The sequence below is a fragment of the Ictidomys tridecemlineatus genome, chromosome 11, assembly GCF_052094955.1.
Source record: "Ictidomys tridecemlineatus isolate mIctTri1 chromosome 11, mIctTri1.hap1, whole genome shotgun sequence".
Taxonomy (NCBI): domain Eukaryota; kingdom Metazoa; phylum Chordata; class Mammalia; order Rodentia; family Sciuridae; genus Ictidomys; species Ictidomys tridecemlineatus.
Window position 1 is genome coordinate 121,930,880 of NC_135487.1, and position 144,179 is coordinate 122,075,058.

Here is a 144,179-nt window from a genome sequence, read left to right on the forward strand (position 1 = left end):
GAACTTTCTCAGGCAAACTGGGAAAAATGGTTGGCTAAATGTTTGAAGTTGTTCACCCCTGAGAAAGAGATAGAAATAGACCACAAATGCACATGTCAGGAAAACAGAAAAATTGATACAACGATTTTTTGTTCCGTTTTTGTTTCATTCTGTTTTGGTTTTGTTTTGTGTTATCTTGTTGGGTTGTGTTATCTTTATAGTAGATTAGAAATTAGTAAAAAACAAACTGAAAGAGTGTTAAGTAAATTGTTAGAGGTTCAGACCATGGAGAAAGACATTTTAGATCAAGCAAAAGTGAAGGTCTCTCGAGCTAGTCAGACAGAGGAAGAAAATTTAAAGGAAAAGGGGCTATTAGGAGAAAAGCTACAACAGGATGCTGCTACTAACACTATTCTATCACCAGAGGATGTAATTCAACCAACAGCTCCACCTATGGAGACAGCTGAGTGGCCCTCAACCCCCGTAGTTGATAGATGAGATCCTGAGACAGGACCTCAAAGATTAGTATGCTCTGTACTTGAGCAGGCAGGAGGACAGTGAATTCACCTGCTTTAGATTTCAAAACAGTGAAGCAGTTATAGGAGGCTGTAACAACCTATGGTCCCCAAGCACCCTTCACTGTAAGCATGGTCGAATCCATTACCAACTTGGACATGATGCCAGCAGACTAGGCTAGCATGTGTAAACCTGTGCTAAATGGAAGACAATATTTTTATGGAAGGTTGCCAATGAGGAATTTTGCATGGAGATGGCTAGGTGAAATGCAGCAGCTGGTTACCCTCAAAGAAATCTAGATATGTTGTTAGGAAAAGGACCTTATGAGGGTCAATGGCAACAAATTGAATATGATCCTGCTATATATTCACAAATTGCTGCAGATGCAGTTAGGGCATGGAAGACTTTACAAGGACATGCAGATTTACAAGGTCAATTATCTAAGGTAATACAGGGAGCTAATGAACCATACGCTGAATTTGTAGATAGGCTTATTCAAACAGCTACAAGAGTTTTTGGGGATACAGAACAAGAAATGCCATTAATAAAACAACTGGCTTATGAGCAAGCAAATTGTTGGTGCAGAGAGGTCATTAGACCATGGAAACATGGAGATTTAAACACATATTTCAAATTATGTAGAGACATTAATGAACAAGGGCAAGTCTTGGCAGCTGCAGTACAACAGGCGTTAGATGCCAGGCCAAAACATGCTACAATTGTGAACAAACAGGACATTTTTAAAGGAATTGCCCCATAGGAGGAGGGTTTAACAAAGCTAGGTATCAAAGGAGTAGAATACTGGGTATTTGCCCACGATGCCATAGAGGGAGACATTGGGCTAATGAATGCCGTTCTCAAACCACCATAGAGGGTTCTCCGTTATCAAAAAATGGACAAGGACCAGGTGTTTACCCATGATGTTTACCCACTTTATTGTGGAGAAAGGCATCAGGATCCATTGCCAAAAAATGGAAATGGGGGCCCAATGCTCCAGGGCCCATGACCACAAATATATGAGGCACTGGAGGAACTCAGAAACACAATGGAGGAACCCAGCATCACCATCAGGGTAGTGCCCAGGACACATTATCCATCAGATCTCTCATCAGATGAACCAGAGGGAGTGCAGGGTTGGACATCTGCACCTCCGCCAGAGCAGTACTAACTCCAGAGATGGGAGTTCAAATAATTCCCACAGGAGTAAAAGGACCTCTTCCCCAAGGAACAGTAGCCTTATTGTTAGGATGCAGTTCTTCTACTCGAAAAGGACTTATGATAAGTCCTGGGGTAACTGATCCCGATTATGAAGGTAAAATAAAAATTATAGCTAGTTCTCCAAACGGTATATCAGTAATTTCACCAGGAGATAGAATAGCACAGTTATTAATAATACCCAGCCTGCATGATAAATTTTCCAGTAGTACTATAGAAAAAGGTTCCAGGGGATTAGGCTACACAGGTGTAGATTGGGCTATGCTGTCTTTAAATTTAGATTCTCGCCCAATGCTAAAACTAAATATTCAAGGACATGAATTTAATGAATACAGATGCAGATCTTAGCATCATATCTTGTCAAGAATGGCCAAAACATTGGCCATTACAACAAGCCACTCAAACGCTCCAAGGCCTAAGAGTGGCGACTAATCCCCATAGAAGTGCAATGGTATTAGATTGGAAGGATCCTGAAGGATGTGAAGGAACTATACAGCCATATGTATTGGGTCATCTTCCTATAAATTTATGGGGACGAGATGTCCTAGATCAATTAGGATTGACATTAACAAATAACATCAATACAAATGTGCCCAATATTAGGGCTAGACAAGGTTTTAGGAAAGAAAAAAGATTAGGAGAACAAGAACAAGGTATAGCAGCACCAATACAAATAGATCAAGGAATATATAGACACAGGTTGGGTTTTCAGAAGGGGCCACTGAGACAATCAAAATTACTTGGAAATCAGAAAGACCAGTATGGGTTCCTCAGTGGCCCCTGACTAAAGAAAAGATACAAGCAGCCCATGACCTGGTCAAACAACAATTAGCGGAGGGACATATACAACTTTCCGTATCTCCCTATAATACTCCCATTTTTGTCATTAAAAACAAATCTGGTAAATGGAGATTATTGCAAGATTTAAGAGCCATTAATAATGAGATGGTTATTATGGGACCTGCTCAATCGGGGATTCCTCAATTGTCTGCTTTGCCAAAACCCTAGTACGTTTTAGCTATAGATATTAAAGATTTTTTTTTTCAATTCCAATTCATCCTGAGGATAGTCCACATTTTGCATTTACTATCCCTGCACTAAATCATGAAGGTCCCGATCAGAGATATGAATGGAAAGTACTCCCTCAAGGGATGGCTAACAGCCCAACTATGTGTCAAATTTATGTTAACAAAGTAATTCAGCCACTTAGAAATCAAAATCCTGAACTAAAAATATTTCACTATATGGATGATGTATTATTAGCACATAAAGATAAAAACACATTGCCAGAATGTTATGCCACACTTACAAATTTATTAAAAAATTATAATCTAGGGATAGCAATAGATAAAGTACAATTAAATCTTCCAATTAATTATTTAGGAGTTCTATTATTCTCAACCATGGTCCATCCACCAAAAATTCAAATACGAGTAAATCAATTCAAATCACTTAATTACTTTCAAAAGTTATTAGGATACATAAATTGGATAAGGCCTTATCTAAGCATACCAACAGGAGAGTAGGGACCTTTATTTGATATCCTAAAATGTCCATCAGATGCAAATTCACCTCGAATGTTAACACCTGAAGCAAGAAAGGCATTAAAAATTATTGAAACATATATGGAAAATATCCGTTTGGATAGAATTGATATAAGTTTGCCTTTATTATTTATTGTAATACCAATGAAAAATATTCATACAGGAGTATTTTGGCAACAAGGTCCATTATTGTAGATACATTTATCTTATTCTCCTAACTCTATTCTTACTAGGTATCCTGAGGCTGTAGGAAAATTGATACTCAAAGGAATAAAAGCAGCAACGGGAGTGTTTGAAATTTCTCCCAATAAAATTATTACTCCATATACTATGGATCAAATTGATGAATTAGCTAATGAGTTAAATATTTGGGCAATAATCATGGGCAAATCTAATGTTTCATTTGATAACCACTTACCATCTAATCCTTTATTATCTTTTTGGTCTTCGTAGCCTGTAGTTTTTCCAAAAATGACAAGAAAAACACCTATCATGAATGCTCCAAATATATTCACTGATGAGTCTGACCCCATCATTACATTTTTTTATCTATTTTGGAGCCATTTTAATGCTACTTAAAATTTTATTTAATTGAAAAACTCAGGAGCTAATTAATATTTTGTTACATTAAGTTTCCTAAACCAAGAAAGGAATACATCTTTTCACTAATTCAAAATGGTTTTTATCCTTCAGAGAACTATGTAGTATTTTATATGTGTCTGTACTATTCATGTGAAATATATTCCTAAGTATCCTCTTTCTCTTTTTGGATTTTGAATACGTCACTTATTCCCATTTCCATTTCTGGTTGGTTGTAGTTAACACATGATTTCTTTTGTATGTGTTTATCTTTTTTACTTGAATAAGCACCTTTATAAATTCTAGCAAATGTTCTTTCAAACGGGGTTGTTTGTTTCTTCTAGGTACATAGTCACATCATTGGTGAAAAGGATTGAGTTCATCTCTTCTCCCATGGGTTCCTCTGCCTCAGCAGCTGCTCTTGGTCCAACAGAAGGGTGCACCTCCTGAATCCCCAGAGACGTCAAAGTCAGAGGGAAATGTCAACTGTCACATTCAGTGCCAGCTGATGCCCTTGTTTAGGATTAGGCCACAAAAAAACTGCATTTTCTTTTGTATTTTTAATTATACATGACAGTAGAATGTATTTTTTCAGAAAATACATAGCTAGAGTATAACTTATTCTATTTAGGTTTACATTCTTGTGGTCATATACAATGTGCAAATACAAGGCTAGGAAACTTATGACCAATTAATTCTACTCTTTCCTATTCCCCTCTCCCCTCCCTTCCCTTCATTTCCCTTTGTCTAATCCAATGGACTTTTATTCTCCTCCCCATGCTCTCTTGTTGTGGGTTAGTATCTACAAATTAAAGACAACATTCAACCTTTGGTTTGGGGGGATTGGCTTATTTCACTTAGCATGATATTCTCTAATCAATTACCATCAGTTTACCAGAAAATGACATAATTTCATTTTCTTTATAGCTGAATTATATATATATATATATATATATATATATATATATATATATATATATATATATATATCACATTTTCTTTTTTAATTATTTCTTACATACATGACAGTAGTGGTGTGCGTTACATTCATAATTTTTTTGCATTACAATTCTTAATAAACCTTTATACCACAGTTTAACAAACCTGTTTGTATATATGATATGTTGACACCAAATTCACTCACATTTTCTTTAATGATTCATCTGTTGAAGGACACCTACTTTGTTTCCATAGCTTAGCTATTGTGAGTTGAGATACTATATGGATGTGACTGTGTCCCTGTAGTATCCTGTTTTTAAGTCCTTTGGGTATATACCAAGGAATGGTATAACTGGGTCAAATAGTGGTTCCATTTTAAGTTTTCTGAGGAATCTCCATACTGCTTTACATAGTGGTTTCACCAATTTGCAATCCCACCAACAATGTTCCCCACATTCTCCCAACAATTATTGTTCTATAACTGCCTTTTCTGACTGGAGTGAGAAGGAATCTCAGTGTAGTTTTAATTTGCATTTCTCTAGTTGCTAGAGATGTGGAACTTTTTCTCATATATGTTTTGGCCATTCATATCTTTCCTTTGGTGAAGGATTTGTTCAATCAACCCATTAATTGAGTTATTTACTTTTCTGGTATTAATCTTTTGTGAGTTCTTTTTATATCCTGGAAATTATTGCGTTATCTGAGGTATTGGTGGTGAAGATTTATCCCAATAGGTAGGATCTCTGTACACTTTGTTGATTCTTTTCTTTGCTGTGAAGAACCTTTTCAGTTTGATACCATCCCATTTATTGATTCTCTATTTTACTACTCGCAATTTAGGGGTCTTGTGGAGGAATATGATTCCCAGGCTGACATGTGACAGTTGGGCCTACTTTTTCTTCTAGTAAGTGCAGGGTCTCAGGTCTAATGCCTAGTTCCTTGATACACTTAGAGTTGAGTTTTGTTCAGGGTGAGATACAGGGGTTCAATTTTAGTTTTCCCAGTACCATTTGTTGAAGAGGCCATCTTTTCTCCCATGTACATTTGTGGCACCTTTGTCTTGTATGACACAATTGTACTTATGTGGGTGTGTCTCTGTGTCTTCTATTCTGTTCCATTGGTCTAAATGTATTTTGGGGTGCCAATACCATGCTCTTTTTGTTACCATTGCTCTGTAGTATAATTTAATGTCTGCTATTGTGAAGCCTCCTGCATCACTTTTTGCGCTAAAGGTTGCTTTGGCTACTCAGTGTCTTGTTTTTCCAAATAAATTTCATGATTGCTTTTTCTATTTCTGTGAAGAATGTGACTGGGATATTTATAAAAATTGTATGGAATCTGTATAACATATTTGATAGTATGGCAGTTTGATCATATGTATTCTGCCTATCCAGGAATATGGGAGATCTTTCCATTTTATGAGATCTTCTTAAATTTCTTTTTTTGTTGTTCAGTATTTTTCACTATAAAATCCTTTCACTTCTTTTGTTAATTCCCAAAAAAATTTTTTGAAACTTTTGTAAAAAGGATAGTTTTCCTGATTTCTCTTTCAGATGATATATCCTTGGTGTATAAAAATGCAATTGATTTATTGATATGGATTTTAAACCTTGTTGCTTTGCTGAATTCATTGAAGGAGCTTTTTCAAAGAGTTTTTGAGTCTTCTGAATATAAAATTCACATTGTCAGCAAATACTGTTAGTTTGAGCTCTTCTTTTATTATTGTGTCCCTTTAATTTCTTTATTTTCTCTGATTTCCCAGGATAGGGTTTCAAGGACTATGTTGAATAGAAGTGGTGGAAGAGAGTATCCCTGTCTAGTTCCAGTTAAGGGAGGGAATGCTTTCAGTTTTTCTCCATTTAGATTGATTTTTGGCCTCAGGTTTAACATATATAGCTTTTACAATGTTGAGGTATATTCCTACTATCCTTAGTTTTTCTAATGTTTGAACATGAAGGGGTGCTGTATTTTGTCAAATGCTTTTCCTGAATCTATTTGGATGATTATATGATTTTTGTCTTTAAGTTTATTGATGTGATGAATTCTGTTAATTGATTTTTGTATATTGAACCAATTTTGCATCCCTAGGATGAACCCCCAATTGACTGTGGTTCGCTCTTTTACATACGTTACAAAAACTGCATTATCTGGGGCAGGTTCCCATTGATCATGGTGGTAAGAAATAAACTCAATTTCCTGCTTCCTGCTTGGAGATAAGGGAGTCAGCCTCCTTCTTCTCTTAGAACCCAAAACATCTCTTTCCCAACTACAAAAATCAAACTACTCTGCAAAAAAAAATTATTTCCCATTTCACTTTTCTTCAAGTCTTTCTGTCCATGCCTTTATGTCAAATGTTCCCCACTTAGAGAATTCCTTGAAAAAATAACAGAATGCATGGGAAGCTATCTCTCTTTTCTCTCCTGCCACAATCTTCCCCTGAAGCAAAAAGGAATGTGTAGTTAACTTTCATGAATAAAGGGAAAGAAAGAGAAAAAATGCAAGGAAAGAAATAAAAGCAGGTGTTAAAATGCCAAAATATTATCTAGCAACATGACTTTAGAGTGTTCCAGAAGGGCAGGCATAAAAATTAAATAATAAATAAGCCAAGGAAACACAAACCAACCAAAATAAAAAAGGCCAACTTCCCGGATCCATTTGATGAATGGCCAATCTCTGATGTCCACTGAACTCAAAACAGCACAGGAGAATTATGAACGGTGAGCACCAAGGCCCACACTAGCCTGCTTCCCTGTTCATAAAATAAAAATAATCGCATTTAATTTCTACAAAAAGACAAAGAACAGTGAAGGGAACGAACTGTCACCATTTACATGGGATACCACCATGACAGAGAACTGACATCACCGAAACTCAGCGGAGGAGATAAATTTATTGAAACCAGAGACAGCAGGTATGTAATCACCTAGCCTCCCCTCTCCACACAGCGGGAAACCTTAAGAGCCCCTCCCTCCTCCCAGCTCTCCCGTGAGCGCAATAGCCAGACCCAGGGAATCAGGAGTGACACAGCACTAGCGGCACGGGACTAGTGGCGCGGAACTCCCGGCTACCACTCCCACCAGGGCTGACAACTGAGGTCCCTTGCACCAGATACCAGGGGAGTGGATACCAGAGGGCAAGCAAATTCGCTGGGGGTTCTCAGCCCCAAGCTATACAAACTCAGGGTCTGAGGGAGGCAAACAGGGAGAGTATGCCCAGACGTTCATAAAAACAGGGCTCCCAGGAGCACCGGACCAGCTGTGTAGCCAGTATTGTGGGGAGTGTCACAGGTGAGTGGGGCCTGGCTTGAGGAAACACAAGAGAAGGCCCTAGACACTCAGGATTGGAGACCCGCACAGTCTGGGAGGAAGAGCTGCTGCACAGTGATTGGTTCCCACCTATAGAGAAGAGAAGCTTGGCCCAGTGGGCACAGCTCCACCTACTGGAAGAGAAGTTAATCCAGCTCTATGACTGCATTTATTTTGTTCTTCTTTCATTTTCATTTGTTGTTGTTGTTGTTGTTCTTTAACTTTTCTAATGTATTCAATTTTTTTAATTCTTTTTATTTTATTATTATTTTTTTTAAACTTTAATTTCCATCTTTTTTATTATTATCATTATTTTTATTGTTGTTGTTTTAAATTTTTGGTTTTTTTCTTTTTTTTTCTTTCTTTATTTCTTTAATTTCTATTTTTTTTCTTTTGTCTTCTCATTTCTTTTCAATTTTCTTATTCCCCCTTCCTTGAATTTGACCTGCCTACTCTCATTCTCTTTAGTGCCTTCTTCCCTTCCCTTCTAATATCTTTCCTCCCAAGCATCAAATAAATTTATAAGAGTAAACAGTACCTCAGCAGTCAAACAGAACAAGAAGTAACATGAGCAGCATAAAAAGCAAGGAAGAAAATGAGTACAAACAATGCAGGACAGCCTAAATATTCAGGAAGACCTAGAGTCATCAGAAAAATGGTCATATAAAGAACTCAAGGAATACCTTAGACAGATGGAAAGGAACCTTAAAGAGGATACGAGACAGCAAATTCAAACAGTGAAAGAACTCATTCAAAATGAATTACATAAACAGATAAAAGAAGAAGTTAAGCAACTTTATCAGGAGATAGAGATTATTTTTAAAAATCAAAAAATAATTCTAGAAATGAAGGAAATGATAAATCAAATTAAAAACTCAATTGAGAGTATCACTAAGAGAGTGGAGCAAGTAGAAGCCAGAACATCAGATAATGAAGACAAAATATATCATCTTAAAAAGAGTCTAGCCAACTCAGAAAGGCTGATAAAAAATTTTGAGAAAAACATCCAAGAGATATGGGATAACATAGAAAAACCAAACTTACGAGTCATCAGGATAGAGGAAGGTACAGAGATTCAAACAGGTACATGAGAAATTCAAAAGGAATTTCTTCAACTTGAAGGAAAAGGGTGCTAGAGGAAATCTTGGATCTACAGAAAACAATGAAGATTGTCAGAAATTGTAAATGCATCAGTAAATATTAAATATTTTTTCATATTTTTTAAAATTTACTTTAAAGGTAACTGTATAGAGCAAGAACAAGAACAAGTACTGTAAATTAATTTCATATTTAAAAGGAAAATATATGGCTGCTCCTTGCCTATGGGGATCTCCTGGCCCACTGATGGGTGAAGATCCCAGACCACAGGCTCCCCATCTACCGACACAGGTCTCCTCCAGCCACCTCCTCTTGGCACACTGCAGCTGCCCCCTCAGGCCCCTCAACATGATAACGTCCACCTTGAGATACTAGACGGGGCCTGGAGGCAGGTGTCCAGGGCAGGACTGCCTGCCACAGAGCTGTATCTCCAAACAAGCCATCCAACATCATCCCACAGCCCACCCTCACTGCCTCATCTCTGAAATCTGTTGCCTCCATTTGGGACACCTCTGCCACCATCTTGAGTTACCTCCCCTGCCACCATTGCCATTTTTAGTTGAGGAAGCTTCCATCTTGGGACACCATCTGGGGCCTAGAAGCCCAACATCAAGGCACCTACAGATTTGCCACTGCCACCAGCTAGAGACACAGCCACTTCCATGTAGGGACAATAGCCAGGGCATGGATGACCACCACCAAGGGCCTTGCAACCTTGGTTACATGTGAGATCTCTATGCTAGGTGTACTAATAACCACCATCTTGTTGCAGAGTCAGGAGAGAACTTTGCACAAGATTGCTAGGTTGGAAGAGAGTGTGAGGACATCTTGATCCTGGCTCACCCACACAACCAGCCCAGAACCCACAATGTTCTCAAGGCCAACTCTGGCAGCACTTGCTGGGACCTGACACCAGCCCAGTCCCCAACTCCCTCCCCAATCCAGCATCCACTGATCACCTGGTCCTGCTGGTTTGACAATCAACAGGGCCCTCTGGCTCTTCAATCCCCAGGCTTCCACCTGCCTAGCCACCAACCTGGATGAGCACTTGCAGCTACATGGCCGGCCTGCTGCTCTCAGTACCTGGTTCTCATCTGCACAATACAGAAAAGCTCTCAAGAACAGGCACACTTCATTCAGCTATAGAACAGGTAATTTCAGGCTACCATTCACCTATGTCTCACAGACAAATTACTCAGGCTCAGTGCTAAACAACCCGTGGAAACTGCTTCTTGGAGCCTGCTCCTATCAGAACATACACCGAGCCCGAAGCAGCCAAATTATGGCTCCCAGAACTCCTCTGGCCCAGGGCTAAAGAACCCACAGAAACTGTTTCTCGGTCCGGGTCCTGCTGAATACTGTGGAGGCCAGAGGGGCAGAGCAGAGCAGCTGCCCACACCCGAAACAGTCCCAGCGACCCGCCGGCGTGGTATCACTTCACCCCATCTGCAGTAGGGGCCGAGCAGATCCACTGCCCGCGCCCAGAACAGGCCCAGCAACCCGCCAGCGTGGCAGTCACATCACCCCATTTGGAGTAGGGGCCGAGCAGAGCCACCGCCCAAGCCCGCAAGGTAGGCAGACCTGCAACTGACCGGTGGAACAGGCCCAGCAGCCAGCTGGCGTGGTAGACACGTCACCGCATTTGGAGTGGGGGCCGAGCAGAGCCGCCGCCCGTGCCCGAAAGGTAGGCAAACCTGTGACCAACCGGCGGAACAGGCCCAGGGGCCTGCCGGCGTGGTAGACACATCACCCAAATTCGAGTAGGGGCAGAGCAGAGCCGCCACCCGCGCCAGCAAGGTAGGAAGACCTGTGACCGACTGGAGGAACAGGCCCAGCTGCCTGCCAGCATGGTAGACACATCACCCCAATTGGAGTAGGGGCAGAACAGAGCCGCCACCGGCGCCCGGAACAGGCCCAGCGACCCACCAGCGTGGTAGACACGTCACCCCAATTGGAGTAAGGGCAGAGCAAAGACGCTGCCTGTGCCTGCAAGGTAGGCAGACCTGCAACCAATCGGCAGAACAGGCCCAGCGGCCCACTGGCGTGGTAGAGAGATCACCCCAATTGGAGGACGAGCACAGCTGCTGCCTGCCCTGCAAGGGAGACTTTGCAACTATACAAGAGCAATATACATATATAGGCAGAAAATTTCAAAAACACAGTAGTTTCACCAAGCAGAAAGAAACGCGAGCAGTATGAAAAGACAAGGAAAGAAAGGACCACAAGCAACGCAGGTCAACTCAACTTTAGAAGAGGTAATAGCTTCAGCAGATGGAATGTCAGATAAAGAATTCAGGATATACATGCTTCAGATGATCTGGTGTCTCAAGGAAGACATTAGACAGCAAAATCAGACAATGAAAGATCACTTTGACAATGAATTACATACACAAATCCAAGAAGCAAAAGATCAACTATACAGGGAGATAGAGGTAATAAAAAACAAACAAACAGAAATCCTAGAAATGCAGGAAGCAATAAACCAACTTAAAAACTCAATTGAGAATACTACCAGCAGAGTAGAACCCTTAGAAGATAGAACATCAGACAATGAAGACAAAGTATTTCAACTTGAAAAGAACATAGACAGCTCAGCAAGACTGTTAAGAAACCATGAGCAGAACATTCAAGAAATATGGGATAACATAAAGAGACCAAACTTAAGAGTCATTGGGATACAGGAAGGCATAGAGGTCCAAACCAAAGGAATGAGCAATCTGTTCAATGAGATAATACGAGAAAACTTCCCAAACTTGAAGAATGAGACAGAATCCCAAATCCTAGAAGCCTACAGGACGCCGAATGTGCAAAATCATAAGAGATCCACACCTAGACACATTATAATGAAGATGCCCAACATACAGAATAAGGAGAGAATTTTAAAAGCTACAAGAGAAAGGAAGCAGATTACATTTAGGGGTAAACAATCAGAATAACAGCTGATCTTTCAACACAGACTCTGAAAGCTAGAAGATCCTGGAATAACATACTTCAAACGCTGACAGAAAATGGGTTTCAACCAAGAATCGTGTATCCAGCGAAATTAAGCTTCAGGATGGAAGATGAAATTAAAACCTTCCATGATAAACAAAAGTTAATAGAATTTGCAGCTAGAAAACCATCTCTTCAAAACATCCTTGGCAAAACATTACAGGAAGAAGAAATGGAAAATAACAATGAAAACCAACAGTGGGAGGTAGGACAGTAAAGGGGGGAAAATAATCAAAGAGGAAAACAAATCATGTTTAGTAACATAAATAAACAAATATGGCTGGAAGAACAAACCATATCTCAATAATAAGCCTAAATGTTTTTTTAAGAGAGAGTGAGAGAGGAGAGGGAGAGCGAGAGAGAGAGAGAGAAAGAGAGAGAGAGAGAGAGAGAGAATTTTTAATATTTATTTATTTATTTATTTTTAGTTCTCGGCAGACAAAACAACCCTAAATGTTAATGGCTTAAACTCACCAATTAAGAGACACAGGCTAGTAGAATGGATCACAAAACAAGACCCAACAATATGCTGCCTACAGGAGATGCATTTGATAGGAAAAGATATACATAGACTGAAGGTGAAAGGTTGGGAAAAATCATATCACTCATATGGACTTCAGAAACAAGCAGGAGTGTCCATACTCATAAAAAACAAAATAGATTTCAAGCCAAACTTAATCAAAAGGGATAAAGAGGGACACTACATACTGGTCAAGGGAACCATACACCAACAAGACATAACAATCATAAATATATATGCCCCAAACAATGGTGCAGCTATGTTCATCAAGCAAACTCTTCTCAAGTTCAACAGTCTAATAGACCACCATACAATAATCATGGGAGACTTCAACACACCTCTCTTACCACTGGACAGATCTACCAAACAAAAGTTAAATAAGGAAACTATAGAACTCAATAACACAATTAATAACCTAGACTTAATTGACATATATAGAATATACCACCCAACATCAAGTAGTTACACTTTTTTCTCAGCAGCACATGGATCCTTCTCTAAAATAGATCATATATTATGTCACAGGGCAACTCTTAGACAATATAAAAAAGTAGAGATAATACCATGCATCTTATCTGATCATAATGCAATGAAACTGAAAATCAACGATAAAAGAAGGAAGGAAAAATCATGCATCACTTGGAGAATGAACAATAGGTTACTGAATGATCAATGGGTTATACAAGACATCAAGGAGGAAATTAAAAAATTCTTAGAGATAAATGAAATCACAGACACAACATATCGGAATCTATGGGACACATTGAAAACAGTTCTAAGAGGAAAATTCATTGCTTGGAGTTCATTCCTTAAAAAAAGAAAAAACCAACAAAAATGATCTCATACTTCATCTCAAAATCCTAGAAAAAGAAGAGCAAAGCAACAGCAAAAGAAGTAGAAGGCAAGAAATAATTAAAATCGGAGATGAAATTAATGAAATCAAAACAAAAGGAACAATTGAAAAAATTGACAAAACTAAAAGTTGGTTCTTTGAAAAAATAAATAAAATCGACAGACCCTTAGCCATGCTAACGAACAGAAGAAGAGAGAGAACTCAAATTAATAGCATACGGGATGTAAAAGGCAACATCACAACAGACACTTCAGAAATACAGAAGATAATCATAAATTATTTTGAATCCTTATACTCCAATAAAATAGAAGATAGTGAAGGCATCGATAAATTTCTTAAGTCATATGATCTGCCCAGATTGAGTCAGGAGGATATAGACAACCTAAACAGACCAATATCAATTGAGGAAATAGAAGAAGCAATCAAAAGACTACCAACTAAAAAAAGCCCAGGACCGGATGGGTATACAGCAGAGTTTTACAAAACCTTTACTAATACCAATACTTTTCAAGCTATTTCAGGAAATAGAAAAAGAGGGAGAACTTCCAAATTCATTCTACGAGGCCAACATCACCCTGATTCCTAAACCAGACAAAGACACTTCAAAGAAAGAAAACTACACACCAATATCTCTAATGAACCTAGATGCAAAAATCCTCAATAAAATTCTGGTGAATCAGATTCAAAAACATATCAAAAAAATTGTGCACCATGATCAAGTAGGATTCATCCCTGGGATGCAAGGCTGGTTCAATATACAGAAATCAATAAATCCTATTCACCACATCAATAGACTTAAAAATAAGAACCATATGTTCATCTCGATAGATGCAGAAAAAGCATTTGACAAAGTATAGCATCCCTTTATGTTCAAAACTCTAGAAAAACTAGGGATAACAGGAACATACTTCAACATTGTAAAAGCAATCTATGCTAAGCCTCAGACTAGCATCATTCTGAATGGAGAAAAATTGAAGGCATTCCCTCTAAAATCTGGAACAAGACAGGGATGCCCTCTCTCACCACTTCTTTTCAACATAGTTCTTGAAACACTAGCCAGAGCAATTAGACAGACGAAAGAAATCAAAGGCATAAAAACAGGAAAAGAAGAACTTAAATTATCACTATTTGCAGATGACATGATTATATACCTAGCAGACCCAAAGGGGTCTACAAAGAAACTATTAGAGCTAATAAATGAATTCAGCAAAGTGGCAGGTTATAAAATCAACACACATAAATCAAATGCATTCCTGTATATCAGCGACAAATCCTCTGAAACGGAAATGAGGACAACTACTCCAATTAACAATATCCTAAAAAAATAAAATAAAATACTTGGGAATCAACCTAACAAAAGAGGTGAAAGACTGAAAACTACAGAACCCTAAAGAGAGAAGTAGAAGAAGATCTTAGAAGATGGAAAAATGTACCCTGTTCATGGATAGGCAGAACTAACATCATCAAAATAGCGATATTACCAAAAGTTCTCTAGAGGTTTAATGCAATGCCAATCAAAATCCCAACGGCATTTCTTGTGGAAATAGAGAAAGCAATCATGAAATTTATATGGAAAAATAAAAGACCCAGAATAGCAAAAACAATGCTAAGCAGGAAGTGTGAATCAGGCGGTATAGCGATACTAGACTTCAAACTATACTACAGAGCAATAGTAACAAAAACAGAATGGTACTGGTACCAAAACAGGTGGGTGGACCAATGGTACAGAATAGAGGACACAGAAACAAATCCACAAAACTACAACTATCTTATATTTGATAAAGGGGCTAAAAGCATGCAATGGAGGAAGGATAGCATCTTCAACAAATGGTGTTGGGAAAACTGGAAATCCATATGCATCAAAATGAAACTGAATCCCTTTCTCTCGCCATGCACAAAAGTTAACTCAAAATGGATCAAGGAGCTTGATATCAAATTAGAGACATGGTATCTGATAGAAGAAAAAGTTGGCTATGATCTACATACTGTGGGGTCGGGCTCCCAATTTCTTAATAGGACACCCATAGCACAAGAGTTAATAACTAGAATCAACAAATGGGACTTACTCAAACTAAAAAGTTTTTTTCTCAGCAAAAGAAACAATAAGAGAGGTAAATAGGGAGCCTACATCCTGGGAACAAATCTTTACTCCTCACACTTCAGATAGAGCCCTAATATCCAGAGTATACAAAGAACTCAAAAAATTAGACAATAAGATAACAAATAACACAATCAACAAATGGGCCAAGAACCTGAACAGACACTTCTCAGAGGAGGACATACAATCAATCAATAAGTACATGAAAAAATAGTCACCATCTCTAGCAGTCAGAGAAATGCAAATCAAAACCACCCTAAGATACCATCTCACTCCAGTAAGATTGGCAGCCATTATGAAGTCCAACAACAACAAGTGATGGTGAGGATGTGGGGAAAAGGGTACACTTGTTCATTGTTGGTGGGACTGCAAATTGGTGCAGCCAATTTGGAAAGCAGTATGGAGATTTCTTGAAAAGCTGGGAATGGAACCACCATTTGACCCAGCTATTCCCCTTCTCAGTCTATTCCCTAAAGACCTAAAAAAGCATGCTACAGGGACACTGCTACATCGATGTTCATAGCAGCACAATTCACGATAGCAAGATTGTGGAACCAACCTAGATGCCCTTCAATAGATGAATGGATAAAAAAAATGTGGCATTTATACACAATGGAGTATTACTCTGCATTAAAAAATGGCCAAATCATAGAATTTGGAAGGAAATGGATGGCATTAGAGCAGATTATGCTGAGTGAAGCCAGCCAATCCCTAAAAACAAATGTCAAATGTCTTCTTTGATATAAGGAGAGTAACTAAGAACAGAGTAGGGACAAAGAGCATGAGAAGAAGATTAACATTAAACAGGGATGAGAGGTGGGAGGGAAAGGAGAGAGAAGGGAAATTGCATGGAAATGGAAGGAGACCCTCAGGGTTATACAAAATTACATACAAGAGGAAGTGAGGGGAAAGGGGAAAATAATACAAGGGGGAGAAATGAATTACAGTAGAGGGGGTAGAGAGAGAAGAGGGCAGGGGGGATAGTAGAGGATAGGAAAGGCAGCAGAATACAACAGACACGAGTATGGCAATATGTAAATCAATGGAAGTGTAACTGATGTGATTCTGCAATCTGTATACGGGGTAAAAATGGGAGTTTAGAACCCACTTGAATCAAAGTGTGAAATATGACATATCAAGTACTATGTAATGTTTTGAACAAGCAACAATAAAAAATAAATAAATTTAAAAAAAAAAAAAAGAACAGGCACACTGATCCTGGTGCTCAGCCCTGAGTACCTCCAGAGAGAGATTTCAGATTAGGAAGTCAAACGCGTAGGGGTGAGAGAGACACAGTTTAGAAACTAAAGTTACAAACAAGAATTGAGGGGTCCACAATTAAGACCAGGCTCCTACAACACACAAGTGAACCCCAAAGGAGATTCCTGGGCTTCAGTATTCCAACAGAGACTAGCAATTGCTATGCCCTATCTCCACGAGTTCCACATCCAAGACTAACCCTCCCACCCTAGTAACCTTCATTTCAAAAAAGAGAGATTCTGAAAGAAATCTAGACAGAAATACTTAAAATGAAGGAAACAATAAACCAAATTGAAAATTCAATAGAAATCATCACCAAAAACAATTCTGGAAGACAGAACCTCAGGCAATAAGGACATAATATATAATCTTGAAAATATACTTGACAAAACAGTGAAGATGGTAAGATATCATGATCAGAACCTCTAAGAATTATAGGATAACACCAAAAGACCAAATTTAAGATTCATTGGAATACAGAAAGGCACAGACAAACAAACCAAGGAAATACACCATTTTTTCAAAGAACTAATACCTGAAAATTTCCCAAACCTGAAGAATGAAATGGAAAATCAAATACAAGAGGCTTACATGACAACAAATGTACAAAATTATAACAGATCCACACCCAGGCACTTTATAATAAAAATACCTAGCATACAGAATAAGGAGAGAATTTTATAATAAAAATACCTAGCATACAGGATAAGGAGAAAATTTTAAAGGCCACAAAAGAAAAGTCCCAGATTGCATACAGAAGGAAACCAATTTGGATCTCAGTAAATTTCTCAACCCAGACCCTCAGAGCTAGGAAATCCTCCAACAACATATACCAAGCTCTGAAAGAAAATGTGTGCTAACCAAGAATCTTATATCCAGCAAAATTAGCTTCAGATTTGATGATGAAATAAAAACCTTACATGATAAACAAAAGTTAAAAAAATTTACAACTAGAAAGCCTGCACTACAGAATATTCTCAGCAAAATATTCCATGAGGAGGAATGAAAATCAGCAAAAGGTGGAACTACATTGGAAAAGTCAATCAAAGGTAAAACCAAGTCACCTTAAAAAAACAAAAATAAACCAAAATGAATACAAATCACAACCCTGAATGTTAATTGCCTAAACTCATTAATCAAAAGACATAGTCTGAAAACACAGCAGGGAAGAAGAGCATGAGAAAAAGATTAACATTAAACAAGGATGAGAGGTGGGAGGGAAAGGGAGAGAGAAGGGAAATTGCTTGGAAATGGAAGGAGACCCTCATTGTTATACAAAATTACATATAAGAGGATGTGAGGGGAAAGGAAAAAAAACAAGGAAGAGAAATGAATTACAGTAGATGGGGTAGAGAGAGAAGAGGGGAGGGGAGGGGATAGTAGAGGATAGGAAAGGCAGCAGAATACAACAGACACTAGTATGGCAATATGTAAAAACGTGGATGTGTAACCGATGTGATTCTGCAATCTGTATACGGGGTAAAAATGGGACTTCATAACCCACTTGAATCAAATGTATGAAACATGATATTTCAAGACCTTTGTAATGTTTTGAACAACCAATAAAAAAATAAAATTTAATTTAAAAAAAAGAAATAGTCTGGCAGATTGGTTTTTTTAAAAAAGACCCAACAATATGCTGCCTTCAAGAGACTCATCTCATAGGAAAAGATATCCACAGACTGAAGGTGAAAGGTTAGGAAAAAACATATCACCCACATGGACTGTGTAAACTAGCAGGGGTTTCCATCCTCATATCAGATAAAGTGGACTTCCAGCAATAGTTTATCAGAAGAGATAAACAAGGACATTTCACTCTGCTTAAGGGAACCATACATCAACAAAACATAACAATCATAAATATGTATACCTGAAACATTCGAGCATCTATGTACATTAAACAAACCCTTCCAATTTCTAGAATCAAATAGACCACAACAGAACAATACTGGATGACTTCAACACGCCTCTCTCACCACAACATAGATCCTCCAAACAAAAACTAAACAAAGAAACTATAGAACTCATCCATCAATAAGAATATACACTTTATTCTCAGCAACACATGGATCATTCTCTAAAATAGAACATATGTTATGCCACAAAGCATATCTTACAAATACAAAAAAAATAGAGATACTATCCTGCATTGTATAAAATTTCATAATAGAATGAAATTTGAAACCAATGATAAAAAAAATAGAAACTACTCCAACACTTGGAGACTACATAATACACTACTGAATAACAAATGGATAGCAGAAGACATCATGAAGGAGATGGAAAAAACTCTTAGAAGTAAATGAGAACAATGATACAACATATCAAAATCTCTTGCACTTATGAAGGCAGTGCTAAAAGGTAAGTTCATTGCATTGAGCTCATTCATTAAAGAATAAAAGTCAACGAATAAATGACCTGACATTACATCTCAAAGCCCTAGAAAAAGAACAAATCAACACCAAAAGTAGTAGAAGACAGGAAATAATTAAAATCAGAGATGAAATCAATGAAATTGAAATAAAAGAATCAATCCAAAAAGTTGAAAAAACAAAAAAATTGGTTCTTAAAAAAAATAAATAAAATTGATAAGCCATTAGCCATGCTAATGAAGAAGAGAGAGAAAACAAATTACTTAAATTCATGAGGAAAAAGAAAATATGAAAAACAAATATCATGATATAACAATTGAAATACAGAAGATAAATTAGAAACTATTTTGAAAATTTACACTCCAGGAAAATAGAAAATATCAAAGATATCAACAAATTTCTAGAGACATATGGTATGGACAAACTGAGTCAGGATATACACAATTTAAACAGATCAATTCCAAACAATGAAACACAAGATGCCATCAAAAGCCTGCCAACCAAGAAAACACAAGGAACAGACAGATACACAGCTGAGTTCTGCAAGACCTTCAAAGAAGAATTAATTCCAATACTCCTCAAATTACTCTATGAAATAGGAAAGAAGGGACGCCTTCTAAACTCATTCTATTAGGCTAGTATCACTCTGATGCCAAAACCAGACAAAATCATATCAAGGAAAGACCAATGGCCTGATGAACATAGATGCAAAAATTCTCAATAAATCTGGCTAATCTCATACAAAACACATTAAGAAGATAGTGCACCATGATCAAATGGGGTTCATTTCAGGGATGCGAAGTTGGTTCAACATACAGAAATCAATAAATGTAATTTATCATATCAACAGACAAGAATCATACGATCATCTCAATAGATGCAGACACACATTTCACAAACTACAGCACCTCTTTGTGTTCAAAATAGTAGAAAAACAAGGGGTAACAGGAACATATCTCAACACTGTAAAAGTTATTTATGCAAAGTCCAAAACCAAGATCATTTTAAATGGGAAAAAATTTAAAAGGATTCCCTCTAAAAACTGGAACAAGACAGGGATGCCCTCTTTCACCACTTCTATTCAACCTAGTCCTTGAAACCCCAGCCAGAGCAATTAGACAGAAGAAGAAATTAAAGGGATATGAATAGGAAAAGAAGCACTCAAACTATCACTATTTGCCAACAACATGATTCTCAATTTAGAGGATCTAAAAAACTCCACCAGAAAACTTCCAGGACTAATAAATGAATTCAGCAAAATAGCAGATGCCCTTAACAGATGAATGGATAAAGAAATTGTGGTGTATACACACAATGGAATATTACTCAGCATTAAAAGTGAATAAAATTATGGCATTTGCAGGTAAATGGATGAGTTGGAGAATGTCATGCTAAGTGAAGTAAGCCAATCCCAAAAAATCAAAGGTCCAATGTTTTTCCTGATATGTGGATGCTGATACCTAATGGGGGTTGGGGGACCATGGGAGGAACTTTAGATATGGAGAATGGGAGGGAGGGGAGGGAGGAGTAATCGGGGTAGGAAAGATGGTGGAATAAGATGGACATTACTACCCTAAGTACATGTAGACATGAATGGTGTCTTTGCGTACAGCCAGGTAAATGAAAAATTGTCTCTATATGTGTACTATGAGTTTAAATGCCTTCTGATGTCGTGTATAACAAATTAGCATAAATAAATAAATTTTTAAGATAATAAAAGTAGCTTGTGATACAACCAAAAAATTATATTGAATGCTGGAGCGCTGATGTACTTATAAATACATAGCCAAAAAGCTACTCTTGGCTATAAATAAAATCCTAAAAGGAACAAGAAAGGTGGGGCAAATAAGAAAAGAATGAAAAGACAGAAGACTTAAACCATACCCCAATTTATATTGCTTTAATATAACACATCACATGCAAATGGTGAAAACAATCACTTAAAAATCAGATTGTCATATAGAATCAAAAGGTAAAATACAGCTATCTGCAGTCTATAGAAAACACACTTTAAGAATAAAGACAGCAGTACAATGAAAATGACATGACTTTCCCATCTTTATGTATATGATAAAATGACCAATGTAACCCCACATCATATACAACCACAATAATGGAATCCTAAGTGGAAAATGTTAAAATTATTTTATGTATGTGTGTCAACTTACACCCTACTGTTATGTATTTTATAAGGAGTGTGCTCAGGAGAACAGAAATATGTCAGTTGTTCAGGATTCAGAAAATTTTTCGTAGTAAACAGGTGTTGAAATGGATCTTGAAGAAGGGAAAAGAGACATGATCTGGGTGCACATGAGATGGGACTAGTCAGCAATGCTTATTTATCACAAAGAATATTTTGTCCAATGACAAGTTAACTTTTTAAATCACCTGTCACATAAAATTCTAGATTTCCAGTTTTTGGGAGAAACATAGGCTGCAATCAGGCGAAATTTGACTGGGCACTTGACAGCTGGCCACTGCAGCTACCACCTTTGCAATGGACATGTTTTCCCAGCTCAAGACAGACTCTGTCACTCCGTGGCCAACCAGGGCACTGCTACCCCAGCCCTGACCTGTTCATTGCCAGCAGGTCATCAGAGGAGTTGGGGCTCCTGTTTCTACAGAATGGCTAGGGCTTAAAAACTTGTCATACAAGGGAAGGGACTCGAACTCTTCAGATAAACATTGAAAGGATGTGGATGACCCTTTTCTTTGTTACTGCTCCAGGTTAACTCTCCATTCATCCTCCATTCCTAAGCAGGCAAAGACTGCAGTTCTGGGGACCGGAGGTCTTGGGCTCCAGACAGGCAGGTGACCAGAAGACTCACAAGATGTCTTCATAGGAGCTGTGAGGGGAGAGAAAGGGAGACACCATTCAGGAAACAGGAACAGGGGGTGGAGGAGAGAGAGGGAGGGAAGGAGCAGATGGAAGGGGAGACTCACCGGTGTCTCTTGATCCAACAGAAGCCTAGAATGAGCACAAAGAGCAGCACCAGGCAAGCCAGTACCACCAGGATGACCAAGCCCACAGAGGTGTGGCTCCCACCTGCAGGGGACACAGGAAGTGTGTCAGCCCAGGACGCCGCCCTGTATCAAGTTCCCTGGTCTAGCACATGTGAGGGGCCAGGCGCTGCCTTTTTCCTCCCCCTATTTAGACCATCAACTTCTATTCCTCAGAATAGAAGAATATTCATCAACTTCTATTCTTCCCACCTTTTCACAGGGTCTAGGCACCTGGACTACAGTTCATTTCACTATATAATAACGTAGCGTAGAGGTGAAGTTGTGTAGCCAGGCAGACCTGAATCGATATCCAGCTCTTCCACCTTCTATGAGACTCTGGGTACTTAACCTATCTCAGCCTCAATTTCCTCATTTGTAAAATAGAATAACAGTAAGTGCTTCAAAGGAGAGTGGTGATGCTCAGGTAAAGCACTGGATGCAGAGTGGCTACACCCCCACTCAGGAAGCACTCAGCAAACCACAGCTCTCCTTGTTAACCTGCTTTTCATAAGTCCCTGATCCCCATTCTACTGGGAAATGAGTTTCCCAGAATTCTGTTTTCATTTTATATGCAGTACTGATTTTTGAACCCTAGAGTCTGGGACAAACCACTGAGCTGTATCCCAAGCCCTTATCTTTTATTTTGAGACAAGGTCTCCCTAATTTGGCTAGGCTGGCCACCTACTTGGAATTCTCCTGCATCAGCCTCCCCAGCAGCTGGGAATACAGATAAGTGCTGTCATGTGCAGCTTCCAGGGATTCATTATTTGCCAACAACTTCCAGATCTCTAAGATTATCAATCCCATTTCATCTTGTATTAATGCATCTGATCTCAGTCCTATTTTCCTCTTTACTGTGTCTGGAATCCATCCTTCTAGCCCTCCTAGTTGGTGTACCAACTCCATCCTTCACAGTCTCTTGCTCTATGCTTGAGAACCACCTGCCTCCATTTCCAACACAGCCCCAGCCCTTTCTCACCCCAGTAGAGGATGAGGTCCTGCCCTCCTAGGCTGCTGTGCTTCACCCTGCAGGCCAGGCCAGCCGCCTCCCCAGCTGCCACATCCAGGGTTGCTTGGAGATGCCACGTCTCATCAGCATTGGGCAGGATGTCACCTCTCAGAGTGCCTGGCTGCTCCTGGTCACCTCGCATCCACATCACCCACACGGGCTTTGGGTAGAATCCAGACACGTGGCACACCAGCAGCAGACGTCCAGGCCCAGGACTGGGGCCACTGGACAGCCAGGCCTCGGGCTTCACTGTATCCAATAAGGGATGAGGAAAGCATAAGGTGGGAACTCTGCATCAGAGGTCCCAGGCCTCCTCCCAGGTTCATGATCCCCAAATGTCCACTTCTGGAGGTGAAGTCTCCTGGTAGCTCTGATCCCTTTGTGTCACCTTGCCCAGGAGACCCATCCCTCATCTCCTTCCCCTCCCCTGATCCCAGTGTCCTATAAATGCCCCATCTCCCTACTCTAACACCCTGAGCTCAGCTGGAGCACACAGCACGTCTCAAACACTGTCAGAATCAATTCTGACCCACAGTCTTGATTTAATTCAACTCATGGAACCCAGCAGGTACTCAGTGACACTGGGTGATGTCAACAAATACCCTCATGACATATCCATCCCCTCTATGTCTTGCTCTTTGTCTGATGCTTAAAGGAAAGCAAACCCTGGGATGGCAAAACCTACTTGAAGCTTAAAAGTAGGATAGATGGAGAGGGCAGAAGGCTGACCTTGCTTCTCCAGTTCTGACTTCCCTGTCTCTAGGAGGCCATTCACAAATTGGGGGCAGATGTCATTGAGGAGCCACTGCACTGTTTCCCTTGTCCCTTTGTCCTGGTTGAGCAGTTTGATGACCAAATCTACCCACTGGGGGGCCTGTGGGGCAGGCTCCCAGGCAATTCCCTGGAAACTCAGGATATGTTCTCCTTGATGTGCTACATGGAGAAAGTGTTCTGAGTCGTTCCCAGGGTGCACCTCACAGCCACCAGACAACTGCAGCTCCATGGGATCTGTGGAGAGAAACGTGCAAGACTCAAATGAGGTTTCAAGGACTAAAAGGGATGAAGGAGAGGAGACTGGTACTGGGCTTACACGGGGGACCCACAGTGGACGGAAGTGAGAGTGGGTGGCCTGATGCCTGAAACTGGGGCCCGGCCAGGCAGAAGTGCAAGTCCTCAGAGGGGGAGAAAGCAGACAATCTCATCCCTCTCCCAGCAGGACTTCCATGTCCATTCTCTCACTGTGGTACCTGCCTGGATCCATCTGCTCAACTCACACTCTAAGGACAGCATTTTGGCGAATTCCTGTATGTCCCTGGTGAAGCTGCTTCGAAAAACCCGAAATATATTCTGCAGGTGGACCCACTGCTGGCTGCTGAAGGTGCCCTGGGCCCAGGGCTTCACAAAGCTGATGGTGTCAGAGGCATTGCTCCAACTGTGCGTCTGCAGCTCCCCCAACCAGGCCAAAGCATCAGTGCGCATCCAGCTGCTGTTAGTGAAGGAGGAGATCTGGAGACAGCAGAAGAGGACACTCCTTCGCAGGACTGGGAAAAACGAAGACTAGGTAAATACAGCGAGTGGACCACGGAGCAGAGAGCACAGGGAGAGGAAGGAACAACAGCAGAAGGTGAGTCCAGGAGGGACAGCTGGGGTGCGCTGACCCTGAGCCTTACCGAGTCGGGAGCCAGAGACCCCGCGATCTCTGGTGCATTTGTGCGCTCCGGGATCAGTGGCCCAGGGCTCATCCCAGCTCCCTGGGAGCCTTTTCTAAGTCCCAAGCCCGCGCCCTTTCTCCGCCCTTTAGCGTCAGTACCCGGGCACCTTAGGCCACTCACCGTCAGAGCTTCCCCACGCCTGCGGGAGCACCCACAACAGCAGGAACCATCCGCACCCCATGCCAAGGAGTCTGGGACTTGCGGGCTCCGCCCTTCCCATGGCGCTGCCCTGCACGCCCCTCCCCCAGCACCTCGTGAGCTCAGCTTTTGGCAGGGACCCCAGGCAAGTCCCAGGCGCAGCTCAGGCAGTCGCCCCGCTCCTGCTGGGGTGCATTTTACTCTTCTGCTAGACTGTCCCCCTCTCCCCTAGCGGTTCCATCTGCAAGGAATCCTGAAGCTGTGGCTCACTTCACTGGGTTTCACAATCAACTCACTTTCTCAGGATCTGTCCCAATGCAAAAGGAAAAGGAAACAGCACATGCGACACTTTGCAACTGTTATCTAACTGTTAAAAGAGGACATTAGGTGTATCTGTGTTAGGACTGCAACAGTGCAAAGTAAAGAATAGGAAAGAATTTGGTTTAGCAGTGGCTGTCGCCAGGTGGAGAGACTATGGGTGGTTTTAATTTGTTTTACAATTTTAAGTCTTCAAAAAAAAATCTACAAGTGAATCTATATATTGACCATAAACTACCACATTAAGACCATTTTTCTCAGTGTGCTGAGGTAGGATAGAAGACAGGATAGGTAGAAAGGAGACAGGGGATAAAAATCAAGAATGGCTTGGATTTAAGGTTCAGATGGATTAAAAGTGCAGATTTCAAAGTCTCTTTCACATACTCTGATTACAAACAGCACTGTCCCAGCAGTTGTTAGTCCTCACCCACAGCTCCTTAAATAACTTCTTTCCTGACCTGGACCCACAAGAAAAAAAGGGGTCTGAGAAATGCCTTTGCTCAACAAGTGGATATTCTTACGACTCATACACTGAGAATTGATTACGTCATCTATATGTCATACTCTGCATCAAACCCTCAATGTTACACCAGTGTAGTAATGTTTAAATTCACCAGCAGAACAATGAAAACTCCCCAGGGGAACATTATAAGCGATTTTTCATCAAAAATAAATCAGAAAAGGAAATGACTCTTCTGGGTAATTGTTAACCCGTCCAATCACAGTCACAAAGCAGGACTCAACCACCCTCTTAGATCATATCCCTGTACTACAAAGAGTTCACTCAGTTTGGGAACTTGGTCCCCTCTGCTCCCCTCACCCGCTTCCTGATATAACCACTCTGACCTCAGGCTCTGAGGTCAATTTCTCAGGGGAGTCTTCTGAGCCTCCCAGACTGTGAACAAAGGCAGAGAACTAGGCCAGCCCCACCTGCACCCCTTGCTCACTAACTTGCTTTGCAAACCTTTCCCCCCAGCACCTGCAGAGCCTGTCATTATAGAAACATTCCTGTGTGTGTCTCTTGCTGTGTGCTCTTGTCAATCAGCTGGAGGGACAGCACAGGTAAGGATCACATCTCTGGCTCCACTTCCTCCCATCTGACCACATGAATACTTCCCTTCCTCCCATGCCCCTGTGTCCCTAGAGAACAAGCATCTGCCCCTCACTCTGAGCTGGGATCCCGGAGATCGCCCTAACCCACCTACCTTACTATAAGGAATGTCCCAAAAGAGTTTCAAAGAACACAGAAAACTTATCTGTGTAACAAATAAAGGTCTAAGTGATTAAATGAGAGTTCAAAATAGCCCAAATAGTGGATGGGAAGGAAACTGTGGGCATAGATGTGAAAAGTACTGGGGAATAAATTGGAGCAAATTATATTCCACCTTTGTATAATTATATCAAAATAAACCCCAATAGTATGTATAACAGTAATGCAGTAATGAAAAGATTAAAAAGAAATGGAATTAATCTGTGTATTAGAGGTTATTTCATATAACTGCAAATAATAATGAACAGCTGAGCTGGGTATCCAGCTAGAAAATGAAGCAATATTGGAAGCTCAGTCCACATGGAGCTGCCCTGTATCTCCCTCCGCCATTGATTTCATTGTATATTCTGAGGCCCTGCAGAAAGCATCTCTGAAGAGGTCATGGCAAGGGCTGAACTTTCCCTCTGGTCTTAGCCAACCCTCTACTGGTATCACTGGACTTGGTACTTCCCTCCATTCCTCCTTTCACTTTACTTGGTTCAACTTCCTTTACTCAATTTGTCTTATCTACTGTTTAATTTTTTATTAGTGCATTATAGGCATACATAAAGGTGAAATTCACTGTGGTACGTTCACTCCTGTACACAGGATAGTTGATCAGTTTCATTCCAACATTCTTCACATTTTCTGCCTCTCCTCCCGCCCTCTCCTCCAACCCCTATCTCTACTCTATTGATCTCTCTTCTGTTCTAATGGGATTCCTCCTCCCCTTTTTCTCCTTATTTTGGTCTAGCTTCTGCATAAGAAAGAAAACACTTGATCCTTGTCTCTATTGGATCTGGCTTATTTCTCTTAGCCTGATCCTCTCTGGTTCCAGTCATTTACTGCCAAAAGCGATGACTTCATTCTTCTTTATGGCTGAGTAAAGCTCCATTGCATACATATGCCATGCTTTCTTTAACCATTCATCTGCTGACAGGCTTCTGGGCTGGTTCCATAACCTGACAGGTGTGGATTGCACTGCTATAAACATCCATGTGGCTGTATCGTGATGGTAGGATGACCTTACATCTTTACAACATGTGCCAAGGAGCTGTTGAGATCTATTTCTTAGTTTTATATTGCACTCCTTAATTCGTCTATTTGTCCATTCCTTTCTTATTACCATAATGTTTTGATATGGTGGCCTCTGGGTTTGGTATTTTGAATGACAGACACTCTGACCCCATCATTACATTTTTTTATCTATTTTGGAGCCATTTTAATGCTACTTAAAATTTTATTTAATTGAAAAACTCAGGAGCTAATTAATATTTTGTTACATTAAGTGTCCTAAACCAAGAAAGGAATACATCTTTTCACTAATTCAAAATGGTTATTTATCCTTCAGAGAACTATGTAGTATTTTATATGTGTCTGTACTGTTCATGTGAAATATATTCCTAAGTATCCTCTTTCTCTTTTTGGATTTTAAGTATGTCACTTATTCCCATTTCCATTTCTGGTTGGTTGTAGTTAACACATGCTTTCTTTTGTATGTGTTTATCTTTTTTACTTGAAGAAACACCTTGATAAATTCTAGCAAATGTTCTTTCAAATGGGGTTGTTTGTTTCTCCTAGGTACATAGTCACATCATTGGTGAAAAGGATTCAGTTCATCTCTTCTCCCGTGGGTCCCTCTGCCTCAGCAGCTGCTCTTGGTCCAACAGAAGGGTGCACCTCCTGAATCCCCAGAGACGTCAAAGTCAGAGGGAAATGTCAACTGTCACATTCAGTGCCAGCTGATGCCCTGTTTAGGATTAGGCCACAAAAACTGCATTTTCTTTTGTATTTTTAGTTATACATGACAGTAGAATATATTTTTTCAGAAAATACATAGCTAGAGTATATCTTATTCTATTTAGGGTCTGCATTCTTGTGGTCATATACAGTGTGCAAATACAAGGCTAGGAAAGTTATGACCAACTAATTCTGCTCTTTCCTATTCCCCTCTCCCCTCCCTTCCCTTCATTTCCCTTTGTCTAATCCAATGGACTTTTATTCTCCTCCCCATACTCTTTTGTTGTGGGTTAGTATCCACAAATTAAAGACTACATTCAGCCTTTGGTTTGTGGGGATTGGCTTATTTCACTTAGCATGATATTCTCTAATCAATTACCATCAGTTTACCAGAAAATGACATAATTTCATTTTCTTTATGGCTGAATAATATATATATATATACCTCACACATATTCTTTTTAATTATTTCTTACATACATGACAGTAGTGGTGTGCGTTACATTCATAATTTCTTTGCATTACAATTCTTAATAAAGCTTTATACCACAATTTAACAAATCTGTTTGTATATATGATATGTTGACACCAAATTCACTCACATTTTCTTTAATGATTCATCTGTTGAAGGACACCTACGTTGTTTCATAGCTTAGCTATTGTGAGTTGAGATACTATATGGCTGTGACTGTGTCCCTGTCATATCCTGTTTTTAAGTCCTTTGGGTATATACCAACTAATGGTATAACTGGGTCAAATGGTGGTTCCATTCCAAGTTCTGAGGAATCTCCATACTGCTTTACATAGTGGTTTCACCAATTTGCAATCCCACCAACAATGTTCCCCACATCCTCCCAACACTTACTGTTCTTTATAACTGCCTTTTCTGACTGGAGTGAGATGGAATCTCAGTGTAGTTTTAATTTGCATTTCTCTAGTAGCTAGAGATGTGGAACATTTTCTAATATATGTTTTGGCCATTCATATCTTTTCTTTGGTGAAGGATTTGTTCAATCAACCCATTGATTGAGTTATTTACTTTTCTGGTGTTAATCTTTTGTGAGTTTGATGAGTGGCCAATCTCTGATGTTCACTGAACTCAAAACAGCACAGGAGAATTATGAACGGTGAGCACCAAGGCCCACACTGGACTGCTTCCCTGTTCATAAAATAAAAACAATCACATTTAGTTTCTGCAAAAAGACAAAGGACAGTGAAGGGGCATCCAGGAACTTCCAGGGATCCAGTCTAGAATCAATGAATCCATTACGCTACTAAAGTGTTAAGAAAACCAGAGAAGGAATTGTATTTTCTCAATATCTATATATATATATATATATCTATATATAGATAGATATATATATATATATATATTGGAAAGCTGTGTGGGTCAGCTCTTTGTGACTAAAATAATTAACAAGAACAACTTAGAAGAACAAGAGTTTATTTTGAGCTTATGGTGTCAGAGGTTTCCCCCATGCTGTGATGATCCCATTTTTAGGGGCTTGAGGTGAAGTGGGACACCACAGAAGAATGAGGCAGGGGAGGAAAGCCTTGGGCTGTGGAGAGGCCACAGCACTGCCATGGGCAAGGATGAAATATTACAGTTGTATATAGGGTGTCCCTCAAAAGCTCTTAGTTAATGTGGGAATACTCAAAGGTGAAATGATTGCACTGTGAGAGCTCTAGCCTAATGGTCCTTCCTGGTTTGAATGGACTGACTGCCAGGTAGCTCTAGCCAGATGCCATGGCTGGAGGAGGTGGGTCAGTGAGGCCTGGAGGACTCTGAGTTTGCCTTGGCCCCTTACCCCCTCTCTCTCTGCTTCCTGACAGTCTGTGAGCTGAGCTGCTCTTCTCCACCACCTCCTCTGGCCATGATGCTCTGCCTCACTTCAGGCCCAGATTCATGGAATCAGTCAACCATGGACGGAACTTCTGCAGCCATAAGTCCACAATGAACTTTCCTCCTCTGGTCGGGTATTTTGATCAAAGTTATGAAAAGCTGACAAATGCAAATACTTTTCAAAGCACATATTTTTGTGAGCTTTCAACAATCCTTGAGCAGCTTCTGGCTGTGAAGTATCCTTTGCTCCTTCCTGATTTGACTTTCCTGCCTTTCATTTTCATCTGCCAATTGGAGTATTTTGGCAGATGCTGGGGGAACATTACCTGATTTTTTTTCTCAGTTTCGATGGCCTGAACTTTTCTTGTGGCCTTCCACCATTGCTCTCTAGAGCCTGTTGTCACTGACACCCTGGTGTCAATTCCTTGTTCCTCTTCATGCCCTCTCACTGCCCCTGGCCCTCTGAGGGCTAATGGATATCCTCACATGGACACAGCTACCTCCTTTTTGATTCTGTCAAGCACATCAAGGAAGCATTCAAATGTCCACCCTGTGTTCCAAAGATAAGCCACTGGACATTACAATACTGACAGCACCGTGCCTGCTTCGTAAAGGAAAACTATTCTCATTTGCAGGTAAAAAGGAAAATGAAATCAAGGGACGTGTTCTTATTGGCATCTGCATTCACCAAACACTTTAAGAATCAATCAATATTGTCATCTCCGTGGACTATGCAGGATCTCAGAGCATTTGACACTGAATCCATAAAAAGATTTCTACAATGGGCTTGTTGTTCAGGATAAGACAAAAAACACATGTCAATAAGCAACAGAAATATATAGTTTTAAAAGATGAGTGAGATTTCTTTTATCTCATCATGAAAGATCAACTTGTATGGAGAATTCCATACAATAAAATAAATGTTTTGTGGACATTCGTCAACACTAGTCTGTGAAAACTCATGTTTCCAAATACTGGGAAAAACAGAAAGTGAGGACTGTGAACAAAATACAGGAACATATTCCAGATAATCACATAACTTTCCTTCCTCATTCTACTTGGGGACAATTATCAAATCAACTCACAAAGAAACCCTGCCGGACTAGTTACTCTCACTAAGTTGAAGAGACAAAGATTTCAGTCCAGAGTCTTAGAGAGCTAGGTATACTGTCAAGTGGTCTAACACGTTACCATATTTGCAAGTGGGGCCTAAAAGCAAGAAGCTCAACAATCTCTCTCTCTCTCTCTCTCTCTCTCTCTCTCTCTCTCTCTCTCTCTCCAAATACGCACACACCCTGAAAAATGAAATTAACTTGATAAACAACAGTGATATAGAGAAAAATTTTGAACCCTTCAGGGTGAAATACACCTTATATATAGGGAAGAAATTTGAAGAGTTTGTAAGTAACAATGCAAGCCAGAAGTTGGATAAATAACATCTTAAAAGTGCTTTTAGAAACTCTCAAACCAGGATTCTATATCCAGCAAATGTCTATCAAAACCTAAAATGAACAACAAAGTATTTCAAAACTAAAAACTGAATGAATTTGCTGCCCGCACAGGTACATGAGAAATTCAAAAGGAATTTCTTCAACTTGAGGAAAAGGGTGCTAGAGGAAATCTTGGATCTATAAAAAACAAAGAAGATTGTCAGAAATGGTAAATGCATCAGTAAATATCAAATATTTTTTCATATTTTTTAAAATTTACTTTAAAGGTAACTGTATAGAGCAAGAAGAAGAACAACTACTGTAAATTAATTTCATATTTAAAAGGAAAACATATGGCTGCTCCTTGCCTATGGGGATCTCCTGGCCCACTGATGGGTGAAGATCCCAGACCACAGGCTCCCCATCTACCGACACAGGTCTCCTCCAGCCACTTCCTCTTGGCACACTGCAGCTGCCCCCATAGGCCCCTCAACATGATAACCTCCACCTTGAGACACCAGACAGGGCCTGGAGGCAGGTACCCACGGCAGCACTGCCTGCCACAGAGCTGTATCTCTGCACAAGCCACCCAACACCATCCCATGGACCACCCTCACTGCCTCATCTCTGAAATCTGTTGCCTCCATCTTGGGACACCTCTGCCACCATCTTGGGTTACCTCTCCTGCCACCATTGCTATTTTTAGTTGGGGCAGCTTCCATCTGGGGACACCAGCTGGGGCCTAGAAGCCCAACATCAAGGCACCTACAAGTTTGCCACTGCCACCAGCTAGAGACACAGCCACTTCCATCTAGAGACAATAGCCAGGGCATGGATGACCACTACCAAGGTCTTCCAGCCTTGGTTACATGTGAGATCTCTCCACCATCTTGATGCAGATTCAGGAGAGAATTTTGCACAGGGTTTCTAGGTTGGAAGAGGATGTGAGGACATCTTGATCCAGGCTCACCCACCCAACCAGCCCAGCACCCACAGGGTTCTCAAGGCCAACTCCAGCAGCACTTGCTGGGACCCAACACCAGCCCACTACCCAGCTCCCTCCCCAATCCAGCATCCACTGATCCTCTGGTCCTACTGGTTTGGCAATCAAAATGGCCCTCTGGCTCTCCAATCACCAGGCTTCCAGCCCTCTAGCCACCAACCTGGCTCAGCACTCACAGCTACATGGCCAACCTGCTGCTTCAGTGCCTGATCCTCATCTGCACAATACAGAACAGCTCTCCACAATAGGCACACTGATCCTGGTGCTCACCCAGAGGACCTCCAGAGAGAGAGATTCCAGATGAGGAAGTCAAAAGCGTAGGGGTGAGAGAGATACAGTTTAGAAACTAAGTTCCAGACCAGGAATTGAGGGGTCCACAAGTTAAGACCAGGCTCCTACAACACAGAAGTGGACCCCAAAGGAGATTCCTGGGCTTCAGTATTCCAACAGAGACTAGCAATTGCTTATGCCCTATCTCCAGGAGTTCCACATCCAAGACTAACCCTCCCAACCCTAGTAACCTTCATTTCAACAAAAAGAGAATCTGAAAGAAATCCAAACAGAAATGCTCAAAATGAAGGAAACAATAAACAAAATTAAAAATTAAATAGAAATCATCACCAACACACTTAGAAGATAGAACCTCAGACAATAAGGACATAATATATAATCTTGAAAATAAACTTGACTACACAGAGAAGATGGTAAGATATCGTGATTAGAACCTCTAAGAATTATAGGATAACACAAAAAGACCAAATTTAAGATTTATTGGAATAAAGAAAGGCACACAGATACAAAGCAAGGAAATATACTATTTTTTCAATGAAATAATGCAAGAAAATTTCCCAAACCTGAAGAATGAAATGGAAAATCAAATACAAGATGCTTACATGATGCCAAATGTACAAAATTATAACAGATCCACACCCAGGCACGTTATAATAAAAATACCTAGCATACAGAATAAGGAGAGAATTTTAAAGGCCACAAAAGAAAAGTACCAGATTGTATAAAGAAGGAAACCAATTTCCATCTCAGTAAATTTCTCAACCCAGAACCTCAGACCTAGGAAATCCTGGAACAACATATAAAAAGCTCTGAAAGAAAATGTGTGCCAACCAACAAAATCTTATATCCAGCAAAATTAAGCTTCAGATTTGATGATAAAATAAAAGCCTTACATGATCAACAAAAGTTAAAATAATTTACAACTAGAAAGCCTGCATTACAGAATATTCTCAGCAAAATATTCCATGATGAAGAATGAAAATCAGCAAAAAGTGGAACAACATTGGAAAAGTTAATTAAAAACCAAGTCACCTTAAAAAAAATAAACCAAAATTAATACAAATCATAGTTCAATAATAACCCTGAACGTTAATTGCTTAAACTCATTTATCAAAAGACATTCTGGCAGATTGTGTTTTTTAAAATGACCCAACAATATGCTGCCTTCAAGAGACTCATTTCATAGGAAAAGATATCCACAGACTGAGGGTGAAAGGATGGGAAAAAACATATCACTAACATGGACTGCGTAAACTAGCAGGGGTTTCCAACCTCATATCAGATAAGTGGACTTCCAGCCATAGTTCATCAGAAGAGATAAATAAGGACATTTCACTCTGCTTAAGGGAACCATACATCAACAAAACATAACAATTATAAATACGTATACCTCAAACATTGGGACATCTATGTACATTAAACAAACCCTTCTCAAATTTAAGAATCAAATAGACCACAACACAATAATACTGGATGACTTCAACACACCTCTCTCACCACTAGATAGTCCTCCAAACAAAAACTAAACAAAGAAACTATAGAACTCATCCATCAATAGGCAAATACACTTTATTCTCAGCAACACATGGATCATTCTCTAAAATAGAACATATGTTATGCCACAAAGCATATCTTACAAATACATAAAAATAGAGATACTATCCTGCATTGTATAAAATTTCATAATAGAATGAAATTTGAAATCAATGATAAAATTAAAAAATAGAATCTACTCCAACACTTGGAGACTACATAATACACTCTTGAATAACAAGTGGATAGCAGAAGACATCATGAAGGAGATTAAAAAAGAAACAACTCTTAGAAGTAAATGAGAACAATGATTCAACATATCAAAATCTCTGGGACTTATGAAGGCAGTGCTAAAAGGTAAGTTCATTGCATTGAGCTCATTCATTAAAGAAAAAAAGTCAACAAATAAATGACCTGACATTATATCTCAAAGCCCTAGAAAAAGAAAAAATCAACACCAAAAGTAGTAGAAGACAGGAAATAATTAAAATCAGAGATGAAATCAATGAAATTGAAATAAAAGAATCAATCCAAAAAGTTGAAAAACAAAAAAATTGGTTCTTTGAAAAAATAAGTAAAATTGATAAACCATTAGCCATGCTAATGAAGAAGAGAGAGAAAACTGAAATTACTTAAATTCATGAGGAAAAAGAAAATATGAAAAAGGAAATATCATGATATAACGATTGAAATACAGAAGATAAATTAGAAACTATTTTGAAAATTTACACTCCAAGCATATAGAAAATATAAAAGATGTCAACAAATTTTAGAGTCATATGGTATGGACAAACTGAGTCAGGACATACACAATTTAAATAGATCAATTTCAAGCAATGAAATTGCCATCAAAAGCCTGCCAACCAAGCAAAACCAAGGAACAGACAGATACACAGCTGAGTTCTGCAAGACCTTCAAGGAAGAATTAATTCCAATACTCCTCAAATTACTCTATGAAATAGGAAAGAAGGGACCCCTTCCAAACTCATTCGATTAGGCTAGTAACACCCTGATACCAAAACCAGACAAAGTCTTATCAAGGAAAGACCAATGGCCTGATGAACATAGATGCAAAAATTCTCAATAAATCTGGCTAATCTCATACAAAACACATTAAGAAGATAGTGCACCATGATCAAGTGGGGTTCATTTCAGGGATGCAAAGTTGGTTCAACATACAGAAATCAATAAATGTAATTTATCACATCAACAGACAAGAATCATACGATCATCTCAATAGATGCAGACACACATTTCACAAACTACAGCACCTCTTTGTGTTCAAAACAATAGAAAAACTAGTGGTAACAGGAATGTATTGCAACACTGTAAAAGTTATTTATGCAAAGACCAAGACTAACATCATTCTAAATGGGAAAAAAATTAAAAGGATTCCCTCTAAAAACTGGAATAAGACAGGGATGCCCTCTTTCACCATTTCTACTCAACATAGTCCTTGAAACTCTAGCCAGAGCAATTAGAAGAAGAAATTAAAGGTATATAAATAGGAAAGAAGCACTCAAACTATCACTATTTGCCAACAACATGATTCTCAATTTAGAGAATCTAAAAAACTCCACCAGAAAACTTCCAGGACTAATAAATGAATTTAGCAAAATAGCAGATGCCCTTAACAGATGAATGGATAAAGAAACTGTGGTATATATACATAATGGAATATTACTCAGCATTAAAAGAGAATAAAATTATAGCATTTTCAGGTAAATGGATGGAGTTGGAGAATGTCATGCTAAGTGAAGTAAGCCAATCCCAAAAAACCAAAGGTCCAGTGTTTTTTCTGATATGTGGATGCTGATTCCTAGTGGGGGTTGGGGGAACATGGGAGGAACTTTAGATAGGATGAAGGGGAGGGAGGGAAAGGGAGGAGTCATCGGGGTAGGAAAGATGGTGGAATAAGATGGACATCATTACCCTAAGTACAGGTATGAAGACATGAATGGTGTGATTCTACTTTGCGTACAGCCAGGTAAATGAAAAATGTGTTCTATATGTGTACTATGAGTTGAAATGCATTCTGCTGTCATGTATAACAAATTAGGATAAATAGATAAATCTTTAAGATAATAAAAGTAGCCTGTGATACAACCAAAAAATTATATTGAATGCTGGAGCGCTGATGTACTTATAAATACATAGCCAAAAAGCTACTCTTGGTTATAAATAAAATCCTAAAACAGAACAAGAAAGGTGGGGCAAGTAAGAAAAGAATTGCAAGAAAGTAGACTTAAACCATACCCCAAATTATATTGCTTTAATATAACACATCACATGCAAATGGTGAAAACAGTCATTAAAAAAATCAGATTGTCATATAGAATAAAAAGGTAAAACACAACTCTCTGCAGTCTACAGAAAACACACTTTAAGAACAAAGACAGCAGTACAATGAATCTGACATGACTTTCCTATCTTTATATATGATTAAATGACCAATGTAACCCCACATCATGTACAATAATGGGATCCTAAGTGAAAAATGTTAAAATTATTTTATGTGTGTGTGTTGAATTACACCCTACTCTCATGTATATCAGTAAAGAAATATTAAATAAATGAAAAATTGAGTAAAGAGAACAAAGATAGGTTAAAGTAGAAGATGGCAAAAGATACACTTAACAAAACCTGATAAATGAAAGCAAGAGGACTGTGGTTGGGGCTCAGTGGTAGAGCACTTGCCTAGGTTCAATTCTCAGAGCCACATAAAAATAAATGAATAAAATAAAAGTACTGTGTCCATCTATTTAACAAAAAAGAAAGAAAGAAAGAGTGACTATTTTAATGTCAGAGTAGAATTCAGGACAAGAAATATCAGACGTAAAAGAAATCATTTAATGATGATAAAAGGATCAATCCACCAGAAAAAGACTAATTTTATATTAATAACAGAACTTTAAAAAACTGGAGCAAATAGAACAAAAAGTTAGAAATGAAAGGGAAAACATTTACATCCACAAATGTAATTAGAAATTTCAACTCTCATATCTCAATAAGTAACAGAGCAGGTAGACAGGAAATTAGTAAGGATATAGAAGATTTAGAGAACAATATAACTGACATTTATAAGGCAGTCCACCCAACAACAGAAACACTTTCTTTTGCAGTGCACATGGAATATTCAGAGAGAGACTGCAGATAGCAAACAACTTCCAATAGATTTCAAAAGATTAAAACCACACAAAATATATTTGGGGAATCAAACAGAAAGCCAATGACTAAAATACCCATAAAATATAGCAAACGTTTGATAATTACACAATATATTTTTTTAAAGAGATAGAGAGAGAGAGAGAGAAAGAGAGAGAGAGAGAGAGAGAGAGAGAGAGAGAATTCTAATGTTTATTTTTTAGTTCTCGGCGGACACAACATCTTTGTTTGTATGTGGTGCTGAGGATCCAACCCAGATGGCACACATGCCAGGCGAGTGCGCTACAGCTTGAGCCACATCCCCAGCCCAACACACAATGTATTTTGAAATAACTAATAGATCAAAAAAACGAAACACATTTACTATTCAGTTTCACAGTTCCACTTCTCAGGGTATACTTGAGATAAGGAAAACCAAGGGCACCCAAAGACTCTGCGTAAATATTCAGAGCAGCTTCATTCCTGAAGGCACAGCATTATAAATCACCAAAGTTTGTGATTCCTTTAATCCGTAAGTATTAGATTGTGGGAAGGAACTATTGATAAATGGAACATGGATGAGTCTCAACACACACTGTGTCAAGTGAAGAACAGAAACATTCCATTCCATATATATCAAATTCTCAGACTGATAAAACAAAAAGAAGAAGTAGAATGTAGATCAACACAAACTCATGCTGGTATTAACAAGGAGAAATCACAGACTTTGGGAAACTGAAAAGTTTCTGTGAACTCTGGGAAGATGGGAAAGAAGTTATGTGGGTGTAGATATTAGTATGATTCATTGAACTATAGGAACCCCTTCTTGTATTCAAATTATTTTATTCAAGTTTGTTTGTTAGCAACACTAATAAGATTTTTATAAGGAGGGTGCTCAGGAGAACAGAAATATGTCAGTTCTTCATGATTCAGAAAATTTTTCGTGGTAAACTGGTGTTGAAAATGGATCTTGAAGAAGGGAAAAGAGACATGATCTGGGTGCACCCGAGATGGGACCAGTCAGCAATGCTTGTTTATCACAAAGAATATTCTGTCCAAAGACAAGTTAACTTTTTAAATCACCTGTCACATAAAATTCTAGATTTCCAGTTTTCACGAGAAACATAGGCTGCAATCAGGCCAGTTTGAGCACTTGACAGCTGGCCACTGCAGCTACCACCTTTGCAAAGGACATGTTTTTCTAGCTCAGGGCAGACCCTGTCACTCCATGGCCAACCAGGGCACTGCTACCCCAGCCCTTACCTGCTCATTGCCAGCAGGTCATCAGAGGAGTTGGGGCTCCTGTTTCTACAGAATCACTTGGGCTTAAAAACTTGTCATACAAGGGAAAGGACTCGAACTCTTCAGATAAACATTGAAAGGATGTGGATGACCCTTTTCTTTGTTACTTCTCCAGGTTAACTCTCCATTCATCCGCCATTCCCAAGCAGGCAAAGACTGCAGTTCTGGGGACCTGAGGTCTTGGGCTCCAGACAGGCAGGTAACCAGAAGACTCACAAGATGTCTTCATAGGAGCTGTGAGGGAAGAGAAAGGGAGACACCATTCAGGAAACAGGAACAGGGGGTGGAGGAGAGAGAGGGAGGGAAGGAGCAGATGGAAGGGGAGACTCACCGGTGTCTCCTGATCCAATAGAAGCCTAGAATGAGCACAAAGAGCAGCACCAGGCAAGCCAGTACCACCAGGATGACCAAGCCCACAGAGGTGTGGCTCCCACCTGCAGGGGACACAGGATGTGTGTAAGCCCTGGATGCCACCCTGTATCAAGTTCCCTGGTCTGGCACATGTGAGGGGGCCAGGCACTGACTTTTTCCTCCCCCTATTTAGAGCATCAACTTCTATTCCTCAGAAGTTTAGACTCTCCACCTTTTCACAGGGTCTAGGCACCTGCACTACAGTTCATTTCACTATATAATAACTTAGCGAACAGGTGAAGCTATGTAGCCAGGCAGATCTGAATCTATATTCAGCTCTTCCACCTTCTATGATTCTCTGGGTAGTTAACCTAACTCAGCCTCAATTTCCTCATTTGTAAAATAGAATAACAGTAACTACTTCAAAGGGGAGTGATGATGCTCAGGTAAAGCAATGGATGCAGAGTGGCCACGCCCCCACGCAGGAAGCACTCAGTAAACCACAGCTCTCCTTGTTAACCTGCTTTTCATAAGTCCCTGATCCCCATTCTGCTGGGAAATGAGTTTCCCAGAATTCTGTTTTCATTTTATATGCAGTACTGATTTTTGAACCCTAGAGTCTGGGACAAACCACTGAGCTGTATCCCAAGCACTTATCTTTTATTTTGAGACAAGGTCTCCGTAATTTGGCTAGGCTGGCCAACTACTTGGAATTCTCCTGCATCAGCCTCCCCAGCAGCTGGGAATGCAGATGAGTGCTGCCATGCCCAGCTTCCAGGGATTCATTATTTGCCAACAACTTCCAGATCTCTAAGATTATCAATCCCATTTCATCTTGTATTAATACATCTGATCTCAGTCCTAATTTCCTCTTTATTGTGTCTGGAATCCATCCTTCTAGCCCTCCTAGTTGGTGTACCAACTCCATCCTTCACAGTCTCTTGCTCTATGCTTGAGAACCACCTGCCTCCATTTCCAACACAGCCCCAGCCCTTTCTCACCCCAGTAGAGGATGAGGTCCTGCCCTCCTAGGCTGCTGTGCTTCACCCTGCAGGCCAGGCCAGCCGCTTCCCCAGCTGCCACATCCAGGGTTGCTTGGAGATGCCACGTCTCATCAGCATTGGGCAGGATGTCACCTCTCAGAGTGCCCTGCTGCTCCTGTTCACCTCGCATCCACATCACCCACACGGGCTTTGGGTAGAAGCCAGACACGTGGCACACCAGCAGCAGACGTCCAGGCCCAGGACTGGGGCCACTGGACAGCCAGGCCTCGGGCTTCACTGTATCCAATAAGGGATGAGGAAAGCATAAGGTGGGACCTCTGCATCAGAGGTCCCAGGCCTCCTCCCAGGTTCCTGCTCCACAAATGTCCACTTCTGGAGGTGAAGTCTCCAGGTAGCTCTGATCCCTTTGTGTCACCTTGCCCAGGAGTCCCATCCCTCATCTCCTTCCCCTCCCCTGATCCCAGTGCCCTATAAATGCCTCACCTCCCTACTCTAACACCCTGAGCTCAGCTGGAGCACACAGCATGTCTCAAACATTGTCTGAATCAATTCTGACCCACAGTCTTGATTTAATTCAACTCATGGAACCCAGCAGGTACTCAGTGACACTGGGTGATGTCAACAAATACCCTCATGCCTTATCCATCCCCTCTATGTCTTGCTCTTTGTCTGATGCTTAAAGGAAAGCAAACCCTGGGATGGCAAAACCTACTTGAAGCCTAAAAGTAGGATAGATGGAGAGGACAGAAGGCTGACCTTGCTTCTCCAGTTCTGACTTCCCTGTCTCTAGGAGGCCATTCACAAATTGGGGGCAGATGTCACTGAGGAGCCACTGCATTGTTTCCTTTGTCCCTTTGTCCTGGTTGAGCACTTTGATGACCAAATCTACCCACTGGGGGGCCTGTGGGGCAGGCTCCCAGGCAATTCCCTGGAAACTCAGGATATGTTCTCCTTGATGTGCTACATGGAGAAAGTGTTCTGAGTCGTTCCCAGGGTGCACCTCACAGCCACCAGACAGCTGCAGCTCCATGGGATCTGTGGAGAGAAACGTGCAAAACTCAAATGAGCTTTAAAGGATTGAAAGGGATGAAGGAGAAGAGACTGGTACTGGGGTTACACAGCGGACCCACAGCGGAAGGAAGTGAGAGTGGGTGGCCTGATGCCTGAAACTGGGGCCCGGCCAGGCAGAAGTGCAAGTCCTCAGAGGGGGAGAAAGCAGACAATCTCATCCCACTCTCCCAGCAGGACTTCCATGTCCATTCTCTCACTGTGGTACCTGTCCTGAATCCATTCGCTCAACTCACACTCTAAGGACAGCATTTTGGCGAATTCCTGTATGTCCCTGGTGAAGCTGCTTCGAAAAACCCGAAATGTATTCTGCAGGTGGACCCACTGCTGGCTGCTGAAGGTGCCCTGGGCCCAGGGCTTCACAAATCTGATGGTGTCAGAGGCATTGCTCCAACTGTGCGTCTGCAGCTCCCCCAACCAGGCCAAGGCATCAGTGCGCATCCAGCTGCTGTTAGTGAAGGAGGAGATCTGGAGATAGCGGAAGAGGACACTCCTTCGCAGGACTGGGAAAAACGAAGACTGGGTAAGTACAGCCCACGGAGCAGAGAGCACAGGGAGAGGAAGGAACAACAGCAGAAGGTGAGTCCAGGAAGGACAGCTGGGGTGCGCTGACCCTGAGCCACACCGCGCCAGGAGCCAGAGACCCTGCGATCTCTGGTGCATTTGTGCGCTCCGGGATCCGTGGCCCAGGGCTCATCCCAGCTCCCTGGGAGCCTTTCCCTAAGTCCCAAGCCCGCTCCCTCTTCCGCCCTTTAGCGCCAGTACGCGGGCACCCTGGGCCACTCACCCTCAGAGCTTCCCCACGCCTGGGGGAGCACCCACAACAGCAGGAACCACATGCACCCCATGCCGCAGAGTCTGGGACCTTGCGGGCTCCGCCCTTCCCGTGGCGCTGCCCTGCACGCCCCGCCCCCAGCAGCCTCCAGTGCTCTGCTTTTGGAGGGGACCCCAGGCAAGTCCCAGGCGCAGCTCAGGCAGTCGCCCAGCTCCTGCTGGGGTGCGTTTTACTCTTCTGCTGGACTGTCCCCCTCGCCGCTAGCGGTTCCATCTGCAAGGAGTCCCCAAGCTGTGGCTCACTTCACTGGGTTTCACAATCAACTCACTTTCTCAGGATCTGTCCCAATGCAAAAGGAATAGGAAACAGCACATGCGACACTTTGCAACTGTTATCTAACTGTTAAAAGAGGACATTAGGTGTATCTGTGTTACGACTGCCATAGTGCCAATATATATATATATGAAAGAATTTGGTTTAGTGGTGAGGATCGCCAGGTGGAGAGACTCCGGGTGATTTTTATTTGTTTTACACTTTTAAGTCTTTAAAAAAAAATCTACAACTGAATCTATTACATTGTCCATAAACTACCACATTAAAACCAATTTTCTCAGTGTCCTGAGGTAGGATAAAAGACATAGGATAGGTACAAAGGAGACAGGGGATAAAAATCAAGAGTGGCCTGGATTTAAGGTTCAGATTTAAAGTCCACTTTCACCCTGGATTAAAAGTGCAGATTTCAAAGTCTCTTTCACATACTCTGATTAGAAACAGCACTGTCCCAGCAGTTGTTAGTCCTCACCCACAGCTCCTTAAATAACTTCTTTCCTGACCTGGACCCACAAGAAAAAAACGGATCTGAGAAATGCCTTTGCTCAACAAGTAGATATTCTTACAACTCATACACTGAGAGTTGATTATGTCATCTATATGTCATACTCTGCATCAAACCCTCAATGTTACACCAGTGTAGTAATATTCAAGTTCACATGCAGAACAATGAACTCCCCCTCCCCGGGGGGGGGGGGGGATTGCAAAAAGCGATTTTTCTTCAAAAATAAATCAGAAAAGAAAATGACGCCTACTGGGTAATTGTTAATCCTTCCACTTACTGTCACAAAGCAGGAGGAAACCACCCTCTTAGATCATGTCCCTGTACTACAGATGTTTCATATGTAAATACTCCTGGCTGAGATGTAGCTAGCACATTCTTCACCAGCACCTATACTCTACCCTGTCAGAGTGTGTACTGCTTTCTTTCTCAAAATAAAATCAAGGGCTGGGGGTGTGGCTCAAGCGGTAACGCGCTCACCTGGCATGCGCGGAGTGCTGGGTTCGATCCTCAGCACCACATAAAAATAAAATAAAGATGTTATGTGCACTGAAAACTAAAAAAAATAAAATTAAATTAAAATTAAATAAAGTCAATCTGTGCCTCCCTTCAACCCGTCCTTCAACTCTATTTTGCCTTGACATCAAGGAACCTCAGGATCTGCGTCACTTTCTTTTGGGGCCCCTCCTCAGACCCGCATCCTTGTGAGAGTAGATCGAGGGAACTGCATTAGGTTGAATAAGATTCTTCCGAGTACACATATCCCATGTCATTTTTTTTTTTTTGCATGTCACTTTATTGTGTTTCCCAGATAACATTTATGGCAAGCTTGCACAGATCAATCAGCCCCTTTTTTCCACCAGCTCCCATGATCATAAGTAGTTTTAAGCAATGAAGTAATTTCAATTAATCGGTGTACATTTTAGAGACACGATATCACACACTTAATGAATTATAGTGCAGTATAAAGATAAGAAACCAATTATAGTGCAGTATAAAGATCACTTGATCACAATGCTCTGAAACCCAAACAGCAATATTCCTGGTCATGCCAGTACCCCTGCATTGCCCTCCGCCCCTCACCCCTCCTGCCTGTCCTTCTCCACCTACTTGGCTTCCTGTCCTGCCTTCCTGCTCCCTCCCTCTCCTAATATGAGCCTCTGTTCTAAAGACAAGACATAAGATTCAAATGTGTCTGTGAACCCCGAGGGACAAATACCCACCTCTCACAATGAAAACAAGAAATTGTGACAGACACAGTGGCTTGGAGTCCTGATCCCCTGGACAGTGATCCCTTCTTTAATCAGTCAGAGCCTCAGCACATCCTGACACCCCTCTCCCCCATCTTTTGACCCACCCACTACCAGCGAGGCTCCACTTTACATAGCTCTTAAATGGCTCTCTTTCTCCACCTTCCACCTTCATCACCACCCTAATGTTTTGCCGAGTGCCTGGAAACAGCTGTCTTAGGTAGGAGAGCAAAACTCAATGGCATGGCCCACAAGAGCACGTGGCCCTCCCCTGCTCAACCTTTGAACATATCATCTTGCACCTCAGTCTCACTTCATGATGATACGCTTTCAGTTTTTCTCCTATGCACAGCATCTTCCTGCCAAAAGCCTCTGCACAAAGAGTTCACTCAGTTTGGGGAACTTGGTCCCCTCTGCTCCCCTCACCAGCTTCCTGTTATTTCCACTCTGACCTCAGGCTCTGAGGTCAATTTCTCAGGGGAGTCTTCTGAGCCTCCCAGACTGTGAGCAAAGGCAGGAGAACTAGGCCAGCCCCACCTGCACCCCTTGCTCACTAACTTGCTTTGCAAACCTTTCTCCCAGCACCTGCAGAGCCTGTCATTATAGAAACATTCCTGTGTGTGTCTCTTGCTGTGTGCTCTTGTCAATCAGCTGGAGGGACAGCACACGTAAGGATCATATCTCTGGCTCCACTTCCTCCCATCTGACCACATGAATACTTCCCTTCCTCCCATGCCCCTGTGTCCCTAGAGAACAAGCATCTGCCCCTCACTCTGAGCTGGGATCCCGGAGATCGCCCTAACCCACCTACCTTACTATAAGGAATGTCCCAAAACAGTTCGAAAGAACACAGAAAATTTATCTGTGTAACAAATGGAGGACTAAGTGATTAAATAAAAGTTCGAAATAGCCCAAATAGTGGATGGGAAGGAAACCGTGGGCAGAGACGTGAAAAGAAAAGCAGTTGTGTGGATCATGGTACAACACCTAACTTCATTCTCCAAATTTACAAGCTCCATTTAAAAACTTGAAGAGTTCTATTAAATTTATCTGCATGTCAAACTTTTAGTGCAAAATTCTCTCATATTTAAAGACAAGAATGTGGGTTGTTTTTGTTTTTATTTGGTTTGGTTGTTCTTGTTTTGCTTTGTTTTGTTGGTTTTTTTTTAATCAATAATTCCTAGCTGCATAGCCTCAGATCCAGTTATGGCTATCTGGACTTATGGAAATATTTTTTTTTCCAAAGGTAGGTAGAGTCAGATACTTTTTGGCTATTACAACTTCCACAACTTTCTTCTGAAACCAGGGAGATGCAGTATCACCATCTATCCTAGCTGGCGACCTAATGCTGGGTTCACAAAATCTGACTATTCCAATAACTTAAGAAAACTGACAAAGAAAGCACACAGACACACAGAAGTACCTTTTCAAAATCCAAGATGGCTCTCGACCTTAAGGATCCGTGGAAAGAGAGAGAGCTACTGGAATTTTTCATTCTTATATGGGGGACACACAAGGGGAGGGTCCATGCATTCTATCTTCAAAAGGGCAAAGGGGTAGGATTACAAAGGAACAGGTGAGTATAACTCAACCCCCAGGGGTGACAGATGATGCCTACTCCTGGGGCACGCCCTGTCATCCAAACTGGAGTAACACCCACATTACTTTGACCTGGTGCTACCCTGCCAGACTGAGTGCAGTAATTGTTCAGAACCTATGCATTAGGACTTAAAGGCATCTGCATCCAGGGCAGCTCCCAACAATGCAGTAATTTGTTACCTAGAAATAATCTCTGGTTTTAAAAGTTGTATTAACCTGTATTAATAATACATATTAATGAAGTTCAGTATGATACTATCACAAATGCAAACAGCATGCCCTGACTATCCAAGCTCCATTCAGCCCCTTCCCCCACACACACCATTCCCAACCTCTACTAATCAGTATTTTACCTTCATGTTAACGTATTTTACTTTCCACCTGTGAAAGAGAATATGCATTACTTGTCTTTCTATACCTGAGCTTGTTTTGCTCCATGTGACTTCCTCCAGTTCCTTCCATTTCACTGCAAATGACAGGATCCCATTCTTATTTATGGTTGAACAATACTCCATTGTATGTGTAGCACATTTTCCCATCCTTTCTTCTACTGATTGTCAAATAGGCTAATTCCACATGTTAGCCACTATGCGTGTTGCTGCAATAATCATGAGTATGCACATAACTTTTTGGTATGTCTATTTCATTTCCTTTGGATATATACCCCGGAATGGGACAACTAAATCATATGGTAGATCTAGTTTTAGTGTTTGGATGAAATGCCATACTGTTTTCTATAGTAGCTATTCTAATTTACATTTCCATCACAGTGAATAAGAGTTCGATTTTCCTCAACAAACTTGCCAGCATTTCTTTCTTTCTTTCTTTCTTTTTTTCTTTGTTTTTGGATGTAGCCATTCTGAGAGGAGGTTGTGTTATAATTTTTATTTGCATTTTTCTGATGGATCATGTTGTTGAGCACAGTTTGGACCATTTACATGTCTTCTTTTGAGAAGTATCTATTAAGATCATTTGTTCTTTTTTAACTGAATTCCATATTAATGAATATTAATATTAATACCACGTCAATATTAATGAATCTCACTATTTTCTTTCAATGGCTGCCCATTGTCCTGTGGTTTGCCTGATAACAGAGACTGCTAGTTGCCTCCCCAAATTCATTAGTTATAAAATTCATTTTTTCAAAACTAAGATTTTATCTCACTCCAGTCACAATGGCAAATATTAAGAATACAAGTAACAATAAATGTTGGCGAGGATGTTGGGCGTAAGTTACACTCACGCATTGCTGGTGGAACTGCAAACTGCAAACTGTGAGTGTTGTGACTGTCATAGAAAGCAGTATGGAGATTCCTCAGACAACTTGGAATGGAACCACCATTTGACTTAGCTATCCCACTCCCTGGTTAGTAACCAAAGGACTTAAAATCAGTATACTTCAGTGTCACAGCCACACCAATGTTAATAGCAGCTTATTTCACAATAGGTAAACTATAGAAACCAACCTAGATGCCCTTCAACAGATGAATGGATAAAGAAACTGTGGTATATATACACACTGGAATACTATTCAGCCTTAAAGAAGAATGAAATTATGGCATTTTCAGGTAAATGCCATGGAACCATATAATATCATGCTAAGCTAAATAAGCAAATCCCAAAAAACAAAGAACAAATGTTTTATCTGATATGTGGTTGCTTCTTTACAATAAGGGGTGAATGGACTAGGGAAAAATGGAGGCACTTTGGATTAGCCAGAGAGAAGTGAAGGGAGTGGAGGGGTACAGGACAGGAATGATAGTAGAATGAATCAGACATTATTACCTATGTGCATACATGATTACATGACGAGTGTGATTCCACATCATGTACAACCAGAAGAATGAGAAGCTATTTTCCATTTATGTACGATGTGTCAAAATGCATTCTATTTTCATGTATAACCAATTAGAACAAATTTTTAAAACGGAAAAAAAATATATAAATAAAACCTCATTTTTGGATTAGCATATTATCACCAAATTAAATATTATATATCCCAGCCCCTCCTGAGATAGATACTAGCCTATGACTATTTCAGACCAAAAGCATGTTTGCGCTGTTTGTGTCCCGCTTCTAATAACTCACATTAAAAGTGGAAATGGAATGATCTTTCATGATAGCAGAAGCCCTCATGATGGATTAAACTTCATGTTGAGGCATAACTGTAACTAACAGAGCACTGAGCTTGAAGAAGCCTGGCTCCCTAGAAAGCCCACGGAGCTAGCCTCTGAGTACCACCTCTGGACTGCCATTATGTGTATGAAAGAGAAACTCAGTATATTTAAGATCCTGTTATTAAAGAGAAACTTTAGTATATTTAAGATCCTGTTATTGGGTCTGTTTCTGATATAATTAGGACTAGGTGCAGAAACACCACCTAGTCCTAAATTAATGCCTATTTCCATTATTTTTGCCATTATAAAACACATGCATACGTGCATACACAAAGAGTTGCAACATTCATCTTTGGACATATATCCTCAAATCCTGGTGCTTTACCTTCAATATGATGTGTTTCCAAATATACAATTTTCCATCTGAGGGATCAGAGAATTTTGCCAAATAGCTTTCCAAAGTCCTGTTTAAAAAGCCATGTATTGTCCCTCTTCAGTATTGTCAATTTAATAAATTAAAATGAACATCCCACTTAACATTTTAATTTTCAAAATACTATGACTGCTAATGAGGATGATCATCTTACCTTATGTTTATTAGCCATTTGGAATTTTTCTGCATGAGTTATCTTTTCATTCTTTGTCCATTTCTTGTTTTCAGTTTGCATTTTGTCTTATAAGTTTGAAAGAAACCATGTCACTGATAAGATTAACTAGCACTGTCATTTCCCATATAGATATTTTTGCCCAAACTATAGTTGAGTTATACCATCTATTGCTTTTCATTTTTGCATTTTTTAAAAATACATTTATAAATTTTATAGAATAGGTTCTGAGTTCCTATTTTGGAATGTGTGTATTATATGTGTACTTGGAACTTTCAAGTCTTTAATACATCTGGAATTACTTACATTTACACTATAATGTAAGCGTTCCTATATTGCTTCTTTTTTAGTTCTTGTTGTTCTTGTTGTTGATGTTGTTTTGTTTTTGTTTTGTTTTGGTACCAGGGATTGAACTCAGGGGCACTCAACCACTGAGCCACATCCCCAGCACTGTTTCATATTTTATTTAGAGATAGGGTCTTACTGAGTTGCTTAGCACCTGGCTTTTGCTAAGGCTGGCTTAGAACTCTTGATCCTCCTGTCTCAGCCTCCCAAGCCGCTGGGATTATAGGCATTTTCCACTATTCCTGGCCATTTTCTTTTTTATAAATTAATATTTTATTATTGTATACAATCACATGTCAGTTTGGTGGGTGTTTAGTCTCCATACTTCATACTTTGTAAAAGTAGAAGAAAGTTTAATTTTGATTATTTTAATGGAAATAAAACTTATTGTTTTCTCTATTTTTAGTTAGGTATAAGTACTTATTTGGGGATATTGATGATTTTATTTAAAAAGTATACATAGTAAACACACACAAAAGATTGTTTTACAGACCTTAACAACATACGGATGCTGCCCTGACTTTTATTTTAGAAACTGCCATGACATTATTTGAACTACATAACATTAAAATCTCTTTACATAAAAGCAATGATTTCCTTACTATGTAAAGAGCTTCTAAAAATGAATAAAAATAAGGTGGATAAACAACATAAAAGAGTTGAAACAACTGAAATAAATAAGACTAACATGCAACCCAATGGAAAATGGTAGAAGGCAAGAAAAGTGTTCACATAAAAACAATATTTTGGTTAATAAATGCATCTCAAAATATTCAACCTACGTTAAATCAAGAACCAATATAGTATGTTAACCTATCACTTAAATTTAAAGGACATTTTCATAGGACCTACATTTCATTTGCCCTCAGATTAAAATAAACACTTTAGAAAGCTCAAAAGTTGGTCTCAATGCGTTTCATAAAGAGGACAATGTGGGGAGCCACTCTGAATGACCCACACCCTCCAGTCCTGAAGAGGAGGCTCTGGCCAGTCATTACATGGTGACTTGGCTGTTGCCCAGCTTGTGTGTGTTCAGGTGTAGGCGTGACCCCTGGGGTTGAGTTACACTCACCTGTCCATTGTAACCCTGCCCCTTGCGGCCTTTTTTGGATGAAACTTTCTAAGAACAAGCGTCCTCCACCCATAAAAGCCCACTTCTGAACATGCTCCCTCTCTCTCGCGACTTTCTCTCGCTCTCCCTTTTGGGGACCCTGAGGCCGAGAGTGGAGAAGCCGTCCTAAAGCTTGCATAAAGGTGATTTGTGTCGGTGTTTTATTTGGTGTCCCTGCAAATTCACAGGAGCGACCCTAAGTTCAGCTGCCCGAGCAGGTTGGGGACGGCAGTACAAGTGTTTTCCCCTTTCTTTTCTTTTATCTTCAGGATGTGATTTTTCTCTTTGGCTTCTTCACGTTTTTCTCTCCAGATGCAGTGTTGGCTGTGTCTGCAACAAATTTTCTGCCACACATTGTTGAAAACAAGCTGTTGAAGGATATGTATGCAGCTTCACAGAAGAAGAGTTCCATGCGTGTGAATCATAAAGGCATTTGTCATTAAGCTCTTAGGTTTAAGTGCTGTATTTTCAGTCATCAACATTCTTAGAAAAGAGCTGCCCAGATGAATTGTGAAAGCTATTATTTGCTCCCAAGCACCAGCCAACCAGGGAACAAAGAGAGGAGTAGGAATGGGGTGGAGGCATTTCAATGAGTTAGGTTATCATCATTTTAAATATATTCTAATTACTAAAAATATTTTTTACCTTTTCCATGGAATTAACCAATGTTGCCTTTTTTAACTTGATCATAAAATTTTAGATATCAATAGTCATGCTTCTCAGTGACCACTGTCATGGATTATCACATTTAATTCTTGTTGTAATTCTATGACATAGTAGCTATAATCGTTCCTAACTCACAGGTGAAGAATTTAGCACTTGAAGGCTTTATCCAAAATCATATGCCTAGTAAGTGGCAAAACTTTCATTCAATTCTGGGCAGTCATTTTGAAGTCCAGTTTCTTACATGTGCTTCTATTCCATGTATAAATTCTTGCTGTGCCCAGAAAATAATTTTGTTTGTCCTTATCGTGTGGACCACGTGCATTTCCATAAAGTTAGAGAATTTGCTTTCTTGGAACCGACTGCCCTCCTGGGTGAAGCTGGTATCTGGTGGTGTGTATTGAGGGCAAAGGGCGCCTTCCCAGTGCTTTTCTCTCCTCCAAGCTCTCCCGGTGGCCCTGCTCCAAATACTTCTCTAGTTGGACATAATCCACAATGTTCTCCTTCATATCAGCTTCTACAATGCTTGTCAGCCCAAATCATCAAGAAACATTCCCTGTAAAAGTCAAGAGTAAACACAGTCCAGCGATGCCATTAGAGGATTGGCCAAGACCAGAGGGAAAGTCCTGACCTTGCCATGACCTCTTCAAAGACGCTTTCTGCAGGGCCTCAGAATATACAATGAAATCACGGCGGAGGGAGGTACAGGGCAGCTCCATGTGGACCGCGCTTCCAACATTGCTTCATTTTCTAGCTGGATACTGCTCAGCCGTTCATTATTCTTTGCAGTTATATGAAATAACCTCTAATATACAGATTAATTCTCACTGTGTCAAGATCCATTTCTTTTCTAATCTTTTTACTACTGAATTATTATCATACATAATATTGGGGTTTATTTTGACATAATTATACAAACATGGAGTATAATTTGCTGCAAATCAGTCCCCAGTATTTCCCCTTTACCTCTGCTCTTCATCCCCTGCTCCCCCTCCTCTACTCTACTGGTCTTCCATCTATTATAGATTTTTATTAGTGAATTATAGGTGGGTACAGAAAGGTGAAAATCACTCTGGTATACTCCCTCGTGTACACAGGAGAGCTGGGTGAGTTTCATTCCACCATTCTTCACAGTTTCTGTCCCTCCTCCCTCCTTCTCCTCCATCCCCTATCTCTACTCACTTTTCTTCCTTCTGTTTTCATAGGATCTGCATTCCCTTTTTCCCCTTATTTTAGTCTGCATATGACAGAGAACAGTTAACCCCTGACTCTATGGATCTGGATTATTTCATTTAGCCTGATCCTCTCCGGTTCCATTCATTTACTGGCAAATACCAGAACTTCATTCCTCTTTACAGTGAGTAAAGCTCCACTGTGTGCATATATCGCATTTTCTTAATCCATTCATCTGCTGAGAGGCATCTAGGCTGGTTCCTCAACCTGGCTAGTGTGGATTGTGCTGCTGTAAACTTTGATGTGGCTGTGTCCCTGTCATGGGATGACCTTAGATCTTTTTGGATATATGCCAATGAGTGGGTCAGATCTATTCCTCAGTATTATATTTTACTCCTCAATTCTTCTATTTGTCCATTTCTATCTTATTACCAAAATGTTTTGATAAAGTTTCCTCTGGATTTAGGATATTGAATGGCAGATACTCTGACCCCATCATTAAAATTTTTTCATATTTGGAGCCATTTTAATGCTGCCTAAATGTCATTTAACTGAAAAATTGGGGAGCTAATTAATATTTTATTATATTAAGTGTTCTAACCCAAGAATAGAGTACATCTTTTCACTAACTCAAACATTTTTTTCATCCTTCAGAGAACTAAATCATTTTTATATGTATCTGTACTATTCATATGAAATATATTATGAAGTGTTCTTTTTTCAATTCTGAATGCACTATTTACTCCCATTTCTAGTTCTAGTTGGTTGTAGTTAAAAAGGAAAATATCTTTAATTGCACATGTTTATCTTTTCTACTTGAATAAATACCCTTATAAATTCCAGCAAATATTCTTTCAAACAGGTTTGTGTGGTTTTTCTAGGCATACAGTCACAACGTTGGTGGAAGGATTGAGTTCATCTCTGCTTCTCCCACTGCGGGGAGGCGGGGCTGTGGGTCCCTCTGCCTCCACAGCTTCTCTCAGTCCAAAACAAGGGTGTTTCTCCTGTATCCCCAAGGTCACCAGGAAACTTCAACTGTCACACTTCTATACCCACTCACCACCTTGTTTAGGATTAGGCCGCAAAAACTACATAATCTGGGTCAGGTTCCCTTTGAACATGGTGGTAAGAAACCAACTCAACTTCCCACTTCTCCTTTATGGCCTTTGGTCCTTTCAATTCTGAAACACAGCACAAAACATGTAAATTTTCAAACACTAAAAACTGTTCATTAGGAGTCAAATTCACACTTTTGAGTGGAAATTTCTCCAGGGTAGAGCCCTAGTCTCACCAAGCTGATTGGACCATGCTGTGGTACTATTGATGAAATGCAGAATCTATAGATACAGGCCCAATGTTTAACTTCCCACTTTCCTCCCTTTCTAGTTATTTTCCTGTAACTAACAGAAATTAATCTCAGAAAGTTCTAACAAGGCTGCCTGGATCCTCTGTTTCTCCCATCTGTAAACTCCTGTATGTCCACTTCTTAGCTGTGAATTCCTTCTATTGTCATCTCTCAAACTGAGATTATTAGAGGCCCTAGGAGTTTCAGGATTCAGCATTAAATCCTAAATCCATCTCAAGACTTCAAATAAGTCCCACACAAACACAGCAATTGTCTCAAAGCACACTGGCTCCAGTGTTAGGGGTTTTAATTTATCCAATCATATATTGTAATATGATGTTTAGCAATCCCACAAAAATCCCACAGGTAATGAAAATAAATATTAGATCAAAAGTTGAATGTGCAAGAAGGGTTAATTTATTTTCCATCAGTTAACCTGGTTGAGAGCTGTCAGTGGGCTATGTGTGGACTGTCGCACGTCACAGCCTAGTGAATAGGAGAATCTGGTTTGGGGACTTCGGTGGACATTTCCTCCATGAAAGACTTCCCAGACACATTGTGAGCCCGATTCTGCTATGCCTGGTCCCACACAGCACCAGAGATGGGGTGACCTGCTGTAGCCACACATTACCTCTGAGATGGATGTGACCTGCCAAGATGCTGATCAACCTGCTGACTGCAAGACACCATAAAGCAAACCCCATCCCTGAAACCTTACCTTGCCTTTGATGTCCCCCCTAATAAACCAAAGGAGCCATTTTCTAGTTTTCAAGCTCCAGCTCCCATGGGGACTGGACCTATCAGGGCTCCATCTTTAAAACCATCTTTTGTGACTCTTTGTCTTTCGTTCTTCATGAATTATTCTGGACTTTAATTTCTTAGAGGCTTATCCCTCCAAACAGTCATGAATTCTCTGGTGAGGAGCTGGCCACCCCGCGATGTAACCTAATTTCTAATTCTGAGTTCATAGTACATACGGTGGGAAAAATGTAACTTTAGCTTCTACTTTCTTCTCCCAGTCCCTAGAGTTCTAACTCTCATAGTTTGGCCCATGGCACTCTTTCATGACGCCATACAGACTACAGGTGAAGTGTTCACGTTACTTCTCATACAGCGTCTTCAGTCTCAGTGTTCTTTCTGGAATTTCTGTGCCACAATTATGAGTCTAGTTGTCTGGGGAAGGCTCTCCATCACCTGCTGGCCAGTCATACCATATAGTCATTCTCTCTAGGATCTCCCTGTTGGAGATAAGGGAGACAGCCTCCTTCTGTTCTTAGAACCCAAAACATCTCTTTCCCAACTACAAAAACCGAACTAGTCTGCAAAAATTGTTTCCCACTTCCTGTTTCTTCAAGACTTTCTGTCCATGCCATTATGTCCCATGTTCACTGCTTAGAGAAGCACTTGAAAAAAATAACAAAATGACTGGGAAGCTATCTCTGTTTTCTCTCCTGCCACAATCTTCCCCTGAAGCAAAGAGAAATGTATAGTTAGCTTTCACGAATAAAGGGAAGGAAAAGAAAATACAAGAAATAAAAGCATGTTCTAAAATGTCAAAATATTATCTAGCAACATGACTTTAGAATTTTTCAGAAGTGCAGGCACTAAAAATTAAATAATAAATAAACCAAGGAAATACAAACCAACCAAAATGAAAATGGCCAACTTCCCAGGATCTCTTTGATGAATAGCTGGTCTCTGATGTCCAGTCCACTTAACTCAAAACAGGAGAATTATGAACAGTGAGCACCACACTTGCTTGCTTCCCTCTTTGTAAAAACCAAACATTGGCATTTAGTTTCTGCAAAAAGACAAAAAATGTTCAAAGGGCATCCAGGAACTTCTAGTGATCCAGTCCAGAATCAGTGAATCCATTACGTTACTAAAGTATTAAGTAACCAGAGAAGAAATTGAATTTTCTCAAAAAATAGTTATTTGAAGGCTGTGTTGGTCAGCTCTTTGTCTCTGTGACTACAATAACTAACAGGAACAACTTAGACAAAGAAAAGTATATTTTGAGCTCATGGTTTCAGAGGTTCGCTCCACACTCTGACTATTCCATTGTTAGGGGCCTGAGATGAGGTACAACATCACAGAAGAATGATGCAGGGGAGAAAAGCTGTGGGCTGTGGAGAGAGCCAGGCTGAGAGAGGCCGCAAGCACTGCTATAGGCAAAGTCAAAGGGGCACAGCAGGCTGAGCCATTTGGATGTCTCATCTCAGTCCCTTGTGCCCAAGATGCAAAGGTGAAACTGCAGGACTTGATTGCCCAGCTGGGTTTCAAGATTTGTGTTGGTCCCATCCCTTCTTTCTCAGCCCCTATTCCTCCCATTTGGAACGGGCACTTTTACTCTGGGCCATTGTGTCTTGGGTTGATGTAATTTGCTCTTGACCATTACAGGGACTCACAGCCATGAGCTTCCCTGAGTCTCAAATAAGACTTTGCACTTGGACTTTGGGGAAATACTGGAACTAGTAACACTGTGGAGACTCTTGGAGATGGACTAATGCATTTTGTGTTGTGAGATGGGCATAGGCTTTTGGGGACCAGGGATGAAAAGTTACAGTTGTATATAAGGGGTCCCTCAAAAGCTCTTGAGTTAATGTGGGAATATTCAAAGGTGAAATGATTGCACTGTGAGAGCTCTAGCCTAATGGTCCTTCCTGGTTTGAATGGACTAACTGCCAGGTAGCTCTAGCCAGATGCCATGGCTGGAGGAGGTGGGTCAGTGAGGCCTGGAGGACTCTGAGTTTGCCTTGGCCCCTTACCCCCTCTCTCTCTGCTTCCTGACAGTCTGTGAGCTGAGCTGCTCTTCTCCACCACCTCCTCTGGCCATGATGCTCTGCCTCACTTCAGGCCCAGATTCATGGAATCAGTCAACCATGGACGGAACCTCTGCAGCCATAAGTCCACAATGAACTTTCCTCCTCTGGTCAGGTATTTTGATCAAAGCTATGAAAAACTGACAAACGCAAATACTTTTCAAAGTACATATTTTTTGTGAGCTTTCAACAATCCTTAAGCAGCTTCTGGCTTTGAAGTATCCTTTGCTCCTTCCTTGTTTGACTTTTCTTTTCTGCCTTTCATTGTCATCTGTCAATTGGAGTATTTTGGCAGATGCTTGGGGAAAGTTACCTGATTCTTTCTCAGTTTTGATGAACTGAACTTTTCTTGTGGCCTTCCACCATTGCTCTTTACAGGCTGTTCGTCGCTGACACCATGTTGTTAGTTCATTGTTCATCTTCATCCTCTGGGTTCTTTATTTTCACATATGACACATCTATCTCCTTTTCATTTCTGTCAAGCACATCAAGGAAGAATGTCAATGTTTTCCCTGTGTCCTAAAGATAAGCCACTAAAGATTTTAATACTGGCAGCACCATGTCTGTTTGTTAAAGGAAATCTCTTATTATTATTATCATTAGCTGGTAAGGAAGGATATGAAATAAGGGGACAGGTTCTTATTGTCATCTTCATTCACCAAATTCTTTAGGAATCAGTCAATGTCATCTCCTTGGAGACTGCAGGATTTCAGAGAGCTTAACATTGAATCAATAAAAAGATTTCCACATTTTGGGGTCCTGTAGTTCAGGATGAGACAAAAAATAAATGTAAAAAAAATACAAATATAAAAATTGAAATGTAGTGTTGAAATTATGGATGAAACTTTTAATCTCATCATGAAAGATTAACTTGTATGGAGCATTTTGTAAAATAATTAAAAAAATGATTTGTGCATGTTAGTCAACAATAGTATGTTGAAACTAGTGTTTCCAAACATTGGGAAAAACAGAAAGTGAAGACTGTGAACCAAATACAGGAAAATAATCCAGATAATCCTATGACTTTCATCTTTCCACTTGGGGACAATTTTCAAATCAACTCACAAAGAAAGAGAACCCTGCCAGAGGCTAGTTACTCTCACTAAGTTGAAGAGACAAAAATTTAAGTCCAGAGTCTCAGAGAGCTAGGTATAGTGTCAAGTGGCCTAACATATTTATATCAGGGGCCTAAAAGCAAGAAGCTCACCAAAACATTCTCTCTCTCTCTCTCTCTCTCTCTCTCTCTCTCTCTCTCTCTCTCTCTCTCTCTCACACACACACACACACACACACACACACACACACACACACCGAGAGAGAGAGAGAGAGAGAGAGAGAGAGAGAGAGACAGACAGACAGACAGACAGACAGACAGAGAAAGAGAGAAACAGTGAAATTAACTTGATAAACAACAGTGATAAAGAGAAAATTTTGAAACATCCAGGGTAAAATACATATGTGGGGAGGAGATGAGAACAGTTTGTAAGTAACAAAGCAAGCCAGAAGTCAGATGAATGACATCTTAAAATTGCTTTTAGGGCTGGGGATGTGGCTCAAGCGGTAGCGCGCTCGCCTGGCATGTGTGCTGCCTGGGTTCGATCCTCCAGCACCACATACAAACAAAGATGTTGTGTCCACCAATAACTAATAAATAAATAAATATTTTAAAAAAAAAATTGCTTTTAAAAACTATCAAACTAGGATTCAATACCCACCAAATATCTTTCAAACATTAAGATGAAAATCAAAGTATTTCAAAAGTAAAAACTGAATGAATTTGCTACCAGCACAGGTACACTATGAGAAATATACAAGGAATTTCCTCTGCTTGAAAGAAAAGGATGCTAGAGGAAATCTTGGATCTACAGAAAACAATGAAGAGTGTCAGAAATGGTAAATGCATCAGTAAACAGTAAATTTTTTTCTTATTTTTTTAATCTACTTTAAAGGTAACTATGAAGAGCAAAAACCAGTGACCAAGGGGATCCAAGATGGCGAGCTAGAGGAGGCTGCATTCTGTGTCACTCTGTGACCTGGGATTCTAGGAGTGGAAATGTTGCTTCTCTGAAAGTTATTAGAGGACCCCCAACAAATGCTCCTGCACAGGAATCCCGGCCTCCAAGCCCATGCAAGTCTCCAGATCTCAGCATCAACACAGGACTCTGCGCCAATTGCCCACACAGGTCCACTGGCCACCATGCCACAACAGGGCCACCAGCCACAACCCCACCAATGTGGAGCACACCCCAGTAGCCTCCATCTTGGGACACTGCAACCAATGCCATAGTCCCCTACACAAGATAGTCTGCACCTGGGGACACAGGACAGGGTCTGGAGACAGCCACCAGTCACAACACTGCATGCCACAGAGCTGCATCTCTGAACACCCCACTCAATGCCACCACCTGGCCCAACCCAACCCAACACCCCATCTCTGAAGGCAGCCACCTCCATCTTGGAACACCTTTTTTCCCACCTTTAATTGGGGAAACTCCCAGCTTGAAATGTTTTATGGGACCCTAGAAGCAATATCAAGGTACCTATAGTCCCCAACACCCCCCTCCCACAGCCACTAACAGCCACTAACTGGGCACAGTACTTACAGCTACTCGGCTGGTCCATAGCTCACAAAGCCTGGCCCTGAACTGCCCAATATAAAACAGCTCTCCACAATGGGTGTGCATCCCCTACAGCACATCCCACAAGTCCTCTGGAGACAGAGGTTCCTGGTTGGGAAGTAGAAAGGGAGAGGTGAGTGAGATACAATTTAGAGACTAAATAAGAGACCAGGAATTATGAGGCCTACAGGTGATATAAGATAAGATATGAACAGGCCCCAAAGAAGATCCTGGGGTGCAGTGTCCATCAGGGACTGGCAAGTGCTATACCCTACCTCCAGGAGCTGTGCCCCTAAGACCAACCCTCCCACCCTAATAACTTTCACCATCCTGAGAATGGAGATACCAGCAAACAACAGACAGCCCCACCTATTGGATGAGAAGGGAAGCAGGAAAGACATTGAACTCCAACAGAAAAAAAAAAATGTGTTTTTCTTTGAGATTTTTTTCTTTTCTTTTCTTTTCTTTTTAATTCTTTTCTCTCCTTCTTCTCCCTCACTCACATCCCCAATATTTTTTAAACCAAGTACTTTTCATGAATTAGGCTACTGAGAACTGGGACATTTGAATAGTAGATTACAGTTGTGTTGTATACCCTTGTATAGCCTTTCTTCTAACTTTTGTTATGTTTCTTAATTCTTATATATGTTGGGTTTTTTGTACTCTCTCTATTGTCTTCCCACTTACTTGTCTCCCTCAAATCACTTTCTCTCTTTTCTCCTGCTACTAGCCAACTTCTTTAGATTCCTCTTTCAAACTTCCTAAGATCTAATCGCTCTATATCCTCACCTCCTATCTCCTCAACATCTCATCCTATACCTCACCCCCAGTTCTTTGTCCACCTTCAGAAACTGTAGATCCTTTTGCAAACCTACACTTTATATTGTAGATAATATTTAACTCACAATTTCTGTCTATTGTGACAAAACTGTAAACTCATAATAGAAGCTATTTGGTTTAAGGCTGAATATTGTTTGTATTGGGATCTATTAATATTGTCCTCCACCTAAAATCAGAGGTGTTGGAAACCTGCAGGAATACCATTAATCTGTAGCATAAAAACAGTAAGAACTTGGGTCTTCAGTGCTAGAAGGGAAGACATAAAAATAACATTAAAAAAGGGAAGAAAGTGCCTTAAACAAACAAGTTACTACATTATTAGAATCCATGGCCAGCACAGCAGAAGAAATTACAGAGAAAAAGTTCAAGATGAGGAATGATATAAGAGCAAATACAGGCAGCAAAACATTATTTCACCAAAGAGCTACATAAGCAAATACAGGAAGCAAAAAATTACTTCGGTAAGGAGATAGACATTCTAAAAAAAAAAATGAAAATCCTTGAAATGAAGGAAACAATAAACCAAATTTAGAACACAATGCAAAGCATCACTAACAGATTAGATCATTTGTAAGACAGAACTTCATATAATAAAGACGAAATATATATAATCTTGAAAATAAAGTTAAGATGGTAAGAAACCATGAGCAGAACATTCAAGAAATAGGGGTTACATAAAAAAGACCAAATTTAAGAATTATTGGGATAGAAGAAGGCATAGAGTTAAAGGAATGAACAATCTATTCAATGAAATAATATCAGAAAATTTTCCAAACATGAACAATGAATTGGTAAATCAAATACTAGAGATTTACAGAACACTGAGTGTATAAAATCACAACAGATCTATAACAAGGTGAATTATAATGAAAATACCTAGCATACAGAATAAGGAGAAATTTTTTAAAACCACAAGAGAAAGGAATCAGATTACATATAAGGGGAAACCAATTAGGATCTCTGCGGATTTTTCAACCCAGAATCTGAAAGCTAGAAGATCCTGGAAAAACATATACCAAGCTCTGAAGAAAATGGATGCCAAACAAGAATCTGACATCCAGCAAAATTAAGCTTTAGATTTGATGATGAAATAAAACCCTTTCATGATAAACAAAAGTTAAATGAATTTACAAGTAGAAAGCCTGCACTTGGCAAAATATTCTATGAGGTGCAAATGAAAATCAGCAAAGGGAAATATTACACTAAAGGAAAAACAAATCAAAAGAGAAACCAAGTCAATTTAAATACCAAAAATATTCAGAAATATAAATCATGTCTTAATAATAACCCTGAATGTTAATGGCCTAAATTCACCAATCAAAAGACATAGCCTGATAGGTTGGGTTTAAAAAAAAAAAAGACCAAACAATATGCTGCCTTAGAGAGTCTCATCTCGTAGTAAAAAACATCCACAGACTGAAGGTTAAAGGCTGGAGAAAAACATACCACTAGCATGGACTGTGTAAACAAGCAGGGATTTCCATCCTCATATCAAATAAAGAAGACTTCAAGACAAAGTTAATCAAAAGGGATTTAAAAAAGGACATTTCATACTGTTTAAGGGAACCATACATCAATGAGACATAACAATTATAAATACATATGCCCCAAACAGTGGAACATCTACATTCATCAAACAAACTCTGCTGAAGTTCAAGAATCAAATAGACCACAATACAATAATTCTAGGAGACTTTAATACATCTCTTTCATCACTAGACAGATCTTCCAAACAAAAGCTAAACAAAGAAACTATAGAATTTGATAATACTTAACAGACATATATAGAATATTTCATCCATCAATGAGTAAATACATTTTCTTTTCATCAGCACATGGATCCTTCTCTAAAATAGACCACATCTTGGGGCTGGGGTTGTGGCTCAGTGGTAGAGTGCTCACCTAGCACATGTGAGGCCCTGGGTTGAATCCTCAACACCATATAAAAATAAATTTTAAAAAAACTAAAGGTATTGTGTCCAACTATAACTAAAAAATGAATACTAAAAAAAGACCATATCTTATACCATAAAGCAACTCTTAGAAAATACCAAAAAAGTAGAGATACTACCCTTCATTTTATCACTTCACAATGGAATGAAATTAAAAATCAATTATAAAATAAAAAATAGAAGCTACTCCAACACCTGGAGACTAAATAATATGCTATTGAATGAGCAATGGATTACAGAAGACATTAAAAAGGAGATTTAAAATTCTTAGAAGTAAATGAGAACAATGATAAAACATATGAAAATCTCTGGGACACTATCAAGGCAGTACTAACAGGAAAGTTCATTGCATGGAGTTCATTCTCTAAAAAAAGAAAAAGTCAACAAATAAATGACCAACATTACATCTCAAAGACCTAGAAAAAAATATGAACAAATCAACACCAAAAGCAGTAAAGGAAAGGAAATAAGTAAAATCAGAGCTGAAATCAATGAAATCTAAAGAAAAGAAACAATTGAAAAAATTGACAAAACAAAAAGTTGTTTCTCTGAAAAAAAGTAAATAAAAATTGATAAATCCTTAGCCATGCTAAAAAGAGAAGGAGAGGAAAAACTCAAATTACTAACATCCATGATGAAAAAGGTAATATCATGATGGACACTATAGAAATACAGAAGATAATTGGAAATTATTTTGAAAATTTGTACTCCAATAAAATGAAAAAAGTCAAAGGCATAAACAAATTTCTACAGTCATATGATTTGCCCAAACTGAATCAGGCTGATACACACAAGTTAAATAGATCAATTTCAAGCAATGAAATAGAAGACACCATAAGAAGCCTACCAACTAAGAAAAGCCTGGGACCAGATGGATACACAGCCAAGTTCTAAAAGACCTTCAAAGAAGAACTAATATCAATACTCCTCAAATTATTCCATGAAGTAGAAAAAGAGGGAACACATCCAAACTCATTCTGTGAGGCCAATATAACACTGATCCCAAAACCAAAGACACAAGCAATGAAAGAAAACTTCAGACCAATCTCTCTAATAAACACAGATGCAAAAATTCTCAATAAAATTCTGGCAAATCAAATACAAAAACATAGTAAAAAATATAATGTATCATGATCAAATGGGGTTCTTCCCAGGGATGCAAGTTTGGTTCAACATATGGAAATCAATAAATATAATTCATCTCATAAATAGACTTAAAGATAAAAATCATATGATCATCTCAATGGGTGCAGAAAAAGCATTTGACAAAATACAGCACCTTTTATGTTCAAAACACTAGAAAAACTAGGGATAACAGGAACATATCTCAACATTGTAAAAGCTATCTATGCTAAGCCTCAGGCCATTCTAATGAGGTCATTAACCTCATTCTAAATGGAGAAAAATTAAAAGCAAACCCTCTAAAAACTGGAACAAATCAGGAATGCCCTCTTTCACCACTTCTATTTAACATAGTTGTTGGATCTCTAGCCAGCAATTAGACAGAATATCGCCATCTATCCCAGTTGGTGAGCTAAAGCTGGGTTCACAAATCTGACTGTTCAAATAACTTAAGAATAACAGCAAAGAAAGCATGCAAACACATAGACGTACCTTTTCAAAATCCTGGATGGCTCTCCAAACTTAAGGGTCCATGGAAAGAAAAATAGAGAGAGCCACTGGAATTCTTTTTTTTTTTTAAAGAGAGAGTGAGAGAGGAGAGAGAGAGAGAATTTTTAATATTTATTTTTCAGTTCTCGGCGGACACAACATCTTTGTTGGTATGTGGTGCTGAGGATCGAACCCGGGTGGCACGCATACCAGGCGAGCGCGCTACCGCTTGAGCCATATCCCCAGCCCCTGGAATTCTTTATTCTTATATAGGGGACACACAAGGAGAGGTTCTGTGGAACATTCTATCCCAAAAAGGGCAAAGGGGTAGAATTACAAAGGAACAGGTGAGTGGAGCTTAATCTCAGCAGGTGAAGCCAACTCCTGGAGCCCAGCCTCATTATCCTAGTGGAGAAAAAGCCCAAGTTATTGCTGGGTGCAATAATTGTTCAGTGTATCTTGCTCAGGTCTTAAGGGCATGTATTTCCAGAGTGGCTCCTGATATAGCCTCCCTTTCTTAATATAGAAAAGCAATTGAGGAATTATATCTTCCAGTTACTGGACTCTTGGTCCGAGGTTGTCATGATCTACTATTGAAACACAAAAGGTATTAGTAGAAAACATTATTTCAATAACATATGATATAAAATGTTTTAGCATATTTTTAGTATTAACTTTGAAAGATCCAGGTTATTATTATTACTCTGCCAAACACTCATCAGAAGATTCTTAATCTTTTCCCAATTTTATTGGAAAGCATTGGGTTGGCCATAGTAACAGACATATTTAATTGGCATGGCATTTAAGCCTTTCTTCAAACCATATAGCAGAGAGCTCATTGTATTATTCATTATAGTGGTTCCAATCTTACCATCAGCACTTATCTGACTATGAAGGACCTTGGAATAACTTATGTCAAATTATTAAGAAAATTCATTTTGTAAGTTTAGAAACATAGCCACAAAGGCTTCATTGTAGGAACAATGAATAATATTTAAAGCAGTTAGTCACTTCAAGGATCATGAGATCAAGAGCTTACCTAGGCATGCACCTGTTTCAAAGCCTGACCATTAACTTCAGCATGCTAGCTGGCAATAGGACAAAGAAACATTGATGAAGGATCAGTGTCTTTCTTCTCTACTATAACTACTGATAAAGTTAGGCAAGTTGCATTTTTTATATGTTACAGGATATTTAATCATTCTTTCAATTCTCACAGTTAAGGAGTCTTTTAGGTCTGGCAGTAATGTAAAAATTCTGAGGGCAGAAGTCAAACATCAAAACATCTTTTTGGGTGCCATCTCACTGAGGGTTGAAGTTTCTAGGAGACCAGCCTAAAATCTATTCACTTTTTTTAGACAACTCATGTTCTACTGGCAAGACACTTGCACAATCCATCCACTTAGGAAAGCCAATTTCTATGGTAGAATGATTAGGGCAATAATACAATGGTAGGTATATTATGTAAATAACTGGCCTACATAGAAAAACTCTATTTCAATAATATTTTTATTTTGACTATTGTCCAGATATATAGTTTTAATTTCTAATGAACAGCATAATTGGCTGATTTAGGTTTCTCATATACTGCCTTTTCCTCAAAAGATACTTCCAGACAGCTTGTTTACCATAGGTATAACTGATCATTATAGTCAGTACAATTAATCCATTTAATCTAGTTTCATGGGTGGACACTGTGATGCACTTTAAAGGTGGACCTGAGAGATGGGTCCATAAAAGTCTCTCCATAAATTTTATTCACATGATAAGCCTATGAAGCTGCATGGCTATAAATACTGCAGCTGGAAATGTACTTTCCTGTGTCAGGTTTTTCATTTTTGTGATGACAGGTTTAAACTTTCCTTTGAAATCTGATGTAATTTACTGAATTATGTTCAGCAGCAGTAAAACTCTCAATATTACAATTTAAGAAAAGTTTTGAAGTATTTGTAATATCTAGTGTGTGCATGTAAGGGTCCTGTTTTTCCCCCTTTATTTAATAAGTTGAATAAAAGGCTGGTATAAGTCATAATATCATTAGTTTAAGTTATAGACAATAGTGCAAGTATTTAAATAATAAGAAAATATTTAACATCTTTAGTTGGTCTTGAATTTTAACAAAAGTCATTTAAAGGGACTATGGTAAAAAGAAACTTAGTCTTTATTAATTGTATGACTTGATTTTGGTTTTAATAGAATTATCAAAAATGGAAAATATAATAAGTTGTATGTGAAATTTTGTACTTTGAAATTAGTTCTAGATTAACTTAAATAATTATCTTAATTTGTGATGAGGCTAGTGACAGAGTTTTTAATTTAGGAGCTGTGGCCTTTACTAGGGGCATGAGAAATATATAAACATCTATCCAAAATAGGAAGTACACATGCTAAATAAGCCTAGAGTAGATATTTTGTGTTTTTTATTTTTACAAATAAAAAAAGATTATCCTTTTATTTACCAGTCTATGAAAAACTGTCACTATTGTTATCAAATCCAATGTTGACATAAGTATGGAGAGTTAGTATCTCAAATATTAATGGGTAAACACAAGTCAACAGTATTGTTTAAGACAGTGATCTAATTTAGAATTTTATATGACATTGAGTTGGCAATAACACTTTTAGGGATCTTATGTCAAAACAGTCTGTGTTTAAAGAAAAGTTGTATGAACATCCTTAATAACTTTACTTAATGTAGTAAAATTAGCTCTATCAGTTATGTATAATTTATGGCTTTACTAATTTCAAAAAATATCAATGTATGTAGGACATCATCTCATATTATTAAAGTTGAGAAAAGGTCTATCATGTTAAATTTCTTATTAAAACAAGTTATCAGCTGTTGAGCTGATTTATTTATGGGTGTCTGTCTAATATTTTAGGAGTAACTATTTTTAGGGTTATTTTCCTCAGTGACAAATTTTTGTCAGAGGCTTGAAGGTCCTGTTTCAATGTTTTGAGGCTTTCAAAATCTGTTTATAACTTAGAAGAGGAGTAAAATTTTTAACCAGGAAGCTGATTTTTCTTGGGGTAAGATTAGCATTTTAATCTCTTTCTGTCTATGTTTTCATTTTCTTTCATTTGGTTCCATTCAACTATGATGTAACATCCAAACTTGGTTAGGACTAGTTAACCTTATAAATCCCTTGGAATGTCTAGGGCTAACTGGATGATAAACATTTGAAAATGGGTGGCCCCCTATAAATCCAGGGTGCTGTACTGTCTTTTTTTGGGCCTCTCTATGAAAATAGAATTTTTCTAAAGATCTATTATAATCATTTGCTAGGCATCCTGTTTATCTGTTGGATTCCTGTCTTGGGGAATTGTCTGTGTTCCAGACAGACCAGCAGGGTTGTCCCTATGTTGTTATTGGGACACAGTTAGATAAATCTCCTTTAAAACTGTTTTTAAGATGGCCTTCTATTTTAAAGTTTAGCTAAGTCATATATAATATCTCTCTGGCAAAGGTTAGACACCTGGCATATATTTTGAAATATTACAATATATGAATTTGGATCTCTCAAAAATCTCCCTGAATTTGTTCTGGTCTATATTAAGTTTTAGAGGTCCCCGTTGATATTTCTTTCTAGTAGATAATTTTTAAGGCTTTCTCTGTTAATAGTAATAGGCTAGATATGAAAATGAGATACTTTTATTGATCATTGTAATTACCTAATATAGAGACCAGGTGATCCATTTTGATGTTACATGTAAATGAACAATTTAAAAAGAACTGTCGATCTTTTCTTGAGAGAGGTCTCAAAATATACCAATATCTCAGAATGTTACCCTTTAAATAGATGTCTCTTAATTATCTCTTAAAAATTGATTAAAGTTACTTCCCAGTGTAGGGATAAGTATATAAGTCTTACTGTTTCATGGATTATAGGTCCAGTTAGAGAATTTATAACAATACAAATTAATTTCCCACAAAGTTTGAAAATTTTTTTGATCAAAACTAACATATGACTTTAATTTGAAGAGCTCCAGTTTTAATAAAATGTTCTCCTAAATCCCACAAATATCCAACAAACAGAAGTACTATGCAGAATCAGCAGTGATTATTCCTGATGTCTTTGAATCAATCAAATTTAGTCTCCAAGAAGAAGTGTCAAAATTGGAATTTAAGTCAATAATTTAAAACATTTATTGTTTGATCAAGGATGTATGAATTTAATTCATTAAAAATTTATTCTTGTTCAAACAGCAAGAATTATTAGGAAGAAGATTGATATTTTAATAAGCTCTGTCATGTCAGATTGTAGGCAAAAATCTTGGCTTACATCAGCATAATAAAATCAGGGAGAAAAGCCTGAAATATCCTAGAATTAATCAGTTCAAATTTTTATAGTAAGTCCATTATATATAAATCTGTTTTTCAATTATTTTAACCTTCTATATCATCTGTCTAGATAATGATATGAAGATTTCCCTATTTAGGAAAACTGTTTTATCATTAAAATCTAGAATAGAAAGACTTTTGTTTTGCCCAAAGATGATTTCTTTCTTTTTCTTAGGACCTCCAATGTGTGCTTCCTCTCTGTACAAGTGTCTTCTTCTCCTTTTAGAATTTTTCTTGATTATATTTTGGAGCAATTTCTGTAAATCTTAGAATCTAAACAAATTTATTGTACCTTGATAAGAAGAACTATTTCATTGAAAATATAGTTAAAGCCCTTAGACATTTTGGTTGACAGAATCATATCTGTTTATCAACTTATAAAAATTTGTACAATAATTTGAGAATTAGAGATTACTTGATGGTTGCATTATCTCTTGAAAGAAAAAAAATTATAGTAAAATACATTTATCTTAAATATTTGTTGAAGGATAAATATTTGTTAAGATAAATACTTGCTGAAGGAAAATAATTAGAAGCAAATAGATATATATAATTAAACAATTAGACATATATTTTAATTATTATATGGATTAAAGCATATAGATTATTTAAATAAATGGAAAAATATGTATTAAAAATAAAATTTAGAATTACAATTATCTTATGAAACCATATGGTTCTTAAAATATTTTGATCCATTTTAACTTATTGTTAACTAGGAGTAAACTCTTATCTCTATGTGACTCCATAAAATTTCTGTGTATATTTCTGTCTATATTTTGTATTTACACAGTTAGGAACCAAAAAAAATAAGGATATTTGATTGTCACAAGAGGTTGTGAGAAAATTATCTCAGATTGCTGATCTTTTTATTTAATCTTGTGATAATCAAATGTACTCTTATAATCTTCAAAACTAAAGTATAAGCAAACATATGCATTACTCATAAATGTAACATTATCTCTGCAATTCTCCTTAATCATATATCCATGAAGAGTTCCTAAGGGCACCTGTCAAGGGATAAAAATCAGATTATTTAGTTGAGAACATGTTAGAAGAACATCAATGTAGAAGACTATGAAACCTAATTTTTCCTGAAAAAGAGATGTCTTTCTTAGTGAGAATGTATTAAAATTATGAAGAACTTTTCTAACAGCTGGGTGCAGGCCTTGTAATTCCAGTTATCAGCCTGTGTGAGAAAGAAGGATATGTTAAAAGCTGGGAGGCGGAGCCGGAAGTTCTGGTTGAGTGACAGTAGGAAGGACAAATGGGAAGCCCATGAAAAATGTGGGAGGTGGGACTTATCCGACATTTTGTCCAGGCCATGTGGCTGGAGCACTCTTCCTGTTCTCCATAGTCCAAAGTTTTGCCTGAGGTCCTGTCTGTTTCGCATGTTTTATTAGCAGTAGTTCTGATTGAAGCCCTGATATGCCCAGCGATGTGTCTGAGGCTTGTGAAGCTAGCACAGTGCAGCTGCTGCTGCTATTGCTACCACACACTGCATTTGCTTTCAAGTGCATGGTTGTCAAGGTAATGCCAGAGTGTCGAATTTGCGCCAAAGGTACCCTTTGCTGTCTGCTTCTTTGCCTGTCCTGCAGCTGCACCTGGTTCCCATGATGTGAGCCCCCTGTGGCGCTCAGCCATTTCTCCGACCTGTGTCTATGTTGCTGGGGCACAGCTTGTATCTAGTAACTTGTGTCCATGTCCCCCAGGGCCGTGGGCCCCACATTTCCCTGGCCATTGGGCCAGTTGGCATGAGGTGAGACAAGGGGAGAAGGTGGGCATGGCTGCCACCCCCCCAGCCTGGGCTCCTCCCAGGAGAAAGCGCCTGCATTGCTGTGCCCTGGGAAGTCAAGTCTTCCCAGAGCTTTCCATTGGTCGCATTCCATCTGATTTGTCCACTTTGCCCACCCAGGGTATCACATGTGGGCGTTTTGCCCTTTGTCCTAGGGCCACATGGATGTCCATGGTGGGGTCATGTCAGCAGTGCTGCCATTGCGTGTTGCTCCCAAAACTGTCCCAGATGTACAGATCTTGCCCTAACTGTTCCTGTTTGGAATCCCTCAGGGGCAGCGCCACCTGGGTGCTCCTTGGGATGTCCCACTAGAACTCCGGATCCATAAGTGGGCCAGCTGTCCCACTCAGGTTGCCGCAGCTGTGCCTCTTCCCTGCTCTCTCCCCTCACAGCTCATGGGTGCCCCCAAAATCCCCCAATTCAAAAGCGGTTCCAGGGGCAGATGCTGGTGCTGGCAGGCCTGCATTTGGCACCTAGGCCAGGTTATCCAAAGGGTAGAGCCCTGCATCTGTGTGAGAGCAGCTGACTTATAGTTCACTCGATTTTACTTTTTGGTAAGGATGCAGTGAGAGGCTCAGCAGATTTATCTGCCCAATTCAAGTTGTCTAAGGAATTCTAGAAAGCAAAAATCAAATTAAAAAATTAAAAGATACTTTACTTTTTTAGAAGCAGAGAACTTCTGGAATTTTAACATCCCGCAAATAAAACAATCTCTCCTCTCTCCCTTCATTCTCTAAATATTAAATTTCCAGTACATAAATTTAAAAATTCTTATCCAAAACATTTCAAACCACAAAAAAATCCACATTAGTTTCACAATAAGTCATAAAAAGCGTGCTTATGAGTGAGGGATGCACTTTGACCTATGCATTTTATCAACTACCTTAAACATCCCAGTGAGGCCTCCATTTATCACCATCTGTCCCAGCTGGTGACCTAATGCTCAGTTCACAAATCTGACTATTCCAATAACTTAAGAAAACAGCAAAGAAACCATGAAAACACACAGAAGTACCCTTTCAAAATCCTGGATGGCTCTCCGAACTTAGGGGTCCATGGAAAGAAAAAGAGAGAGAGCCACTGGAATTCTTCATTCTTATATAGGGGACACACAAGGAGAGGTTCCTTGGAACATTCTATCCCCAAAAGGGCAATGGGGTAGAATTACAAAGGAACAGGTGAGTGGAGCTCAACCTCACCAGGTGAAGCCAACTCCTGGAGCCCAGCCTCATTATCCTAGTGGAGAAAAAGCCCAAGTTATTGCTGGGTGCAATCATTGTTCAGTTCTCTTGCTCAGGACTTAAGGGTGTGTATTTCCACAGCAGCTCCCAACAATGGATGAAAGAAAATAAAGGGACACAAGTAGAAAAAGAAGAACTCAAACTATCACTATTTGATGACAACATAATTCTATAATTAGGGGATCCCAAAAATTCCACCAGAAAACGTCTAGAACTAATAAATGAATTCAGCAAAGTAACAGGATACAAAATCAATACCCATAAACCAAAGGTATTTCTATATATCAGTGACAAATCCTCTGAAAGATAAATGAGGAAAACTACCCCATTTACAATAGCCTCAACAGAAATAAAATACTGGAGAATCAACTTAATGAAATAGGTGAAAGACCTCTACAATGAAAACTGCAGAACACTAAAGAAAGAAATTAAAGAAGACCTTAGAAGATGGAAATATCTCCCTAGTTCTTGAATAGGCAGATTCATATTGTCAAAATGACCATACTACCTAAAGATGTAAAGCAATTCCAATCAAAATTCCAATAACATCTATCATAGAAATATAAAACTCATCATGAAATTCATCTGGAAAAATAAGAGACCCAGAATAGACAAAGCAATCCTTAGCAGGAAGAGTGAAGCAGGTGGCATCACTGTACCAGATCTTAAACTATACTACAGAGCTATAGTAACAAAAACAGCATGGTATTGGCACCAAAATAGACTTGTAGACCAGTGGCACAGAATAGAGGAACAGAGGCAAACCCATATAAATAGTTATACTAGACAAAGGTGCCAAAAACATATTGAAGATAGCTTCTTCACCCAATGGTGCTGGGAAAACTGGAAATCCATATGCAGCAAAATGAAATTCTACAAAATTCAACTCAAAGTGCATCAAGGACCTAGGAATTAAACCAGAGACCCTGTGCCTACTAGAAGAAAAAGTTGGCCCAAATCTTCATGATGTCGAATTAGGCCCTGACTTCAACAAGTCTCCTATAGTACAAGAAATAAAATCAAGAATCAATAAATGTGATGGATTCAAACTGAAAAGCTTCTTATTAAAAAGAAACAGTAAGGTGAAGAGAGCCTATATAATGGGAGCAAATTTTTACCACACACACATTAGATAGAACACTAATCATTAGGATATATACAGAACTCAAAAACTTAACACCAAAAAAAAATTAATAAATGGGCCAAGGAAATGAACAGACAATTCTCAGAAATTATATACAGTCACAAATATATGAAAAAACATTCAGCATCTCTAGCAATTAGAGAAATGCAAATCAAAACTACTCTCTGATTTCATCTCATTCCAGTCAGAATGGAAACTATTAAGAATACAAACAACAATAAGTGTTGGCAAGGATGTGGGGGGGGAAGGAACGCTTTTACATTGCTGGTGGGACTGCAAATTGGTGCAGCCAATCTGGAAAGCAGTATGGAGAATCCTTCAAAAATTTGGAATGAAGCCACCATTAGACCCAGCTGTCCCACTCCTTGGTTTTTACCCAAAGGATAATACAATGATACAGCCACATCAATGTTTATAGCAGCACAATTCACAATAGCTAAACTGTGGAATTAACCTAGCTGCCCTTCAATAGATGAATGGATAAAGAAACTGTGGTATATATACACAATGGAATATTACTCAGCCTTAAAAGATAATAAAATCATGGCATATGCAGGTAAATTGATGGAGTGGGAGAATGTCATGCTAAGTGAAGTAAGCCAATCCCAGAAAACCAAAGGCTGGATGTTTTCTTTGATATGTGGATGCTGATCCATAATGGCAGGAAGCATGGAAGGAATGGAGGAACTTTAGATATATCGAAGGGGAGGGGAGGGAAGGGAGTAGACATGGGAGTAGGAAAGATGGTGGAATGTGGACATCATTACCCTAAGTATATGTATAAAGTCACGAATGGTGTGACTCTACTTTGGGTACAACCAGAGACATGAAAAGTTGTGCTCTACATGTGTACTATGAAGTGAAATGCATTCTGCTGTCATGTATAACAAACTAGAATAAATAAATATATTTTAAAAAAACAGTGGCCAATTATTGTAAAGTAATTTCATACATAAAAGTAAAATGTATGTTACTCATACACAAAGATTGAGAGGGGAAAAAATGGAACTATATTACTGCACAGTTCTTAAATATCTGTTATGTGATATAATGTTATTTAAAACTAGTCTGTGTTACAAAAAAAAATTATAGTGAATGCTGGAGCACTGATGTACTTATAGAAACATAGCTAAGAAGCTACTCTTGGTTGTCAATAAAGTCCTAAAAAGAAACAAGAAAAGTGGGACCTATAGGAAACTAATGGCAAGACAGTAGACTAAAGCCATACCCCAAATTACATTGCTGTAATACATCAAATTATATATAGTACATTACATGCATTAATATAGTGTATTCATGTAGTACATTACATGCAAATGGTCAAAACACTCATTAAAAAGTCATAGACTGTCATGTAAAATAAAAAAGTAAAATCCAACTATCTTCAGTCTACGTAAAACACATTTTAAGAACAAAGACAGTAGTAGAATGAATTGGACATAACTTTCCTACCTTCATATATGAATAAATGACCGATGTAACTCCACATCATGTACAACCACAATAAAGAGATCCCAATTGGAAAAAGTTATACTTATTCTATGTATGAATAATATGTCAAAATATACTATACTCTCCTGTATCTAGAAAGAAAGAATAAATAAATAAATGAATAAATCAAACTAAAGTTCAGAGTCAACGCTGGTAAAAGATACACTTAGCAAAACCTGAAAAGAGAAAACGATAGTGACTATTTTAATGTCAGAGTAGAATTCAGGAGATTTATATGTAATCTTATATATGCACATAATAATAGAACTTCAAAAAACCTGGAGCATATAGAAACATAAAGTTAGAAATGAAAGGGAAAACATTTACATCCACAAAGATAGTTGGAGATTTCAACTCTCTTATCTCAGTAAGTAATAGAGCAAGTAAGCAGAAAACCAGTAAGGATATAGAAGATGTGAAGAACAACCTAATTGACATTTGTAAGGCAGTTCACCCAATAGCAGAACACTTTATTTTCAAATACATATGGAATATTTTCATAGATAGACTGCATACACCAAACAACTCTCAGCAGATTTTAAAAGATTGAAATCACACAAAATCTATTTTGGGAATTAAACTCAAATCCAATAACTAAAATACCCATGCAAAACTAGCAAACATTTGATAATTACATAATGTAGTATTATTGGGCAGGGCAAGGTACTGGGGATTGAACTCAGGGGCACTCAACTACTGAGTCACATACCCAGCCCTATTTTGTATTTTATTTGGAGACAGGGTCTCACTGAGTTGCTTAGTGCCTCACTGTTGCTGAGGCTGGCTTTGAATTGGTGATCCTCCTGTCTCAGCCTCCAGAGCGTCTGGGATTACAGGCATGTAGCACTGCACCTGGCCATAATATACTTTTAAATAACCAATAGATTAAAAAAAAGACATACACCATTGAGTTGAGCAGTTCCTTGGGATTTACTCAAGTAAAAGCGAATGCACAAAAAGACAGGGCATAAATGGTCACAGCAGCTTCATTCCTGAGAGCCCAGGATAATAAATCACCAAATTTTTGTGACTAGCTTAATCCATAAATATTAGTATGTATTCCCATGTAAGGAAATGCTCCACAAAAACTAAAAGAAATGAACTAGTGAAGAATGGAACGTGAATGAGTCTCAAACACATTGTGTCAAGTGAAGAACAGAAACATTCCATTCCATTTATATAAAATTCTCAGACTGGTAAAACAAAAAGAGGAAGAATATAGATCAATGCTGACTAATGCTGGGATTAACAAGGAGACATGAGAGACTTTGGGGAACTAAAAAGTTTGTGTGAGCTCTGAGAAGATGGGAGAGTAGTTACATGGGTGTAGATATTAGTAAAATTCGTTGAACTATAACTAGGAGCTTCTTCTTGTATGCAAATTATACGTTATTTTATTCCAAAAAGGATTGAGAAACACTGATAATATTTTATAACAGGGGTGCTCAGGGAGAAATACATCAGTTCTTCATGGCTCAGAAAAGTCTTTGTGGTGAAAGGGTGTTGAAAATGGATCTTGAAGAAGGGAAAAGAGACATGATCTGGGTCACCCGAGATGAGACCAGTTAGCAATGTTTATTTATCACAAAGAATATTTTGTCCAATGACAAGTTAACTTTTTAAATCACCTGTCACATAAAATTCTAGATTTCCAGTTTTAGGGAGAAACATAGGCTGCAATCAGGCCAGAGATTGACTGGGCACTTGACAGCTGGCCACTGCAGCTACCACCTTTGCAAAGGACATGTTTTCCCAGCTCAGGACAGACCCTGTCACCCCATGGCCAACAAGGGCACTGCTACCCCAGCCCTTACCTGCTCATTGCCAGCAGGTCATCAGAGGAGTTGGCGCTCCTCTTTGTATAGAATCACTTGGCTTAAAAACTTGTCATACAAGGGAAAGGCTCGAACTCTTTAGATAAACATCGAAAGGATGTGGATGACCCTTTTCTTTGTTACTTCTCCAGGTTAACTCTCCATTCATCCTCCATTCCTAAGCAGGCAAAGACTGCAGTTCTGGGGACCTGAGGTCTTGAGCTCCAGACAGGCAGGTGACCAGAAGACTCACAAGATGTCTTCATAGGAGCTGTGAGGGGAGAGAAAGGGAGACACCATTCAGGAAACAGGAACAGGGGGTGGAGGAGAGAGAGGGAGGGAAGGAGCAGATGGAAGGGGAGACTCACCGGTGTCTCCTGATCCAATAGAAGCCTAGAATGAGCACAAAGAGCAGCACCAGGCAAGCCAGTACCACCAGGATGACCAAGCCCACAGAGGTGTGGCTCCCACCTGCAGGGGACACAGGAAGTGTGTCAGCCCAGGACGCTGCCCTGTATCAAGTTCCCTGGTCTAGCACGTGTGAGGGGCCAGGTGCTGCCTTTTTCCTCCCCCTATTTAGAGCATCAACTTCTATAGCTCAAAAGTTTCGACTCCCCACCTTTTCACAGGGTCTAGGCACCTGCACTACAGTTCATTTCACTATATAATAACGTAGCATACAGGTGAAGCTGTGTAGCCAGGCAGACCTGAATCTATATCCAGCACTTCCACCTTCTATGAGACTCTGGGTACTTAACCTATCTCAGCCTCAATTTCCTCATTTGTAAAATAGAATAACAGTAAGTGTTTCAAAGAAGAGTGATGATGCTCAGGTAAAGCACTGGATGCAGAGAGGTCAGGTCCCCACACAGGAAGCACTCAGTAAACCACAGCTCTCCTTGTTAACCTGCTTTTCGTAAGTCCCTGATCCCCATTCTGCTGGGAAATGAATCTTCCCAGGATCCTGTTTTCAGTTTTTATGCAGTACTGATTTTTGAACCCTAGAGTCTGGGGAAAACCACTGAGCTGTATCCCAAGCCCTTATCTTTTATTTTGAGACAAGGTCTCCCTAATTTGGCTAGGCTGGCCACCTACTTGGAATTCTCCTGCATCAGCCTCCCCAGCAGCTGGGAATACAGATAAGTGCTGTCATGTGCAGCTTCTAGGGATTCATTATTTGCCAACAACTTCCAGATCTCTAAGATTATCAATCCCATTTCATCTTGTATTTAATACATCTGATCTCAGTCCTATTTTCCTCTTTACTGTGTCTGGAATCCATCCTTCTAGCCCTCCTAGTTGGTATGCCAACTCCATCCTTCACTGTCACTTGAGAACCACCTGCCTCCATTTCCAACACAGCCCCAGCCCTTTCTCACCCCAGTAGAGGATGAGGTCCTGCCCTCCTAGGCTGCTGTGCTTCACCCTGCAGGCCAGGCCAGCCGCCTCCCCAGCTGCCACATCCAGGGTTGCTTGGAGATGCCACGTCTCATCACCATTGGGCAGGATGTCACCTCTCTGAGTGCCCTGCTGCTCCTGTTCCCCTCGCATCCACATCACCCACACGGGCTTTGGGTAGAAGCCAGACACGTGGCACACCAGCAGCAGATGGCCAGGCCCAGGGCTGGGGCCACTGGACAGCCAGGCCTCGGGCTTCACTGTATCCAATAAGGGATGAGGAAAGCATAAGGTGGGAACTCTGCATCAGAGGTCCCAGGCCTCCTCCCAGGTTCCTGCTCCACAAATGTCCACTTCTGGAGGTGAAGTCTCCTGGTAGCTCTGATCCCTTTGTATCACCTTGCCCAGGAGACCCATCCCTCATCTCCTTCCCCTCCCCTGATCCCAGTGCCCTATAAATGCCTCACCTCCCTACTCTAACACCCTGAGCTCAGCTGGAGCACACAGCATGTCTCAAACATTGTCTGAATCAATTCTGACCCACAGTCTTGACTTAATTCAACTCATGGAACCCAGCAGGTACTCAGTGACACTGGGTGATGTCAACAAATACCCTCATGCCTTATCCATCCCCTCCTATGTCTTGCTCTTTGTCTGATGCTTAAAGGAAAGCAAACCCTGGGATGGCAAAACCTAGAAGAAGCCTGAGTAACAGGAGGAGAGGACAACAGGTGGACCTTGTTTCTCCAGTTCCGACTTCCCTGTCTCTAGGACGCCTTTGACATATTCTGGACAGATGTCACTGAAGAGCCACTGCACTGTTTTCCTTGTCCCTTGGTCCTGGTTGAGCACTTTGATGACCAAATCTACCCACTGGGGGGCCTGTGGGACAGGCTCCCAAGCAGTTCCCTGGAAACTCAGGATATGTTCTCCTTGATATGCTACATGGAGAAAGTGTTCTGAGACGTTCCCAGGGTGCACCTCACAGCCACCAGACAGCTGCAGCTCCATGGGATCTGTGGAGAGAAACGTGTAGAAATCAAAGAAGGTTTTAAAAGACCGGGACAAAGGAGAGGAAACTGTTCTGAGAGTTATATTGAGAACCCACGGTGGAGGGAAATAAGAGTCGGTGGTCAGGAGTAGGCAGGAACAAGGTGTTGTTTTCAGAAGAAACAGGAGCATCTCCAGGCAGAAGTGGAAATTCGAAGAGGTGCAAAAACAGAATCTCATCTGGTGGGAGCAGAGTCTCTCTTCTTTCTGTGCTCATTCTCAAGCCTCAAGTGCCCGCCCAGGATCCCATCCCTCAACTCACACTTGAAGCGCAGCATTTGAGCGAACTTCCGAACGTCTTTTGTGAAACTGCTTCGGAAGCCCAGATACAGGTGCTGCATTTTGTCCCATTGTTGGCTGCTGAACGTGCCGCGAGCCCAGGGCTTCACAAAACGAATAGTGTCCGCGGCGTTGCTCCAGCTGTGCGTCTGCAGCTCCCCGAGCCACGCCACGCCCTCCGCGCGTGTGGAGGTGTTGCTGGGAAAGGACGAGGTCTGGAGCCAGAGGAAGGTGAAATTCTTTTGCGGGACTGAGAATGAGTGAAGCTTGGAAGTGTACAGCGAGTGGCCTACGGAGCAGACAGCATAATGAGAAGCGTGGGGAGGGGCCGGGAAACAGCCTCAGGAAAGGAGACTGGGACGCACGAGTGGTGATTGCCAGCCCGGAGCAGCGTCGCGTCTCCGAGGCCAGAGCAGGTTCTCTGCAGGCTCCCTGAGCCCGGGATCCCGAGACCAAGCCTCACTCCTTTGCCCCCACCGTGGGTCTCCCTCACCCCAGTGCAACCCGTTTTCTCTGTGCTCTAGGGAGAGCTTCCCCTCGCCCTGGTTCCACTCACCCTCATAATTTCCCGAAAGCTGGGAAAGCACCCACAGCAGCAGGAACCGTGCGCATCCCATGTCGCCGGGCGTAGGAACCTCGCGGGCTCCGCGCAACATTGGGCAAAGCCCTCTGCGCTCCTCTGCACGCCTCGCCACCTGCAGGCTCAGCTCGCTTCGCTCTGGGCTACAAACTCACTCCTTAGGCGGTTGCTCTCCTCTTCTGCCCGAGATCCCTCTGGCTTTAGGCTATTCCAGCTTCCCAGAGCCCTGAAGGGGTGGGAGGAGTCCCAGCGGTGTCGCTCCTACGCTAGATTTCGCAATCACCTGGTCTTAGCATCTGTTTCGCTCATTAAACCGTTTGAAACAGAACTTGGGATGCTTTACAACTGTTCTCTTAGTGTTTTTAAAAGTACGTCAAGGTGTATATATGTCACAACTTGGACAGTGTTAAAAATGCAAAGAAAAAGGGAGGAGGAAAGGCTTGGGCTTAGCCGTGGATGTCTCCAGGTGGAACGAACTACGTGTGATTTTAATTGGCTTTGCCCTTTTAAGTCTTCCAAAATGTTTACAAGTGTAAGGATTATATTTACAATAAAATAAAACATTGAAAATTATTTTCTCAGTGGCACATTGAGAGAGTTTGACTAGACTGGCATTCTCTAGAGCGTTCATATCCCAAGATTCATCCATTTCAGTGTTTCCCAGTTTCTCTTTCCTCCTATGATGGCCCTTGGTATCTTCTGAGCCAGCGTCTTCTCTGATTTCCTGACTCCCTTTAGGTTTTATTTTTGTTTCTTGTTTGGGTTTCCTTTTCTTTTCTTTCTTTCTTTCTTTCTTTCTTTTTTTTTTTTTTTTTTTTGGTGGAGGGAGGGGGATACAAGCATATTTCATTGCACTTCACTTTAATGCTGTATTTTGTGGAATTTGAAGATGTGTGGCAACCCTGCATGGAGGAAATCTATTAGCACCATTTTCCTAACAGCTCAGATGATCTTAAACAGTTTTTAGCAATAAAATATTTTAATTAATGGATACACATCTTTTTCACACATAATGCCCACTTACTGGAGTACAGTAATATGCCTGACTGTATGGGTGCTCCCCTACATTCTCCTCCACCTCTCACCCCTCCTTCGGGCCTCTCCTCCTGCTGGCTGCCTCTTCTACCTCCTGCTCACTCCTTCTCCTTCTATTCCAAAGAAAAGACATAAAATTAAAGTGCAGATCTGTGAACCTGGAGAGCCAAGTACCCGTTCCTCACACTGAAAATAAGAAACTGACAACAACAGTGGCTCAGAGCCCTTGTCACCTGGTCGAGGATCCCTTCTTTACTCAGTCAGAGCCTGGGTAGCTGCTGACCCTCTCCCATGCCAGCTGGGCTCTACCTTACATTTCTTAAGTGGCTCTCTCTCTACATTTCCTCATCATCACCACCCTAACCTTTTGCCTGGTCCGGCTGGTGGCTCTTTGTCAGGAGAGCAAAACAATGGCATGACCTACAGGATCACACAGGCCCTCCCTGCTCAACTCTGAATAACCTCTGAATACCGTCTTGCCTTCCAGCTTCCCTTGCTCTGCACCTTAGCCTCTCTGTCAGCTTTCAGTTCCTCTACGATACACAGCTTCTTCCTGCCAAAAGCCTCTGAACAAGCAATTCACTCTGCCTGGGGAGCGCTGGCCCCTCTGCTCCCCTCACCACTTCCTGGGCCTAGTTATTTCCACTCTGACCTCAGGCTCTGAGGTCAATTTCTCAGGGGAGTCTTCTGAGCCTCCCAGAGTGTGAACAAAGGCAGAGAACTAGGCCAGCCCCACCTGCACCCCTTGCTCACTAACTTGTTTGGCAAACCTTTCCTCCCAGCACACGCAGAGCCTGTCATTATAGAAACATTCGTGTGTGTGTGTGTGTGTGTGTGTGTGTGTGTGTGTGTGTGTGTCTCTTTCTGTGTGCTCTTGTCAATGGAGGGACAGGATCAAATCTCCTGGCTCCAGTTCCTCCCATTCTGACCTCATGAATATTACCCTCTCCCCACACCCAATTGTATCCCTAGAGAGTAAGCTTCTGCCCCTCACTCTAAGCTGAAATCCCAGAGATGGGCCTAGCCCAACCTACCTTTCTGTAATGAACGTTGTCCCAAAACAGCTTGAAAGAACACAGAAAACTTATTTTTGTAATCAAAATAAGAAACTAAATGATTAAATGAGACTTCAAAATAGTCCAGATAGTGGATGGGAGGGAAACCATGGGCATACCAGTAAAAAGAAAAGTGAATCATAGTACAGTACTTTGCATTCTCCAAATATCTAATTTCCCTTTAAAAATTTTAAAAGAGTTCTGTTATTTATATTTCAAGTTTTTCAAGTGCTAACAGTTTTTCAGGCTTAAAGACACGAAGCTATTATTTTTTTTTATTTGGCTTGGTTTTTGTTATGGTTTTTGTTATGTGTTTTCTGACCAATGAAAGCAGTATAGTATAACCTCCATTGATGGTTATCTGTACTTAAACAATTTCTTTTCTCAAAGGTCAGTTGATCCAGACACTTTTGGGCTATTATAACTTTCACTATATTTTTTCTGAGAAGAGAACCATTGAATCCAGGAACTTGTTGCAAGGTATACCTAGAAAGATTTTTATGATTTTACTTTTATTAACATGTATTAATTGTACATATTAGTGGTATTCGGTATGCTTTTTCCACACATGTACAGTACGTAGCAATCTAATGCAGCCTCCCTCTGTGTATCCTCCCTTTCACACACACAGCATTTCTAACCTGTTAATCCCTAGTCTACATTCAGGTGGACTTCTTTTAACTTCCACATGAGAGAGAGAGAGTGTAGTTCTTGCCTTTGGTGCCTTTGCCCCTAGTTCCATCCATTTTGCTGCAAATCAGAGGATTTCACTCTTTTTTTTTCTTTTTTTTTTAAGAGAGAATTTTTTTTCTTTTTTTTTTTTTTTTTTTTTTTAGTTTTTTTTTCAGTGAACACAACATCTTTTGTTTTGTATGTGATGCTGAGAATCGAACCCGGGCCGCACGCATGCCAGGCGAGCACGCTACCGCTTGAGCCACATCCCCAGCCCCAAATCACAGGATTTCACTCTTATTTGTGGCTGAGTAATACTGCCTTGTGTATTTGCACCACCTCGTTAAATCCATTCATCTGTTGATGGGCACCTAACTTGATTCCCTGCTTTATCTATTCTGAGTAGTATCTGAATATCTCAGTAATCTTGAGTGGGCAGGGATCTCTTTGCTGTGCAGATTCTATTTTCTTTGAATATACATTCAGAAGTGGCATGGCTGGATCCTATGGTAGATCTAGTTTTAGTTGTGTCAGGAAGTGTTCTTCATAGTGGTTTTACTAATTTGCATTCCCACCAAAAGTGTATGAGTCCCTTTTTCCCCACCTCCTTATTATTTGGTTTTTTGTTTTTTATTATGAGGTGAGATGGTGTCTCATTGTAGTTTTGATTTGCAGTTCCCTGATAGCTAATGAAATTGAGCATTTTCTCCACATATTTGTTGGCCATTTTTATTTCTTCCTTTGAGAAGTGTTTATTCAGATCATTGGCCCACTTTTAAACTGGATGACTTGGTTTTTTGTGGTGAAGTGTTTGGGTTCTAGACATGAGAACTCTGTTGATAGATGGCTGATGAATATTTTCTCCCTTTCTGGAGATTTTCTCTTCACTCTGTTGATGGTTGCCTTTGCTGGCAGATGTTTCCCTGTTTGTCAATTTTGCTTCTTTTCCTGTGTTTTGGGGTCTTATTCATAAAAATATTGCCTACACCTATATCTTGAAGTGTTTCCTTAGGTTTCCTTCAGCTAGTTTGAGATTTTCAGTCTTATATTGGGTTCTTTGTTTTATTTTGAGTTGATTTTTGTAAAAGGAGAGACAAAGGGGTCAAGTTTCAGTCTTCTGCCTGTGGATATTCAGTATTCCCGGAACCGGTCCTTGAAGAAGCTGCCCTTTCTCCACTGTTTTTTTGGCATGTTTGTTGATAATTATTTGGCTGTAGATGTGAATGTATTTCCGATCCCTCTGTTCTGTTCCACTGACCTCAGTGTCTCTTCTGATGGCAGTACTGCATTGTTTTGGTTACTTTGATTATGGGGTATGTCTTAAAATCAAGAATTGTGATACCTCCAGCTTTGTTCTTTTTGCTGAAGATTCTTTTGTGTTTCCATTTGAATTTTAGGATGTTTTTTCTAGTTCTGTGAAGAATGACATTGGTATTTCAATGGGGGATTGGATTGAATCTGTAGATTTCTTTGAGTAGTATGGACGTTTAATAACTTTAAGGGCTCATATACATACACATGGAATTTTTTTCCCATTTTTGTGTCTTTTCAAATTTCTTTCATCAGTGTTTTATAATTTTTATTATAGAGGTCTTTTACATCCTTGGTTAAATTAAGTTCTAGATTTTTTTGTAGCTACTGTGAGTGTAAATGCTTTCCTATTATCTTTCTCAGAAAGCTCATTATTGGTGTATAAGAAACTATTGGTTTTGGTTTTGGTTTTTAATCAGGAATTGAACCCAGGGGTACTTAATCACTGAGCCACATCACCAGCCCTTTTTTATATTTTTATTTTGAGACAAGGTCTTGCTAAATTGCTTACAGCCTTGCTACTGCTGAGGCTACATTTGAACTTGTGATCCTCCTGCCTCAGCCTCCCAAGCTGCTGGGATTACAGGCATGTGCCACAGCACCTGGAAAAACTATTGATTTTTGCCTGTTAATTGGTATCATACAACTTTACTAAATTCATCTATCAGCTCTAATAGTATTTTGATGGAGTTATTGGATTATACTATGTATAGAATTATATCATCTGAAAATAGGGATAATTTGACTTCTTACCTTCCTATTATATGTTTTATTACTTTCTCTTATCTAACTCCTCTAGCTAAAATTTTCTGGTACAACATTGAATAAGAATGGTGAGAATGGACACCCTTGTCTTGTTCCCAATGTTAGAATAAATGCTTTTAGCTTTTCCACATTCAATATGTCAGCTGTGTGCTTGTCATATATAGCTTTAAATATGTTGAGGATGATTCTTCTATACCTAATTTGTTCAGAGCTTTTGTTATGAAGGGATATTGAATTTTTTTAACATTGTTTTAATTGTGGATAGTCCTTTATTTTATTTATTTATATGCAATACTGAGAATCGAACCCAGTGCTTCACACATGCCAGGCAAGTGTGCTACCACTGAGCCCCAACCCCAGCCCCAGCCCCAGGGATATTGAATTTTATCATATGTTCTAGAAAGAATCTTTCATGGCAAGACAAACTCAGAATACCAGCATACAGAGAAGTGGTGATTTACCAAAGCCTCAGAATAAACTTATGGTATGTATTTCATGATCTCACTAATATGTGGAATCTAAAATAGTCAAATTCATGAAAATAGAAAGTAGGATGGTAGTTTTCAGGAACTGTCAGGTAGGGGTAAATGGAGAAATGTTGGTCAAAGTGTACTAAATTTCAATTATGTGGGATGAATGAGTGAGTTCTGGAGATCTAACCATGATGAAAGTAGTTAGAAATATTATACTGTATATTGTGTATGCTTGTAATTTGCTTAAAGAATAGATTTCAAATTAAATCTTCTCAACACACACATTTATGTATGCACACAAAATAGTAACTGTTATATTAATTAGCTTGGTCATGGTAATCATTGATAGATAGATAGATAGATAGATAGATAGATAGATAGATAGATAGATATGGACTTCAAGTTCTATGCCTTAAATAAATACAGTTTTTATATATCTCAAGAAATCTGTTTTTTTAAAGGTCCATGGTGGGAGCAGAAGTCAGCCCATGGAACTTTCCACGTGTTCAGGGAACTGTTGGTGGTCCACATACCTAGGGTAATCATTCCTTTCACTTGTATTTTGTGTTTTCAAAGAGCTTTCACATACACCATTTTGTTGAATCCTCACAACAACTCTGGTAGGAATTACTATCTTGAATTTGTAAATGAGGAAAACAAATCAAAGAAAGAATATGCACTTCTGCAAAGCAATATAGTTTTTCTTTGTTCTTTTGATATATACATGACATTAGAGTGTATTTTGACTTGTACATACATGGAGTATAATCTGTTCTAACACCATCTTCTTGTGGTTGTACATGATGTGGAATTTCACTGTGGTGTATTCATATGTGAACATAAGAAAGCAATGTCGGATTCATTCCACTGTCTTTCGAATTCCTTTCCCCAGTCCCTTCCCTTCATTCCCCTTTGTCTGATCCACTAACTTCTATATCAAGCAACACACTTTTAACGACTCATGAATGGAACTGAAATTTTGATCTTTGAACTCCCAGTCCAGCATACTCCTTTTCTCACAGCTGAGTTCAGAGGCTTGATCTCCTACTCTGAGGATGTAGTTAAGTGGCATAACTAGCATCGTTTCTTTTGACATTGGGAGCATACAATCCTAGGCCATCCCAGCTGGAGAATAGTGTAAGAATTTCTTGAATATGAGGGAGATTAGACTATAAAATTAAAGAATTATAAATTATTTGACTAAAAATAGCTTTAAATGCAATTTGCTATGGGATAGTTAAAGAATAAGAAGCCCAAGAATCATGAAGGCAGCATAAGTATTTTTTCTTCTTCTTACCAGTGAGAGGAATAATGGGTACCATCTGCTAACGGCTGGGTAGCCATCTGGCTTCAAAATTTTCTCTTTCTGAATGGTATTCTGGTTGTTTCTGACTGCCATCTGTTCATTTTCTTAGTTCTCTTTCTCCTCCTAGCATTGCTGTTCAGTTGACCAGCTTCAACATCTGAAATAAAACTTTCCCACTTTCATTTTCACTGGTTCATTTGTGTGGATCATATACAGACACCACTATTGAAATTAAGTGGCTTACTTGTTTTTCTTGTTTTCTGATCCTTTGCCTCTGGTCTTATGCAATACGAAATCCCCACTGCCTACCACACTAACTAGACCATAGTCAGTTCTAGACTATATTGATAGTAATAATTTATTAAATGAATAAATTCTCAAGCATACTTTCGAAGTCTACAACAAGTGTGTTACAGTCATTGCCTTTTTTAATACTAGTAAAATTCTACAAGGTACCTTCTTGGTTTTGTTCACAACCATCTCTAGCACTCAGAGTCATCCCTGGGAGAGTTTAGGCACTCAAATTGTTTTTAACAAAATAAACATTGGAAGTATTAATTCACATTTTATTGCTGAAAAATTAAGTATGGAGATCTTTAATAACTTTTCACCAGCTGATAAATATTGATCCTAAGATTATAACTCAAGTGTCTTCATTCCCAAATACCGTAGTTTTTGCACAATACCAATTTTTTTTCTCTCATATTGCTCCCAAGAAACAGCTGATCATGCTGCTGGAGGTGCTAAGCTAGAGAAGGTAGGACAAAATAAAGGAAAGGCAAGAGCTTCAGCCCTGAGGACACTTGTGAAACTTCCCATTCTGAAAAAATCAAACCTAAAACATAGACAGTGGTGAGAGGAAGTGGGTGTGTGGGAGACACACACACAGAAACAGGAAAAACAGACTCAGACTATTGAATAGGGAACGCAAGGGAGAACGGAAGGGGAAATAAAAATGAAACTGCATGTAGACACTTCCTTAAGAGTCGCATGCTAGCATCAAAAGCATAACAAGCATTGATGGAGAAAAGGGAGCTAGAGGCTGTGAACACCATGGACATGCTCTCTGTACATTCTACAGTTAAAGAAGAGCGCACCTATGTTAAGGTCATATAGCAGAGTCAGACAATCTAAAAATAGGATTTAAAGATTCCCACACCACTTCACAGTGGATACATACTTACTGTGCTCACTAAATTAAAACAGTATGATAAAGGAAGGGAAAGGCAGGACATTTATCCCTGAAGACATTTGCGAACCTCCTCTCCCAGAAAGTCAAACCTAAAACATCGACAGAGAAAGTACCCATAATCCAGTCTCCAGTCTATATATGACCTGACAATTCCATGTATGCCTATCTGTACCAGGTTATATGTACAAAAATGTTAACAAATGGCATTATTTATAATGACCCCAACTGAAAACATTTTATCAATCTAGTACTATATTTGTATTTCTTTAAATGTAAATTCTGTAACTTTGTTTAGTTATGTTTTGAAAAATACTCATTTGCTTGATTCTATACATTTTCTTCTTTTTACCTTTGTACATTTGCAAGGGATAATTTCTTCAGTGCTATCTTCTATTTTACTAACTGTATTTTCAACTCTATCTGCTCTGCTACTTATCCACTAATGTTAATATTAATGACAAATTTCTCATTTCTTAGTGATTCAATATTTTATTTGTTTCTTTGTTTACGTTGGGGATTAAACCCAGGGCCTCACACATTCTAAGCCCACATACTACCACTGAGCTACACCCCCCCCGCACAATTCTTTTTTTTTTTTTTTAATCCTCCCATTCCTTTTATCATACTCTCTGTTTTTCATTGTGGTTTCTGTTTCTTCCCTTACCCATTAAATATTATGGGTATATATACTATCTCACTTTATTATCTTCTTTTTAGGGGGGAGTGCCATGGATTGAACTCAGGGGCACTTGACCACTGAGACACATCCCAGCCCTATTTTGTATTTTATTTAGAAAGAGGGTCTCACTGAGTTGCTTAGCACCTCACTTTTGCTGAGGCTGACTTTGAACTCACGATCCTCCTGCCTCAGCCTCCCAAATCGCTGGGATTACAGGCATGGGCCACTATACCCAACATATTATCTTCAATTCTAGAGATGTGAAATTCTTAATTGTAACTGCTGGTTCTTTTCTCAATGTAACTTGTCCTTTTTATTGTGTTCTTATCTTTACAGAAAGTTTTGTTAGTGCTTTTTAAAGTTTCTCCCTATGGAAGCTCTATCTACCATAGGCTACCAAAAAAAAAAAAAAAGAAAAAAAAACCCATTTAGAACAATTTTGCAATTGCTGCTACCAAAGCCCTTAGAAAGTCAATGGCCTTGGACCAATTCTTTTGTTAATTTCTCAGCTTGTGGTTCACTCTCTAGGCAGACAACAAAATATTGCATCATCAAAACAGTGCATGTCATTAGGCCTGTGGGCTTTCTTTCTCCAGGATTTTTTTTCATTTTACCCAAGTGAGTTTTCTCATCAACCCCAGGGCCAGTGGACAAAGGACTTTACACCTATTAAAGTATCTAGCTTTATGGAGAGGACTTCTTTTTCAGGGTGCCACTTCCTACTATCCAAGGCTAAATCTCCTGTCCCTACTTGGACATTAGAAAGCTGCACTGAGCACAAAGGAAAAACCAGAATCAAAATACCCATAAACTGACCCTCTCTCAGCTCACTCTTACCATTTTGAGTTTTTCTGTTCCTTTGTTATATGCAGGCTCCTTTGATCCTAACCAGTTATTTCAAATCTTCAGATTACATTTAGGTCAACATTTATAGGTCTTTGAAGTATGCATTGAGATAGGTGGGGAAAGTCATAAATCATAAAGATGTGTGAAAGTAAACGGAAACCTGTGCGATTCCATAAAGATACCATCAACATGTAAAAAAAAAAAAAAAGATAAGTGGGCAATTTCTAATATCTCACTATGCCTACTGCCAGAAATAGTCCACTGTAATGTTTGATGTTTCATTATTCTGAGCACCTTGATTGAAAAGGAGCACTTAAAATTATCTCCTGTCCATAAGAGGTCATTCAGAATGGGGAAAGATCTTAAGTTGCAAAAATAAGGAAAGATTTAAGAGATGTCTAAGTTGTGTATCAAGATCTATTATAAAGTCAAAGAAATCCCTAGCTTCTCATTTGCTTCAGCTAGTGACATTAGGACCAGGGTGTGAAAGTTACCCTGAAATTTAAAGACAGATTTCAGCTCAACACAGAATGAGAAATTTGTTTCCTTGTTAGAGTTTTCCAATAATGAATGATCTGATTTTTTATGAACTCTGCAAATAGAGAGGTCCATATTGGACCTGGATGACCATCTGCCAAATGTGCTATTGAAGAATTGCATGGAATGGGTTTTCCAATTCAGAGATTATTTTGACTTTGTAAAAAAAAAAAAAAAAAAAAAATTCTAACTCCATAGGTTCGGCTTTCATGGTCTGTGGCTCAGGTGACCCGAAAATCTTAGTTTATAGCTTAGTCATATCAGGGGTGGGAGGCAAGCCTTAACAACCAATAAAATGGAACAAAGGGCTTAGAACAGCCAAAAGATGAAACGAAACACTTCGACAGCTGCCTTCTCAGAATCTCCGACTTTGATTTCAAAGAGAGGGAGCAACTGTCATTTCAAAGGTTTTCTCTTTACCCTTCATGACTCACATTTTACAAAGCAAATACCCTTTAAAGAGTAAACACTATGTAAGAGACACGTAGCTACCAATGCCAGAGGTTTCTATAAACTATATTTTGCAATGTTTCTCAAACTTTCGTTCCTCTAGTTTCATTCTCTCCTTTCTCCTCCTCTTTTTCTTCTTCCTGTCTCCCTCTCAGCATTTTCCTCCTCCTATCATTTACCTTTTCTTTTCTCAGTTGCATGACATCTATATTCACATAGCCAGGTCATTCTATCCTCCTTCCTACTCCCAATTCTTCTCCTCTCCTCTTCCCACTTCATTGTCTCTTCCCTCCCCATTCTGCCCTCACTCCTAACTAGGATACTCACATCCCAAATGGAAATGTACTCGTATTATTATAGGAACTAAAAGCTCTGCCAAGTGGCCCAGAAACAGGTTTTCTACCCTGGTCTCTCTGACAGAGCCTGGCCTTACTCCTCTGGATAGTTCCTGTTCCATTCACAGTCTACAACCACAATGTAGGTTTCAGAGAAGATGCTGTGCCAACCAAGGTTCATATCAATGAGGGGGAAGGGGGACATACTTCTGTGTCACATCTACTGGTGTGCTTGGAGCAAGAATGGTTTGGAACATTCAAGTGAGACTAGACATCGAAGCAAACAATAATGCCAGAGGTTTTTTTTTTTTTTTCATTATGACACTAAGAGAAAGCAAGCAAAAAGATCTGATTAGCTTTTCCTCCAGCCTCCACTTTTAAAGGTGGAAATGCTGTGGAATATAGGAGCTTTTTAAAAAGAATTAAAACAAGCTTCTTCACTTTATGGGGAAGTCATTTATCTCTCCCCATTTATGAAATGAGAATCTCATATCAGGATTATGTATAAGATTAGAAATTGTGTATAAATCGCCCAGCACATAATACTTGGTATCCTTTAGTTGAATCTTAATTCCATGTCTCGAAGTAACACACTCCAACTTCTCCAACTTATCCATTCCCATCCCCAGGCTAATTCCAAGTCACCCACTGCCTCTCATGCATTTAACCCAGGAACCCCTCACATAACCAGCCCCTCACTACCCAATGTGAGCTGAGTTCCATTTTCCATTAAACCTTGTGAATATCTATTACATTTCTACCACACTGTCGCTACCTACTAGACTGTCTCCGCAACTAGTCTATAAATTTCCAGAGGATGGAGACCTCCCCATTTACATCAATTTACTCAATGCCAACCACAGTGTTAAACACATTACAAGTCCTCTGCTGTTTTTTATTATTATTATTAAAGTCCTGTTTTTAAAATATGCTCATGTAAACTTAGCTGAGCCCACTTTATTTTCAATTACATGTGAGAAGAACTGTTCTGGTAAGTCAATTGCTATGGTCATCTAAAATCCTAATTCCACACAGTTCTCGCCCAACCAAAAAGTCCTCAGAATGCAAGTGTTTGTGTTCTATGCACTTTTCCTCTAAAGCAGTTTTCAAACTATTACAATTAAAAAAGCTGTAAAATGAGCCAAGAGCAGTGTAACACACTTGTAATCTCAGCTACTCAGGAGACTGAGGCAGGAGGATTGCTAAATTCAAGGCCTGGGCAACTTAATAAGACCCTAACTGAAAATGAAAAATAAAAAGGACTGGGGATATAGCACAATGGTAGACAGCCCCCGAGTTCCATCCCCAGTATGGGGCACTGGTCGGGTGGACAGAATTCCTATTATAGACAAACAAGTCCTTTTCCTTTTGAACTTGACTCTTGACTTCTGACTCTTGACCCTAAATCTTTTTTGTTGACATCTCTCTCCTCATAAGAGAATACTCCTCATAAAAGCAGAGATCATAGTGAGTTTTCTTCTCCTCTGTATCTCCCAGCACTCAGACCAGTATCTAGCGTTATTGAATGAAAGAACAGCTGAATTCAATTACCACTTGGTGTTGAAGAACAAGTATACTCACTGACTAAAAAGCATTTTTCACAGAAAGTTTAGTGAAAACTGACTAAATGAAGATCAAATATTGGTTTCACATTGCCTCACTCTGCTATTTCAGGATATTCTAGATTGCCTTTCAATTTTATCTTTAGTTGCAAAGTTTCATTTTCCCTTTGGGTGGTTAATGGTTTCTCAGCCAAGTTGCTAATAATCTGCTATCAAACACTTACTTATATGTAGAAAAAAAAGTCTGTTAAAAGAACTTAATTGATGAATTATCACTATATTAATAGTCAAGAATTACCACCTTATATAATTTTTGGTCAAAGTCTAACCTTTAAACCTTTATAATGTCAGGTTAAAAGATATTATGAAGATATTAGAAGATATTATTAAGATATTAGAAGAAAATATGATTGAAAAGACAGTACTCTCATCTGAAAGTGCAAAATGGCTAAATGGATAAAATAGGTAAACATACTAACCTTTTTTCACTTTTTCCAAGGGTGTATATGAATATAAAAACCCATATTTGCATTATTGCACAAATTATAAAAGTAGAGACCAGAATGTTTTCAAATTTCTAGTCACAGGAAGCTGCAGTGGCTTCAGAAGGAACATACTCTGTAGGAAACCATGACAAGTAAAAGATTGACGCCTGGAGTGGTGGTGCCTAGAATCAGATCTGAGGGGACAGGGAAGGACCACGGGTCAGAAAGTGAAGAAAGAGGGGAGACTGGGAAGCAACTTGGAAACAGTTGTGGGATTTGGGTCATGAGCAATGAGAGGACCTTAGAGGCCTGTCCCCACCTGTCTGGCTGTTGGCTTTATTGTGGGAAGCAGAGGAGAATCAGAGCTGAGGAGATCAGACAGGCTGCCCAGGAAGTCCTGGTCTCAATACTAAATCTAACTCACACCCGCTGGCTCAACTTAGACCAGACGCAAGTTCTCTGAATCCCAATCTTTTTCATCTGGAAAGTAGGGACAATTAATTCTCCCCACAGCTATGATGTTTGGATTGATTATATTGTTGCATCTATTAGATATATCACATAGTGGACAAAGGTATCCAAAATGTCCACCATTAAGTTCTTGAGTCCCCTTTCACCCTCAGACCTACCCTATACCAGTTTTATCATCTTAACTTGTTAAGTCTCATCATCCCTTATTAGAAACTTAAATTAAGTAACAAATATACCACTTATGATTACTTTTCAGAAAAGTACTAGGTGAATTATTAGAGCATTTGAATATATATTCTCATATAAATGTGTATATATATATATATATATATATATATTCCATATATATTTCACATGGAAATATACACATATAAAGGATACATAAGCTCTAGATTATGATTTCCAACCTATTTTAATATATACCTATATATAAAGGATACATAAGCTCTAGATTAAGATTTCCAACCTATTTTAATGCACTTGTGTGGATTTACTTGAAATATCCATGAAAGTGAAAACTTGGGAGTTAAAGGGACAATCACTGGCACCTCCATTCCTACAGTTTTTTAGGCAAAAATACTTGGGAACCATTCTTCACTCTCTTTCTACAGTCCACATCCTAGCCCATCAACTCTACCTTTAAAGTCTATCCAACTTCCTGGGCGGCTCATCACCTCCACCACTGTTACCCACTATCACTGATTTGTTTTTGTGGGGGGTTTTCTCCACTCAGACTCAATCACCTCCTTGTTGATCTGACTCAGCTTTGCTGTCCTTTATCTTGACAAAAAGAGAGACTTTTAAAATATGTCAGCTCAAACTGATCATCTGCTCTGAAACTTCCAGTGGCTCATATCCCACTCAGTAGAATCCAGAGCCTTTACTATGGGCTTTGGGATGTGGGACCCTGCCATGCCTCCTGGACTCCTGCACTTCTCCTTGTCACTCACTTGATAACTGTCCCATAGGCCCTCTTTACTATTCCTCAAAACTACCAGTTCACCGTCACCTCGCGACCCATGCCGTTTCTCTCAACCTAGAATACTCCACCCCCAGCTATCAGCATGGCTCCCCCACCCATCTCCTTCAGGACCTACTTGAACTGCATCTTCTCCATGAGCCTGTCCTGACTTTTACCAAGCACCTCCTCCTCTGTCCCACTCTATGCCCTGACATGCTTTTCCCCCCTGAAGTAGGACAGAAGAGGCTGGACACCAGAGGGATTTTCAGGAAGCAGGTTTACTGACTGCAGGTTCAAGGGTGGCTCTCAACTAGGAATTCTTCCTCTGAACAAACATTTTAGAAATTCTTTAAACTTTATACCCAGGGTATGTTTGGGAGTGAGGAGGGCTTGAAGGTTTACAGGCCAAGTGCTCTCTTTTCCATCCCCTAGTACCAGAGATAGGCTTCACAAGTTATTTTTACCAAGAAAACAGGGATAATATCTTTTACAACAAGCTTGCAGACTCAACTTTGCCACACCTTTTGTGTGCAAACCTGTCATTTGCAAGAAAAAGGAAAGTACCAACCACAGACATCCTGCTGATTTGACAACAGGAGAAGCTTATGGCAAGGGTCTGGGCGGGTGGGGTCTCTGGCCTGTTTCACCATAATGTTTATAACCACCTGCTCTCATGTATATTGCATGCCTAGTCGTTCGTTGTTCATCACCCTACACTGGAATGTAAATACCGTGAGGTCAAGGACTTTGTGTGTCACCCAGCACCTAGTATTATTAATATTACAAAGTGTATCTTGGGCCATCAATAAAATATTTGTCATATAAGTTTATTGAACAAAATACGAGACTGTATTCCTCGATTGAGTGTAAATAATAGTTAGATATTGAAAATAAAGTGTTAGCTAGGAATGGTGGCGCCCTCCTGTAATCCCAGCAACTCCGGAGGCTGAAGGCAGGCCTTCCTAAGTTAGAGGATTGCTTCAGCAATTTAGGGAGACTCGGTGTCAAAATTAAAAAAATTTAAAGGCACAGTAGGAAGGAGGTGGCAGTGACCCTGGCCAGCATAAGGTGTGACAGCGAAGTGGTAAATCTTCCTGGCAGCTCACAGCACTGTGGAGCAGGAACCCAGAGGAGCCCGCCTGCCCCTAGAGGCTTCTAGAGCGCCTTCCCCTCCCTGCCATCCTCTAACGGTGGAACCTTATGAAATGTTACAACAACAAAGCCACCATTGATCTTTAGCTAGTGGAGTTTTAAGAGTGTTAAAAATCTGTAATGGACAGTTAAGGGAATTACCAGAGAGAGAACCCATTATTATTACCTGTGACTCCAAATAGATTTTACTATAGATTTTGTATTTATCAAATGAACTTAAAGGAACAAATCACAGTTGAAGTTTGGGTGGAAGAGCCTTCCACTGTTATTCCCCCTCTGGTTTTTGCTGTTTACCTCCCTTTGTTGAACCGACATCTTCATAAGCTTTTAGCAGGTAAATGTTGAACACTTTAGCTTCATACTCCAAATAGAATCAGATTCGGTGGATTTGGGCGACTGACTTGCCTGTTTTCTTTCAGTCTTTTTCCACAACTATTATCTACTGCCTCAACTTGGTTTGTAAGTAAAACCTGGAAAACCTAAAAAATGAATGTTTTGCTGTTTATTTGGAAATAATACTGAAAATATTGTCATTTTGGTGAAGAAAATCAATTTTGTATGGTTTATTTCAGTCCAAATAAAATGTGAATTTTGCTTTAAAAACTAAATAAAATAAAAATTAAAAAGGACAGCCCAGTACTGTCTCGAACACCTGTCATCCCAACAACTCAGAAGGCTAAGAAAGGAGGATGGCAAGTTCAAAGCCAGCCACAGCAATTTAGCAAAGCTTAAGTAATTTAGCAAGACCCTGTCTAGAAATTAAATATAAAAAGAGCTGGAATTAAGCACCCTTGAGTTCAATCCCCAGTATCAAAAACATAAAAATTATAAAGGACTGGGGATGTAGCTCAGTGGTAAAGCACACCAGGCTTCAACCCAATAACCAAAAGAAAGAACAGTCTTTCACTTTCAATAACTAAAGTAAAATACATGGTTTAACTTTAAGTAAAGTACATGGCTTAAATGTGTATGACAAACTGTACAATATTTGTTTGCAAGGTTATGCCAGTCAGTTAATGTTTGGCAATGACATAATGAATAACAGTGGGGGCGGCAGGGAACCTGGCTAACGTCAGCATACAAAATGCCAAGTTGAATTATGCAAGCACCTTCAGTTGGATGACTTTTGCATAAGTTCGAAGAGGGGCAAATTTTTAAATTTTTAGTGAATATAGGTAAACAAATTCATCTCCTCCTATTTAATTTGATCATTAACTTTTTGCTTTTGGGCAAAAATTTACAAAACTAGCTATGTAATTGAGAAAATGTAATTAACTGTATTGATCTCAGTTTCCCCAATTGTAAAGTGAAAATGTTACTCTCTATTTCATTTGGACTTTTCTGACTATTTTTAAAAGATGATGTAAAGTGCTTAGCATGATGTCTAGCACAAACTAAGCATCAATAAATAGCTGGGTTTTTTTATTGTATGCTGTGGCATAGTAAGAAAGTTAGTTGTTCCCAGTTTCTGGCAGAGTTCCTAAAACCCTTCCAACTTCCTCAGTGACAAGGTCAACAGGAAAGCCTTTTGTTTAAATAAGGAGACTTTTTTTTTTTTTTAAATGGGATCTTGCAATGTTGCCTGGGCTCGTCTCAAACTCCTGAGCTCAAACATTCCTCCTGCATCAGCCTCCCAAGTGCTTAAATTACAGGCATGTGCCACAATGCCTGGCTATGAGGTGACTTGTGGTGGGCTCCTAGATAGCTTCAGGCTGGGGGATTATTCACGAGAAAGACCAACCCTTGATTAGAAGCTTGGACATTTCAGCCCAACCCCCCATAACCTCTAAGGAGGGGAGAAGGGCCAGAGATGGAGTTAATGGTTATCAACAAAGGTTACTCACTAGTTGTTATTAACTCAAAAAGATAAACACCAAAAAAACAAATAATCTATCAATAAACGGGCCAAGGACCTGAAGAGACACTTCTCAGAAGATGATATACAATCAATCAACAAATATATGAAAAAAATGTTCATCATTGCTAGCAACTAGAGAAATGCAAATCAAAACCACTCTAAGATTTCATCTCACTCCAGTCAGAATATTGGCCATTATGCACACAAACAAAAATAAGTGTTGGCGAGGATGTGGGGGAAAGGTATACTCATACACTGCTGGTGGGGCTGAAAATTGGTGCAGCCAATATGGAAAGCAGTATGGAGATTTCTTGGAAAATTGGGAATGGAACCATCATTTGACCCAGATAGCCTCTCCTTAGTCTATACCCAAAGGACTTAAAAACAGCGTACTACAGGGACACAGCCACATCAATGTTTATAGCAGCACAATTCACAATAGCTAAACTGTGGAACCAACCTAAATGCCCTTCAATAAATGAAAGGATTAAAAAATGTGACATATATACACAATGGAATATTACTCAGCATTAAGAGACAATAAAATCATGGCATTTGCTGGTAAATGGATGGTGTTGGAGAAGATAATGCTAAGTGAAGTTAGCCAATCCCAAAAAAAAAAACAAATGCCAAATGTTTTTCTCTGAAATAAGGAGGCTGACTCATAGTGGGGTAGGGAGGAATAGATGAACTCTAGATAGGACAGAGGAGTGGGAGGGGGCATGGGGTTAGAAATGATGGTGGAATGTGATGGACATTAGTATCCAAAGTACATGTATGAAGACACAAATTGGTGTGAGTATACTATGTATATAACCAGAGATATGAAAAATTGTGCTCTATACGTGTAATAAGAATTGTCATGCATTCTGCTGTCATAAATAAATAAATTTTTAAATTCAGGCCTACATGGAAAAAATCCATCAATGTCAGGGTTCTAGGAGCTTCTAAATTCCCAAACACATCCATGGGAGGGTGACAACCCCCGCTCCACCAGGAGTGAGGCTCCTGTCTCAGAGCTATTCTAGACCTTGCCCTATGTATCTCCTTATCTGTTCAGTTGTATGCTTTATAATTATTTGTGTATAATAGTCCATATAGCATATTCTGAGTTCTGTGACTCATTCTGGCAAATTTTCAAACATGAAAGGAGGGGTAGGATAGGAGAACCCTTTGTAGTCAAAGTCAGAAGTGTGGGTAACCTGGGGACAGTCTTAAAGGAATGAGCCCCTAAACCTGTGGGGTCTGACACTAACTCCTAGTGTCAGAATTGAACTGAATTATAGGACATCTGGTTGGTACTGAAAGAGCTCAAGAAGTGATATGGAAAAAGACCTCATGTATTTGGTGTGAGAAAACACACACACACACACACACACACACACACACACACACACACACCATGCACAGACACATGCACACATTATAATGTGCATTATTATGTGCACTGAACCCAATCACATGGTAAGTGCTTTCAGAAATTTGGAAGGCTGAGGGTTAAATTTTAGACCTAGTCAATTGTTTTCAAAGATAACCACATCCTTATCCACAGAATTTGTGCCTGTTTTAGGTTAACTGGCAAAGGGAAATTAAGATTGCAAATAAAATCAAGGTTGCTAACCAGCTGACCTTAAAATAAGGAGAATATTTTGGATTACTCAGGCAGAACCAATGTAATCACAAGGATAGTTAAAAATAAGAGCGAAGCAGAAAGGTAAAAGATGGCAGCACAAGGATTCTGCCCAACATTCCTGACTTTGGAGATGGAGAAAACATAAGCCAAGAAATGCAGACAGCCTCTTAAAGCTAGAAAAAGTTATTGTCCCTCAGAACCTCCAGAAGGAACAGCCCTGCTGAAACCCAGATTTTAGCCCAGTGGGACTCATTTCATATTTCTCACCTCCAGAAATGCAAGTTAATAAATTTGGTTGTTTTTAAGCCACTGCCTCAAATTGTCTATCCCTGAACCTTTTTTTTTTTTTTTTTATTGTTGGTCGTTCAAAACATTACACAGTTCTTAATACATCATCTTTCACAGTTTGATTCAAGTGGGTTATGAACTCCCAACTTTACCCCGTATACAGATTGCTGTATCACATCAGTTACCCTTCCATTGATTGACATATTGCTTTTCTAGTGTCTGATGTATTCTGCTGTCAGTCCTATTCTCTACTATCCCCCCTCCCCTCCCCTCCCCTCCCCTTTTCTCTCTCTACCCCTTCTACTGTAAATCGTTTCTTCGATTTGTATTATCTTGTCTTACCCCTCCTTTCCTCTTATATATCATTCTCACTCCCTTTCCCTCCCACCTCTCATCCCTGTTTAATGTAAATCTTCTTCTCAAGCTCTTCGTCCTTACCCTGTCCTTGTTTACTCCCCTTATATCAAAGGGGTCATTTGGTATTTGTTTTTTAACGATTGACTAGCTTCACTTAGCATAATCTGCTCTAATGCCATCCATTTCTATCCCTGAACCTTATAGCCCTTTTTAAATCAAGAGCCCAACTCATATCTCCTATTTTAACAGTACATTAAAATTGACTTTGGACACCTTCATATTATTCACAACTTTCAAATCACTTACATTGTCCCCCTTTCCACTACAAACTCTTTCTGTAGACCTGCACTACCAAATACGGTAGCCAAATACGGTACCTTGTAAAATACAACATGCACAAATGGAGATTTGTTAAGCGCAGAATATGTGCCAGGTTTTGAAAATTCAAACATATAAAATAATGTAAAGTATCTCACTAATAAATATTTATTTTTATTTATTATTTGGTACCATGGATTAAACCTAGTGGTGCTTAACCACTAAACAACTTTTCTGGTCCTTTTATTTTGAGACAGGGTCTTGCTAAATTGCTTAGGGCCTTGTTAGGTTGCTGAGGCTGGCTCTGAACTTGTGATCCTCCTGATTCAGCCTCCCAAGCCACTGGGATTGCAGGCATGGCGGCCACTGCACTGAGCGCTAATAATTTTTAAAATATTGATTAGATGTAGGAATTACATTGTAGATGTTAAATATATAATTAAAATTCATTGTTCCTGGTTCCTTTTACCTTCTTAACATGACTACTGGAAAAAATTTTATTGTATAATGGTTCACACTATATTTCATTAGACCCATTCTAACATCAAATTTTAAATTAGTGCCTTGCGTCCATCATTCCTTGCATGCTATGGTCTACCCTATGTCTGACCTAAGACACTACTAGCCCTCTGTCAACCATACAGAAAATCTGACCACAGACAACAATGTTGCTTGAAGGCAACTGTGCCCAATTTGCACAACTGCCACTGCTCTACCAAGAGTGTGGCCTCACAATTTTGGCAATGCTATTCTATCTTGTCAGTCCCACTTGACATTCTCTTAAGTGTCTATAGGAGAAATAAAGTACTACAAAATGTTTTTTTTCTTTTACCAACCCTTACACTTTTGACTCCTTTCCACAGCCTTGTTTAAACAGTTTAAGTTTACAACTTAAAAACATTTTATTGAAGCTGGGCATAGTGATACATCTGTAATCTCAGCTACTCCAGAGGCTGGGCAAGAGGATGACAAGTTTGGGGCCAGCCTGGGCAACTTAGCAAGACCCTATCTGTTATGGTTTGATTATGAGGTGTTCCCCAAAAATTCATGATTAGATTATAAAATCTGTACTCTAATCAGATTAATCCATTTGATGGATTAATAATTTGAAAGGACTACTGTACTAGGAGATAATTATAGTTATACATAGGTAGGATGTGGCTGTAGGCAGGTCACTGGAAGTGTGCCATTGGGGATTATATATCTTGTCCCCAGCTTCTGTGCTCTCTGCTTCCAGACCTCTGAACAGCGTCCCTCTACCACCACATCCCACAATGTTGTGCTTCACCTTAGGCCCAGAGTAATGGTGTCAGCTGACCATGAACTGAACCTCTGAAACAGTGAACCAAAATCTACTCTTCCTCCTCCAAGTTGTTTTTGTCAGGCATTTTGGAAACAATGATGGAAAGCTGGCTAACACACCGTCTCAAAATTTTTAATACAGCTGGATATGTAGCTCAGAGATGAAATGCTCCTCGGTTCAATCCCCATGCTGACCCTTTACGCTGCATATTTTAAGTCTTCATATGTGTACAGATAAAAGGAAGGAGAGAAATCTGTAAAATGTTAATAGTGTTTTCTTTGGCAAAGATATAAATAGGTGAGTTTTGTTTTAAAATTTTATGATTTTTCCAAAATGTTTGGGGAGAAACTTCAATTATTATCAAACAGCCAAGCCTTATAAAACATAGCAAGCAAAAAGACTATTTCTGGGGCTGAGGTTGTAGCTCAGAGATAGAGAGCTTGCTTGGCATGTGTGAAGCACTGGGTTTGATCCTCAGCACCACAAAAATAAATAAATAAATATTGTGTCCACCTATTTAAAAAAAAAAAAAAAAGACTATTTCCCACAGCTATGAAGAAGAAAGAAAAAGTAGATTTCCTGTGAATATTATTAACCCAAGACCCAAATGTTACCATTCAAACTGCTGGCTGAAGTTAGCTAACACGTTCATGATCATGTTGGCATGATCTTAGCCGTGTTCAATAGTCACGATCATAGACATGCTGTGGTTTGAGAGTATCTCCAAAGACTCGTATGTGTGTGAAGCACTGGGTTTGATTGTCAGCACCACATAAAAAAATAAAGAAAATAAGAGTATTGTGTCTATCTACAACTAAAAATAAATTAAAAAAAAAAAAGATGATGATGATGATTTGGCCTCAGTATGGTAACACTGAGAGATGGTAGAACTTTTAATAGGTAAAGCCATTAGGTCATGAGGGGTGCTGCCCTTGGAAGGAATTAATACAGGTGCTGAAGGGGCAGGAAGTGGGGAACGAGGGAGAGAGTGCTGGGGAGTGATAATGGCCAAATTTTATTACTATATTGTTTATTGTGCACAGGTACAAATATGTAACAATGAATCCCATCTATAACTATAATGCACCAATTAAAAAATGGGAAAAAAATATTGGTCTTAAGGTGCTTGTTCTCACAAAATTGAATTGTTATAAAGCAAGGCTATCTATCCCTCATGCGTGGACACTTCAGTACATGGCCAGTTTTCTTTCTGCTGCTCTGCCATGTAGATGCAGCCAAGGCAGGCCTCAACAGAGGACAAATGGGTAGGGCTACCCAATCTTAGATTTTCAGCCTCCAAAACTATAAGCTAAACAAACCTCCTTTATTTATAAAGTATCCAACACCAAGTACTCTGCTACAGCAATATAATATATCCTCTTGGTGGGAAAGAAAGGAGGTAGCGCAGCACTTCTAAAGATGAAATTATGGATACAATGAAAAGAAAGTATGGGAAAGGATTTCTTGGAAAGTTCTGCCTATACTGAGTAGAAGATAAAGTCATGGGTGCCAGGACTTCACAGGTAACTCATACAACATTATTTAAGAAAGTTAAGAAGTTGGTAACCACCTTCATAGGTGATTCTTCCTCAAGCACCAACAGCCTCACCCCAGACCTATATATGACCAGATGTTTTTAAATAAGGTACTTGTGGAAATACAGCAATAATCTCCAGACACTTAAGGACCAAAATCACTTCACACCTGCCCAAAATGTGGCTTCTTTATCTTGGTGTCTCTCCATGCTGTCAAGGTGCTGTGTTGAGAACATCTCCACTGTTGTGCCCAAGTCAGCCTTAGCATTAAGGAAGACAAAAAGGAGAACACAGTACCCGGTGCATATGCATAAGGCACTCAGCAAATGCCTCCCCCATATCCATGATTAGCATCTGAACAGTCTCTCCCCATGTGAATATTCTCATAGAATATTCTAGCAACCCAGTAACTCAGCCCTACTGCCACCACCAAACTGCCTTCTCCGTCAGGGTGTTCTAAGAAGAGCTTTTGAGCCAGTCTCTGGTTTCTTAATCTGCTCTAACACCATCAGCAGTGAGATGTGACCAAATTATTTGTTTCATAATCTATAAAGTAGTAGACGAAGTACCTAACGTGAGAGGGTGGCCTGTCAGGGTCACTTTCCCAAGAAGCCACTTTGCACATTCCAGGAATGCTCCCTAATTATAGAAGTGCATACAGTCTAGGTAAAGTGGACTTCGTCGGGGTCCCTGCCTCCCCTTCATCTTCCCTTACTCCTGCTCCCTCCATAGTCTCTTAATAGACTAAACATTCCCCTAATATTCATTTTTTTAAAATATTTTTTTAGTTGTTGATGGACCTTTATTTAATCATATGTGGTGTTGAGAATAGAACCCAGTGCCTCACCCATGCCAGGCATGTGCTCTACCACTGAGCCACAACTCCAGCCCCCAAATATTCTTTTTTTTTTAAGAGAGAGAGAGAGAGAGAGAGAGAGAGAGAATTTTTTTAATATTTTTTTTTTATTTTTCGGCATACACAACATCTTTGTTGGTATGTGGTGCTGAGGATCGAACCCGAGCCACACGCATGCCAGGCGAGCGCGCTACTGCTTGAGCCACATCCCCAGCCCCACTAATATTTTTGACCAAGAAAGAGAAGACCCAGGGCCAGGTGTGGTGGCACATGCCTGTAATACCAGCCACTCAGAAGGCTCACACAGGAGGATTGCAAGTTCAAGGTCAGCCTCAGCAACTTAGTGAGACCCTGTCTGAAAACAAAAGATAAAAAGAGCTAAGGATATGACTCAGTAGTAGAGCACCTGGGTTCAAACCCCAGAACAAGGAAAAAAGAAGGAAGGAGGCAGGGAGAGGAAGAGGGAGAGGGAAAAGAAGAAAAGGAAAAAAAAGGGGGGCCCAAAATCTTCAATAAATATTCAATAAATCTTCAATACCCACTTTCCTGACTTTCCACATCTCCCTGCCAAGGCTTGCTCACAACAAGCCTAATGGTGTCCTTGCAGCTTATCAGGGTTTTTATATATACTCATATTTGAAATGGATCGTCATCCAGGGAAAGCTTTAGGGCACCTAGAAACAATTCTTGGGCCTAAAAGAAGGAGAATAAAATAAATCCACATTTTTCAAAAGAAAAAATTAAGCTAGACTTTATAGGATCTCTGAAAACAAACCCAGAAAATGCCATTTTGAGTAGAAATGTTATTATTTTGTTTGCTTCTCCTAATATTGTAGATTCTTTTCCACACTTCTTAACTTTTTAAAATAACATTGTATAAGTCACATGGAAAGATGTAAAGAAGATAGTTATGTAGCCCAGGGAATTCCCAATACGAGGGGAGTGGTAAAACTTACTGCAGTAGCAAAAAGAGCTGGATGAACCCACCATTTTAGGGAGTCCACTCCTTTCACTTTTCAAGGGAAAATAAAATGCCCAGAAGGGAACTATTTAATGATATAGAATCTAAATTCCAGGCTTTTGGGAAACATCTCACATCCAAACCATAAGAATTTCTTACAAAAAAAAAAAAATAGCAGGAAGACTATTTGGAATAATGCTCATGGGTACAATTGTTTATTTATTAGGGTTTATTGAATAGGAGATCTTTATTTTTAATATTTTTTAGTTGTCAATGAATATTTATTTATTTATATGTGATGCTGAGAATCGAACCCTGTGCCTCACACATGCCAGGCAAGTGCTCTACTGCTAGGCCACGTCCCCAGCCCTGAATAGGAGATCTTGATCAGCTCATTGAAAATTTCATCTCTGGGAGATCAAGAGGAGAGGCCTGTCCTGGGCCCAGAGATACGCAGTGAGCCACCCAGTGCTGGGTTTCCTTATTCACCAAAGCATGGCTCCACAGCCCAACATCAGCATACATGTAGGCTTAAGGCTGCCACCACCACAAAACTATGATATCACCAATATCACTGCTTGTATCAAGGGACAATAATAAGGACCTGATAAAATCATCAAGGTCCCTGATGGTAGCCCTGGCTGTACCAGAGGTTTCTCTAGTAGGGGTGCAACAGTTATCCTGTTGCTGAGGTAACAGGGAGTCTTGCATGGGGTTGCCTATCTCTTGTTTCTCCTACTAATAGCCAGCTTCTTGATTACCCTCTCACTAGTCATATAATCTAATGCCTCCATATTCTCACATCCTACCTCCTAAACATCTCAACCAACTCCCAGGACCCCTGTCTACCTTTAGAAACTGTATATGATTACGGAAACTTATTGACTATAAGGTAGAAGATAACCAAACTCATCATTTCTGATTATAATGACAAAACTGTAAATGTAAAAATAGAAGCTAACTCATATATGGCTGCATGTTGGGTACATTGAGTGCTGTAATATTGATCTCTCCCTTAAAAATGAGGTATTGGTTACCTCTAGGGACACTATAAGACAATAGGACCGAAGCTGTAATACCTCAGATCTACACTGCAAAAGAGGAAGGCTCATAGACATCATTAAAAAACAAAGGAGGAAAGTGCCCCAAACAAGCCAAGATATACAACAATAGAATACATAATAGTGAAGTAGGTTAAATGTCAGAGAAGGAGTTGAGAATATACATAAGTAAAATGATATGGGAATTAAAGAACAACCTAAGTGAGCAGATACAGGCAAAAATCGATCACTCCAACAAAAAGAGAACAAATACAAGTTGTAAGAGATTACTTCAAGAAAGAGATAAGAGATACTGAAAGAAAATAGGAATCTTCAAAATAAAAGAAACAATAAGCCAATTAAAAAACTCAATAGATAGCATCACCAACAGACTAGATTACTTGGAACTCAAGACCTCAGTCAATGAATACAAAATTTAAAATCTTGAAAATAAAGTTGACCTCACAGTGAAGATAGTAAGAAACCATGAACAGAATATCTAAGAATTATGGGATACCATCAAAAGACCAAATTTAAGATTTATTGGGATACAGGAAGGTTCAGAGAGTCAAACCAAAGTAAGATAATCTCTTCAATAAAATAACAGCAGAAAATTTCCCAAGAATGAAAAATGAATGGAAAATCAAATACAAGAGGCTTACAGGACACCAAATGTACAGAATTACAATAGATCTACATCAAGACACTTTATAATGAAAATGCCTAGCATGCAGAATAAGGATAGAATTTTAAAAGCCACAAGAGAGAAAAATCACAGTACCTATAAGGGAAGACCAATTTAGATCTCAGCAGATTTTTCAACCCAGACTCTCAAAGCTAGGAGATCCTGGAACAACATATAGCAAGCTCTAAAATATAATGAATGCCAACTAAGTATCCCAGCAAAATTAAGCTTCAAATTTGACGAAGAAATAAAAACATTCCATGATAAACGAAAGCTAATATTCCACGAGGAGGAAATGAAAAACCATGAAAATCTGTAAAGGAAAGAACTACAATAAAGGAAAAGCCAACCAAAGGAGAAACCAAGTCAAACTAAATATCAAAAATAAACAAAAATGACTGGTAATACAATTCATGTCTCTTTCAACTTTTTGATAAATTTTTACATATAAAAATTTTAACTACAATATCATCTAATTTATCAAGTTTTATTTCATATTTTTTGTGTTCCAATTCTCTTCATAAAGTTATAAAAATATGTTCTTTAAAAGTTTTGTCATTTTATATTATTTTAATATATAATTAATGTGGTATGTGTATATACATTGTGATGAGGTATATTTTACTCTCTTATAATTTAAAATCCATTATTCAAGATTCAAGGGTGAAAAGACAAATCAAATTAAAAAATTGTTTAATAAGGTATTCATAAAGGTAAGGGCAAGGTCGAGGGAAACTAACGAATTTTGTGAAGCACCTTTCCTTCCATAAACTTGGAGAGGTAGGAGGTGAAAGAAGCGAGAGCCATTATGAAAACCTTGTAGGAGAAGGTGACCTATCTGAAGTTATTCCCACCAAAAGCATGAAGAAACCAACCCACAGTCTATTAGAGTCTCACAGGGAGAAATAAAATACCTTGCTCTACTCTTGTATATTCTAAGTTCATCTCTTTGGTGTCCCTTTCTGATGAAACTCAACAAGAAACCACATAACTGACAAACCCAGCTTAATTCCCTCTTAAGATTGGGAGCCATCTCGTCACAAAGGCATGAAAAGTTAATTTCAGCTTTACTATAAATTACTGCAATTTCTAAACTTGCTTGGAATGCTGCCTGCCTTGAACTCACCCATGCCTGGCTTTCCCTGACCAGATAACAACCCTCTCTGAAACTTTAGTGGAACCTCATAAATTCTGGCTTTCCCTGGCCAGAAAAGCAACCTCTCTGAAACTCTACTGGCACCTCATAAATTCTGATGTTGGGATCTAAATTTACTCCCTAAGTGCTGAATCATTTAGACCATTAACCTACTATCTGCCTTTGTGTTACGTTTGACAAATTCCTGTTATCTGTAAGTTCTCAAGTCACCCCCTCCCTTTTTGCAACTTTCTGTCCTATAAAGCTGTGCTTCTAGAGCGCCACAGGGCTGTCTTCTATTCCCATGGGTTTCAGGAGAGACAGCCCCAGCCAGTCGGAATTAAAAGCTTGCTTTAATTTGATTTCAATTGGAATCAGTGGTCTTTTCTTTGTGACGTGGTTTAACAATAACAAGACATACGCAGTCTATAGCATATGTCTCACCAAAAGGTGAAAGATGGAGAAAGGAGCCAATATGACAGCCATTGGTTACATGAGGCCACTGAGTATTTGAAATGTGTTTAGTCTGAATAGAGGTGTGCTATGTGTTAAATAGACATTACATTCCAAAGAATTACTAGGACAAAGAAAATCAACATGAAATATCTTATTAACAATTATTTTCTTTGCAAATTATGTTGGTAATGCATTGGGTTAAATGAAAATATATTAAAATTAATTTCTCTTTTTAAAAAAGCAGTGAAGGAGAACAAGGTAACATTCTGTATCTTGATGGTAGTACTGTATATCCATATAGATATATGTTGTCATTTTTTATATTTGTGTTAACAAAATTATATAACTATAAAACTAATTGGGGTAAATCGTACAATATATAAATTATATCTCAACAAACACGACTTTAAAAAGAAATCTAGTTCATGAAGTGTTTCAACAGTATTGGGCACATACTAACCACCTGATAAATAATGGCTATTATTATGATTCATTAAAAAAAAAAAAACCAGCATCAAGGAGGAGCATGGGAGGAATAGACAAACTCTAGATAGGGCAAAGGCGTGGGAGGGGAGGGGAAGGGGCATGGGGTTAGAAATGATGGTGGAATGTGAGGGACATGATTATCCAAAGTACATGTATGAAGACACGAATGGTGTGAATATACTTTGTATACAGCCAGAGATATGAAAAATTGTGCTCTAAATATGTAATATGAATTATAATGCATTCTGCTGTCACACATAACAAATCAAAATAAAAAATTTTAAAAAGAATCTAAATTCCAGCTTCTGAATGCCAGAGCAGCTTTTCAAACATGAATGTAAAAAAGGGAAAAGGAAATATTGACAGAAATAGAGGCAAACATAGAGGCCAAAGACTAAGGCAGGTAAACAAAACATGGATTCTGGAGTGCCTTGCTCCAGAGCACCTACATTTATCAGAGAAGATGTGTTAAGAATTAATATAGCTGGGAGGATGACAGTAACTGAGCAGGGAGCAAAAAAAGAAAAATTTTTAGTGCCTCCTAAACTGGGACTTCACACTACTGTCATGATCTTCTGAGAAGTGATGACTTCCCAACGTAAAATACAATCAAACAAAAACACTCAAACTAGAGATATGAGAACCTTCTAAAGCCTCTTAAAAGTTGGTCATCCTTACAAAACTGTTTCTATTTCAATATTAGCTGCAAGTAAAGAACCACTTCACCAGGGAAATTCCATATTCGAGTAATACTAACTCAAGGGTAACAGAAAGTCTTCATGTTTACTTTGTTAAAATGAAGGCTTGAAGAAAAATATGCAGGCATTTCTGATATAACACTAAAAGAAATCCTCTCTATTCAGCAATTTTTCACATAGCCAGTAGCAAGCAGAGTGGGTTTAACTGAGCAACATGTACATATTAAAGGGAGACAGCAGCAGGGTGGAGGGGGAACAGCTGTGGGAAAGGAAGAGCAAGGGCTAAAGGGGCCTGGTGAAGGCACACTTCATACTCACTCACACGTCCTTCCAACAAAACTTTCTCTATAGTGGGGATTTGACCTAGGTAATCCCACCGGAGCCACATCCCCAGCTTTTTATTTCTCATATTGAGACAGAATCTCACTAAGTTGCCTAGCTTATTCTCAAACTTGCAATCCTCCTGCCTCAGCCTCCAGTGTAGCTATTTTTATAAACATTTTTTTAGTTGCAGTTGGACACAATATCTTTATTTAGTTGGTGCTGAGTATCGAACCCAGTGCCTTGCACCTGTAGGCGAGTGCTCTACCACTGAGCCACAGCCCCAGCCCCATAGTAGCTGTTTTGTAGGCATGCACTACCATGCTCAGCTTCAACAAGTATTTATTCATTTATTTATTTATGGTATTGAGGACGGAACCCAGGGCGTCACATATGTTAGGTAAGTGTTCTATCACTGCACTCATTCCCATTCCTCAACAAGTATTTATTAAGCACCAACTATATGCCACATGGAAGAAACACAATAGTGAGGAGTGGTGCGTGATCCATGCCCACATGGAGTTTACATTAACTGAGGCAAATATACCCTTAAACTTGCAAATATAATACAGAATTATTCAGCACTAAAGTAAGGGTAAATAAATGAGGAGCCCCTAATCCACGCTGGAGTGTGAAGGGTTAGGAAAAGCTTCCCAGAATAAAGGAGACCAGATACCAAGGCAAATTGCTTAAGTGAAGGCATTATGAACAATTCTATTTAGCTCTTCAGTTAATGTCTTTTTTCCCCAAACATTTTAGTTGTAGATGGATAGCACCCCTTTATTTAATTTTATATGATGTTAAGGATCAAACCCAGTGCCTCACACGTGTTAGGCAATTGCTCTACCGCTGAGCCACAACCCCAGTCCCAGTTAATGTCTTCTTAAATTTATTTATGGCCAAGACAAGAGAACAAAGGAGGTAGACAAAAGTGGTGGGTCAGGGGCTGGGGTTGTGGCTCAGTGGTAGAGTGCTCGCCTAGCACTTTTGAGGAACTGGGTTCAATCCTCAGCACCACATAAAAATTAAATAAAGATATTGTGTTCACCTACAACTAAAAACTAAATATTAAAAAAAAAAAAAGTGTTGGGTCAAAAGACCAGAGATTGGAAGCCAAGCATGGTAGAACATGCCCATAATGCTAGAGGCTCAGGAGGTTGAGGCAGGACTGTGAGTTCAAAGCCAGGTTTAGCAACTTAGCAAGGCCCTCAGCAACTTAGTGAAACCCCATCTCTAAGTAAATGCAAAATCTGGGGTTGTAATTCAATGGTTAAGTGCCCCTAGGTTCAATCCCTGGTACAAAAAAAATAAAATAAGACCAAAGATTGCGACAGGCTGAGCCAATGAGAGTATTATTACAAATACATGCAAGTTTGAGAACACAGGAGGGAAAGCTTAGCTCTGAGAAAGTGAGAGGAGAGGCTTAGGGCGAGTAGTGGAGTGTAAGAGAAAACCGTAGTCAGAGGCTTGGAGCAGATTATGACAGAAGGATATTCATTTCTAACCAACTCCTTCAGCTCAAATAGAATTGCCACTTAGAGCCCATAGTTTATTTATTTTTTTTTTTTTTAGAGAGAATTTTTTTTAATATTTATTTTTTAGTTATCGGCGGACACAACATCTCTGTTTGTACGTGGTGCTGAGGATCGAACCCGGGCCGCACGCATGCCAGGCGAGCGTGCTACCGCTTGAACCACATCCCCATCCCAAGAGCCCATAGTTTAAACTGGCACTGTCTTTCTTTTTTTTTTTTTTAAAGAGAGAGTGAGAGAGAGAGAATTTTTTAATATTTATTTTTAGTTTTCAGCGGACACCTTTGTTTGTATGTGGTGCTGAGGATCGAACCCGGGCCGCATGTACGCCAGGCGAGAGTGCTACCACTTGAGCCACAACCCCAGCCCGGCACTTTCTTTTCTTTTCTTGAAAACTAACCAATATCTGAAAGGCATGCTCAGTTATCCTTCTAGAAAGCCTAAAGAAGCACTTTCTTTCTTCGATATTTTCTCTCATGTTTCAGTCAGGTTCCCTTCTTCCTAAAAGATGGTAAAAAAAATGTCTGTTCTCTGATAAGCAATCAGCTCTCAAAGTCAAATGAAAACTGTCCCTGTCATTGTATTTATAGGTTTCTCCAATGCTGTGTAGAGTTTTGCCAAACCTTTTCTCAAACTCACTACAAGATTTTTTAGTCCATGAGGACTCTGGTGCTGGATGTACTGAAAGCAGCTTTGCCACTGGACATACATATGGCACTTCTCCTTTACTTACATTCTTCTGAGGCTGAGAAAAGATGGTATGCTAACTGACGCTCTTTCCAAACTCCCTGTGTGTACAGGAAATTCCCTGGGGAATGCTTCTCAGGCAATGACATCATGGGGGAATAAATGGCTCACTCTTCCTAAGTAGGTGCTTCACTTTTCTTCCTGATGCTGAACTTCCTTCAGTTTGCATGCTGTAAAGCACTTACTGACCTTCTCGTAATGTTCCAGTATCCATTCAGATCCATGGAAATGTGATGCCAACAAAACCTGAGTGAAAGTAGAAAAAAATTACACGCCTAAATTAAACCTTATTATTATGAGAATCCAACATTTTTCTTCTGATAATTCAAAAGTAAGAAAGAAAACCAAAATGAGGTATGGTTAAGTTTCATATTTTTTTACTTATTCTTTATTTAGATATACATGACAGTAGATTATATTTTCACATACAAATGGAGTATAACTTATTCTAATTAGGATCCCATTGTTGTGGTTGTATATGATGTGGAGTTTCACTGGTGGGGTATTCATATATAAACACAGGAAATTATGCCTGATTTATTCTACTGTCTGTTCTATTCCCATCTTCCCTCCCTTCCCTTCATTCTCCTTTGTGGCCAACTTTCAATTATCCATTATCACTTCATACTTTCAGCTACTAATTTTTAATGACTGTATGACTATCCACTGTGTGTGTGTGTGTGTATGCTGGGGATCTAACCCACCAGTGCTTTACCACTGGGCTTCAATCCCAAACCTTCCCTTAAATTTTTTGAAACAGGGTCTCACAAAGTTGCTGAGAGTCTTGCTAAGTGGCTAAGGCTGGCCTTGAACTCGACAATCCTCCTGTCTCAGCCTCCCAAGTCACTAAGATTATAGGCATAAGCCATGGTATCCTGCTAATTATCCACTTTTTTAAGGAAGTATCATACTTGCTTTATTGTATATTTTTATTGATTTTTTTAAATAAATGACACCAGAATACATTACAATTCTTATTACTCATATAATAAGAATTGTAATGTATTCTGGTTGTATATGAAGTATGTTGGCACTAATTCATGTCTTCATACATGTACTTTGGATAATGATGTCTATCACATTCCACCATCCTTGCTAATCCCCTGCCTGCTTTATTGTATATTTCATGTTCTAAAGAAGATAATAAGCCAATTCTAAAAGTTTTTAAAAATATAACCAAGGGCTTTTTTTGAAAGCTACATTAAAATAAGACTTTAACATGAGATAGTATTAACTCATTCTCTAAAGTAGATCTTCCAAAACCTCAACTGAATATTACAGTCACCTAAATTCTCTTAGTCTCAGAATTTTGTATAAAACAAAAGTAAATGACCCAGCTAGTCATAGTGGCACATGCCTGTAATCCCAGCTACTCTGGAGGCTAAGGCAGGAGGATCTCAAATTCAGGGCCAGCCTCAGCAATTTAGCAAGACCTGAAGCAACTCAGTGAACCCTGTCTCAAAATAAAAAATTTAAAGGGCTGGAATGCAGCTCAGTGGTACAGCGTTTGCCCAACATATGCATGGCCTTAGTTCAACCCCCCAATACCATTTTTTAAAGAATGACTCAGTTAAAGTTTACATACTACAAATCAAAAGAAAACCACCTAGACATGTCAGTATAATAAACCATACTCCAATTTGGTTGTTTTTGTGGGTTTGGGGCTGAAATTATATAAAAGCAAGTATAAGTACTTTAAAATTTTGATATTTTTCCAGTCCTATTTTATTTAGTATAGCTTTTGATTCCCATTGACCCTAATTAGACACACCTACCCACTTTTAACTAACAATCGGAATAAAAAAGAGCTAGGGAAATGGCCTACACATCCTTTCTTTCTCTCCCCCACCCCACCTCAAATACACATAGACACATTCACCCATCACTCACTCATGCCAGGCCCACTGCTGTTATGACAAGGAGAGTGGACATGGGAATATCTATTTACAAACAGATAACCAGAAACTGGGGACACCAAGATGAGCAAAATTAGATGATTTTACTAAAGAAGAAACTGCAGCTCAACAAGTTATGTGACTGGCCCAAAGCATACAGCCAACAAGAGGCAGAGCTGGAATTCAAACCTAGACCTAACTCTAAAGCCTGTAATCTTAACTCCCTTAAAGACAATTCTGCCATCAGATATATAGACAGAAATATTACAGTATTCTTTTATCTCTTATAATGAGAGAATTGGTCTGTCCAGGGTGGGAAAGAAAAGCTGTTAAACTTTCTTAGAAGATACACTCTTCTAGGTGAGCTGTGAAGACCAGTAACTGAAGAAAAGAGGTTAAGAAAAGGGGAATTCTGGGCAAAAAGAACACAGAGGAAAATAAAATATAGTCAGGGAATTTCAAATCTCCAACTTTTGGATAAGGGAAGATATTGTGGAAAATAAGAATACTGAGGTGAATAGTAGACAGATGGAGTTAGAGACAGGGTATCTGGATAACTAAACTAAGGCATTAACAACTGAGGGTTTTGGGCTGGGGATGTGGCTCAAGCGGTAGCGCGCTCGCCTGGCATGCGTGCGGCCCGGGTTCGATCCTCAGCACCACATACCAACAAAGATGTTGTGTCTGCTGAGAACTAAAAAATAAATATTAAAAATTCTCTCTCTCTCTCTGTCCTCTCTCACTCTATCTTTAAAAAAAAAAAAAACTGAGGGTTTTAACAAGGAGATGTGGTGAAGCAGGGCTCAGTGGTGCTTACCTGTAACCCCAGTGTCTTGGGAGGCTGAGGCAGGAGGATTCCAAGTTCCAGGCCAGCCTAGGCAACTTTGTGATATGCTATCTCAAAATAGACTATAAAAAGGTGGGCCCAGCGACTCTTGAGGCTGAAGCAGGAGGATCATGGGTTCAAAACCAGTCTCAACAACACTGAGGTGCTGCAACTCAGTGAGACCCTGTCTCTAAATAATATACAAAAAAGAGCTGGAGATATGGCTCAGTGGTTGAGTGCTCCTGAGTTCAATCCCTGGTACCCAAAAAATAAAAATAAAAAAATAAGAAAGTGTGGATATAGCTCAGTGCATGAGGCCCAGGGTTCAAGCCCAGTACTAAAAAAAAGAATTGACTTCAAAAAGGTAAGAGAACAGGGGCTGGGGATGTGGCTCAAGCGGTAGCGTGCTTGCCTGGCACACGTGCGGCCTGGGTTCGATCCTCAGCACCACATACAAACAAAGATGTTGTGTCCGCCGAAAACTAAAAAAATAAATATTAAAAAATTCTCTCTCTCTCTCCCCCCCCACTCTCTCTTTTTAAAAAAAAAAAAGGTAAGAGAACAAAAAGGTAAGAGAGAAATGGGATAAGAAGCAAGTAAATAAATAGATAAATATTTTTTCAAGTGGTGATAATGTACTGGAGGGCATTAAGAAAAACAGAGATAAAATGATAAAGGCTCTATTTCAATATGAAGTGGTCAGAGAAGTCCTCTCTAATAAGATGAACAGTGAAGACCTGAACAAGTGTTACCTGGAAAAAGAGTATTTCGGGAAAAGGGAGTACGTTCGGCATGTTCACAAAACAGCAGTAAAGCTAAGGGAGCTAGGGCAGTGATCACAATGGAGAAGGTAAGAGGTGGAATGAGAGAGGTAGCTGGTGTCAATTAATGCAGCAGCTTGAAGAGGAATATTTTAAGCATAATCCCACATGAAATTTCACTTCTATGGGGCTAATCCCACTCTTAAAGAATGCAAAGGTATTTGGTATCAGTCATCAACAACCTTAGAGGTAAATCTACTGCCCACAGGTACAAGAAAGCAGGTATGGCAAAGCATTGTTAAATAAAAATGGAATGACTGTTATTTATTCTTTGGAAGATCTATCTCCCACTGTATTCCCTCCCCCAAAAAAAATAAAATTCAGACTGAGAGAGTCACTGGTGTGACTCCTAGGACAGGACATTTCTGAATAAACAATTCAAAAATAACTTACTTCCTAGGTTGTAATAATCCTATTCTGGACTAGTCAGTTGGTTATTCACTAAAGTATGCTTTTTTAAAATGATCTTGTCAAGTCATGTGGGTTTTTAATTCTCATTACACACTAGCGGATGACTACTGATTATTGTCTCCATGGAGTGATTTCCCAAACCTCAGATTCCTCCACCACTAAATAAGCAGTAGAAGGATTAAGTGCATTTGGGCTTCCTGGCATTCTGATTCTGGACCATTGAGCATAAATGATTTCCACTGATTCCAATATAACCAATGTGTGAATGCTGAGGAATACAGAGCCCTGGCACGAGAAGGTCAATAGTAATGTATCACATAAGGATAAAGGCCCATCATGAAGCACCATCTTTTACCAAATTCTCTATGAACACAACTACACCATCTTGATGTCAAAGTGACTAAACAGCAAGATACCAAACAGTCTGGGTCAGAACAAGGGGAGAAGGGGACTTAAGGTTGGAATGAAGAACATGGAACAAATGATGTGAAGAGGCAAAATACTTTGCAATGAGCTGAAGGAGAGATGGGGATGAGCAGAACACACAATAGGGTAGAAAAAAAGGCTGACGCCATCCTGCATGGTTACTTACCTGGATGCCTGAGTCCTACTGGATAGGACTCCCAGCCTCTAGGTAGATGCTGGCTAAGGCATTCCCAGCACAGAACCCACACAGCCTTGCAGTCAGCACTTAACAGTTTTTTTTTTTTGAAGCACAAGAAGAAAATGTTTGCTCTCTTCCCTCTCTTTCACCATTTATCTCGCTTTTAGCAAACCTAATCCAGCAGTTTCCTCACTTTTTCTCTCCAGTTTCTTTCGGTTCCCAACCCAGGGTTGGTCTCTTTGTTGTATTATTAATCTGTGGAAGCAAAAGACAAAATGGTAGTTTCCAGGACCAAAAAATCACCTACCAGACTTAAAAGAGGCTACACAGAAGTGGAATCCGAAAAGAAACAACTCTCAAAAGAGAAGAAAAAAAAGAAGTGAGGTGCACGGCTGCTGAAGGGGGATGGGTCAGATCTGCCTGCATCTACACGCATTCACAATGGGATCCTCTTCTTGGGGTGCTTGACGTGACTCCTGGGTCAGGACATAGTATTAAAGGGTCTCTGCCAGGAAAAAAAAAAAAAAGGAAAGAAGCATGAAAATACTACGGACTGCGTGTGAGGAAGAGGGAGGTAGGGTACTTAAGACGAGCAAGAGCCAGTCTGGGTTAATGAAGCGGGTCCTTGAGCGACAGGGAGTCTTCTAATAGGGGAGGTCAAAGTTACTAAGGAACTAAGCATCCTTGAAGGCGTGACCAGGGTCAAGTCTGACCGGAAAGAGAAACAGCTAAACAAAACCACAACCGCGCTGCTAGGCCACGCTGCTCTGTGCACGCAACTTCCCCGAGACACCTCCGACTGGCCTCACAGCCCAGTCTGCAAACCCGGTTGCGGCGCCCAGAACCACCACGCCCACGGGCTCCCCGCGCAGGCCAAGCGGCCCAACCCCTTCCGCTGTTCACTAGCCCAGGACTTAGTCAAGGGCCTCGGCCAGTCGGCGCTTCTGGTCCCGCGAGTCTTGTGACCCTCGGGGACGCCGACGGTGCAACGTTTAGAGTGACATCGGATGTGTGGCGGCCTACGTTCCGCAAGCACAACGCAGGTTTGCCAGGCGGACGTAGAAGTCCGGCCGACTCCACTGAGAAAGCGGCCTCGCCCCTCCTCTTCCGGGGCGGGCCTTGGGTCTGCTGCACATGCGTACGCCGCCACTTTCGCCGGGGCGGTCCTCCGGCGTATAACACATGCGCACTTCCTCACCTTGTCAAGCGAAGTTGATGTAAGACGCATGCGCACTTTGAAAGGGCGGCCGCCTATCTCTGGTGTTTGGAGCTGCTGCGAGCGTCCTCTTGCTGCTGAGATGGGTCTGTGGAAGTGGTTCTGCTGGGCCCACAGCCGTCTGTGTCCCCGTGGGGCAGCAGTTTCTAGGTCAGTCTGCCTGCCTAAGCACAGCGCTCCAGAGAATCAAAAATCTCAGCAGAAATTGGAAATTGAACAGTGTTTGGAGTAACAACTGGAAGGAGAAGCTGCTTTGGCTTTTCTCTCAAACCAGTATCAGTCTGCAGTTTCCCACAACCTATAATTTTTCCACGTTTCTTATCATATGGCTATTTACGGATCACTTTGCTTCAATGAGTTCCCTGTCTCGAGGCCCCACCACATCCCCCGTTGGATCAGTATAAGATGGATGTTTGATCATTAAAACATTTCAAGACTTCTCCTTGCCTGAGAATAAAATCCTGACCTCTTCCTATTTCCCTGGCCTTCCTTCCCTCCCTCTGTGTTCCAGTCATTTTCAAGTATTATCGATTTCTTTAGCACACCAGACTGCCTCTTGTTCCCAGGTATTTTGGGATATTTACAAACAATATAAGGAATATCCTGAACTTTCCTGACTATAATCTTGAGTTGTTTTTTAACTGGTGCCTTCCATTACACTCTTAGGTCTTCCCTTCCCGTCCCGAGAGACTCTGTCATTTTCTGTTTAGTTATTAGAAGTTCAGTCTGATGTTGAACACTTTAAAAATTTCAACCTCACTCCTTTGTTTGGGGAAGTGGCATATTGTGTCATGTAATAGAAATCTTTTTTTCTCTAAATGACTTGCTGTGATGAGCCTGAGAAGAAGAACTAGAGAAAATGAGAGTGAGGGCAAAAACATTCTTTTGCCTAATTGGGCATGTAATTGCAATCATCTGTTGGTCTCTGCCCACAGGTGGAGGCTGACTGGAGATTATGACTACCCTCTGTTGGTAAGTTCCCCAAATGCTAGTTCTCATGGGCACATGGGTTAGTTTCCTGGGACGTCTTTCCGGTGTACAGACTCCTGATAGGAAATACTATCAAGCTTAACTGTTTCCCACAGTCACTCAATTTCTGCCCTTGGCAGTTTAGCTAGGTCCCTGGCTTAGTTGCCAGTTCTCCTGGGAGAAAAACCACCAAGCTAGCTCAAGTCCTGTTGAGTTAACTGGACCTTCATCTGATTCACAGGAAACTCACACTTATTTCAACACTGTTCGTTTGACTCCTATATGCTTGCTAACTCAAATGGTCAGAATGATGGCTCTTTCCCTGTCAGCCTTCTCTCCCTGCTCCAGTGATCACAAAGAACAAATCCACAAGCTTGTTAGCAGATATCTGGAAATTGAGATGTTAGTCTCTTCTTGACAGTTCACCAATTTCTGTGAGTGATTATCTTGAAAACCTCTCACTTTAAGGACAGAAGGCACAGCCCTTGATCCTTTGGCTGGGGACACATGACTTCATAAATGCTCTTTCTCTTTTCATGTCCATACCACTTTCTGTTTGCATCCCGGGGAGGAAGAGGTTGGAGACTGGGGTGTGGTTTAGGGTAGCAGAAATGACCGTCCACCTCTTAAGGACACCTCTAGAATGTTAGTACAAGACAGTTCTCCAGGTATCCTTGGGTCAAACCGAATCGCCCTTCTTTTTTTGGAGTTCTCAAGAATAATTAGAATGTGCTAGGAAGGGAGTATCCTGGGATAGGGAAGAAGGGCCTGAAGCAGACCAGGCCTCATTCCTGCCCTTCCTAGGGAATGGAACATTTCGGGCTAGGGAGGAACTTCCCCAGACAGCCCAGGATTTGTTCTTTCCCCTCTGGATGTCCTTCAGAGCTTTGCCCAGTGAGTCACATTGCCTTTGAGGTGTATAATCCTGGGGTGGGGAGGGCTGCCTTTCAAGGTTCCCCAGCAGTGGTGCAAGTAGGACATGCACAGGCAAGACTTCCTCCGCATCAGGCAGCTTTTTTTGAAACTTGGAGGACCAGCCCCAATGGAAAGTCTTCTTTTGTCCCTTGCTGCCTGTTATAAGTAATAAGCCTGGTTCACATAGCTTAGTGCACATGAGTGTGTTCTGTCTCGCCAGGCACAGGCATGAGTAACACTGCAGCCCAGGTTGCAGAGGTTGGAAGTGTTCAGTCTCCTACACACACCTCTAGTGGTAGCTATCCTCCACGCGGTGGGAGCCCTCCCTTGGAATTGGTCATTAATGAGCCTGCTTCACAAAATTGGTGCTATGAGTATGAAGGCTTTCTAGTGAAGTGGAAGGGAAAGTACCTCCCCGTACCCAACCCAGGATGGAAACTTTAGTCTGGGAGCACAGACCGGTCATGCGGCTGGATGAGGCATGGGGAAAGAATCGTGATAGGTAGGACACAGGTTACCTCCTGTATCCCGAACCCCACAGATATGGATGGGTTGGCTGCAAGGACTGAGGCAGGGAGAACAGAATGTGGAAACAGAGAAGTGAGGCACACAATTTGTTGGGTACTTATGTGACTGCTTATTCTGAGACTAGAAAGCTCACACGGCAGGAACATATGGACTCTGAGGCACATGACAGAGATGGAGAAAGAGGACTCAAAACAGTCCCTGGGACACCTGAGAAAAACCAATGCATGGAGTGTGGACCTCCACCGTGGGAACCTATCTAAAGGATGGATATGGAAGAAGCCAGAGAGTCTCATACATCCCAACTGGTGTGCAGGCTGGCTGTGTGTTTGTTTGATAAAGGGACACTACTGACTCAAACGTCTCAGGCTGAATGGTGCAATTGGAAATGATGCCAAAGTCCTAGGTCCCCTCTAGAAGTCAACGCCCTAATCTATCCATCAAGATAAAAAGGGAAAGAAAGGGACTCAATTCAGACTTTCCTGGGGCTCTTGTGTACTGGAACTCATATGAAAATATTTCTGGGGGAAAATTAAATTGATGAAATCAGGAAGTTTAGAGATAAACACAACCACCTGTGGTGCTTATCTGCTTGTGGGCAGGGCCCAATGAGCCACTTTGGGCTCCAGAGACCGTGGTTCCCACCACAGAGTACTTATGGCTATTGGTGTTTTGACCACTTGTGGCCCACGGCATCACTGCCACCTGAAGGAGTATGTTCTCACAGATGAGAATTCAAGCCATAACAAAAGGACATGTCCACTCCTGCCTACCAGCCAGGCCCCACTGGGTTACTGAACAAAAGCAGTGCTACATATTCAATGAAAAATAGGACATTTGGCTAATTCAAAAGTTGGTACAGATCAAACTGTTAGAAACTACTCCCTGTTGCAATGTTGCTCAGTTGCCACTGGTCAAAGAGGTCTTCGGGGCATGGAGACTGACAACTGACTCTCTCAAGCCGAATGCCAACATCATGTGAGCTAGAAGTCAAAAACGTATTGCACAGACAGTCAAGCAAAACATGTAAACCCCGGCATCACCCACCAATAAAAAAGGAGGCTAGACAACTAGTTAGGATCTTTGTGTCTGAATTTGGCAGAATTTACCCAACCCCCTTAATTAAGGTGAATAACAAAGTCACCAACTTTGAATAGGGCCCTTCGCAGCAGTAGCAGGGCTGGGAGGCCATTCAACACCTAATGGGTCAGTCCCCTTTGGAATCTTTAGAACCTGCCAGCTCAAAGGAGGTACAGGTGCCTACAACCCCTTTGCCTGCTGATTGGATTCAGTCGCAACAGAAACTTCCACTGGGGTGCACCAGCCTCTCGTATTTTGGGCACACAGGTTGCTAAGACAGTTGCTAGATATGATTCTTTTGAATGACAGCTTCTTGCTTGCTGTTGGGCACCAATGGGTACTGGGCATCTGATGGCCAGAATACCTCAGGTGACACTACTGCCTGAACTGCCCATTCTAACTTGGGCACTGTCAAACCCCACAAATAATCTTGAGCAATCTCAACACAGCTCAGTTCTCAATGGAACTCTGCATGCAAGAGATGGAAATATGCATTCAGCCTTGGACTCAGTCAAGACTCCCAAGGGGACTGGTAGGCTCTATAAACAAATGGCTGGCTTGTCAGAAGGGACCAAGCAACACATAGGGGATGCTTGGCTCCTCCTGTTGCTCCCTGGAGCCCAATACTCAGAGATGTGCATGTTGGCATGATGTGTTCACCTGTTTGATATTGCTATCGCAGAAAACCTACCAGGCATGGTGGTGCATTCCTATAATCCCAGCTATTCACGAAACCGAGGCTAGAGAATCACCAGTTTAAGCTCAGTGAGACCTCATCTAAAAAATAAATAAATAAATAAATAAATAAAGGCAAAATTCCGGAAGTTTGTATTTTATAAATAAAACATGTTAATTTAGCTCACTGCTCTGAAGGTTTAAGGGCATGGTCCTAGCATCGGCTCACCTCTGGTGAGGACTTTGTGGAAGATGGCATTACAGGGTGAGAGTATATATGGAAGAGATCACCTGGCAAGACAGGAAGAAAAGAGCTAAGACAGCTGAACTTGCTTTATAACAGCCCATTCTAATTAGAACCAATTCACCCTTGAAGGCCAGCACCAATCCCTTCAGAGTATGGTGCCCCAATAACCTAATTACCTTTCACTAGGCCCCATCTTTTAAAGGTTTCCTCACCTCAGTACCACCACACTGGGGACCATGGACTCCAGCACATGAACTTTAGGGCATATCCTGAAACCATAGCCAAAACCGTGGCACACTGTTTACTAAAGGTTCTGCAAAATAACAGATAGGAGCCACAAGCCTGGGGCTGCCTTCCAGTCTCAGAATGGTCATTTTTTTGACTGACACTAAATGTGGACATTCTACCCGATATTCCAAACTACACGTAGTGGTGATGAGCATCCAGGTGACCTCTACCATCATAGCTCATTCTATTCTCACCAGCTCGTGGGATATTGCTAACAACTCAGGAAAATGGCAACTAAATGATTGAATCATTAGGGGATCCTCTTATAGGAAAAAGAAATATGATATCAGCTTGCCTCCTGGAAAGAAAAAACTATATGTCACTCATATAGATGCTGGAACTAGCAGAGCTGTCCTTTAGAGACAATTTGTGTCATGTTTTTGGATGCCCCATGTACCTTATTCTGACCAAGGAATATCCTTCACTGACCAATCTGTGTACAACAAGTGCACTGTCTGGGATAACATAGGCTTTACCAAGACCTGTCACCTGCAGACCAATGGAGCCATTGCACAATGAAACAGCCAATTCACTCCGAAACTGAAAAGACATTGAAATAGCCTCCTAACAGGATGGACAGTAAACTCTGCACTCCAGGACAAGGAAAACACAACACTGTGGTGCATATTAGAAAAAAATGAGCTTAGTGGGGTAAAGGTGGACCAGGCAGGACCTGATTAGACTGCACCTGTGAAGTCCAATCTCAGTGTTCCCAACCATTCTTATATCCTTTACCCTTCAGAGGGCATGCCCTCGCCCAGGGTGAGGGGATGGTTCTTGATGCCATAGTATCCCAAACAGAGCCCCTGGTCTTCCTACCTGGAAGTGACAACTTCTCCCAGTGTCTCCCTTCTGTGGGGTCACACAGCAATGGGAGACAGAACTACTTGATACTTGGTCTCAGCATAAACGACATCATTATCAGAAAGAAGTCCTGGTGCTGCCAAACTTAAAACAGGAGACCAACCTGATTAATCTATTACTTCCAACCCCCACCTCTCCCCGCACCCTGTGTCTCCCTCATCAGAGCACTCACCAATTATATTCTAAATGGCTCTTGTTAGTCTAACTTCTCCCTAAGCCCCACAAGGGGCAAGTCAATGTCAGTTTTGTTCATCTGTGTACCCACAGTCCTCACACCCAGAAAGCACTTGATATTTGCTGACTAAATACATGTGTTTATTGACCAAATATGTGAGTAAATTGTGTCTATGGCTTTGGGAAAGAGGGAGATCTCTGTGTTTTGGAAAGGGGTCCTGTTGCTACACCACTGTCCCCACTGTCCCACCTTCCTGAGAACGTTGCTCTCTATATTCACTTCCTATACCAGATTATGTATGCAGGAAATCGTTGAAATAGCTAAAGTGAATCTGCACTTATAAATTTATAAGTCAGTTTTATTTGATCAACACTGTAAGCATTTGTCAAAAAGAAAATTATGAGGAAGCCAAGAATACCATATTGCCCTAAACTTTTTGCTCTTTTCTTTACAACCCTTTTCCAGTTGATTAAAAGCCTGAATCAAGCCTGGTATCATGGTGCATGGCCTAATAATTCCAGCCACTGAGGAAGCTAAGATAGAAGGAGAGCAAGTTTAAGGCTAGCCTCAAGAATTTAGTGAGACCCTGTCTCAAAATCAAAAATCAAAAAGTCTGGGATATAGAGTGTCCCTGGCTTCAAAACCCAATACCAAAAAAAAAAGAAGAAGAAGAAGAAGAAAAAGTCCAGTAAGAGTTTATCTCATAGGGTACAGAGACGCATGATGGATTTTGAGGCGTGAAGGAGTCTAATTTGGTTACGCGTATTACTCTATTAACATTGAGCAGCATGGATTACAAGGGCACAAGACCACTAGAGGTGAGAGGACCAATTGGGAAACTATTGTGGTGATCTAGGCAAAACCTGATGAGGACCAGGGAATGAAAACTTAAGCCAACAAGGAGCAATTGAGATGAGGAGGAGGGTATTTGAGGGGAATTCCGGATGTGAAATGGACAGGGCATCCAAACTGAGTGCAGGAAGTCAGGGAAAAGAGACTCTGGCATGACTCTCAGTCGGTTCTAGAAATAGAGGATAGAAGAAGATCTGAATGGGAAGAGACTGAGGACGAGCCTGAGTGTGATGGGCGGGAGCCGCAGGCATGAAATCCCTGATGCTGAGGGGAATCAAAGGGTGTCAAGGAAGAGGAACTGGTCAGTTCTAATATGTCCAGGTAAAATCTGGAAAGCATTCAGATATTTGGGGTGAAGAAGTTGTTGGCCCTGGGAAACCCTGGTTGAAAAGCAGGGGTGGAACCGAGATCCCAGTGAGGTTAAGTGGGAGGGAAGTGGTGGAGACAGAACTTTTTAAGGAGCTTGACCTTGATGGTGTTTGGCTTAACTCTTGCATGGCCGTGCCCAAAACAGCTGACAAGAATAACTCGGAGGAGGGAAAGTTTACTTGGGACCCATGGTTTCAGGGATCTCATCCAGACGGCCGACTCCGTTTCTCTGAACCCAAGATGAAGCATCACATCATGAGGGAAGGGCCTGATGGAGGAAAGCGGCTCAGCTTATGGTAGCAGGGTCAGGAAGCAGAAAAGGAAAGAGAGAGGGAGGGGCCACAGGGAAGATTGGCTCTGCCAGGGCACACCCCAGTCATGTACACCCTCCCGCCATGCCCCACCTGCCTACATTTACCCCCCAATCCATTCAGACTAGCATAGACTGATTATGTCAATGCTCATAATCTAATCATTTGCCTCTGAATGTTCCTGTATTAACAGGAGTTTTGGGGGGGACACCTCATATCTAAACAGATGGAGAAGGAAAGAGAACACCTAATAAAAGCTATCTTTTATAGTTTTGTCTTTTGGATAAGAGAGGCATTAGGGTGTATTAGTTTCCTGTGGTTGCTATAACAGATTACTACAAATTTAGTGACTTTATACTAATTTACTACCTTACAGTTCCGGATACCAGACGTCATAAAATAGGTTGACAGACAGGTTGGCAGGGCTGAGTTCCTTTTGGAGGCTCTAGAGAAGAGTTCCTTACCTTTTTCCAGCTTCTAAAGGTTTGCTCCTTGGCTCAAGTCCTTTCCTTGGTAGTCAAAATCAAAGCTGAATATCTTCCTCATTCTCCCCACCTCTGCCTCTGGTGATACATTGCCTTCTGTCTGACTCTTATAAGGACACTTGTGATTGCATTGGGTCTGCTCAGATAATCCAAGATAATTTCCTTATATCAAGATCCTTTATTTAATCAGAGCTGAAAAGTCTTTTACCATGTAAGGCAACATATGCACAGGACTTGAGGATTGCGATATGGACATCTTGGGGTAGGAACATTACATTAGTTCCCACATATGGTATCTGTCTGACATATAACAAGTGCTAAAATTATTATCATTATCATCATCATCATCATCTCTATTCTGAGGAGAAATAGCTATCAGAAAGAAATACATATACATAGGTGGAATTGAAGTGCACCAGTAAAACCATTAAAAGTGAAAAAAGTAAATAAATAAACCCAGTTTGAGGAAGAGAAAACAACACTTTAGACCAAAAAAAGATGGGGTTCAGAACATAGTTGGAAAGAGGAACATTCTGAGATATTATGCATAGCTGGCAATAATTTTGAAAAGTAGCATTCTCTACATATTTGTTTTCCTCTTTTATTCCTCAAGCATGATTCTATTAGGAAAGGATCACAGGATGGTCCTTGCTTCTGCCTATCCCTACCATATGTATTGTTATGTAAGTTCTCCAAAATTTTATCTCTTGTTTATGATTGCTTCTCCCAGAGCTCCAAAGGATATGTGTTTTTTGCAAACTGGATGCTCAATAAATGCTTTGGGATAGATGATAAATAAATGAATTAATAAAAGAACAAATGAACAACTTTAACATTGATTTAGAGTGATCAGAAAGTAGCAGCTCTGACAGCAGGAACTTCCTGCAGGAGACCCATTGTGTTGGAGAAGTTGAAAGAAGTTGAAGAACAAGAAGAGAGGTGTCCCGGGAAGAAGGAACTCTTCAAGAAAAGGGAAAGATAGGGATGCAAATAGGTGCATAGGAGTCAAGTTTTCCCCTTGAATGAAAACTTGACAGGTCATCAGGAAGGCATTACAAGCCCCTAAGAACGAGTTTTTTGCTGATGAAAGATAAACCGACAGTGAAGAATAATGGTACACGCTTGGAATACCAGCTTTTTGGTTGGCTGAGGCAGGAGGATCACAAGTTTGAGGCCAGCCTGGGTAATTTAGTGAGAGCCTGTCTTAAAACAAAAAATTTTGAAGGGTTAGGGATGTAGCTTAGTGGTAGAGCACCCCTAGGTTCAGTCCTCAATACCCTGCCCCCCCACACACACACACAGATAACTAACAATAACTAATTACAGCACACACTGTGCTGGGAATTTGCTACGAGAATTGATTTCAGGTACTCTTACACTAAAAGGAAAATTATGTGAGGAAATTAATGTGTAAATTTGCTTGACTGTAGTAATTATTTATATATAAACATATACATCAAACATTTTCTATGCCTTACATATGTATGATTTTATTTTTTTACCTTAAAAATTATTAAAAAAAGTTAATTACTCTAGTTTTTTTCTTTTTTTTTTTTTTTAGAATTTTAACATTTATTTTTTAGTTATCGGTGGATACAACATCTTTGTATGTGGTGCTGAGGATCGAACCCTGGCCGCACACATGCCAGGCGAGCGCGCTACCACTTGAGCCACATCCCCAGCCCCATTACTCTAGTTTTTTAAACTAAGGATTAAACAAACGCAGGGCCTTGAGCATTCATGCTAGGTAGGTGCTCTTCCACTGAGCTATATCCCCAGCCCATTACTCCAGGTTTCTAAGACATGAGAAAATTATTATGTAAGTAGGTGCTGTGGTGCCTGCGTGTAATCCCAGCAACTCTGGAGGCTCAAGTTCAAGGCCAGCGTACGCAACTTAGTGAGACCCTGTCTCAAAATAAAAATAAAAAGGGATGGGGATGTAGCTCAGTGGTAGAGCGCCCCTGCCTCACCCTGGAATTCAATCCCCTGTATTGCAAAAAGAAAAAAAAGAAACACTGAAAGAAGGAAGGAAAAGGAAGAAAAGAACAGCACCACAATAAAAAGAGCATTCTGGAAAACAGACTTGTGTTGAATTTTTTTTTTAATCTTAAATTAAATGCTTGGTTCTAAAACGAATTTCTCCATGACCTCCAGCAATTTATTCAGTTTCGTTGAGCCTCAGTTACCTAAGGGGATAAAGTAAGCCGATGGAGGTAAAGCACTTAGCCTGGTTGCTGGTGTAAAGAAAGAAAGAATGCAATACATTCTGGTTATTACTGTCTCCCAGGGCTGCTGTTATAAATAAACTAACATGTCAAAGCGCCAGGAGAGCATCCTCATGGAGGCTTGGTAATTTGAATTTCTCTCTTCCACATTAGAAATTTAAACTCAATGGTCTCAGGGCACAAGAGACATAAGGAGCTGGAAGCTCCTGAGACTCTGTGGTCTTGGCCTAGGTGAGAAGACTCAGTCTGTGGGAGACCAAGTGCTTGGAATTTAAGCATCAGTACATGACGTCGCCCTTTTCCCCACCTGAATATGTAATGTAGTCTCATCTCCAGGCAGTGTCGAGACAGGGCCATGAGGCAGACAGCAGAACTCACCTTTACGATGGACAGAGACCACACTGGAAGGTATGGGTTAGGTGGGCGGCCACAGTGGCCTTTCCAATAGGGAAGCTTGAGACTAGATTTACCCACATCATCATAACAATCCATGGAAAACCATAGGCATCTCCCTCATGGAGACATGCTCCTGAGAACCTTAACAGAAAGGAAACATGAAAGTGTGTGCTTTCCAAACCCCAAGGACAGAGTGACGCCTGCATGGAGAGAGGCCAGGAGTCCTGTTTAATAGGATTTCTGCTCCAAGAAAGGAAACACCAGGAATGTAGAGAAGATGTTCCCCCAATACCATGCTTCATTGATTTATTCTATGCAGCCTTCGAGACACTGTGATCCAAGTCACCCACAGAAGCAGGTCCAGTCCGTGGTGAACACTCCTTCCATGGAGTGGTCAGCTACCCGTGGGGTTTGCCTTGGGGATCCTAGAGGGAGCTCAAGCTCCCTGGCCTTTCAACGGGACTCAGTTTCTGGGCCCTGCCACTTTAAAAAAGAAATAAAGACAATTCAGCTTGATATCTCTGTCAGTGATGGTGACGGGGTAATGAGTGGCATGGCCCTTTCCTTCGGGTCAGCAATTGAACCTGGACATGAAGCACCAGGTCCAGAGCTCCGCCCTGGACGCCTCAAACACAGCGTAAGGGATTATGAACTCCTCATCCAAAGTGGGTTTGCCAGTCGAGCCACAGTCTCCAATGAAGCACTGGACTTCATAATGAGAGAGGGATACAGAAGAGAAGGAATTTAGAAGTCCCATCTGTTTGGGGAGACAGATCAGTACCCCGAAACAAACAAACAACCAACCACAGATAAAACTGCTACTGATACGGGTTTCTTTGGGGGAAAGGGGGTGGTGAAAATATTCTGAGATGTGATTTTAGTAATATTTGAAAACCTCCCTGGATATGCTAAAAAAAAAAAACCACTCAACTGTCTGCTTCAAACAGGTGGATTATACGGCACACAAACTGTGTCCCAATAAAGATTGGAAGAAAAGACATGAACCACGTGCTTTACTGGACTAGGAAGTGAGAGCCTAAAATTATGGTCCTGATTTACTAAGCCAATCGCCAACTTTGATTATTTCCCTCCTTTTCACCCATTTCCGCATCCATTAGGTGAAGGGGTTGGACTAGATGTCGGTAAACTTCCTATACTAGTTCCCTGGGGCTGCCACAACAGATTACCACTAATGTGGTGGTTGAAAACAACTGGAATTCCACCAGCAGTCTGAAGGGGTCAATTCCTTCCAGGGGGAGAATGCATTCCTTGTTTCTACCCATCTCCAGTGACCATTGTCATTCCGTGGCTTGGGGCTACATGTCTGTCTGCTCTGTCTCACCTGACCTTCTCCTCTGTGCCTCTCTCCCTCAAATCTCCCTCTTAAAAGAGTACGCGGAGGGATGGGTTTGTGGCTCAGTGGTTTGCCTCACATGCGTAGGGCACTGGGTTTGATCCTCAGCACCACATAAATAAATTAGAAAGTAAAGGTACTATGTCCATCTACAACTAAAACTTTTTTTAAAAAAAAATTGTTTTAAAGAATACATGGATTGAATTTAGGACTTACCTGGGTAATCCAGGATCAACACCTCCCTCTGAGATCCTAAATTGAATGGTCTCTTCCCAAGTAAAGTAACATCCATCTGTTCCAGAGAACTGTCTTGGAGTTGGAAAGAGAGAAGCAATTCATTAACAGATCTTTGCAAGTTTGTAGGAGAGTTACAAGAACCAAACTGTGAAAAATTGAACCCGCTTATCTTTTCCAGACACCCTGTCTTCACTTCCCTCCCTTTCCATGCTGGTTCTTATTTAAATAACTCACATCTGTGTGGAACTTAATGGTTTGAGAAGTTATTACAGATTTAGCAGCTCATTTCATTCCCATAAAAACCTATAAATTTGGTATTATCACTGTACTTCCATTCCTGGTAAGTAAATGGAGGCTCAAGGTGATTAAGTGACCTAACCAAGGTCATTAGCATGGAAAGCAGGAGTGCATACACTAACGTCAGTCCATGGGCTCCAAATCCCGTGGCTCCCTCTCTGCCATCACCTGCCTAAATTTTGGTACAGCACCAAGAGATTCCAGATGGGGTGAATGCATTAAGAGTAGATCCACCTAATCCCACTCCTCTTGCTAAGCATAGCTTAAAAAAAAAAAAAAAACCTGCACATTATCTATAAAACCAACAGAAGAAGAATCTGAAACTTGGAAAAGAAGGCAAACCAACCTGGAAACCTGAAACTCAAGGGATGAAAACGGTAGTGAGTTCTTCTTGTCTCCTGTGTCCTAGACTACAGCCAAACTGTGAAAAATTGAACCAACAAGCATAGACAAAGTCCCAAGAAAAGCAAAGCCTGCTTGCTCTCTCTAGCCAAAGCAGGAAGAAAAACACACAATCCAGGGCTGGCGTCGTGGCTCAGTGGTAAAGCACTTGCCTAGCATGTGTGAGGCATTGGGTTCGATTCTCAGCACCACATATCAATAAATAAAAAAGTCCATCAACAACTAAAAAAATTAAAAAAAAACAAAACAAAAAAACACACAATCCAGCAAGACAGAAAACTTTTAGACAATAACTGCCCTAGTGAGTCACAGCTCAACTCCCACCCCTCTCTAGGTCAAGTAGGGACCCTAGACTTCCTACTTAGACCCATCTGGGATGAGGTAGCCCTCCCCAACCCTGGACCCTCACCAGGGTGCTCTCAGAGAATGGATTGTGAAACCAAGGCTTTTGACCCTGCCCAAAGTCCTGTAACTCCCTATCCAGCGGTAACAAGGTACCCCACTTGACGGTGCCAGGTAGAATCAGAGAAGTCTACCTGAGGAGTCTGAAATCCCACGTCCATCAGCCATGAGAAGGCACCACTCCCCCACCCCAGGTTTGCAAGGGAGAGTGATTGGAGAATCCAGGCCATCTCTCCTGCCTGGCATTACTAAGTGACACCCCCAGCACACACCAGGATGGTGTCCAAGGAAGCCTGCGGAGGTGCATATAGCTCAGTGGAAGAGCACTGCATGTGTCAGGCCCTGAGTTCAATCCCCAAAGCCAGGGTCTCTCCAGAGCCAAGTCTCATCGCACCCAAAATGTCCTATCATCAATACCCCGGACCAGAAAGATCTCACCTTAAATAGAAAAAGACAATCAGCAGATGACAATACTGAGGTGATTCAGATATTGGAACTATCCGACAAGGATTTGAAAGAATCATAAAACTACTTCAAAGAAGCAATTATAAATACACTTGAAACCAAAACGGGAAAAAAAATCTTAGAAGATAAAAAGAAGAACAAAAATGGAAATATTAAAATGAAGAATACAAAACTACTAAAAAAAATCAATGAAGTTGAAGATAGAAAAAAATAGAGATGACCTGGATTGAACAATAGATTTTCCTTCTCGAGTTTTCCAAATTATGTTTGACAACTGAAGTAAAACACATAGCATTATCTGCATGTGGATCTAATGTCTATCAAAGAAGAATCTAATAAAATTATAAGTGGGAAAGGTTCAAGGTCTTAAAGGAAAATAATGTTTCTACATGTATTTCAAACTGACAGAATATGGACACCAGTAGATCTTTGTGTAATGAAATAGCTCTGTATCTTGTTTGTGGTGGTGGCTACAAGAATCTGTAAGCCACGCTGAGATGGCACAGAATGGCATGTGTACATCATAGCAAGGTCACATCACTAGTTGTGATTCTGTACTGTAGCTCCATTGGGGTAAGCACTGGGGAACACTTGTGAAGGGCACTTAGGGCCTCTCTATATATTGTCACCAGCTCAGCAGGTCTTTTAGCTCAAACACAGCTAACAAAGAAAGGGTTGGGAAGAATCCCTTACTACTCTGATGAGTATAGCAAGGTGGTGATCCCACCGTGGCAAAGAAATCAAGAGGTAAACAGCATGTATACATTTTTGGACTAGAAATTAACATACTCCTAAGCTCTTCTCTTATTGGGCCTGCACAAATTTGCATACAAAAAAATGTTCACAGGTGGTTCAAAATGTGCTTAAAATTGTGTTCGATCAATGAAAATGCATTTAAATGAGGGTCCTTCAGGGAAGGGGTTTTGGTCAGATCTGCACTTGGTTTGATGTTGGTTTGTCTGTCTGGAGCCATGGATGTCGTCAAGGAAGGTCCTTCTGCCATTTATTCCAAGCATGGAACATGCATCCTTTTTCTTTCCACAGTCTCCAGTTTAAACGTGACCCTATATTCCTGCCTCACTCTCTGTGTAACTTCCTATGTATCTCAAATTACTTCAAAATAAAAATTGTTGAAAAAGAGGATTGAAGGTGGCGCCGTCTTTCCACAGGCAGTTGGAGAACCCCCTTTGCAATCTGGAGGTCATCCATGAAGGGAGGTAGTGCTCTGAGTGCAGAGGTGTCTGATCTAGAACCTCTAGCTCAGACCTCAGTGACATCACAAAGCCTTGGAAACCCCAGCCAATACCCACAAGCTTTACCAACCATTGTCTCGGGACCATTGGCCTGGGAAGCAGTGGGTCAACCTTGCTGAGAAAACTCCTTCCTTTGCCTTCTCTGCAAATCCAAAGGAAAATGGTCCCATGTGAGGAACAGGATCAGTAGATACTTGGATACAGCTCCAATTCCACTCCCAGGATCACACAAAGAGCAAACCCAGCTCTCTTGGTGTTTTTGTTTTCTGGTTTTGGTTTTTGTTTTTTTCGGGTCTTGTGCACAGTCGGCTTAACCACCCGTCTCGCTGTCTTGGAGAACCTATGTCTTCTCCGCAACTCCCGGTTTTCTCATGGGACAAGGGTACATTCGCCACTGCCATATCCGATCCCGTCTACCTAGTAAAAGTTCTCTTCTTCTTTGCTCTCCTGATGACTCTGATCACCCTACTCATCCTGGCCTGGAAGGTCACCAAAGGCAACAGCAACAAGAACAGACAGCAGGAGGCCACGCTGCTGGCCTGAAGATCTAGCCTCCCGGTGGAGACTCCATTGAGGAGGAGACCTGGCAGGCCCAAGAGGCAGAGAACCTTGGAGGCTCGAACCTGGAAAAGAAGATCTGGCTTTAGCCACCCAGTCCCCACCCCCCAACGCCAGACCTCGCCCCCGGGCCTCGTTCCCATCCTCTCCCCCCACCCCTCTCGTAACACACACTTATCCTGCTGTTCTTTGGCTTGACCCAGCTTCCAAATGTGAATGTCTTCTCTCTCTGGATCTTCTAGACTGAAATTATAAATGGCTCTTGATTTCTGCATTAACAGAGGAAAAAGAATCTGTGGAGAGTTAAAAGTCGATTGCGAAGCTCAAAGTCTTCCTTTTTAACTTGGGCACGTGTTGACTATTGAATATCGAGAGCTCACCCATCTGAAACCATACCAGGAAGCAGTACCGGAAGCTCACTTCTGGCAGGCCCTTAAAATGCAGCAGCTTACCCTACCCTGCCTTCTAGAGAAAGCCCTTCCCCTCTTCACCTAATGCTGGAAATAAAAGAGTATTTATTCTCAAAAAAAAAAAGATTTGAAACACTAAGTACTTTTCTCTCATCCTCCCAACTTAGTGGGTTAGCAAAATTTAAAAATATCATATTCTAAAGTGATCATTTTTTCTTTTTTTATCTTTTCTGAATTTGGAACAAATTAACTCTCTTTTCAAATGAAGTCCAAATTAAAGAGGCAATTTTTTTTGAAACCCGTACTCTCATGCAATTGGGTTTGGGTTACCATAGGCGAATTTGACCATTTGCTTTAAAAAATGGGTATTTGTCTAGGTGATAAACTTCTATGCCCGACCCTCTATGTTAACCTTTTCTCTTAGAAGCATAAAATCAGGTGTCCCCGGACCTCCACTTTTAGGCGCACTTGACTCTGGACGTCTCAAACCGATAGCTCCTTCTTTAGAAGTTTTTCTCTTTGCTTAGAATCATGGGACTGGGTTCAACCCTCCATAAGCGTAAGTCCCTCCTGGATTCCGGACCACGCACTCTGTGTATCTCAAACATAGGTCTTTTGCTTCCACTTTAACCCATAGAAATTGAGAAATTGGCCCCTTGTGCTGAGATATTGGTGTTACTACTGGGCCAAGGGGTATCTACCCCAGACAGGGCTCCCTGCCACAGCTCCTCCAGAACCTGGTGGTGGTAGTGGTGGTGGTTTGAGGGGTTGACCAGCTTCAACAGCAAACAGACCACAAGTCGCTGGCAGATGGAATAGGAAAGCTGTGTGACTAAGGACAAAGACAGATGCCTCTCACCTCTAGCCACTTGGGCCCCCTTTGTTAAAAGCCAGCTCCCATTGCTCTGCAGCTGGCTGTCCCAGAGATTCTCCATCCTGAACACCGCTTAGGAAAGAAAGGGGAACGAAGATGGGTACCTGGACGTGAGCAGGCGGGGTTTCCACGCATCCGTGCGTGGTGAAGAAGGGCCACCATAGTTGTGTGCCTCAGAGCTTCAGAAAGACCCTGAGCTCCTGACACTCTCCAAATATTTCTCTGCTGTCCTGCAGCAGGTAAGAGGGCGGACTGTCAAAAAGAGGCACAAGACGAGGCTGGTGATATGGGTGGGACCAGAGCTCACAAAACTCTGGTTGGAAATACCAACTGAAGACAGAGCAGTGGGGTGGGGGTTGGGGAGGAACAGATCTCTAAAACTCCTTCTCGTGAGTATATGCCTTCATTTAGTAGCTATGTGTATGTATTTAAAAACTCCTGGGCTGTGTTCCATACTTCCAAGACACTGAAAGTCACCCTCACATAGACCTGAGGCCCATTTTTTTCCATCCTCCAGGATCTCCATAATCCCCAAATTCCTGATGCACCCCCCACGTTCTCGGTTTCTATTATTTGGGACTCAATGACAAACCAGCCAGACTGCATTGTAAGCTTATGACCACCAGATGGCAGCAAAGGGTCAGTGAACAAGCATCCAGGGAGATAAGGGACCCTCTCCCTCCAACTCAAATTAACCGGGTAGTTAGTCCTCCTGGGTAGTTAGACATCCCCTGCTTTAAGAAAGTTCTCCTTTCTCCAGTGGAAGTCTTTTCGCTCTAAAATGCCACTCGCTTGGTTGTGTGGTATTCTCTTGTAGAAGGTCAACAGTGACTGTCCTGACTTGGTGACTCGGGTCTACCTCCATTGTCTCCTCCTGTGGCTTCTCCTTGCCCCCCTCAGTCAGGTCTGCCTGGCGATCCAGCCCCTGTACCTATAAGGATGATACTGTTGATGGTACTACCCGAGGAAGCAGGCAGTTAATAGGAATGAAACTCTGGTCCCTCCTTCAGGGACCAAAGTTTGTTGCTTGTTGGGTTTTTGTTTTGTTTTTAAGGTACTCGGGATTGAGCCCAGGGCCTCATACAAGCTAGGCAAGCACTCTACCACTGGGCTACATCCCCACCCCTTTTTATTTTATGTTTGAGATAGGGTCTCACTAAATTTCAAAGGCTGGCCTTGAACTTGGGATCCTCCTGCCTCAGCCTCCCAATCTGGGATTACAAGGGTAAACCACTATGCCGCCCAGCTCCGGAGGTGTTTCTGAGAAAGAACAAGGACAGTGTAGTGATGGAATTCTCTAGGCATCTGAAGCGCCAGGGCCCCTGTGGGCTGGAACAGTCAGGCCTGGATTCTGGAAGTAGTTGCAATGTTAGGGAACGAGACTGGATTTAAGGGGGGGAAGGAAGCTGCGAAACACAGTAAGGAACAGTGAGCCAGCTGCATGGTGCATGGAGGGGAACATGGAAAATTTGGTTTAGGGAAAAACCACTAGCCTGTGATAATGGGCCTTGAATACCAGTCTAGGATATTCCATTTCAACGAAGAGGGAGCCAAGGAAGGTTTTTGAGAAGAGGAGCGACAGGTAAAACGTTCGAGATTAATCTGGCATGATCAATGTGTAGGATGAACAGGAGCGAGATGAGTCTGAGTCAAGAATTCCAGTTAAAATGCTAGATTAAGCCAGGCACAGTGTCGCATGCCTATAATCCCAGCTACTCAGGAGGCTGAGGCAGGAGGACCACAAATTTTAGGACAGCCTCAAAATTTGAAGGTGACTTACTGAGACCCCGTCACAAAATAAAAAAATAGAAAGAGCTGGGGATGTAGCCCTGTGGCAGAGTGCCACCAGCTCCAATCCCCACGATTGCAACAATATCAAAAGGTAGATTAATAAGAACACTTTCCAAAGTCCCTGGAACTCTCTGTTTCTGCCACTTGAAATGCCTTCTGTAAGCCTTTCTCTGCTCAATAGTTTCACGAGGGCTTATGGTGGTGGGTACGAGGAATGGAACTCTGTCTGAAAGCACACAGCAGAAATAGGGAACTTCACTCAGTCCCAGGCTACCAGCCCCGGACACCGACCAATGAAACTGATAATGCCACAACCTGGGGACAAGCGAGACACTTAGAAAAGCTTGGGATTTGCAGAGCTGTGTTCTCAAGGGGGTATGGAATGGAGGATGCCCTCTTGCTGTTCCACCCACTGAAGGTTGAAATCCACCCGTGGATTCCCAGGGTGCACAGCAGCTCTGGGCACTCGGGAAGTGTCAGAGTTGGAGGGCTTGAGGCCACCGGGAGTTCCACTTGCCTTTTATTGAGAAGGTCCTGATGCCCAGAGAGGGCAGATGACGGCTGTCCTGGGTGTGAAGGAGTGACTCAGAGGACACACCCAGGGGGTCGTGGGATAAGCCTGGGGTGGCATCCTGGCCAAACCGCTTCACTCCAGCTCTGCACTCACAGGCAAGTATCCCAGACCAGCCATCCTCAAAGTATGGTCCGGGACCCCTAAGATCCCCCAAGTCCCTATCAGGGGCTCCACATGGTCGAAACTGTCTTCCTAAGGTACTAAGATGTGTTCTCCTTTCCCACACTCATTCTCTCCTGAGCATACAGAAGAGACTTTGAGAGGTTCTGCGGTGCTTCTTAAAGAGATCTGCAAACATCCATACTCTGCCATTCTTCTGTCTAATGTTATTTATGGTAACATATGCGTTTTTCATTGTTGATTTTACATGAATTAATAAACACTTTTTAAAGTTTAGTGTATGGGTAAATACACGCCACAAAAATAAAAGCTCCTTGGAATCCTTCATCATTTCTCCTTTTCTTTTTTTTTTTTTTTCTTTTATTGGTACCATGAATAGAACTCAGGGGCACTCTGCCACTGAACGCATTCTCAACCCTTTTCTTTTTTCTTTTTTCTTAATTTTAAGACAGGGTCTTGCTAAGTTGCCCAGGTTGGCCTTAAATTTGGGGTCCTCTTGCCTCAGCCTCCCAAGTTGCTGAAGTTACAGGTATGTGCCACCATGCCTGGCCTGATCCTTCACCTTTTTAAAAACATTTAATTTATTTTTTCCCCTTCACCATTTTTTAAGATTGAAAGTGGATTCAAAAGGAAAAAAAAAAATTTTTGAGAACCACTGTTGAAACTCCCTAAGCCTTCATTTCCTCATCTGTAAAATGGACATATGATTTATTCCACAAGATAATCTGAGGCTTAAAAAAAGGTACTTCATGCTCAATGCCTGGTCCAGGTTTCACGGCAAGTTAGTCCTGGCTAAGGTCAGCTCTGCTGTTTCTTTAACCAGAGTTGTCTCCAGTATCATCTCAGGGCAGCTCCTGACTTTCTCTAGTTGCAGAGAACAGAATCTGAGAATGAAGCACTGTGGAGTGTTCTAGGGACAGTCAAGGCAAGGACCGAAAACAGCAGGAGACGGTTTTATTTGGCTGCAGCCAGGTTCAGGAGACACAGCTTCTGCTGTAATCAATCAATCCCCTGAACCCCGAGTTCAGGGAGTTTCAGAGTTTTATACCCAGCGTGTAAGGGGAGGGCTCAGAAGTTCCCAGTCTGCAGAAGTTCACATAAAAGCAGCTGTTTCTCTCACTGTTCTGGGCAAGTTAACCCCTCAAGGACAACACCTGAGAAGGGGAGAGCTTCTTCTCCCCTTTCTTTCCTCCCCCTGCCAGCTGTTACCATGGAGCCCAGTTGTAACTTATCTTAAAAATGTAGACATCTCTGAGAAGCCCAGCTCAAGGCCAGAGGCCTTGTTTGCACATTTCTTCAAAGTACTATACTGGATACATATTTGTGAAAACTAGTAAGGGGGTGTCCAGCACCTGGAGTGCTGATTTCTTCCTGGCCAGTGGCCAAGTAAAAAGGGCGACATGAAAATAGGAAGTTTATCTACATTGGACTGACTCTCTTGCAGAGACTCTTTTGCTGACAGTCCTAAAATCAGCCACGGTGACGATTTCTGGAGAAGCCCGGTTAAGACTTTATGTGGAGGAGGGGTGCCACTACAGGAGTCTGGAGATACTTTCCTACTGGAGAACAAGAACTGTGTGCACGAGGTCCCCATCTGTGCCTGGGGCGGATCCCTGCATACAGGTCTTTGTACAGTGTGTGTGACAATCCAGCAGACTTGCCTCAGTGAGGTGCCTGTCACAACAGCTGAGACCTCAGAAATATTGATGCCTCTGTAGTTCACCTGTCTCACCACCTGAGGGCAGAACTCTCCCACAAGAAGAACAGCAGAACTACTCAGGACAAAGAAGTAAAAATTAAAAAGCTTTTGGATGCTTGAGAGCAGGAAAAGTCACTACAGAGAATGATTTCCTTAAGCCACTGTTCTAGGAACCGTATAATTTCCAGTCATAGCAGATAGAGGCAGCCAACCCGGCCACTGGATTCTCTGCACAGGGTTAAGGACACGTCCCTCAAGAGTTCCTGCTATCTGTTTTTTTTTTTAAACAAGGATTTCAACATCATATTGTCTCCCGGGTGCTGCTTCCACCACCCCTTCAAAATGAGTCTATCTTAATTCTAATTAGACACTAGATGGAGTCAGAAGATGGGTCACCAACCTGCTATATGGTGCACACCTGGAATCCCAGCAACTCCGGATGCGGAGGCAGGAGAATCGCAAGTTCAAGACCAGTGCCAGCAACTTAGCAAGAAGACCCTTTCTCAAAATAAAAAATAAAAAGGGATGGCGATGTAGCTCAATGGAAGACTACCCCCTGGGTTCAATTCCCCAGTACCAAAAAATGAAGAGGAGAAAGACTTCCAGACCAATTTGACTACTAATTCCCTATATAAATGGGTCTCCATTTCCTCACGTGTAAAATGGAAAGGAAAAAAAAAATACACCTAGGTCATAGAATTGTGGAGAGAGATGTAGAGGATCTCTGTGAAGTCTAAAGGTGCTCTTTGGTAATTATCACTGCTGATACATTGGACAATAAAAGCCAAATAAGTAAATTATTTTTAATGTATGCAGAAAAACATAAAGACCTGGCCCGAGTCCAGAAAGGAGCAGCAATTGGTCAAGGGCAAGTTCCTTGGAGTTGTGTGGGTCTCCCTGATTAATTAGGCCCAGTTCAAGTAGAATGGCCCTGGAAGACAACCAGGCAAATGTGACCTGAGAAAAACTGCCTTCCAGTTCATAATAATTAAAGCCATATAACACTGTAGAGTTTGCAAAGTGACTTTATCTGCAGGATCCCCTGCTTCCCCCTGAGAACAGACAGGAAGCCATTAGGAGTCTTCTTTGTAAACAGGGGGCTCAGGGAAGTGCAGTCACTGGCTCAAGGTCTCAAAATCAGTAGGGGTGCAGCTAGATCCTCGAATAGGAGGGTCTTGGCCCTTCCTCCTGACAACCTCAGACCCCACCTCCAAGGGGGCCTGTAGACTCACTCAACTTCAGGAAATGCTAACATTTTCCTCTTGTCTGAGGGGTGAACCAGCCAGTCTCTACGGCTTGAAGGGGCTGTCACTGCTCATCTGAGTCCAGCTCTGTCCTGCAACCCACTCAAACCTTCCCAAGCAGTTTCCTCTTAGTGGTGCCGCTGTGAGCCACAGCAGAGTATGGAGGAATGGGGGGGGAGATGGCCGCACCAGAGGAGAGCAAAGGAAAGGGGGCCTTCAGGGATTTGGATGCTGTTTCTGCTCCCTCTACCTTAGGGTTCTCAAAAGGGGCACTCACCCTGATTCTGGATTTCATCATCCATAAAAATGACCCTTGATTACAAGAAGGCCCATATATTGAGAAGTCCTCTGTCTGAAGGAAAAGCTTTATTTGACCTCCTCAAATGAATCTCCCTAAATTGCCCTTTTTTTAATTTTAATTTTTTCAGTACTAGGGATTGAACCCAGAGGCATCCATTCTATCACAGAGCTATCACCACAACACTTTTTATTTTATTCTGAGACAGGGTTTCCCTAAATCGTCCAAGCTGGAATCAAACTTGCAATCCTCCTGCCTCGGCCTCCCAAACTGGGACCACAGGTACGAGTCACCAGTTTTGTATTTTTCAAATTCAAGTGGATGGACATCTATTTCAGTCAATGACTTCTACTGTTAATCTACTGTTGATCGTGTGCCTGGTTATATTTTGGGGAGATCTGAAAACTTGGATGGTATAATTACATTTTCATTAGCTGCTTCACAAACTTAGTATTTCTTTGTTACAAGCGCCAGCCATGCTAGGCAAGAAGGCCTGTAATCCCAGCATCTTGAGAGGCTGAGGCAGAAGGATACCAAGTTCAAGGCCAGCAAGGGCAACTCTCAAAATAAAAATAAAAATGGCTGGGGATGTATCTCAATGGATTGAACCCATTGAACACCCATGAGTTCCCTCCCTAGTACAAAAAAAAAAAAAGAAAAAGAAAAAACCCCACCCACAAGCTCCAGTACTATTAGCAATCCTGTATCTCTGTCACTAATAGAAATCAAGATATTTTCATATCCTATCTGTTGATGCAAGTCTCCTGAAATATTGTTTATACTCATTACAGCTGGAAATTATGATAGTTATTAGATCTGCTGCTCCAACTGCTGATTGAATGCATTAAGAGAGGTAGTAGATTACTATGTCACAAATTTGTTTTTTGATTCTTTCAGTAACTATATTTCAGTAAAATTGACTTCCTTTGTAATTCTATGCATTTCAGTTTATGCATTTGTGAGACAAAGTTCGTGGCCTTCCCCCACACTATTAACAAGAGTCTAAGCACAAAAAGGGTTGGGGCCAGATGCACCAAGCAAGCGCCCAGCACTAAGCTTCTCTGGGTACAGAGTCACCTCAAAGAGAGGGCCAAAGGGCCAGGCACCTAATTTCTTGGGCCCCAACAAATATCCAGAATGGTTACCTTGTTTACTTCTTACAAAGATCCAAAGAAGATGGCTGCATTGTCTACATTTTACAAAAGAATCAATCTCTGGCAAAGTGAGCAATCATCACCCTACCACTCCCCTGGCGCTCTTTGATCAAGCACCTGGTCTCACATTCCCTTCACAGGGTCCCATCCCGTGAAGGTGAAGAGCTGGGCTTGGAGTTGGGTGCAACCAGCTGTGTGACAGGGGTCACATCACTAGACTTCTCTGAGTCTCCAAGTCCTGGTCACCATGGAGAGAATAAACACCCACGGCACAGGGTTCTGTGTGGGTTCAATGAAGAATATGTGTAAAGAGATTAGCATGGTGCCCGGAGCCACCCATTATATCCTAAAAAGTGACTGTCAACCCTGCTACAGAGAAGGGACTTGGCACTTTGCAATTATAGTGACATTAAGTCCATTTTAGAAATCATAGGCAACTCCGGGGCCCTCTCCACCTCAGCTCCTCTCCTCTGTTTTCTTTCTTTCTCTGCATCCATGACTGCTTAGAAGCCAGATGAACTTCCCCTCCTTCTGGAGAGGAGCACAGGCTGAAAAAATGAAAGCTTAGGTGTCAGGCCAGGAGGAGGGGAGGGTGGGTGGCTGAACGCAGCACAGCATCGGCTGGCTGAGCAGAACCGAGCTGGGGAGGATCGTGCAAGCGTGTCTCCGTGTGCATGTGTGTAATTTATTTTCTTGCATGGTTGGGGGGAGGTGGCTGAGGTTTCACAAGCTGTACCTGACAGATAATTACACCAAGACAAATTGTGCCCTGCCTTACCCTTCTCCCTGTCTGGCAACCTCCAGCTTCGGGGGGGAGGGGTGTGCAAGGCAGCAGGGTGCAGCCCAGGAGGAGAGGGAGATGCTAGCCCTGCTGACCCATTACTCATCCATAAGCTGGAGTGGACAATGCAACAGGGAAGAACCGTGGGGGGGAGGGGGGCGCTCTGGTGGAAGCACAATCATTCTTCTGGACTGGGTAGCAGCTCTCTTAAAAGACAACAGAGATGCATGGAGCACTGGTGGCCTCCCTGTGCTGGGTCTGTAGTTGCTTACTTTAAGAGAGGCCAGAAGCCAGGCCACTCAGCGCAAGTGCTGACTAGACACAAGGTTCTCTGCAGCGCCCCCTGGAGGAGAGGCTGCCCAGCAGCACCTGGAGGGGGCATTCCGGGTTCTCTTCTGGCAGCTCTGGGTTTCTCCTCACTCCTGAATTCCTGACCACTCTCTCTTTCCACTCCTACGATCATCTTCTTTATTCTTCCCCTTTCTATTAAAAACCTTCTCTGTTGCATGGCAGGAATTTTTTTTTTTTTTTAACGCTCCCAGGCAAAAACCTAGAGGACAATGTATATTGCTAACAAACCTCCCACACTATTTTAAAATTAAAATGGTAGTCATCGTCACTGTAATCTTGAATTTATAATGATTTTCTGTTGACCAGCATGGAAGCTAATAAAAAATAAATCAAGCCTATAAACATATTAAACCTTTTTTTTTTCTTTCCTTTTTTTTTTTTTTAAAGAAAGACTGCTCAAGGCCAGGATGCTAAGACTTCATTTTAAATACTCACCAAGCTGAAGGAGATCCTCAGCTTTCTCATCAATGAAATGGAGAAAGGAAAAAAAAACTACCTCGGGGGTTCTTACTCAGTATAAAGCATACTGCCTCACTTTCTTTTCTTTTTTTCTTTTTTTTTTTTTTTTTTAATGAAACAATTGCTAATCACGAACAAAATGCCAGGCACTGGGTATGACATAGTTTGGTCTATATCATCAAAGAGAAGAACTGAATGCGTACGCATCCTCTGGGAGGGACATCCAAGGCAGAAGTGATGGATGTCTCCCACAGAGGGACCCGGGAGAGCAGCTGGGAGGAGGCTCTGTGATCAATAGTTATCTCTTGGGCCATTTCTCCAGGATGGACCTTGGCCTCCTCTGGTGCCTCCAAACAGATTGCCTCCTGCCAGACTCCCTGCCCCTCTGTGTCTCCACCACGCATCTCAGTCTCCTGTCCACCCTTGCCTCTGGCCTCCTCTGAACTCCCAGGTGGAATAAGCCACCATCTCCACTCCCGCAGGGACCCCCAAATTACCTGTGGTTATACCCCCTGAGCCCTAGGGCTGGAACCCTGTCCTCCGACCCAGCCAGACCCTGGCCCCTCACGGGCACAGAGCAGGCGCACAACCCCTGAGCTGGCCTCTACGGGGCTCTGCAACTCTGCTGCTTTCCCTCCCTCCCCTGTCCTCCTCCGTTTGGCATCTGCCCGCCCTCCTCCCTAGGGTCCCTTCCTGGCAACAGGGTCCCTTCCCTACGCAGACATCACAGTGTGTACACTACCTGTGCCCTACGCAAACACACACACACACACACACACACACACACACACACACGGCAGGGCTTTCCCAAGCCTTCAGTGAGGAATTATTTTTCCCTTCCTGAAAAAGGGCTGTGATAATCCAGTTACTGGTAATTCAGTTACTTGGGAGGCTGAGGCAGGAGGATCCCAAAGTTTGAGGCCCTATCTCAAAATAAAAATAAAAGGACTAGGGATGTAGCTCAGCGATAGAGTGCTTGCCTAGCATGTGCAAGGCCCTCAAATCAATAAACTCCCAAATTCTTTGGAGCACTGCCCCCCCCATCTTATTGGAGATTTCAGCAAACCTCAGGGGACAGGGTTCTCAGATGATAACAGGAATGGAGGAGATTCATCAAGGACGACTTGGTCCTTCCTGCACTCTAGGTCACATGTGTCTGATGCTCCTGGACCAGTGTCCCTGGTCAAGTCCTGGCCTGGGACTGCTTCCTTCCTCCCAGCCTGCCCAGGCCCTCGTTTCTGCATAGCTCATCACCCCGAGAGGTTTTTGGCTTCCTTTGCACAGAGGCTGCTACCTCTGGGGTGCCCTGAGGCCCTGGACATCCACTCTCCCACCTGCCTCTGATTTCCAACCATCCTGGCCCCATGCTCTCTTTTGGTGACTGCAGCTGAATGCCAGCCCAGTTTTGCTTCTTCTTTCAGACACACATCTGTCCCCAGTCCCTTCTGGCTGCTCATGGACTCCCGGCTGCCACAGAGGGCTTTCCTGAATCTACAAGGACCCAGAATCCATTCCCCTGCCTGTGTTATTCTCCTTGGTTTGTACCCACTAACACAGAGTCATACATCAGCAGTCTGTAGAACCTCCAAGTCCATCTGATGCAACCTCCTGATTTTGTAGATAGGAGAGCTGAGCTGTGAGAGGTGAGTTAAGTGATCAGGGCAGGCAACTCAGGCCTCTGTATAATCTGTATATAAATAGCAGGCCTTCGCTCTTCTCTCAGTGCGCATGAACTGCTGCTATACAGGTGTCTGCGTGGACACAGGTTCCACGGCATGGGGGGATGGCGCCAGTGGGGGTGGGGGAGGGGTGAGATCTGGAAATGAACCTGCCTGAGACGACTGGGACCCCACCGCCTCTGCCATTTCCAGTTTCTTTTGGAACTGAAGACCTAATGACTTCAGAGTTGGGGAGAGAGTATCACCTCCCCACTCACCCCCCCCACCCCCATGGCATGGGAGTCTGGAATCCTCCCCCTTTCCCTTTCCCTCTCCCTACCAAGAGTCCTTTGGGCTTCAGGGTGGGACCCATTTCTGGTGAACGAAGAGGACTGAGCAAGACCCCAGAAGAACATGTGGCTTATTCTTGGGATCAGTCTGGGAGTTTTTTCACTACCTGGAATAATGGGATGGGTACTAGGGGTGTCTTCCTGTGGACATGGGGACAAAAGTCAGGGTGGGCTAAGGAACAGACAATGAGAGACAGGGACGGCCTGGCCCGGGAAGAAAGCCCGCCAGATTGCCCGCTGGGCCGAGTTCCACCAGGGAGCAGATGACCACCCTCCAGGTGCGGGTCTCGCCTCCGGCCTCCTCTCCAGGTCCCCAGCCCCAAGAGGAGTGATGGGGAGGAAGAGTGGGACTCAAAGAATCTGAAGCAGGACATCAGGGGGGATGGGAAACGCTTATGAAACAGACAAAGCGGAAAGGGAGCGGGAAGGAGGAGACATGGAGGTCGCAGAGAGGCAGGATCCCGACTGGAAGCACCGGGAGGCGGCGGGGGGCGGAGGGGCTCGGGCGGCCGCCAGGGGGCGCCGGCGCCGCTCCTCTCCCCGCGCGCGCCTCGCTCGCCCCCGGCCCCGCCACCCTCCAGCAGAAGCCATTACAGAGAACAAACTACCTTCTTGTCTCCGAGATGGGTCCCGGGGGCAGAAGGCAAATTGCCTGCCTCGTGCATAATAAACCAGGCGTGGAGAGCAGCGCGGAGGCGGCCTCCCCTCCGCCCTCGCCCTCCGCCCTGCACCCGCGCCCCTGCTGCTGCCGAGCCTGCGGCGCCCCGGACCCCGAGGATCGCAAAGCGCCTGGCACACCCGGTGGCCCTCCGGTGGCCCCGTCCCTGCGGCCGGTGCACACCAAGTTTGTGGCGGTTGGCTAATCCCCGAGAGACACACTCAGCTCGGTCCGCTGCCCCTGCCTGGAATGTCTTTCTTCCCTATGAAAAAGCGATTGCCCTTTCTCCTCCTTCAATTCCCTGTCCAGAGGTTACGTCCTCCTCGCTGAACTCTCGACAGTCAGAAGTCATGCTTTTCCTCTCCTGCCAAGGTGGCAGGCACTTCCTTCAGACTGCCAGGATTTAGCAGTGACATCACGTGTACACTGATTTGCATACAGGTACATCTCTGCTATTGGACCTCACATTCCTAAAGGACAGAAACCATAATTTCCTTCTGTCCATCCTCCCAGAGACTTAGCACAGTGTCTAATGCTGAACGAATAAAGGCACGGACGGATTCGTGCGTTTGGAAAAGATGCAACTAGATCCCTGAATCACCCATCAATCACAGGTTCTTCTCTTCCACTTCCTGTTCCCTTCTTGCAATTCCCGTTCTCCCCTGATGCACTGTATAAGGGGCTTTGGGTGAAACCTCCTGAAAGGAAATTGGGGAGAAAGAGTACCTTGAAGATCTGAAAGGCACGGGTCTGTAGGGAGCCCACCCCTGCCAGCAAGGAGCTAGCTCTCCGCCTGCTGAAGAAGCTGCCAGTAAACAAAACAGAGTGCATCCAGAAAGACCAGCAGGGGACCCACAGCTTTTCCCGAAACAAGCCACAGCCACAACCTACCTGCGACCTGGGTGCAGAGATGAGGATACAGAAGAGGATTATCTGGGAGGAGTCT

The 144,179-nt window shown here is 40.9% G+C and overlaps 4 protein-coding genes across 11 annotated transcripts; 1 reads left to right on the top strand and 3 right to left on the bottom strand.

The window, feature by feature from the left end:
- Positions 1 to 21,153: 21,153 nt before the first annotated feature.
- Positions 21,154 to 25,437, bottom strand: LOC144368383 (antigen-presenting glycoprotein CD1d-like). Of its 3 annotated transcripts, none has more exons than XM_078027216.1 (6): positions 25,114 to 25,435; positions 24,556 to 24,822; positions 24,011 to 24,289; positions 23,252 to 23,530; positions 22,213 to 22,315; positions 21,154 to 22,115 (listed from the first exon to the last, which is right to left on the bottom strand). In XM_078027216.1, exons 1-6 carry the CDS (start codon positions 25,211 to 25,213, stop codon positions 22,094 to 22,096), a joined length of 1,050 nt encoding a protein of 349 aa, XP_077883342.1. In that variant the 5' UTR covers positions 25,214 to 25,435; the 3' UTR covers positions 21,154 to 22,093. The 3 variants fall into 3 exon arrangements, with proteins under 3 accessions (XP_077883342.1, XP_077883343.1, XP_077883344.1); XM_078027217.1 differs by lacking the exon at positions 25,114 to 25,435 and adding an exon at positions 24,952 to 25,078; XM_078027218.1 differs by lacking the exon at positions 24,556 to 24,822 and having other exon boundaries at positions 25,114 to 25,437.
- A 13,068-nt stretch (positions 25,438 to 38,505) lies between these two features.
- Positions 38,506 to 48,220, bottom strand: LOC144368385 (antigen-presenting glycoprotein CD1d-like). 3 transcript variants are annotated; one of them, XM_078027221.1, is made up of 6 exons: positions 42,195 to 48,220; positions 41,644 to 41,910; positions 41,096 to 41,374; positions 40,337 to 40,615; positions 39,316 to 39,418; positions 38,506 to 39,218 (listed from the first exon to the last, which is right to left on the bottom strand). In XM_078027221.1, exons 1-6 carry the CDS (start codon positions 42,253 to 42,255, stop codon positions 39,197 to 39,199), a joined length of 1,011 nt encoding a protein of 336 aa, XP_077883347.1. In that variant the 5' UTR covers positions 42,256 to 48,220; the 3' UTR covers positions 38,506 to 39,196. The 3 variants fall into 3 exon arrangements, with proteins under 3 accessions (XP_077883347.1, XP_077883348.1, XP_077883346.1); XM_078027222.1 differs by lacking the exon at positions 41,644 to 41,910 and having other exon boundaries at positions 42,195 to 48,219; XM_078027220.1 differs by lacking the exon at positions 42,195 to 48,220 and having other exon boundaries at positions 41,644 to 42,184.
- Positions 48,221 to 53,616: 5,396 nt separating this feature from the next.
- On the bottom strand, positions 53,617 to 114,695 carry LOC110597112 (antigen-presenting glycoprotein CD1d-like). Of its 4 annotated transcripts, none has more exons than XR_013428158.1 (11): positions 114,560 to 114,695; positions 109,885 to 109,941; positions 77,028 to 77,306; positions 76,272 to 76,550; positions 75,261 to 75,363; positions 74,893 to 75,163; positions 63,069 to 63,141; positions 58,648 to 58,770; positions 56,358 to 56,519; positions 54,870 to 55,023; positions 53,617 to 54,689 (listed from the first exon to the last, which is right to left on the bottom strand). XR_013428158.1 is itself a non-coding variant. In XM_078027223.1 (8 exons), the coding sequence occupies exons 3-8, from the start codon at positions 78,273 to 78,275 to the stop codon at positions 75,142 to 75,144; spliced, it is 1,089 nt and encodes a 362-aa protein (XP_077883349.1). In that variant the 5' UTR covers positions 78,276 to 93,965; positions 109,885 to 109,941; positions 114,241 to 114,300; the 3' UTR covers positions 74,635 to 75,141. The 4 variants fall into 4 exon arrangements, 1 of the variants encoding a protein (XP_077883349.1); XR_013428157.1 differs by lacking the exon at positions 114,560 to 114,695 and adding an exon at positions 114,241 to 114,385; XR_013428159.1 differs by lacking the exons at positions 109,885 to 109,941; positions 114,560 to 114,695 and adding an exon at positions 77,399 to 77,509.
- A 15,901-nt stretch (positions 114,696 to 130,596) lies between these two features.
- On the top strand, positions 130,597 to 130,910 carry Smim42 (small integral membrane protein 42). The gene has a single exon (XM_078027224.1). It carries the CDS (start codon positions 130,597 to 130,599, stop codon positions 130,795 to 130,797), a length of 201 nt encoding a protein of 66 aa, XP_077883350.1. The 3' UTR covers positions 130,798 to 130,910.
- Positions 130,911 to 144,179: the final 13,269 nt, after the last annotated feature.

Bases quoted from the DNA above. Each gene is read 5' to 3' on its own strand.
- LOC144368383 (XM_078027216.1), bottom strand. From the start codon at position 25,213: ATGGGAAGGGCGGAGCCCGCAAGTCCCAGACTCCTTGGCATGGGGTGC. The intron at 22,316-23,251 runs GTGAGAAAGGGC...TGTCCCCTGCAG, and splicing joins GGACCTCATCCTCTACTGGG to GTGGGAGCCACACCTCTGTG. The intron at 22,116-22,212 runs GTGAGTCTCCCC...CTCCCCTCACAG, and splicing joins TGTTGGATCAAGAGACACCG to CTCCTATGAAGACATCTTGT.
- LOC144368385 (XM_078027220.1), bottom strand. From the start codon at position 42,070: ATGCACCAGAGATCGCAGGGTCTCTGGCTCCTGGCGCGGTGTGGCTCA. The intron at 40,616-41,095 runs GTCAGCCTTCTG...TATTGGATACAG, and splicing joins GTCAGAACTGGAGAAGCAAG to TGAAGCCCGAGGCCTGGCTG. The intron at 39,219-39,315 runs GTGAGTCTCCCC...CTTCCCTCACAG, and splicing joins TATTGGATCAGGAGACACCG to CTCCTATGAAGACATCTTGT.
- LOC110597112 (XM_078027223.1), bottom strand. From the start codon at position 78,275: ATGTTGCGCGGAGCCCGCGAGGTTCCTACGCCCGGCGACATGGGATGC. The intron at 77,307-77,602 runs GTGAGTTGAGGG...TTCTCTCCACAG, and splicing joins TCAAATGCTGCGCTTCAAGT to ATCCCATGGAGCTGCAGCTG. The intron at 75,364-76,271 runs GTGAGAAAGGGC...TGTCCCCTGCAG, and splicing joins GGACCTCATCCTCTACTGGG to GTGGGAGCCACACCTCTGTG.
- Smim42 (XM_078027224.1), top strand. From the start codon at position 130,597: ATGTCTTCTCCGCAACTCCCGGTTTTCTCATGGGACAAGGGTACATTC.